This window comes from Scomber scombrus, chromosome 2, assembly GCF_963691925.1.
Source record: "Scomber scombrus chromosome 2, fScoSco1.1, whole genome shotgun sequence".
NCBI lineage: Eukaryota > Metazoa > Chordata > Actinopteri > Scombriformes > Scombridae > Scomber > Scomber scombrus.
In genome coordinates, this window is record NC_084971.1 from 24,925,963 (window position 1) to 25,033,644 (window position 107,682).

A 107,682-nucleotide genomic window follows, 5' to 3' on the forward strand; every position below is an offset into this window, starting at 1 on the left:
GGTAGGAATATGTGTTTTAAAATAAGCATACTAAATATCTCATAAATGAATGTACTTTATACTAGAGAGGCACCAATACTGATACTGATATTGGATAGGAGGATCGGGTATTGGTGACAATGAGCGATCTGGTGTCAGATACCTTCATTTTAATAGATAACAATTCAAAATTGCAAATGTTTAAGTCAAGCCTGATGTTGCTGTACAAATAAAAGAATGGATTGGATCGGTACTCATTATCAGACGATACACATATATATGTAGCATCAACACAGCTATCTCCTGAGCAGCCCAAGATATTAAACTAAGAGATAGTTTGGTGTGAATGGTAGTACAAAATCTTCATCATTTCACAGTATACATCATCATATGAGCCAGCTGAGTGCAGTTACTGGGGCAGAGTACAGGTCTTGTGTTGAACTCTGTTACCCCCTTGAGTAATATTAGTTCTTCCCTTTATGATTGAGGTGAAGGTTTGGCTCAGGTTTAGGTCATGGGGGGAAAAAACTGACTGCAACACACAATCTGTACATTAGATCTCTGTGCAACACAATACTGTTACTAATTCATGACTACTACTTTAGGTGCTTGGTAGGTATTGTTAGTGTTGGACAAAATAGGTGGTGAAGGACACAAAAATGTGCAGGTGTGTGAAATACAGTACGTGCTCTAATTCAGCTATTGGACTTCTTGTCAATAAATTGTCGGTACAGTACTTTTAAAAATTCCACATTAACAAGTTTAAATTCTTGCACTCAATATGCCCTCAAAAGTTGAATGTATTTGCTCTGTATTTTGGTGTTTTTGAGCACTGATTCCCAATCTGAGGGTCTGGATCCTGCCAAGGGGTTCCAAAATAAGTTGATGATTAAAAGGATAAGAAAGAGAAAGAAAAACAAAATTTCTACATTTCTAACAACAACATTGGCCTAATTTTTTGCTTTTTCTCTTGTGAAATGCTGGAAGCTTTCACCTCTCAAGCCCTCGAAAATCCTTCAAATGAAACTATCTGAGAAAATAAAATCCCTTTTTGGTTGAAAAAGCTCACAGCTCATGTCCATAACCTACTTTTATGGGGCCACAAGTAGACTTTGATTCACTTTTAGGGGTCAAAAACCCCAAAAAAGGATGGGAATCACAGTTTCGGAGTGTGAGCACCATTTTTTATTCTAGTTCAAACGCTGATTTATCCCTTGTTGATTTCAAAATTTCAGAAAAAGTGCTGCAAGATTTGACCCTGTGGCATCACCGCTCCATGTTCCAGCTCTGCCTTTTACGAAACCGTTAAATCTTACTTCAAACTCGGTAAAGACAAAAGTTGCTTTATATTTACATTCAGCACTGATCCATGTTGAAGCCAGCGCTGCAGATAGAGGCCGGCTTTGTTTTACTGCAGCTCTGTTCTGGAGGCGGATGTGGTTTGTGGTGGACAAGCCTTTGCCTGTGACTTCCACCGATGGATCATGGGATAATACGTTTAGTGTGGAGTAAACTGGCAGTTATGAGGTTAGGATGAGAAAGAGGGGATGTGACGGATACTGCTTTTCATTGGTGGATGGAGAAGAAATGTTTTTATTTCAAATCCGAAGCCTTTGAATCTGAATATACTTAATTAAAGTAGACAGTGATACAACAACACTCCACACAATGTATAAATAGTGAGAAACTGACAAAGACATGTCTCGCAGAGGCTCATTACTTCATGTGGGACCAATGTTTTCCAATTCTATAAATATTTAATATTTTCAGCAGTTGCTCAGTAAGACAAAGTGTAAATTGAACGTCTGTAATTAAGGATATGTAATAAAATACTTAAAGAGCATGAAGTTTCTAACTGCAGACACTAAACTTTGAAAAGAAATGGTATCACTGCACTCTATTAGATGGTAGGAAATTTACAGTGGATCTGGAAATAGTTCACAATTAAAGTAGTGAGGGAATAAATGAATTGGGTTGAAATTGTTCTGCAGTATATCAAAAGAATCACTTTCAACTTGGAAGGAAGCCTTGGGAGCCTTTTTTTTTTTTTTTTTAAAGATATACATACTCAAAGATATTTTTTCATTTTGGCTGCTACAGAGAGGAAGTTAGAAATGAGCAACAGAGGAGAAATAAGAAACTAAGAAAGGACTCAGTGACAGTGAGGGGGAAAATGTAACTACTGTGTATGAAAAGAGGAGGAGAGAGCTGATAAAAGAGGCGCTTTGCTTATTAAAAAACAGATGCATGTCTGTATTGGACATGGCTGCCTTTTATGATTTGTTGGACAGATTTTTCTGTTGCTCGCTCTCTCTGATAATAAATGTTCAGCTGTGACTTGCCCCAGGTTTTGGCTCTCTTATATTGAGATTTGATTTGTGTCACATTGCTAAGCACTTTTTTTTTAAAAATACATAACTGTTTATCCTTGTAAAAACCCAGAAGGATATTTAACAACACTTCCACTGTCCTGGAGGAATTTTTATTGTCCTCAAAGACATTTCAAACCATCTGGATGAAAAAATATGAAGTTTGCTGCATGATTACAAGTTGTAACTATCTGTCTTATGTAGGTAGACAGAAATAATGTATCACCTTACTTCTTGTTTTGTATGACACAAGGAAAATACACTCACCGACCACTTTATTAAGAACACCTGTGTGATCTAATGCAATCCAAAGCAACAGCATGTTAAATTTTGTACATGGACCCCAATAAATACATAATAATATACATAATTTCATGCTGTACAAATTGTGCGTGGACAATCATTTCTGGGTACCATCATAGTTTGGATTAGATAAAAGTGGCACAACATGGAAAAAGTGATAAAAATTCGTATCATATTATTCTTATCTAAGTCTTATCATGCAGTTGCCTTTTTTTTCTCCATCCAAATGGTTAGAAGAGCATTTAAGTAATTTGTAAATATGATTGCATCAGTACATTTTTTTCTGGGTTTTCTCAAGATCTTAAGATTTGTATTTTTCGGACAAACGGATGCTTTGCTGTGTGACTTGAATTTAATGGTAATACAGGGGAGGCACAAACTAGGGCAAAGCTTTGACCATCTGCTGCTACAACACAGATTCACTTCCTCCTTCAACAACAACAACACGCAGATGTGCGAGTGTGCGTGCAGACACTTGTTGCCCCTGCTAGCTTAAATGAAATGAGTGATACTGGACCTCATGTCTTTGTAGCGGCCGTCATAGCGTCAAAGAAAGTGGGTTTCTGTCAACAGATGGCTCAAGCAGGGGTTCAGACAGACTCATTTGTTCCCCTAAACAAAGTTGTCGCCATTAACCGCTGGGCCGCTGACACCAGACCCCCATTAGTGTAGTTTAGTGGTCTGGGCAGGAGACTGAATGTGAACTGACGCAGCAAAACGAGCAAAAAGGACATCCATCTGTTCATCCCTCTTGCTCTACCGTGAGTGCGTCGATCCATCCTTTTCCTCCATCCACCCTGCTTTCCATTATTTATGAGACATTAGCTCTGTATGTAATTAATTGGTACTGTTAATAGCAAATGCATCAAGTTAATGATTTTTAATTAAGGAGATGTTTTGGTGTTGTTGATTAGGCCTTCAGGGCACATATCTGCTGTGGTTTATGTAAACTGTCAAGCCCTCTTTTGTCTTCGTTTAATGAGCTAAGTCATGGTTCGGGCTGCCATACTGAAGGTAATGCAACACGAGGGTCTGTTTAATCTGGTAGCAACAGTTTATGTGTATGTGTTTGAAATGCCAGATGAAATGAATATGAGAACGAAGACAAAGCAGATAATTTACTGTCATACTGTACTTCATCAGAACAAGTGGAGCGAACCGTTCATTTTGTTAACATGTGATGTCTCGGCCTGTTGGCTGTAGCATACGCCTCAATTTTTATGCCTCCGCGGCCACCAGCCACCGACAGCCGCGCCCGGAGGCATTGTGTTTTCAGGTTGTCTGTTCCATTCTCGTGAACGTGATATCTCAGAAACACCTGGAGGAAATGTCTTCAAATTTCACACAAACGTCCGCTTGGGCTCATGGATGAACTGATTAGAATTTAGTGGTCAAAGGCCAAAGGTCACTGTGAGTTCAAATCTGTCCCATTCTTGTTGAATGCGATATCTCAGAAACACCTGGAGGGATTTTCATTACATGTGAGACAAACATCCACGTGGACTCAAAGATGAGCTAATGAGAATTTGCTGGTCAAAGGTCAGATTTACATACAATTTTACATAAATGTCTAATAGGATAAAATGATAAAGTGATGATATTTCATAACCAAAAGGTCAAAGGTCAACTTGAACAATGGCAATCTGGACGCAGTGCTTAAAGAAGTTGGACTCTTTTTTTTATGTTTATTTACTGGCTGGATCAATCTCATACACCACTCTAGTCTGTATGCTGCTGCTAAACGGCCATCTCTGAGTTAGAACAGAATCCGGCAAGAAAGCTCTTAAATACACTGCCCCTTCTTCTTGTAATAATGTACAGAATGACCTGAAATTGTCAGAGATGATTACTATGAGGGATTTTTAAGTCAATTTGAAAGGATTGAGAAAATAATACTCTTGGTAAATGTGACTGATCCTGGATTTTCACTGAAATCATTTTAGAAAATTGTACCTATTTATGCATCTTACCTGGATATTTTGTCCTTGAACTCGTATATCGCTTATTAAGTGGGTATTGTGTTCACTTGTTTGTCGAGTGTGAGAGTTATATCGGTGTTTGTATTGTTTGTGTTGTATTGTTGTAACAATGATCATGCCGCTCTTTTGGCCATTTCTCTCTTGGACTTTAATCTCATTGATAATGACCTGTGATTATCAGTGATAATGTTCTGCAGAAATACTTTACTGGCCATTATTCAATGCCATAACTCACAAACAGAAGTGTAGATTGTGACCATATTTCATATTTGGTCAGGTACTGAATTTGTGACACTAATCTTTGGTGTCCACCTTGAAACTGTGGGGACTGAATAGATCTTCTGTGCTGTCTGGTTGAAGATGTGTGTGAATCATCCACGTTCAGAATCAGCTTTATTAGCCAACACACACAAGGTAAACACAGTCAATACCTTTTTAATAAAGTCCTTCAAAGTCTTCACTACAAATATTATGAGTCTGTGCAGTCTATGAATTTAAACTGCAACTTGAGCAGAGGCATACAACCATGAGCAGCATTTCTATTTTTTTTGTTTTTGTTTTTTTGCCTCACTCAGCAGGAATGCTCTGACCTTTAGCAACAGACAGCCAAATAAAATCCTGCACACAAACACCAATGATGTCTGTATTTCTCTTTCTGGCATCTCCAGGTATACATTCTCATTCTTTTGCCACAGATCAAAGACTCCCGTCAAATACAATCACATCCGATCTTTTTAACCTTTCAAAACTCAAAGCATGAGGACGTACAAGACAAGGGTGGACTTGTATCTCAAGCAGCAGCAAAGTAGCATTTAAGCAGGTTTACGTGAGATTAACAGTTTCACATCCTGCAGGTCTGTTTAGGTTAGAGTGCAGCTCTGTTCTGTTTTCCTAGGGCTCAACAGAGAAGCTGGATCATAGAGGGAGCTGTGGGCTTTTCATCTTTGTCTCTGTGCTGTAGCTCTGTGCCTGCCTGCCTGCCTTTTTTCTTTTCTTCCTCCAGTGCAGCAGTAGTAGCAGCCTATATGAGGATAGTTGTTGCATATCAATCCGGACGTGGGGTGCTTTCTGATGAAGACCACGTCCCTCTATCTCTTGCTGTCGTTGATACGTGCAGATGCATCACAGAGCCAAAGAGAGAGACTTTGGAGCCTGCTTTAACCAACTGGTCTTTTAAATGGAGTGAAGTGCAGGAAGAGTACTGTAATTTTGAGATGATAATAGCGCTGTCAGCATGTGCAGGAGTAAGTATTAGGGTTTAGCTGGTGCAAAAGGCACTGTCTTGTTGGTAAATGATGGCTGTGCATGGCCGCGTGGTTGCAGCCAGGAACAGTCAGTCAGCAGTTTCCAGAATGTTCTGTGGTGTTGGTCTGTGGAAGTTGAAGGCTCAACTCCCACCACACCCTCGTGTGTGTTTGCAGGACTGTTTGTCTTTTTGGCATTTCAGGAGCATCAATGTTTAACTCAAACAGACCTTTTTTTCCCCCAAGCGAGAGCACATTTTTGCACCGTTTCTTTAATGCTTGAATGCCTCATTCTTGAATTATGCACCTGGTTTGCTCAAAAATGAAAACTTACTTTGAGCTACTTGCTCCTGGGAAGCGACTTGAGCCACAGATTTTAAGTAGAGGTGCAGATGTCATACATGCGGTCCAGTCTGTGACTCAGCCATGTTGCCAGCATGGTGGCGACTGTTTATGCCCAAAGTGGCGGCTGTGGTGGGAAACCTTTCCACCGCTTTTGTGTCTACGTGCGTCATTCAGGGCCCTGCATCATTTATGCTGCACCTCAAATGAGAGCCTTCTAGGTCTAAATAAAGGCTACCAAGTCTTATGTAACCAAAGTCCAAGTGTGCAATAACAGTATGCTGAGTAGAAGAGACACAACTTGTTCATGTTGTTCTGAAAATACCCCAAGGGCGTCACTCTGACAGGCGCCATGGCTTCACTGAGATAGGTGGTGATTTAACTGATTTAACAGGAACAGCTGAGTCTCTTTCTTAGTAGATTGTCTACTTGTCCATCCTGACCAAAAAGCTTTGTTTAAAGTTGAAAATGTAAAATAGAAATTTTGGCCTTTTTGGTCGTTGCTTAACAAATCCTGAGTAGCTGATAATGAGCACATAATGAGGTCAAAATGCTGCTCTAACTTGTTTCCCTTGTTAGCATCTGTGTCACTATTAGTGCTGAGAAGCTAATGCTAAGTGAGCGGCTAATGGGTCTTTGAACAGCAAATGTAGCTGCAGGATGCTGTTTTAATGTGTTAATTCTGTGAGTGAGATAAATGAGGGGTAGCGGCCAGCGGAAACCTGACCAGATCACACAAACAACAATTACATCACTTAGCAAAACAAAGAGCCAGGAAGTAAAAGCTGAAGAGAAACAGGTGGGCGGTTATCTTCATGACATTATGGATATGAGGGCATGCTGTGGCATCAGTCCTCAGGACAGAAAATGTATTATCAAGGGAGCATGTTTTTTTGAACAAATGGAGGATTAAAGTTGCAATGAAAACAAAATTGAGGCTGGTAGGTTTTTCAGTTTTCCTGACGTAAACCTGACATTTATTTAGATTTTTTTTTAAATCACAAAATAGTAGTAGTAGTAGTAATTTATTTCAATGAATGTTTTTTTGATTATTTAATTTAATTTGCACCAATGACATTTTATATGACATGAAGTGAAGGGGGTTGCGATAGTGATGAACCCACAGAGAATTCATCACTTGACTCTGCAGTTCCTGCTCAGCACTAAATGAAACAAACTTTGAGACTATCCTTTGAAAATAGTGGAGCATTTATCAGCTGAAGAGCCAGATGTTTCCCCCAGGAGTTGTTGGGAGACCAAAACAGAGCTAATTCAGTTCAATTCAATTTGATTTAAATAGTGCAGAATCACAACAAAAGTTATCTCGAGGCAAAACTAAAACAAGAAACATCTTTCACCAGTTGGCCTTAATCCTGTCTCCAAGTAAAACAAATCAAAGCTCAGTGTCTGAGCGATGTGGAAACAGGCGACTGTTTGCTAACATGATCACCACAACAACTGTATATGGTTATAATAGGTCATTCTGCCCACTAGTGGCTTAAACATTAAATAGAACAATTAAAACTGTTTTAAAGGCTGACATGAAAAACGTAAAAACCGATAACAGCACTTCAAATCTCCGAAGAATCCCCTAAAAATCTCCTTCCTGCATCATACAAACATACAACATACAAACTTCAGTAAGGGGGAAGCAACAACTCATCTACAATTTGGATAAAATCTAACAGGCACTTCTTTACAATCCAACTCAACTACTTTTCAGTTTTCCCAACAAGAAAGACACCATGAAAATACTTGTGACTTTAAACGTTGTTGACACACTTTAGCTTTAGCCTTTGTTGCATGTTTTCCACGTGTGCTACTGCTCTCCCCTGCTCCCCCTTTTTTCTGCTTCCACTTATTTAACAGTATTTTTCTACATAACCTCACATGCAAATCGGAGCAATTATTTGCTTGTCCATCTGTAATAACAGTGGTTAAGACAGAGAGCCAGCCCTTTCCTCTGCCTTCCTTTCAGTCACGGGATCAAAGTTGGCTCGAGAGGATGTGGATGGAGCAGCACTGACAACATAAAGACTAAACTAACAGCTCTGCGCTGTCACTGCCTGCCGCTCCCTCACATGAAGAATCCAGCTCAGAGAACTTCAGCAGGTCCAGGAAAACTCTGTGCACCAAAAAACACCTTGATAACCTCTCAACTCTTGGAATAGGCTGCTGTCACCTGGCTGGTAATTACCTGCCAATCAGGGCTGTAGATGGACTTGCAGAGCAAAAAGGGGGTGGCAGTCAAAGATCAGGCCCAGTCACAGAGATAGAGAGAGAGAAAAATATGAGAAAGGGATCGAGGGCGCGGTATGTGGGGGGAAAAGAGGAGACAGAGAGGTTCATAATGAGGCCTGTGAAACAGACACAGCTGTCTGAGTAGCGGAGGGAGACTGAGGCAGTCAGGCTGGAAACACACACCCTTGTTCCACGTCTATGGATGCCAATTTGGGGGCTTTTATCTGGGGATCCTATTGTGCTCCATTTAAGGGCTCTGATACTGTACGCTTGCTGTTGTACAAGACAAACTGCAAGGGATACAGCAGTGTTCGCTGCTGTCGAGCAGATGATTAGAAAGGAGAAGAAAACAAAGGGGAATATGGAAACAAGGAAGCCAAACTGGGCTAAGTCTTGGAATAATGCTTTGCCATTAGGCTGAGACTATTGTCGGAAATATGAGAGAATATGATGAATGGTCAGTGATGACAATATGCTTTTACCAGTCAGCTTCTTTTCAACCCTGCTGTCAGAAAAGACAGCAGTTTCTCCTCTTTGACGGGCCCCGTTGATGTACAGCAGCACCACAGTCTGTTCTGTTGGATACATTATTTAGATCCGGACATTAATATTGCATTGCTTGTAGTTCCTGGAGTGTTGATCCCAACTGCTTATCAACTTCGACTTTCAGGCACTGTCACCGAGTTTGTGTTGGCTCATGTAGAAAATGGCAGCTCGGTGCAGTATTGTTTTGACTGGAGGTTTTTATGGTTGCAGGCAGTGAATCCCAATATCAATATATAGTCAAACAGAAGAATGTGAACTTTTGCAAAATAAGGAAACTCTAAACCAAAAAAAAACAAAAAACAAAAACAACAAACAGATCTTCCGTGCTTGAAATAGCAATGTCGGATTAGGGATGCACTTTTCCTGCAGAAGTGAAACAAACAGATGAAAAAGTTTGTCTCCCACATTACACAGGTCTTATAAAACAGAAAAGATGGAGACCATGTGAAGCAGGTATAAATAATGAATGGACGTCCCTGTCCTGCCCTCAGTGACACAGGCCTACTTCCAGTGTCCGCAGTTACAGACTCACAGACTTATATGAAAACTGAAACAGTGCTGTGTTAAAATACCAACACTGAGGTCACATTGAAATAAATGCAGTGTTGATGTCTGTCTGAGGACAGTGTATGTCCACGATGGCTCAGGGCTGTCCCAAGGGGAAATCTGCAATGCTTGAGGGCTCTCTGGTCAACTTTTAAGCCCTTTCTGCACTTTTTGCAAAACATAATGTTAAATTCAGAGGGTTTGAATTATTAAAAAAAACAACAACAGCAGAGGAAGTTTGCATACTAATCTGAACCAGAGCTGCTCTTTACTTTACTGTATGAAGGCCTGATCATGTGGCCACAGGAATTCCTCTTAACATGTGACTCCACAAAGTGCTGTCCCTGTCATGAGGCATCTGGAGCCTTCTTTCACCCATTTTCACCCTTTCATCTTACAATGATCATGTTTGTAAGTTATTTAAAAGACTATTATGCACATTCAGGTCTATATTTTTACCCTGGAGCTCTACTGGAATATCTTTGCATGATTTACATTTTTTTTTTTTAAAAAGGCCTTATTCAACTGAAATGAAGTGCCTCTGTCTCCATTTTAGCCCCCATCCTGGTGAGCCCCCACTCTGTTCTAACTGGTTATCTTCTGTCAGCTCACGATGCTACATAAACAAACAGTAGTAGTATTTCACTTCTTTATCTCATTCTTTACTGGCAAAGGAAACTTTCCACATACATTTGCACATGTTCGAGCCAGAATCTGACCTGCTACAGTACATACAAGTAAACAATACAAACAACCTTAGCAACAATGGCTGAAGAAAGAACGTCAATTTGATGCCATGTACAAACAATCGTAGAGAAGTAAAGGTAACATTGCAAACAGCCCTCGCTTTAGACTTGCAGCATTTTACATACATTCACCTCAAGTTTTGCAACTTTGACCACTTTTAACCCGGACATCTGACATCATAACAGTATATAAATGTCAGATAATCACAAAAAGCATAGCATCTCCCCTTTAAAGTCTGTGTGAGTGCACATGAAATATAAACCATACGTTCTTAAGAGTGGAAGGGAGCAACATTTTCCCTTGTGACCTCTTAGTTTGGCAGGAAGAGCAGCTTACTGTTTGCAGTCTTAAAGGTGGAAAGACAGGGAGCAGGTGGACAGACTGAGGATCAGTGACCTGTAGCGGACTGTGGATACACCTGCTGAAGCTGCAGGCAAAACAGGCCGGAAGGTCTACAGGTGCATCTAATTTATGTGGAGACTAGTCTGAGCCTGAAAGAGCAGACATGAAATGAGAAAACAGGCAGCCTGGGAACATTAGAATTGATTCATTTTATTTCAGTGCTGCAAATGAATAATTTCACACCAGCGTTACAATAGCCAAAGGCAAAAACACTCTGGAGAGAATAAGCAGCAGTGAGGTACATTTCACCTTCCAGTTAATCACTCATCACTTCGAAATCAGCCACGCTTGTGGTCGCTATTTTAATCAAATAACACACCAAAACAAGTGTCAGTAATGTTTCTGAATCTCATCACAGCTCCACCAGAGTGGTAAGTGGCCCTGCTTAATTCATACTTTTCCTTTCTTTAAATGATGTAGAGGGCAGAGCTTGAAATTACTTTTACTACAACAGCAGACTGCTAACTATGGAAAACTTGCTCATTATCATTTTCTTTCTTCTTCTTTTTTTAAAGTTCACGGTCCCACGCTGGAGCATGTGCTGGTGAGAAGTGACGGTGCTTCATTTATGGTCATTCAAGCTGTTTAGTTCGTAGCAGCATTTCACTCAGTCACTGACATCTCTCCATCCTCTGCTTTGTTATCGTCTGTCTCATTATGACTACAGTTCCTCCTTCCTTGTTCTGCTTGACTTGCTGGCTGACAAGCTGAGCTGGGTTATGGAGATGGGTCAGAAAGGCTGCAAGCGTCACCCCCGAGCAGTGAGATATGGAAAAAACTGAATAGCTGTGAGAATTATGGTAATAGATTCATTTGGACTCATGATATTTTGAATTTGTTGCTTCCGTGTGCTCTCTATCTTTCTCCGGCGAGATGCCAACAGGATATTGGAGATGGGTTGTTCTGGAAATCAGCAACAGACAAGCAGTGACTCACTGTGATTTGGAAGATGTGCAGGAAAAAAAAAATATGAATCCATTTTCCCTGTTCAGGATCTGTCTCTCTGGGTTTACTTTTTTTAAAGTCCAGAGAGCTGACGGGCACCGAAGCATGAAATAATAGTTTAACTATAAATCTGAGCTGATTGCACAGTAATGTCATTTTCCCTGTGAGCTTATAATGATCATACACACACAGACATAGAGGATGCTGCAGGAGCTCAAATAGTGAGTATTGATCAGTGGGACAGATTCACTTGCAGCCCTTTTTCCAAGATTGACTGGTGCCTCTCATTAGGCCTTAAACATTTTGGCAGACTGCTTATATTAAGTCTACACCTCCTTTGTCCAAGAAAAATTGTCTCTACTCTCTCTCCACACACATACACACACACACTCTCTCTCTCTCTCTCTCTCTCTCTCTCTCTCTCTCTCTCTCTCTTCATCTCCTCCTCTCTCTTCCTGTTTCTTCTTCAGCTTTCCCTCCCTCAGCGCCCAGGGGTGCTCATTTTTCAACAAGCTATAGTTTGCTGCGGCCGGCTTGTGCATCACACACATGAGCACACACATACACGTACGTGCAGCCGTTGCAGAGTGTTTGCATTATAGATCTGCAGAGGAAAAACAGCAGCGCCGGATACCTGCAGGTAATCATTGGGAAATTAATTTGAGGCGATATGGGCGAGTGGCGATTGATTGTCTGCCTCCTGTGTCGCTGGGATGCCCAAAGGAAGGGAGCCAGGCTTCATCTGAAGCACCTCTACAATAAAAACATAGATACACACACACACACACACACATACACACACACACACACACACACACACACACACACACACACACACACACACACACACACACACACACACACATATACCTCAGAGCTAAAGCAGCAAGATGAGACGTATGAGGAATACTAACAGAGCCTCGCTGGGGCTCGAGGTAAAAATAAAAGCAAGCTGACATACTACTCTCATTACATCAGGGAATACAGAACTCATGCTTCATGTTTCTGGTTGGTAGAAAATAAGCAGATTGAAAAGGTGGGAACTCTGCTAGTCCCCTTTTTTCACCCGCTAATGGATAATTTAACACATATTCTGGCATTGCATCTTTCTCTACTTTGCAGAAATACTTTGTAGAAATAGATTGCTCATTACAAGTGTCCACAGCTTTGAAAATAAGCGCTAGATTAACATTATGAGCTGTGTTTGTGGATCTTTGATTAATGATGCTCCTCCCCAGCCGTCTGCTCCCTAATGCAATATGTATGCATTGTTTTTCTTCCGTTTCCTCTGTGACTGTGAATGGACTGCAACTAATTACACACGCAGCAAAATGAAAAATACAACTGCTCTTGTGCATTCAATTTGCAATGAATCAGTCACTTCGTTTTTAAGCTTGATAGGAAATCTGAATAAAAGCCTCTCATGAAGATTTTGTTTCCACAGGGTTTGTTTGTGTGATAATTCAAACGGCTGCGTCTCCGTTTTGTTCCGAGCGACGAGCCTCACTCAGAACCAGAGTCAAGCCGGGGTGCTTTAGCTGAGCTTGGCTGAACCTCATTATAACTTTTCAATTAGGGGCTGATTGAAGTCTGGGGTGACTGCAGAATCAGAAACTCTCCAACCAATCTGGGCCTTTTTAATCATTCCCTTTGGTTCAAGGGGAAACTATGAATGAGAGAGGGTAATGAATGGCCCTGTGAACTGTAGCACCAACTCAAAATACAAAGCTAAGAGATTGTCCTGGTTGTCATTTTCACCTGCATAGAAAACACTCATGCATATCTGGAAATGTGATCTTACTCTTTATTTTATTTGTGACACACCGGTAGCAGCAGCAGCAGCAGCAGCATCCATCTATACTCCTGGTTCCATCTGCTCTGCACCTGCCTCATCTCCGTCAAAATAATTTGATGGAGCGTTAGACAAAGTTCAGTCTCTAACAAAAAATTAAGTTAGGTTTGTGCAGCCGAAACCAGGGCACCGTTCTGCTTCTTCTCTGATACAGACAAGATACAGTATGTTTTGTTATGTCAACTCATCTCATCTGCTGGCAGATCGTCTCATCCCACTCACTGTCTGACTGACTGACATCCCTCTATACAGCTGCCTGCCTCTTTGGTAGCAGCAGCGGGCCACATGGGGAAATCTTGCACGTTTTTGGTCCAAATGTTTTGCCGCCATACGTGGGTGTTTTTCTTTTCTTCCTCTCACACAAACAGCCTCCTCCTCCTCTTCTCTCCCACCTTTCCTTGTTCTGAAAGAGTCTTGGTGTAAGAGCCCAGCTCAGACAACACAAGCCTGCCAACAGTCTGCTGCAGATTCCCTCCAATCCCTCTTCACAGTCGTCTTATCCCGGGCCTCATTATCCCAAGGCTCTGGCAGTCGCCAGCTGTACTGCAAACGTCCGACGAATCTGCTCTGAACGGAGCCAGAGCGTCTTCATTATGTTTTGAGCAAACTGATAACATCATGGTCCACTGGGCCCGCCCTTATGCATGCCTTATTTCACCGGGATTTGAAGGAGTCCTCCCTGAGAGAGAAAAGAGTATATTTCTATGAAATGTCTGATATGCATTCATTTGCTCTTTTGCTTTTTCTGTGGTGAAACTGGCCTCTTTTCTTCCAGGATGGCTCTTTCTTTCTTTTGCTCTCATTTCAAACGTTAATCTTCACAGTTCATATTTTGGGCCTTTGATCAGTTTGGTGTGGTGAACATCACCATGCAAGTCTTTTCCCACAGCCGGGGGCTACCATCATTATTATTAATCAAAATAAGAGTCCAGGGAATTACAACACACTGACATCCAGCTACAGTTGTCTTAATTATACATCACAAACAAAGTCCAACAGGCTTCAAAAGGTGAAGGTGTGTGTTTGGATGGTGCCCTGTTCTCTTTGTAAGTGGACTTGAGCACTGCAGTGTCTCCTCCACGTTGTTTGAGGGCAGCAGTCCTCCTTTCGGCTTCAGTTTAAATCCCAAACCTTTATGCTCGGTTCCCTTAGACGCCCTCAGCCTTCTCTCTGTTCTGACATGTTATGCCTGCCTGTGTTTGCCGTCTTTCTCTCTTCTCCCTCGCCCCTTTGAAGTCGTGCTTTCCCGACAGTCGGAGCTCTCCTACACTTGTCATTAGGAGCACCACTCCACTCCTTCTCCCCCTGCATGTCTCATCTCACCCAGGGGGGTTTAAAGCCTCACCCAGCGACTAGCTGATCTACTCCCTAGGGGTGTAAAAAGTGAGATATTGATGTGTCGCAAGCCTGTAGTGTCACTGTAGAGGTATGAAAGCGGCACAGTCTTCTTCTTCTTCTTCTTCTTCTACATTAGTGCCTAATTACATGTCCTGCATATAGAGTGAGACTGCTCCTTTGATGTAACACTAATTAATTGAAAATTTAAAAAATAAAGGAGGAAAATACAACATTTCTACAGTAGCTTTAGAGAAGGATTAGCAGAAGCACCAGAGTTATTATGAGTGTGATTATCTGCTCTCTAATAAAGTATTTTACCAATTACGGTGATTAGACAAAACGAGAACAATGAGAATCAATAATGATTACACGACATTTCAGAGTAAATCACTTGTGAAATACATCACATTGCAGACTGACAGAAAGCTATTTGGTAGCAAAAATAATGTAGCAGAAGTTCAATAACTTTAGGTCACAGTGAAGTCACGGGGGGTGAAGATAATTTATCAGTTCTGCTGATGCTCCTCTCTCACCTCTCATCCTCAGGTAAAGTCAGCCTCTGCTACAGGATCGCAGTGTGATCATAACAAGCTGTTACATTCAGGGTGAAGGTTTATTTTTTTGACAAACAAATCTTCACTCAGTGTCAATTTACCAGCTTTTCTTGAGCTTTTAACCCCATAAATGTTATTCCACAGCAGATGTAGGTTGCTCACTTGTCATCCTATAAATCTGGATTCATACATGACGCAAAGGGGAATTCCACCATAATAACTAAAGTGTAGGTTTTGATTTAGAGGTCTGCATGATCTGCCGTATCGTCCTTTAATTATATACTCCACAGTTTGTGATGTAGATCGGCAGTGGGAATATTCACCTTGTCTCATCATTAAAGAGAAGACTTCTGCTGCGTGACTGCGTTCTTTCACTGTGATAACGGTGATCGCAGCAAGCAGAAGGTTTGCTAAATGTGTTACTGAGCCTTTTTTCACCTTATTGTTGTTGACACTATTATCTGTCTTTTATATTGACAGTCCAACCTGCAGGAGAAAACCTTACAACAGGGGTCAGCGGTTAGGTTCAAATATCGGCGGATTGGAAACAAAGATTTATATGTTTATTACTTTTAATTAATTTAAGAATAAAATAGATTTACAACACTGTTAAGGATTGTATCTCCTCTTCAAGTTGTTGAATTCACATATTAAACTTTAATTTCTGGAAGGTTTATTGGACTTAATCTCAGCACCATTAGCTGTGCAGACAGTGTGACAGTTTTACTGCCTCTGCTGGTGTGGGGGGCAGGATTAGATGTAACAAGGATATATGACAATAATTGGGATTTACAGAAGCCTTGTGTTTATTTTGTTATTTGTATGTATGTTAAAGTTTTGATGTAAAATATTCAAGTCAGAATTTTCATTAGAGGACCAAATATTTTTGGATTTGACCCACTGACCGGTATTTGCCTACTTCTGCATTATAGAAGTAGGCTATAATAGTATGATAGTAACAGTATCTCGTAGGTGCTGTAGCCTCTACCTTTTTTAGGAGGTGCACGTCTGCTATATTAGATATGTAGGCTTTAAAGCTGAGCTATGACCCCTTAACGCACAACTATTAATACCTCTTAAGTTTGAACCTTTAGTCGCTAAATTAAAGGTTCAGGTGGTAGTACATATACATTAAAATGATAACCCATCTCTGATTAAAGATGACCTACATAATCTTTCTCTGGCCACTGACTTCATCTGAGTTGATGCTGTGTTCAGTTTTGGTCTGGTGATGTCTGTTTCTGGTGTTCACAAACAAGCTTCATGCAGGGTCTTTGTTTCTACAAAGCAGAGTTCCTCACAGTTGTTGAAAGTGATTTATTAATTGTTTGGTCAATAAAATTCAATCACTGTTTCCCAAAGCAGTGTTTGTCCTGTCTAACAGTCCACAACACAAAGCAATCCAGTTTACTGGTGTGAGATCCTAAAAAAATCCTAAAAAATCCTTCAAATTCATAAATTACAATTTATTATGTTCAAAATGTAAAAACAACAATCTGTGGTTTTGAATACAACTGTTTCGCAGCCAAACTAATCTAATCACCTTCTGGCATTATCTTATTAGATGAGAGCCTGTACTTTCCGGCAACACACAGAGGAGAGAGCGGTATCGACCCGCTCATCTAACTCTCTGCAATAACACAATGTCCAGCTATTCATTTTAATGCATTTATCAAATGTGCTGTTAAACGATTCAAAAATTAAATTTCCTCTTTCCTAGTTATACCAACTCTTTTCCATATCTTTATCATGAGCAGGTTAGATTACAGCACTTCTCCTTTTTGCTTCACAAACCACTCATTGGCCATATTATCCTGACTGGGATTGACGATTGACGTCAGCCAAATCAGTCTGATTCTCAAACATCTCCACCGGCTACGTGTTTGTGACAGAATTGACCCCTGCTTCTTAATGGTCTGGCTACAGATTATATATCTAACATGCCTCCAATTTATCAGCCCAACAGATTTCTGAGGTCAGAAGACAGATGTCTCCTCCAGATTCCCAGAGCTCATTCTAAATCTGGCGATGGAGGAATCAGTGCTAATGCACCTAAAGTCTGGACCAGTCTGCCTGCTGATTTGAGGTTTGCACAGTCTTCCAGTGCTTAGCTTCCAGCTTGCTTGTGTGCTGTTTGACTGTATCTATGCTTTAACCTCTCTTATTGTTATATAACTACGTAAAGTGCTTTGAATTGCTTTTGCATGTGTCGATGCTCCAGAAATTAATTAGAATCTGTGTATAAAACTAATTCAATGCCGCTGTGACCTCTAACAGGATAATAATAATCATACTGTTACACTGCAACACTTCACAGGAGCCATTTGCAGTCTGGTATTGGTCCCAGGTCGGATGGGAGCGTTCCCCCATGGGGAAAAGTGTGATCATGATGAAAGTGTAACAACATGACAGTCTTGGAATCAGTGCAGCACAATATTTTGCAGATGGTGAGTATAATTAGTGTTGTGGTATTAAATGCACTTCCGGTAATTGCTCCATTGCTTTCTTCCCCTCTCTCTGGGTAATATTCAACCTAGATAAGGTAGAGCATTTCTTTTATTTGTGTCATTAACACACTTGAATAACTTTTGAATCTTGCTACATCAACCTTTTTGTTACTGCCCATTTAAAGAATGAGTCTGTTTTATTCCGATTTATTGCGTAATGATAACATTGGAACTAACTGAGTTAATTGCGGTGATCTTGAGTGAATTTGGATAAAAAGGCTGCTGGTACTGTGAACCGTCTCAAAATGGCTTGTGGAGATTTTCTCAAAGTAAAAAAGTTGGTTGCTGTACTCCAAATGATCCCACTGCATAAACTTGGAATGAGCTCATTAGTGCGTAGAAGGTCAATTATCGTCCTGGTGCTGTGTTGGATGATTTAAATAATTAATGAAAGTATCCGTGCTGTGCCAGCTGTGCGTAAAAATCAGTAGGTGAACCCCTCTTCCAATGACTTGGTCTGAGCAGTCAGAGATACAAAGGCACATAATCCACTAAACACACAGAATGTAATTTTTGCTTTTTAATTGATTATAAGCCTAGTTGTTTTTTTTTACTTTTTTCAATGACATTTTTGCCATTTTTATCAGTCTTGTGTACAGGCTTCTGTGCTCTGTACTGGTGTGTACCAACCCGATTCAGTCACTGAGCGATAGGATCATTTAGGTTGTAAACAAATCCCAGAGTTAGTTTAAAAAAAACCACCTAGAAAAGTGATTTTTTTTGTAAACATCATCTCAGACCAGCTTTGTGCCTCAACCTTGACCTACTGTAAGTCTACTGTACTGTAGTTGTGTGTGCTCAGTCTTTTTTCCTGTGCAGTGAGGGGTTATTATCAATAAAATACTTTTTGGATGCACTCAGATTTGAGTTCACTGCCAAAAAAAGTGTTTAGCAAATCTGGCTAAACTGCTGGCGTGTTTAGAGCCTGCATGACTGTTTGACTGCTTTTGACCTCATGACTTTGATTTCTATGGTTGATGTCACTGCAGTCCCTGATCTCAGTAATTACTTTGGCCATGACAGCCAGGTGCCGCTTATGTCGGAGAACAGGCCAGCTGATTAGTCTGGAGACTCTAAAGCTGCTGGACAAACATGATTATTGGCATTGGCTGTTGGATCGGTGAGGGGAACGGACTCACCTTCGCGGTCCAACTCAGCGTGAACTTGTTGCTCTCTTTCTCTTTGTGGCTGTCAGATCCTCTGGCGAGCCGGGCGCCTCATGCTGGCCAGGATTCATGGTACTTTGTTAGGGGTTCGTTTTTAGATGCAGAAAAACCCTCAAAATAAATCTTTACTCTTTGGGGAGCAGCTTCTCTCATGTGGGCAGTCACTCCTAAATGCTCACCACTCCCTCTCTCATCAGTATCTCATGCACCTGAGTTTGCCCACTTACCAAATTGAACAGCCAATTAACTACAGTCATAAAACAAAGAGGGTCTTGGCCCCACTTTGATGGTTAGAATTTTATCATAACTATTAGATGTGAGGGGCCAAACTATAAAAATAACTGGAATTATCCTTTTGAAGGGTTTCAACAAATCCAGCATGGGACACAGACAGTTTAAGAATTATGCAGGAGGTCAGAACATTAGGAAGTGTTTTTGTATCCGGGCTCTGTTGAGTCATAAGCATGCTCCAGAAGGGTTTGTCATGCCCGAGCTCTGCCTGCGGCACTCTCCTGCTCAGGAGCTGTCAGCAGCAGTGTCTCCCTGCCAAGCCACAGCAGGCGAAGGCAAGCGCATGAAAGCACCAGAAACAACCTCCACACACACACAAACAGGAGCACACAACTGCACACCATGAAAGAAAATAACCAGCACAGCAGCATTTTTAAAATATCAAATCACGTAAATCCTCGAATTTTTCCTCTCCATATTCATGAAAACATAATAAATTTGTCTCTAAAATGCTCACACGTTCTGTCCTCTGTTGCAGAAAATTGACCGCATAATTAACACTTGAGGACGACACCACAGGTGAATTTGCTTACTCATCTCCACTGCAGATAAATGAGAGCGCACACCGTCGCACACCTTGTGCTCATCAGTTACCCATGTGAGACAGGTGGTGCTGGATAGTCGGTGTGTGTGCCCTCTCCATAGCAGTATGTGCTGGCATCCTCCCCTGCCATACTCTAACCGCCCACGCACACGAGTGTTGCAGATGGGCTCTGTTGTTGCGTGTAGCTGAATGCTCCTTTACAGTCCGCCGCACTCAGAGAGCAGACTCACTGTCCCACCTTTAAATCCTGCAAACCCAAAGGTCACAATACTGACAGTTCAGTAACAAAACACTAGTCCCACTGTTGAAACGGTAAGGTGATTAATCAATTAACTAACAACCAGCTTATTCACAAAGAAAAAACAAACATTTGCCAGTTTTTGAATACATTTGTGAATTATTGTTTCAGTTTTATATCCGCATAAATTTAATATGCCGTTTGTCTCGCAAAATGAGCTTTTTGAGAGCATTTTTGAAACTAATTGGGAAAATAATCAACAGAAGAATTAATAATGGGGAAAAAAATCACAATTGCAGCCCTGTCTAGTCCTGAACAATCATTATAAAGTTAACAGTAGATCAATGGGTCTACATTATTGAAATACACAAATGGAAACTTTTTATGAAACAGAATTAAATGAGACGATAACAAGCGCAGCCTCTTTTGCACATGGCATCCAGTATGTAGTAGTCTTAATAGTGACTTTAATGACTCGAATATTCTTATTAAATTTACCCTTTGGTGTGTAGCTTTGTTAGAACCAACATTTTTCCAAACTCTGACATCAGACATATTTTGTATATCTGCCTGTTGCAGCGTTTCATTTAAAGTTACCTCTGTTTTCATTTAAATTACAAACTGAACAAATAAAACCAAAAGTATCTGCAGTTCATGGCAAAGAGTAAGTTTGGAAATGCTTCTTCTTCCAACCTTTAAACCTGCACCTGAACTTTGTCTCTCCCTTCTGGCAGTGAAAGTAATTACAAAAACACTGTTGGCACGTGCTAACGTCATTGTCGCCGCTGTGGCTTATTCCATCACCACTTTTGCGGCTGTAAAATGATGGATGAATTGTTTTAAGCATCACACAACCCCCATGAAATGACTTGTTTCACTTTCAGAATTTGATCCATTCAGTCCGATAACATTTGGAAAAGTTATAAAAGCTGCACGATTCAATTATTTTATCCTGATTCAAGTTAGCAGAGAGCTAACCGGAAGTTAACCGCTCAGCTGCTGGTCTTTGGTGTGCCCATGCATTCATCTGGACAGTACAGGAATGTCACCACAGACACCAGATTTTGAAACTTCATACACCGTGAAATACAGAGAGATGGGTTTAAACTGTGTGAACTCGTTTGGCAAGACTGCACAATATCAGTTTTGAGGCTTTTCAAGTTGTGCGATGAATGTCTGATGAATCGTAGCATTATGATGTAGATATAAATTAAAAAATACACGTTATCAACTTTCAAACATTCACCAAAGCAACATGGCTCTGACACTTTTTCCCTCCAAAAAATTATGCTTCCAGAGACTGTATGTAGAGATGGATGTATTCAAGATTCAAACTTGATACTGTGATGATGCCTACTAAAAAGTTGCTTAGTGGAAAAAAAGCTCTATCTTGTTTCCAAGGGCTTTGTCACACTTAATAATTTTTGGGCCTGTAGAGCGTTTGCGGTAGAGTCTCTCCTCCAGCACATCTGAAATAATTTCACTTTTAATGACTCTGAAAAAGTGATTGACTTTGTAGTTTTAGACAGAAATCAACAGTTTTTGAATGAGAGTCAGTTGGACCCAGGGAGTTTTTGGTTAAAGTTTTACACTTTAACATACAGTACTCCCACAGTGACTTCAGCCCCTGTGGTCGTTTCCATTTGGTCACTTCATGTTGTTTTCCAGTTAGTTGGGTTGTAGAAGTCGGTCGTGGCAGCCACGTTGTTGCATTTTGGTCTTAAATTTCTGAAACCATCAGAATTTTGATGCAGGCTGTCTTCTGTCACAGTAGCTGTAAATCGACTGGTAGTCGTCATGCTTCACCGTGTCTCTCTCATGGCTGTCACCTGTGATTGTCTGGGATAGCCCAAAGTTGTATAATGTAGGGAGACCTTTACTCACCCAGGTCACAGGATTTATAGAAGCACTCCATCACAGATAATATCGTCCTGACATCCTCTTTTCCCCCGAGCAGCTTCATACCAAATCGCACCATAATTCATGTGACTCACATGACTGCCATCAGACTCACATGTGCCCTCGAAGCCCCTCAGGTGACTTTGACATGTGAATGCCCCTAAAAGAGGTTGATGTGCTTGGGCCACTGCAGCAATCAGTACAAGCGAAGAAGCTACATACTGTATAGACTGGTTGGAATATTAAAAGATGCCATATTTATGCAGCTGTATCTTTTTTCATTTTTTGGTGTTTTGTACGCTGTTTTACAGGTTTCTCTATAATTCAGCCTGGTATGTTTGTTAATGTATGGAGACACTGGAGCGTTGACTATAATTTAAAATAAACGTCTTGCGTTGGAGGTCCACGAGACTGACAATTACATGATTGAACGAACGACCCCTGCAGTTTTACCTCCCGCTGACAGGTTCTTGAGAATGAAGAAGTGGCAGTCAGGCATGAATCCCATCAAGGCAATCGAAGAGATCGAGCTGATCTGATCTGCCTCATATTCACCCGGGTGTTATTAACTGCACCTGATTTTTTTTGAAGAGAAAAAAGTTGAATGAATATTTCTGCGTCTAGCTTTCTTGTACGGGATTATTGTACTCAGGAATGCCTCTGACACATCTCATTACGAAACACAAGATGTGATTTGATGCACGGCTGAGCAGCAATCAAATGCAGGAATGCAGTTGAATTTTTCCAATTTTACAAATGACAATCCTGGCATTTCAATGGGTTTTCATGAACTGCAGCTTTTTTTTTTTTTTTTTTTTTTTTTGGTGCAAGACGAGTGAAAAGGAGAAAAAGGTCAAACTTGTCAGAGCTGGACACACACACACACACACACACACACACACACACACACACACACACACACACACACACAGAAGCACACGCACATACACACACCGGGGAGTGAACCTGCTGACCTCCCCGCCGTCAATGTATGTGCTTATCCAGAGGGCAACCGTCACGATTAATGGCTGACAACATCAGCTCACAGAGGAAACAAAGGCACCTCAGACCTTCAATATGTGTGTGTGTATAGATCAATAGTGAGCTACAATACTGTAACTCTATTCTACACTATCCACTGACAGCGATTAATGCTTTTTTCCCCTTTTTTAATCAGTTCTTGGGCTACAACAAAGCTCCGAAATAGGATTAAGCAGAGACGTGGAACACTACCACAGCTAATGCTACAGCCCTTTGAGAATCTGCTGGCAATGAGAAGGGCCATGATGCTGCGGGGCAGGATTACTGAACAAAGAGATGGAGGGATATGAAATGAGGTGTGGGAGCTCCCCCTCCACCTCTTTTATCTTGACATCCAAACCCGTTAAATGCTTCCCATACCATCAAATTCTTGCTCTGTTGGAAGGAGCATCCCCCTCGTTTGTTTCCATCTCTTATGTCCATGGCGTGTTGCGTGTCACCGGGTGAGTTAGTGCTGAGGGCAACGGCAGATGTGGTGCGCTTGAGCGGCGAGAGGAGCGTTCATTCATCAAGAGGAAGTGCAGCGCAATCGAGGCAGTAGTCTAAGGTAGATAAATGGCTAATAACCTCGAGGAATGGGATGATTCATCACTTCCTAAAATTAAGTTCATTAAAGCACCGCCTGTGGAGATCTATCAGTGTCTTCTACTCCAGATCATCTTGTTTGTTACAGTATATGAATCTCTAAAAATATTCTCCAAGAAATATTATTTCCTCAAATTAAAGCACAAAAAAATCTGTACAGGCACGCTTCAGCTGACGATTATTTTCTCACAGTGGTGTAAAGTAACTAAATAGCCTACATTTACTCAGGTACTGTACTTTTACAGTTTAGAGGCCCCTGTACTTAACTTGATACTTTATACTTTAACTTTTACTACTTTTACTCTACTACATTTATCTGAAGGCAAATTACTTTTCATAGTAATATTGAACATTAAAATCACAATAAATAAATAAGATGCAGCACTTTGTTACAGATTAAAGCTTCAGTTCCCAACATTTTTGGCAGCATTTAGTTTCAGATGTCTGTGAGTCGTTGGCAGTTTCACCAAAGAGACGTTTACCTCTAAAGTTCTATGAATTTAAATAACTGTTTGAGGCCCAAATAGATAAAATGATCCAATATCCCATTTTTAAAAAACCCTCAAATATTAGAGAAAATAATAACTCTATCTAATGCCAGAATCTATTCTATCCACTCCTCATTAATCATCACATGAACCCTCAGACTTATCTTGTGACCCCTTGGAGGGGCTCAATGCCTAGGTTGAGAGCCACTTGAGTAAATCACTCAACTGTATGCAAATTAGGTGATACTAGCTCCACATCGACCAGCTCCAACAGTAAAATGCTGCTAATGCATTATGTGTCATTTATCATGTGAAAACATATCATTTTGGTGAGTAATAGGTGTTATTTTTTTTCCAAAATTAGTACTTTTATACATTTAGCTGATATTATTCCTGCACTTTTACTTGAAATGTGAGAATTTCCCTTGTAAATGGAGAACTTTTACATTTTTGTATTGGTGCTTTTACATGAGTAAAAGATCTGAGTCCTTCCTCCACTAGCGTTTTCTCTTTTAATCATCTTGTCTAAGGTAGAGCTCAAGGTAACGTTTTCAGATGTCTTATCTTGTTCAACCAAGAGTTAAAAAACGAACAGATATAACATTTAAAATGATATCAAACTGAGAAAAGCAGTAAATTATCACATTGGAGAAGCTGGAACCAGAATATATTTGGCTTGTTTTCTGGAAAATTGAATCAAACGATGAATCTACTGCAGCCAATAGTTTGTCATTGTTTCAGCTGTAAATTTGTTGGAGCATTTTGTGTCTGCGCATGAAACTAGGAACACATTTACGAACAAATATTGTGTTCCCACCAAACAAAAGTCTATTAATATCGTCCACGACCAGCCAGTCGAGCAGAGTTGCTGCTGCTGCTTACACAACACACGAGTGGAGCCTGGGAACAAACAGGCGCACAGAGTAACCTTGCCAACCAAATGGAAACTCCCCCACACGTCCATTCATGTGAGGATGTACAGCCCTCACTGCTTCCTCACAATACCGTTTATTCTGCGAGTGCACACTGAGCTGTGTGGCCGGGCCAGAGACGAGCCATCGCTAGGCAACAGGCGGGAGGGAATCCGCAGCGCAGTATAGACTCTTGTTAATGCTGCTACAGTGTGCTGTATGGGCTCATGACAGATAACGCTCCGGATATAATTGACACTGACCGACAAAAAAAACCAGAGGGTCACATTTGTTCCCCAGTCGTCTTTGTACTGCTTTGGTTACAGCTGAAAGCAGAAAAACAGCAACATGTTCTTCTGTTCTGGCTACAGTGAGGCTAGAAATTGCATAAATTAAGTATTAAATGAGGGACTAAACAGTAAAAACATCCCGTGGACATTTTTTTTTTGCAGGTCAGATTAACCCCTTCCAATATAATTAGACTTCTTGATAAACAGAGATTGAAAAACATGTTTCTTAATGTGACTAAATCTCTTGGCTTCGTCTTCAGGCTACTTTCAGTCATAGTTTTGGGGGCATCACACTTAAACGTTATCAGCCAAGAGAAAAGCACAATTAAAGACTAAAAATCAGCCAATATATACTTTTACCGAGGCTGCACAATCTCATTATGTGTTATTAAAGATTTGTATATATATTTTTTAGTATGAACCTATGTATATATGCGACTATCACAGGATAGATTTTTCCACAATATTTAAAGGGAAAATATCAAACACTTTAATAATTGCTTCTTTTTTTACTCATGGCAGCAAGTTTAGGGCTGCAACAAAATATTATTTTATAATAACTTGTCATTTAGCCTATTTAATGTCTGAAAACTGTAAAGAGTGTGACATTAGTAGATCACAAGTTCTCAGAGGCCATGTTGACACCTTCTAACTACTTGTTTTGTCCATTTTATAGCCCAGAACTCGAAGATATTCAATTTATGATATAACAGACAGTAAGCCGCACTTTTTAGATGCTAGGAACAAAATATGTTTGGTTTTAACTTGACAAATGAACATTATCCTACCAAATATCCTGCAAAGTATTATAAGACACAAGACTTAGATTGTAGTTGAACCATTTATGTCATGGGCCTGTAAAATCTGACTTATTCTAAGGTGCATTAAAACACCAGCCTCTGCTCAAACTGGAGTCAGTCGTATTACCACTAAAGGGAAGACGTACCTTTTCAATATGGAGAATCTAACCTTACACTAAGGGATTTTGGCCCCATTGTAAAATGGCTCGATAGGATAAATTTGGCCTAGAAAACCTGCACTGTGATAAATGTTAAAATTATTCCCTCGTGGATGTACATAACCAAATAATTAGCTTTATTGAACATATAAGATGCCTTCACACAGGTAACAAAAACAGACAACTGATATGCTTGAAATGAAAAAAGAAAAACCCACATTTTATTGCACTTAAGTTATAAGAAAATAAAATTCTAAGTGAATCAAACAAATACACAATCCCTTTAAGGTTTTTTCTGTCTGTTTTCTTTTTTGCCAGGCAGTTTACATGAACTGAAAAAATAAAACACCTGCAACAAATCTGATTTCTCAAACCAGATCATAAATTAAACAGATGGAGAAAACAACGAGGAGATAGAGCAAGATTGTTTTCTTTTTTTTCTTTTTTAATATACAGTGTTATACCACTTTCACAGTTCAGCTTGAGTTGTGACTCTTGGAGATTGAGACGATTTTTCGTTTGGCTACAATGTTTCTGTTCACCTTTGTTGCCTTTTTGTTTTTATTTTTCCCACTGACAATCCGTGAGGCTGCCGCCACCGCAGAGCAGCCGCACTGGTGATTTTAAACTGCAACACATGTAACACTAAGACTCCTGGCAGATCTACCTGTCAGTTGATGCTTGTGATGGTCTCCTCTGTTGCTTCAGACATCTTTGAATGGAACAACAATCACACACGGATACGAACAGTTCTTTCATTCACGTGTTAAAATCGATACATCTGCTAGGTTTTTTTTTTTTTTTTTTTTTTTTTTTTAAACTTTGCCAGTCCACACAGCATTTGTACATTTCCCCAAAGGACAGGCTGAAAGAGCGTTGTCCCAAGGAATGTGTTTACAAGTTGCCCATTAACACGCTAACACACGCACTCATGCACGCACACACACGCACGCCAACAGTGTACATCCCCTTGTTTCCTCTCTGCAGGCAATCCCGTCAGTATCTGTCGGACACACTCCGTCCTCTCAGCCTCGTAGAGGCACGTTTGGCTCAAGTTTCAGTGGCAAAAACAGACAAAATAAAACAAAAAAATGTTGGATGTTATCTTTTGTCATCGTTTGTTTTACTCTGTGTCTTAAAGTCCAAACATATAGAGTTCAATTTGGAATTTCGCCTGGGACTAAAACGTCACAGCAAGTAAAAGTTCCATCTCTTTTCTTCCCCCCCATTCATCTAGCAGCATAAATAGAGTTTGGCCACTGGGGGAAAACACTAAAGGGGAAGGGGCTGGAGGGGGAGCAGGGGCAATAATCCACAGCGCTTAGAATTAAGAAACTTTACTTCCTCTCCTCACAGCACTGGCATCAAGGAAACCACCCCAGCAAGACTGAAAAATTCTGGACAGCATTGACGTCTATGTGGAGACAGAGCCCCAAACCCATGTATGTAGAAAACAGAAAGGAAGAACAAACAACTCAAATAAAAAGACAAAAAAAAAGAAAAACAAACTTGTGACATAATGACAGCAAACCTAAACAGAGTGGGTTCTAATACTGGGATTTGTTGCTGTTGGCAACGTCAAGGAAAGAAAAAAAACAAAACAACAACAACATAAGAGAAACCCCTTTCATATGATAAACCAAAATGGTATTGAAATTCACAGTTGTGTTTGTGTGCGATATTGTAAAGAACTGAAACTACAGGAACCGAGTGGAGAACATTAAGAACGGAAATGGAGTGACAAGAAACGAGCCTGATTACAGGCTGAACCCTTCACGTTTGGAAGCCAATCGCTTTCTCTCGTCTACATCAAGCAGCTCTTCAGGTGTAACTGTGTGTGTGAGTGTGTGAGTGTGTGTGAGTGTGTGTGTGTGTGTGTGGAAATTCATCTCTAAAACGTCTCCCACCTTCCTCAATCGTATCCTAAAGGTCAACGTTTACCACTTTCCGGGTTGGCCGCTTGAGTGTATGTGTGTGTGTATGCGGGCGCGCACTGATGGGAGGGGGTTGTGGGGGGTCTTTTAAAAAATAATATATCTCTGTACATCTCAAAGTCTGTCCGGCTTGAGTGAAACAAAGTCTCTGTGCGAAGCCGCCCCCGAACCGAAAGGGTGGAGAGTCACTTCAGAAGAGTTCAGTCAGCGTCAGTTGTTCCTTCCTTCCTCTCTTTTCTCTTCTTTCTCCCAGCCAATCAAGGGACAGATCGGTCGTGCCCCCCCCCCCCGCCCCGTTTCCAGCCCGATCCCCTCCGACTCCACCTCGTACTGGTGGTAGGGGGGGTCAAAAGCCGGGGCTGAACACATGTGAGGGTCTGTGGCTTTGTCAGTAACATTTGCCCAAAAGGGGACGGGGAAGGTAATGGTAGAGGACAGGACAGCCCACTGGTGGTGGTGGTTGTTGTAGATTTGCGAGTTTGGGTGAAGAGTTCTGGGCTTTGGCCCTCTGGTGTCTAGGTGCCTCTTCTCGCTCCCCCCTCTTTTCCTTCCTCTCCACGGTTTGCTGTCTTCATGCTTCCCCTCTGCATCCCCTCTCACTTCATGTCCACGTCAAAGTCCAGCACCAGCAGCTTGGTCTCCTCTGTGCCGTTGCGGCTACCGACCGCACACACCAGCTTGGTGTTGGAGGCTCGGATGCGCCACACCACACCGCCGCTGCCACCGCTCTCCAGAGTCACCAGGTTACGGATAAACTCGCCCGTCTTCAGGTCCCACAGTTTGACCGTGCCATCGTCCGAGCTGGTGATGACAAAGTTCTTGTTGAATTGCAGGCACGTGACGGCGCTCTGGTGCTTGTGGGGACCTGGACACAGAGAAACAGACACATATGGGTCAGAGGGAGGTCAAGAAATCCGAGAACAAGTTTTCATGCACATTTACACAGTAGGAACTTTTTCAGGTACTGTTTTAGGAAAATAACCATGGTCTAAATGAAGCTCCTCTGTCATAAAAAGCCCCTGGTGTCCTAATCAATCAGTCTAATGTGACTCCTATATTAAACTTTTGGTGGTTTTTTTTTTTAGCTATGGTGAAAATGCAAATACCACCACAAACTTTTAGTTCCTGAGGCTCCTTGTTTCCAGGAACCATTTTGTCACAAAGGTTAATAGTTCCTGTCCCTGAAAAATTCCCTGCTGTGGAAAATGTTTGTACTGCTCAGCTATCTTCTCAAACACAAACCTTGAGGCTGCATTTATTTACATAGTAAGCAGCGCAGTTTGCCAGCAGAATCAAAATTAGGACTGGGGGGAGATCAGAATTCGGTGTTGGTAGAAGAGTGAGCAAGCAAACGAAACTTAGATGTGATGAAGTCATTGTTTCAAACTAAAACAGAAAGTGGCAAAAAAATAAATGAGTAGTTCGTTGCTATTTTGGACACACAGGCTTTGATTTCTGTCTCCATTTGTACCTCTGTGTCAAACATACAACATGAGGCTGCAAATTACAAAAACAGGTGATGACAATTACAAAAACAGGTGATGACGCTGTGTTGATGTCGCGTTATGTGCCAAACAGCTGCATCTCAAAAAATCTGCTACTTTTTTGTTACTTCTTGTTATCGGCCTAATTAACTTGTGGTAAAAATGCAAAATGCCTTTCAGTTTTTCGTAAAATTCGGTCAAAAATAAGCATTTCTAATTGTTCAGATTAATAAAGTGGGTAAACAAGTGGTGTTAATGAAAGAGAGAGTGGTGGCAACAACAGCTACAACAAACAAAACCCTCCTCAAGCCTGTGACACGAGGGGAAGCTGAGCTCTTTTCTTCCTGAAGCTGTTTTGACAGTCTAGTCGGGTCTTCCTGCTGTCGGCTGGCTTTACAGTGGGCTGCAGTGAGATGCCAGGGCCCGGGCCTGTCACTGTCATGGAGGCTATAAGCAGCTCAGCTACACCTACAACTGGTGTGTTTGTGTGATGGCAGCTGGCAGGAGGCCACGCTCGCAGCGAAGATGGCGACTGTACTGCCTTCGTCGAGGTGACTTTATGTGTGACTGTATGTGAGCCGTGACTCAAGACTTCCCCTCACGGCTTGCAAATGATATCTTCATTAAATCAATTAGGGTGACATAAAAACACAAACAAGCACAGAATTAAGAGCTGCCAAATGAACTGCTTCGCCGCGGTTGCTATAGCAGCTTTTTATTTTTTCCCCATTCAGAAGCATTTAATTTTCTTTCCGCTTTCACAAATCCATTTGCAGAGAAAACCTGAAACCTCAGCGTCGACAAGCTTTCCACATCTTTTTTTTTCCATTTTTGATTCTGGTTTGTTCAAAGGCTTCGTTATTTACCAGACTACACAATATGGCTCCGCACCCACCCCCAACATTCCTGCCTCCTCATGCCATTACCACAACAAAGCAGCGTGCTCCATCATTACCTATCCACCGAGGTCCTCAGCTGACAGTGACGGCCTTGTTGTCAGCCTATTGTCTTATCAAAGCACGCTAATGAATAGTGGATATTGTCCGCTGACCTAATTATATGACCTACAAAGTTCCCCGGCCCTCGTCTCTTCACTGTAGTCACCCCCTCTTCACAGAATAGACAAACATCCTCCCCTGGGGTCTTATCCCTTTCTCTCTCTCTCTCTCTCTCTCTTAAAGGCTCTCACTGGGGCATCCTTTTGTTTGGTTGGTGGGTGTGTGTGTGTGTGTGTGTGTATGTGTCCTGTGTTTGTATGACCAGCATACGCAGTTGTAGTTTGCTAATGAGGGCATTTAGGGGTGGGGCGCTGGCGCTATTCAGCGAAAGATTTCCAACTTCCTGTGAGGCAACTGCTGCTGCTAATGGAGTTCGAACAATTCAAACAGACACAAAGGAAATGAGACTGTAATCTCTATCAGCAGGCCTACAAGGTGTCTGCTACGTACTGCCACACACACACACACACACACACACACACACACACACACACACACACACACACACACACACACACACACACACACACACACACACACACACACACACACACACACACACACACACACACACACACACACACACACACACACACACACACACACACACACACACAGGTCCTTAAGTTCGGGTTTTTAATTGGACTGTTGGTACGGAGCAAAGTCCCATCTCGTGTGCCTTTTTGTTGTTGATCAAAGCTGGTGTTGCCATGTTTCTACGCTTACAGCTACATATTTAATGTACTATACTCATATGTTCAGCTCAGCTGAATGCAGATAAACTCAAACTACTACACTATGACTTGTTATTTTCACACTAAACCTGACATTTTGCTAACCATCTCTACTTTTACTACATTAACTATAATCAAAATATTACAGCGCAATGACATTTAAACTGCTGTGGCACACTGTTCAGGTGATATGTGCCTGAAAGACATTGATGTGTGATGTGACGTGTCAACAAGCTAACATGTTTGTCTGTTGCCTCATTAACAATTCAAACATCATTTATCAATCTCTGTTGTATTTTGATGCTTTTCCAAACATGAGGATGGCCACAAATAATAAAAACATAATCAAAATCTCTAAAAAATATCTATATTGACAAAAGCCACATACACATTGCATAAAAATATGCAGATCTAGGACTGAACGACTGAATCCTGTAAAGACAAGATGTTACACACAGCTGATGTCACATACTGTCAGACTCACCTTGCAGTGTTTGCAGGCACTGGCCCGTCTTGATGTCCCAGATCTTGACAGTGGAGTCTGCGTTGCCTGAGACAAGGATGTTGTCTTTGAGCTCCATGCCGCTGGTGAGGGACTGATGCCCTGTTAGCGTGTGGATGCAGTTGCCCGTCTCCACGTCCCAGACCCTTATAGACGTGTCCAATGAGCCGCTCACTACGTGGATCCCATCAAACTGAAGACAGAGGGGATCAAGAGTTTAGGTTTAGTCAATGGTAACATTTTTAACTGTGATAACATTCAGTTTCAGGTCAAAGGAGGGTTCGATGAAATTTATATTAAAGTGGCTGAACAAAGAAGAAAAACTGTCACCTTAACTTGTTCATATGACAGCATGAACATCTATGCAGCAGTGTTAATGTCAAAAACTATGACTATAAAATATGTTAATCAACAACCTTTTTTCCATGACTAAGACGAGACATCAAATACTCACTGACTATATCAACATGCAGAATTGTTGACGAAAGATATTGAAGAGAGTTTTAGAAAATAAAAACTTCAGAATAATCTCTGTTTATTTTTGTTTTTTTCTAAACTACAATCCAAACAGCTTTTTGATCAGATGGTATCAGGACTGAACCAGCACAATGAGCATTGTGAGGAGTACATCAACTTTTACAGTTTTACTAAAAGCAGCAACAGTTGCTTGGGTGAAAGAAACAATCTGATTTTTGGGCCCATTTTTTGTTACAATGAGGCTGAGAAGAAAAGAAAATGCATTGCAATGTGGCCATAAAATAGCTGGTAGGAAAACCACAAACCTGAAGAGACATATCAAAGCTCACCACAAAGAAACTGAGGTATGTCAACATCTTGGTGGTAACTAAAATAAAAAATGGTTGGTTTGGACTAGATTGACTGAAATGTTCAATGTACTCTGATGGCTAAAAAATGTCAGTCTTTATTATGTAAGATAAGAATAAAGTGCCCAGACTTTCAGTCAACTAAAAGATTACTTAAAAAAACAAGATGAAGTTGACTAAATATGATTAAAACTCAAATAAAATAAAAAACAACGGTATCTGACACTGGTCTAAGACTAAAAAAAATAGCTGACAATATTAAAACTACCACAGAGTGTACTTTGTTTCTATTAGCAAACTTAAGCTCATTGAAATGAATGAATTTTATTGATCTGTGAAAGCTTTTCTTTCTGCTCCCTCGTCTAATAGTAGAGCACCAACACCTTAAAAGCCTAACGATGCAGCGGGGTACAAAAAACAATCTATCAGTGCAGCAAACAGCCTCCTCTCTGATGGTGATGGCACCAGCCAAAGTGCACTGTCATCACACTGAGTGGGTGAGAGGACGTCTTAGAGGACACACAGGAGTTCATGTTTTCACACAGCGAACAAACAACCCCACGCACGCATATCTGGGAAGGTTCATTAAAATATAAAAAAAAGGGAAAGTAAAACGAGAACACTTTAGAAAAAATATTAGTGCATTCAGATTAACTTTGAAGTCTCCTTAGGCTCAAACAGGTGACTGTTTGAGCCTAAGGAGGTTTCAAGTCAAAAGGATAAAGTTTCTGAACACATTTTGACAGTGATGTGGTTAATTTAATTAAAAAAGACAACCGTGTTCAACATTTTTAATAGAGAAACTTGATTGTTTACATACCACAGTTTATGTAAGTGTAATGCTACAATGTGCACTACAGATCCACTCTTTTAATGGAAATATTAATATTTTTAATCTCATAATTGTGACCATTCTGAAAATGGGTCAAAGTAACTTTGCACTCGTCACCTCCGCTGTACAGATTTGGAAAACATGAAACCAACAATACAAGATGTTATCAGTGTGAGCCTCCTAAAGCTTTCAGAATAAACATCAGCTTTACATAAATCATTCCAAAGGCTGAGTCTTACTGGAGGTAAAGACACAGTAATCCCCTGCTTTGGCTATTGTAGCCACATGCATCAAGAATCTACTTTCAGGGCAACTTGCCAACTAGCCAAACAAAAATACTGGAATTTCCCTTTAAATTAAATCTTGTGGGATGGTGTTCTTTACTAAACGCAGGATAATGTGTGTCTGACGCTACTCACCTGTAACGAGTAAACTCTGTTGGTGTGGCCCTGCAGCGTGTGGAGGCAGGTCTCCGTCTCGGGGTCCCACACTTTGACCATGAAGTCGTAGGCACCGCTGACCACCCGCCGCCCGTCGTACTGGACGCAGCGCACAGCCGCCACGTGGCCCATGAGGACGTGTAAACACTGACCCGTCTCAATGTCCCAGACACGCAGCGTGGCGTCGCGAGAGCCACTGACCACCCTGAGAGAAGATCAGACACACAGAAAGTCAGCAAGTCAGGTATTTATAGAACAACATCAAGTTTTAAGTGACAGTCGGAGCTGAATGTGTGCGGTACAAAGTGTTTTTGAGTCTTTATGGTGAGCAGCACTTTCCCACAGAAGCATCTCCCTCAAGTTATCCACTCAGAGATTATATTCAACAGTCTGCACAACACTTCATTCATCCTGTGGCAGCTGCACTGACAGAATAACGAGGCAGGTATGAACATTTCCTTTCTGCTCCTCTGACAACGTGTAACCTACAGTGTCAAACTCATGTTCATACTTGAATGTACACAAACACCTCTTTAACTCAACACCGCTCGGCCCCCCGAGCGGTGTCTCCTCCCAAAATGGAAAAGAAAAGAGACATTATGGGTTATGCAAAGGAAACTCCCTTTAGGGAAGAATGCTTACTCAAGATTTTTTTTTTAAACATAATTACTGTAACAAGTTTTAACTAAGGATATTCTTTGAAGTTAACACACTGAATAAAAAAGGTCACTGATTGACATTACCTACTGAATTTCCACCAGACACTTCAATAAAGACTGGGACAGACATTCCTTAAAATTATAAAGTTATCTCTTTCAGAGGATATTCAGTAAAAAAAACAAGCTGAAGTTACACACAGTACATACTCTTTATTTATAAAATGCCTCACGGCGCTGCAGAGATGGAAATCGCCAACATGTTATTCACCGCCTGCCTGCAGCTCAGTGTTTCCGCTGAGTGAGTAATCAAATGCTACACAAAACCTTGGTGGGCCCTAAGGCGAAAAGAGCACTTTGAGTCTCCGGTGTGTAATACTGAGTGAATGAGTGAGCAGCAGTTCACTTAAGACGGCTCACAGGGTCTGTTTAATCACTATGAGACCATGTGCTCATTTCAACAGAGATACTGTCCTCTTACAGTGCTGCACTGATGCTCTTTTTGCTTGGTAGGATCACTGTTAAGTCGGCTGTTGTGAGTCTAATAAAAACAGAGTATGATGAACGCTAAAGGAATAGTTCAACATTTCAGCTTTGTGCTTATTGGCGTTCTCCCAGAGTTAAATGAGAAAGATTGTTTTTGCATTTCAGCTTTTGTACAATTTAAACAAATCAGATATATGTGTTATTTGCTGACTTTTAGAGGTGTTGGTAGACTGATTTCATAGAGACTGACTTGCTGTTTCCAATCAGCTCAGCAGAAGGTCAGAATATTTGGTATTTTGCTTGAAAAATTACTTAAATGATTACTCTTTCATCGTTACAGCAGCTGACTAATTTTCTGTCAATCCACTAATTATTTCAGCTCTAGATTTATTGACTTCTTAAACATCATGTCAGAATCACTGCTGTGCAACAAACACTCAATGTTTTCTTCCAACAGGCTAAATAATGAAGTTCAGTGATGAGATTGCTCCATACCTTTTCTCATGTAGGTGCATGCAGCGCACTGTTGAGGTATGCCCATAGAGGGTGTGGATACATTCTCCTGTCTCTGCGTTCCAGACCTTGAGTGTGCGATCAGTGGAGCCGCTGATAATTATGTTGTCCCGCATCTGGGATGACCATACACCGCCTGTGTGGCCCACCAACGTCCGCAGACACTGCAAAGACCATAGAAGAAGAAGAAAAAGAAGAGTCTTGATCAGTACACTCTTCAACGCTACAGCAGGTTTTGGACAACGTGGGGAAAAAAAGTGTTTCAAAGACATTCAGGGTGATTTCATTCATACATATCCAAATTGAGTTTAAGAACTTGCATATAAAAATCACATTTGGGATTTTTTTTTTATGCCTAAATGACCTAGTGCCTTCAGAGGAAAAAAAAGACAAATGAAATTTCTTTGACCTTTCAGAGGAAAGTTTAACTCAGTCATTCCAAACCTGCTGCTGTACTGGGACAAAATCTTTCTCTGAGCTCTCTCCAGACTTTTATAATTGCTTTTACTTATCTGTTGGAAAAGACGACCATTCATTCTCTTTGCAGAAAGGTTTGACAATTGTCCTCAATAAAGAACGGTGCCCATTCGTCCTCATTAGGAATGGTAGATTAGCTATTGATTACAACAGTTATGGAAATCTTTCTGATCAATTGAATTTGCGTCTCCACAGTTTGTCTCATTTGTCCCCTCGATTTAATTATCCTAAATGCATTAAATTCGAGTTCTCTGGGGAGGAGAGATGAGCTGACTGTGGAAGTGGTTATGTCAGGTTCAGAGTGGAGCGTGTTGCTGAAGTGTACAACATGTGACCCCCTGACTGCAGCTGATAAGCCGCTAAGGAGTAAATGGCGGTGCAGGGCAAGAGGTTTTATTGCAGTGAGTGAAAGAGGAAGATGACGCTGCAGACTGCCTTCCTCCTCTCTGTCCTGTGATAAAGAGAACCACTTCGTTAAGTGCGGGCCAATGTGGCAAGACCTTACAATCAACCTCAATAGTGTTAAAAGTCTCTCTTGTTTTTATAGAGGTGAACAGACGTATACAGCAGCTTTGACTTCTGTTAATTATACATTAAAAAAACGTCACAAACATGCTTCATTTGTGGAATATCATCAGGATAATTCAAGATATTCTGACTCCACATTATGTGATAAATACTCGTTACTAAACTACAGGCCTGCAGTTTCTTTGTATTCATCCTCTTAAGGATGCAACATTTTTCTAGTGAATCGAAGCCAGCGGTTGATGTTCCAAGAACAAGAATCGCTGTGTGTGATTAGAGCCTACTCAAACACTGCGTGGGAAGAGAGAATATCTGAAATGAAGGGCTTAGGCTTCTTTATCTGCCTGTGAAACAAACGTAAAATAACAACAGGCGTAAAATAACAGTCCCTGAGAGTGAGAGAAGATTAGCATTCTTTAATGAACCCGTGAAGGACCTTTTTTAAACACGAGGGTTTTATACAATGATTTACATTTGCTTTATATTTCCGTTTTAATTAAAATTTAAAAAAAGGGGGGCGGTGTCCAGTATAGCAGCCACAGAGCTCTTATGTCACTGTAATTTCACATCAAAGACTATATATCAGTAGTTTTCCCTCTGTATAAGAAAAGGCTACCTCTCTTGACATTAGCAGGAAATGTTAGAATATAAGGGTCAACTGGGCAAAGGTGGCTGAATCTAAAGCTTTGCAAAAATTAAACAACTTCAGGTCAAACCACCAGATTATTTTAGACTCTCACTGCATGAACCAGCCTACAGTTCTTTATTATGGTTTTGCTTTACTGCACAACATGGTTTTTTTTGTAACTTTCTGACATTTATATACTTGTTATGCTGTCGGATGCAGATGTTAAACATAGTCAAAGTTCTAAAACTCTAAAACAAGTCAAAAGCCCCGGCTTCAGTCTGCTCTGAACTTCCTTTCTGCTTTCCCCTCCAACTGATGTCAGATTGTTTGCACATGCCCACAAACAGCTGTCCGTTCTGTTGCTTTTGTTCCACAGATTGTTCAAATTGTCTGGTCGTATATTTTGAATCGGACTCGGACTCCAATTCGATTGAAGAACACGAAAAAGAAGTGAAATTACTGCTGTTTGGTCATGTAGCTTTTACTGAGGGTCAGCTTCCAAAAGCTAACCAATCACAACAGCTGTGAATCAGATAAATAAAAACATATTTTCTGATTGTTTCATGGTGGTTCTGCATTGATGATTTTTTGTGTGAATGCAGAGTTTCATCCTGTCTGCTGTGACTTCTCTGCTCTGTGTGTGTAGCTCTGCTCTGCCCTCAGTCAAGCAGACACACAGACCTGCAGCTCTTTATAAATCCATGACACAGAGACAGAGAGCAGAGCGAAGCAGAGGACACAGACAGCGATGTAAGTCTTGACCTCACACCCTGCGTGCTGTTATTGGCTGGCGGCTACACAACCACTGCCCAAAGGTTGATGCCGAAAAGCCTCGTGAACACAGCAAAATAACAGGAAAGTTAAAAAATGCAGCCAGAGTGCAGGGTCTCTGCAGATAAATACACCGCCATACACTTCTAGTGGGTCATAAGTGATGATTGAGAGGGAATTTCTTTTTTTTTCTTTTCTTTTTTATTAGGAAATTCCTGCGTAGTATAGCTTTTAAGATACAGGAGTTAAAACAGCCCGTTTCAGACAGAGCTGGACCGTACAGCTGAATAAGAAGCCAGTATAAAATATTAATTACTAAAAATAACAGATTTTTTAAAACTGTAAATAATGCAAAGATATTCCAGTAGAGGCCCAGAATATGCGTGAGTAACATGAATGATACATCACCTTTAAAAATTAAATTTAACAATAAAGACAGATGGGAAAGAAAGATTTCAGATATCACTGAATGTTATAAGAACTTGTATGTGTTTCTACCTTATTGACAGGCATCTATTTAGCTCACAATTTCTACAAAGTAATATCATCAGCAACAATGTAGGTATGCGCCACATAAATGATGAGACACCCTCAAAATGATCACATTAGGACAGTTTTCCTGTTTGGCTTTGTTCAGAACAGCAGCCTCTGTACTGTGTGATAATGTACTCTGAGGTTTCCTGATATACAAAGTAATGATCTTGGCAGAGGTAAAATCTTCGCTGCTGCCTCGTCCTTTATTTTCTTTTGTGTTTTCTTTTGCCAACTGAGCCACCACAATGCCTGATACGAAAGTGCTTCTCTTGGCATGAGTTTCCCTGCAACCGCAAACACTGACCACAGCGTGTTAAACAGAAAAACGCTGGTGGAATAAAGAAGAAAAATTAAACTGCTACGGAGAACAGTTTTACATAAGATTGGATAAGAATGAGGATGGCAACATGTTCGTCCCTTCCTTCTGCTGCTGATTTCATGACATGAGTATAAGTTTTCCTATTATCCAGTTAAAAAAATAATCTCAAAAAAATCCATGCAGCTAAAGCATCTGACAGAGGGCACCTCTCCCCGCAAATGACAGCAGTCCACAGTTCTGCCATCTTAGATCTGCCTGACAGCTGAGACTGCTGCTGACAGGCACCACCAAGGACAAGCGCTGCTCTGTTAAGCACCAGACATCCACCTTTGAAGCAATGAGTTGTGTGCCGCTGTTGGTGCGCCTGGACAGAAGACTGACATCTTTCACTCAAGCTAGAGGACATATACAAAGACAAAGATCCGTCAGATAGAGACAGAGCCTTCAGGTGTTGACCGAGCTGCGACTTCTTCAGCAGGAAATTCCTCCAGTCTGCAAATCTCTGCTGCACACGCGAGCTTCGGCAGATGCTTCTGTGTCACTTTAATTTCAAACTATCGTGTTTGTCCAATCTCTGATACAATGTTTTCACCACAATCGAATCCCCATTGTCTTACCTGATTGCTAAGCAGCAATCAACCAGCCCAGTTCTTTCAGAGGTGAAGGTGTGGAAAGCATTTACATATAATGTGCTCATCTAATACTTCCCTGATTGCCTCACAGCACGAGTTCACTTCACTTTTACTTTTATATAACAAGATAAATCCACAGCAAAACAAAATGGGCAGCAAATCATGAAAAACTGGTGCAGTCTAGCCCAAAGTTTCAATAATGTTTTGAATGTATTTAATGAATATTTAATTTTAAAAATTAAGCCGTGTAACCTAAAAAAAATCCTGACTCTGGGGGCTGTAAGGATGCGTCCAGAGCAAAAAAAAGTCTGAAATTCATGATTCACAAAAGAATCTTGGGACAAAAAAAAAAAAAAGACATTGGACAAATTAATTTATGATAGAAACATCTGTTTATAATCTTATTAGCATATCTGCTGCAGTATTTAGAGATGCGTTGGGGATTCTGTGGGTGGAGAGTAACACAAGTACATTTTGAAGCTGCAAAGTGATGTAACACCACTCGATTCAATCCACACTGTCCCATCACAGGGGAAATCCTTATGACAGCTCTGAACTGTGGAGGCTGAACAGACGCCTTCCGAGAAAGGAGAGCACAAGTGAAGTGTTAACGCTGCCCTACCTCCGGCACAATTTGTCTATAGTGGCAATTTCTTTTTCCATCCTATCAATTTAAATCCTCCACAGGTTGCCTGAGCTGCATTTCAAATCTCTCCTCTGAAGTAAAAAGCACAGAAAGTAACCGCTGATCTCTAAGAGCACCAGCCTATTTACCCTTCTAATTTATAATCGTCTAACCAAACTCATTACTGATTTGCACGGCTGCTTTGTTTGATGAATGAAAAGCGACCCAAAATCAAAGTATACTATCATTTCAAAGCGCATGGGCGACGGAACAAAGAAGAGTCAAACACATCTTCTGTCTAATGACATCAGACTTCAAAAGACTGATCATCTCATCTCCGCTAATCATTGCGCGGCTTTGTCTTATTGATCCAATTCTGAGTGAGACCCAAGTTCTGATGTTAGCGGCTCACCTGTGGAAGAGTAACCTGAGTTTTCGCTTAAGTTGGGGATTTATGTGAGAGGTGAAAGACACACCAAGATCAAAGGAGTCACTTTTATAAAGAAGATTATGGAGTCGATATTTTACTACCGTCTTGGATATTTGCAATATAAAGAAGAAGAGGAATGGATATTGGCATGTAGAATAGGTAGCCACAAGAGACTTTCATCACATCTGTGTAACACCTCGAGATCGCTGATAGCCACTTTAAAAAGTCTGTGTCTGATGGGCGACAAGCTCGCAGCGAAGAAGAACGTCGCAATCAAGTCCTCAAACACTCTGACAAAGGCTATAAAGAATGTTGACAGTGGAGAGGAAAAATAAATGCAGGTGCTGGTAATCCTATTGTATTTTTCCTACACAGTTTTACTGGCATCGACAGCTACTTCACCCGAAATGGTCGGCTAGGCTTAATTGGCCATTCCTCTCCAGCGAGGGATTCTCTCTGGTGTCGAGAGCTAAGGAAGCAGAGAGATGAAATCCACAGAGGGGATGTGTGCTCTGAATACATCACCCAAACAGAAACAGGATTTAGGCTCATCTCTTCCTCATGACTAATGTAAACAAACAATTCTAAAGCAGATTAGCGTTGTCGAATCCACGGACGACGTACTGTTTGTCTGTGACGTCGGTCTGAAATGCTGGGTGGTTTCACAAAAGCAGTTGAGCCTGCTGGTGGTGTGACTCATCACAGATGTTCTGACTTTCACCCTCAACATGAAGCCGCTGCAGGTGCAACTCAACAACATGTCATCCCGATATGAGTCTTTGGGTGCAGGAAACTAAATTCGTGCTACATGCCTGTTGGGTGACCTTGGTGAGATCTGTTCAGATCAGCAAATGCTGTGACTGATGTGCGTGTAATCACCACTTGGCTGAATGCCAACTTTACTATCTTTTAGAGCGAGTCTTTGCAGCAATGAAAAAGCGAGGTCTCTGGTCACACAGAAAAAGAGAAACTTAATGCAGTGTAATCAAGCAGAATATCAATTTCTCTAAAAGCTTTGCTCTGAATGAGTTTTTATTTTTGTAAAAAGGATATAGTATCGAATGACTAGAAAGATTACAGCTACTCTGTGGTCCCAACCTTATCTCATATCTGCACAGTAAAACTGAGGATAAATATGCAATAACAGAGTACAGATGATTTTTAGAGAAAGCTTTACTGGAAATGGAGTCCAACACCATGTCATGAAAGCACAGTGACTTACAACAATCTGTGAACCTCTCTCCAACACCACAGTACAACCACTGCCTTTCTTTTTAATACACAGCGTAAAGCTGCAGCACGAGGCCTGTGTGCCTCGCTGGCTACAGCTATGAATACTAACACTGCTTGAGGACATGTGCTGTGTAACAAGTCTGCAAAATGGCTAAAGGTAAGAGGAAAGAATAGACTGAGAACGCCAGGATGTTTTTATGCGACAGAACAAATGATATTGATCACTAATCATCAGGTTAGCGGCTGCAGTGCAACTACAAACAGATGTTGGATGAGAGCTCTTGTTAATATTTCCCTGTGTACTTTATTTTACAACATGCTTCCAATGAACACAGGAAGTCATTTTTACAACCATTAGGCTAGATGACTTTCTCCTTCACTTCCCAATCAATAAGTCTAAAAAATTCATGGTTTATTACACTTAAAACTTGAACAGCATGTCTACAGTCCATTAAGATTTGACTCAACGACCGCGTCAAGCATGCAGAACAAAACAAGGCTGTTAAGCTGGAGGAGAGAACAGGAAACCAAAAAGTAATAAACCTTTACCTTTCCTGTGATAGCCGACCAGACTTTAAGCGTGTTGTCGTCAGAGCCGCTGACGATGCGGTTGCCACAAAACTGGAGGCAGGTGATCACGTGGTCATCGTGACCTTTCAGCACCTTTGAGATGGGGAAGATAAAGGGAGATAAAATGAGATGGATGTGTGGAAGAGGGGAAATAGAAGGGTTGATGTATAATGACAAAGCAAAAAGCCAAGAACTGTGGCTGACAATGACAAGCCTCTGGTGCTTTGTACATCAAAGTGAAAAGGAGATAAGAGGAAAATGTCATCAAGTGCTGCAGGTGTACACAGCTCTTTAGGCAGAGCTGTATGCTCTGCGTGTGTGTGTGTGTGTGTATATATATAATCTCTACTGGCTAATACTGGGTCACAGGACTGCTAGCTCAGCAAACGGCAAATCACACTGCATATGCAAAGTAGTATGAAGAGCACAGTAACAAAATTTACATCAGTGGTGGCCCCAAATGACCTGTGGCTGTTTCAGAAGTGTACACGGTCCGTTAAAGATCTGCTCTAGCATGCAAGTCACGCTTCATGGGAAACTTCTGAACAGACAAAAGTCAAATGGAGTCTTTAGATTAAAGGGGAATAAGAACATCCTGCACTCGATTATCGTTCCACATGAATACTGCAGAGCACGGATCTGACCTATCACTAACTTTCCATCAACTCCACACTTTAGACCCTTATTGAACCGTCTTTCTCTGACTCAAAGAGATCTATAAGATCAGTGAGGAGTTTGAAGTTAGGAGGCAAACGCTACCTTGGGTGATTTGAGGTCCCCTCTCCTCCAGTTAGTGTCTATTCTGTGCTGCCTGATGTAGGCACTCTTCCAGGGGCTGTGAGTGAAGCCGGGTTTGACGATTTTTCTCTTCTTAAGGGGCAAAGGCTCATCGATGCCTGTTGGAAAAAAGACATTAGCTGATGTTCAGGCTGATGTTCTTATCTAAAAGTTTATTTTAAAACAGGTGAGCCACAACTTGAAGCACAGCAGCAGCTCCAGACTGATCCCACTGGGTAACTGCGTGTTGTCCCTCTACACCTGTTACAGAGACTTTAGACTCACCCTCTTCCCTGCATTTCTCCCTCCACAGCAGGTTGTCTTCTGCCAGGATGCGCCAGTAGCGACACGTCTGCGCTGCTTGGAGGAGGTCCTTCGGTTCCAGGAATGACAGCACATACAAAGCCAGCTGTTGAAAGACAAGGACGAAGAATGTGACAGTTGTAAATGGAAAAACAAGGCACACTGATGACCGATTATCTGCTGCAGTGGGTGTATAAGACTACAAACACTTCATGAAAGAGGACTACATTTGAAATAACTGAATACCAAAAAAAAAAACACACACACACAGAGACACTTGTCAAACAATTCTGTGCACATTATTAATAAAACAAATCTAACTGACAAGGCTACACAATGGCATCACCACAGAATCAAATCAACATTTCTTTTGAGAGCCTGACAAAAATAAAAAATAAGTATAGACACAATAGAGATATAGAGACAAAAGGAGCTTCCCACTGCAGATAATAATGCCAGGACTGCAGTTTGTTAAGCCAAAGCCTGCAAATAAAGACACAAAACCTGGTATAATGAGCTGAAATCTGGACCCATGAGCGATGGAATAAAACACTGCTGTGGCCAAGCGACTGCTCTGCACCATCATGTAAAGGCTAAGGATTATGGGTTCAGTTTAGCAGGTGAGGTTTAACCCGTTGTGCCAATATTGTTCTTTGATTAAATTACAATAATCTGAGAGGATAATGACCGACAGCATCAAAGTGTGGTTTCATGAACAACGGGATGGAGTCAAATGACAGATCTGAACATCTGCGGAGTGGATTGCAACAGAGTAAATTGTGAACTATTCTTCATTCCTCAATGATTTTGGGAACGTTGTCTCATATCTGATTTTGCACAGTTCAGGACTTCAGTGACAATAGCCGAAAAAGGAGCACCGAGGTCATTAGTTTGCATTCATGAGGATTTAAATTTGATTTGACCCTGAAGGTTTTCAGGTTTTACAGTTAAGTGGAAGTTTATTTCGAGTCGCTTGCCCCAGACAGGACCCATCACAAACCCCGACATGCATCAATTACCTGAAAGCCTGTCTAAGCCAGCAGTCATTACCGGCCCTGAGGATTTTTCAAAAGTTTTATGAATGGACCAAGAGTCAGTGATTGCTTTTTAAGCCTGACACACAACCCTCTGCAGAATCTGCTCAAAGTTTCAATTTCAACTGTATCTATAGTGCGGCCCCTGGGATTGTCCTGTTAAAATTACTTGACAGTCCCAAGCAATATATTTCCAGCAGCTCTGGCAGAAAGGAGAGATGAGTTTGTCAAAAGAAGTCGGAAGGAACGAGATATAAGAAACTGCACTCGGGAAAACAAAATGAAAGGAGGGGTCATGTCCCATTGAGAACACACACAATGCTGCTGTGTATGCAGCTTTGGAGCAAGTGATGCTAACACCTTGAAATCTTGCATGCTATTGCATCACTCTCTACTCTGCCCCCCGCCTCCTCCCTCGGTAATCCCAACACCTGCCTGACACAGACAAGGTGTTAAAAGTATTTGATCAACTACACCAGATGTGGTGGAATGAGTCAGTTTTGTAAGAATCCCTTGTGTGATCTTTTTTATCTAGGTGGCACTTCAGATTGTTTGTATTGTCAGTTGTGATGTAGAGTAAAAAACAAGACATCCACTATAGCTGCTGTATGTTACGAGGGATGTGAGGAAAGAGTGCGACAGGATTAGGGCTGGAGAGGAAGCCCTGTATCTGTCAGGTATGTTCATTCAAGCTTAGTTTTTAACCACAAAAGGAAGAAGAAGAAGGAGGAGGAGGAGGAAGCTGTGAAAAGTGAAACAGAGATGAAGGATTCAGGGACTCACCTCTTTGGGCAGCAGGGAGATAAAGTCGCGCTGAAACTGCGGCTCGATCACCTGCATCATATGCTTGACTTGTGTGGGCTCACAGCTGTCAATCAACTCATCCAGCGCCAGCAGCTTCTCTGGGCCAGTCCAGCTCTGAACAGACAGAACAGAGAACATGAGTTTAAAAAAAGAAAAGGGGGCTCCAAATTGACAAGAAGTGGTAGCATCAAACATTTTTCAGAAGCAACATATTCACTTCATTTTTCATTTCAAACTAAGGCTGCAACTACCAATTATGTTGATTATCAATTACTGTGTTGCATATTTTCTTGATTAATCTATCTGTCATTGTATAAAGTGTCAAATAAATGGTGAACAATGTTGACCACTGTTTCCAAAAGTCTTCAAATATCTTATTTTGTCCCAACAAGCAACCCAAAGATTACTGTCATAGAGGACTAAAAAGAAAATATTCACATTTGAGAAGCTGGAATCTTTTTCTTTTTTTTAAAAAAAAATATCATTTTACACAAAACAAGCAAACAACTGACTAATCATTGCTGCTCTATTTTAAACTGATCACTGTAAGTATTCAACTGGGTTTATTAACTTTGTAGTGACCTTAAAATACTTTCATTTGTTTTGCGCACTCTCTAATATCACTGTAAGATGCTAAAATGTTCCTGTGGTGACTTAAAAAATCTGAATGCAGTACTGGGTTACAGAGGTGTTTATCCAACAAAATCATACGGCAGCATATTTTCAACTGTGGCTGCTCCGTGAGACTTTTTCTCATGCGTTATCAGTTTAACATTATAAGAACGGTTTGGTTTGTATAACAGTGTATCCTCCTGGCATTTATTAGTTTATTTCATTAGTCTGAGCTCTTCTCGGTAATGACCTCTACAGCGGCTCTCAAAATTGAAGTGGAAAAATACTTTTTTCACAGGTGGCAATGCACCAGTTGATCAGCGTCACCAGATTATTCATTACACGTCTACATCTGGATTGCACCACCCAGTGCTGCTGTAAGGTACAGTGCTAACTGGAAGCCTAACACTGGGGCGTTATAAGCTGATTGTGCCAGTTTATCACAGTCACACAAGAGGCCTATGTGTGCTTATGTAAGCTTGTTTTTTTCAAGTGTGTTGAACATACAGTACTTTGGAGCTCTTTGGAAAAATCCTGCCTTGTGTCGTCTGTCTGTAACACGTTAATTTTCCCTACGTGCCCTCTGCAGCAGCACAGATTTGCTTGAGGCACCTGCTGATTTCTAGCAGCCAACACACGAGTGGAACATTTAAACATCAGGAAGAAGACTATCAACAATCTTATGAGTACTCTGAGAGGTTGTTTTCTCCTGCTTGATAAATCGGTTTTATAAGCTGGCTGCTGAGAAGCACTGGATGTTGGACCCAACAGCCGCAGTTGTTTTCCTCTGTGCAGTGTTGAAGTCTATGATTACAGACTAGAGTGCTGAATGGAAAAATCTGGCACAAGCAAACTACCTGTAATTTGGCAGCTAAAAGCATTAGCCAGAGGTGCTGGCTCTGGAGGTAATCAGAGGGTTCAGAGACCTCCTCCCTACCACAGGGAGGACCACGCAACAGCTACTCCTGTGTTACATCAATTTTCTGCCATCATTTATTTGTACTTTTGTTCAAACAGCCTCACAAACAACACAAGTTCTCAATTCCCTCCCTGAGATGGAAATTTTTTTCATTACACTACAAGTAATCCCTCCTGCAAACAAATACACATTTATTCTTTTTTTTTTAATGCAATCTTTATTTAGTCAGGCTGTCTCATTGAGATAAAGAAGACCTGAGAACAAGAAACTTTCATAAGACTGTTATAAATGTAGCTGTCAGTTTTTCAATATTGAAATTTATAAGATTTGGATGTTTTACTCTATTTAAACAATTGTTAGTGTTTTCCTCAGTATTTAGACTCAAGTTCCTTAAAAGTTCAAGTTCTTTTATTGATAGTTCCATGTGAGGTTGTAATATTGTCTAAGACAGCACGGAAATAACTGTGATGAACTGAAGTTAATTGCTTTGTGAACCAATTTCCTCTTCAGTCTGTCTTGTCTGCCTCAACTTCAGTTAAGTGATTTCCTAATTTTTTAAAATGACTATCAATAAACCAGGGAGCGGCTGACACAAAACAGAAGGTAGTGTGTGATCACAGAGCAGGTACTTGAATCAAGAAATTCAGGCTGACTTTCTGTTGCTCAAGAGATACTCTTCATCAACTGATCATTATGATAGGCGCTGCTGATAAAATACTTCAGACATTCAAGCAAACGAATATCTGCTGGAGAAAAAAAAAATCCTACTTAATTTCACACAACTGAGACTGAATTCTTCAGCCCTCAAAACAACTGCAACCAGAACACAGATTACTGAGATTTCTTTGAGCTACAAAGACACTGACTAGATGAATAATAAATCTTTAATGCAAGTAATAATGATGATTAGCTGTGCCAGTTTTTCACATCTTATTGATCTTAATTCAACAAAGCTATATACATATGGAATCAAAGCAGATGAGCATGTTGGTTGTATTATGTAATATGGGACATTTCAATGAGCATGTGCCAGTTTGTCTTCAAACTGTGAAATCCAACAACAGCACAGAAGACTTGTTCTTCACAGCCTAGCTTTTTATAGTTGCTTTAACCTCTGCTATGAGCTACAGGCTTAGACTGGACCGGGGAATGTACAGAATGTAGCCTGAGCTGTCAGATTAAAGACAGTAGATTCAGGCAGGTCCGACCTGATGACTTATTTATGTAAAATAAACAGGTGTCACAGGACGGCTGAGCTTTTCAACGATAATTAGCTTAATCTCTCGTAGGTAATGAAATCTATGAAAACCCATTATATGGGAAATCAGAGAGACCCTATCGAGGCTAATATGTTTAAATGACATCTTATTTCCATGAGATCAGGAATTATTAGAGTTAAAGTTGAAAATGACAGAAATGACTTCATCATGCAGAAGCACAGAAACTGATATTAGGGGGGTATTTATATATAAACAAGGGTAAGAAGTATTTCCTTAATCTTAGTGTATCATAGTGCCTAATCACTGAAGTGGTTGAATATGAGATGAAATTACAAATAGACCTCTTAACTAACCCAAAGTCTGCCTGCTGTTCTTGAACAATGCAGTGTAATACATGACAAGGTTAAGAGAGTCATCAGCAACCTCAAATAATATTGCAGTGCGTTACACTTCTCTGTGACAGAAGATCACAGAAGACAACATCTGTTTAACTTTTAATACAGACCATAAGTCTACAGTAACTGCTTTTCAGTCTGAACAGGTACGGCTAATTCCAATTCCACACTACAGTGCCTATGCTAATGTGGTGGGCCAGAACAACAAGGCGGCAATTATCTCTGAGACTAAGTGAACATTGATTGGGCACAACATCTGCTTTTTGATGAGCTTTTTGCTCGAGGGTTCAGAGTCGCCCATGTGAAAAGAAAAAAAAAGAAAAGAAAAAGAAAGAAAGAGTAGAAGAAAACTTTGAGCGTGCTCACCTGAAATGTTCGGAGCCATTCTTGGAGACCCGTAGGTGGCTGAATTGAGGTGATACGCCGTCTCTGTTGCCCCTGACCGTTGGCCGTTCTTATGTGACCGAACGTGGTGGGTGTGGCTGGACACGGGACGATTCCTGTCGGGCTGCGATTTACAGGAAAAAAAAAAAAGACCATCTTAGAAATCAATATGATAAGAGGCCTTTGCAGGAAGAGCTGCAGCCATTAAAGGGAGAATGTGAAAGCACTGCTTGAAACATCAGACAATAACAGAAACATTACAAAAATTAATGGGAACAATAATAAGCTCTTAATGAGGGCTTTTATCCAGACAAAAGTTCATTTTGCTGTAACTTTTATAGTTGTTTCCACTACCAATTATAGTGCCAACAGATATAAAAACAGATGACCTGCAGATGCTTAGATAAATATTTAATGCTACACGTTCAACTAAAACATTTTTTCTTATTACTAATTTGATTTAGCAATAAGAACTGAATGCAACTTTATTCTGCTTGGCAAACTCAAATAAAAAGTGCTTCCTTTGTACTTTAATTCCTCAGTGTCTTCATTAACATCCATTCATTTTTATTATGAAAAGACAATTATCATATAAACTGATGTGATGATGCAATCAAGCTTAATATTACTTTAAAAAAAACAGCCAGCACATAATTTATTGCCCTCAGGTACAACAGAAACTGTTTGATAATCCAAACACAGTTGTAGCTTAACATTTTGAAAAAAACAAGTAAATAAATAAAATGTAAGCTTTGAAATACACCATCATTACTTCAGAACACTTATTGTTTTATAGTTTTTAAAAATTTGGCTGAAATTATGTCAAAATTATAATGCAATACAGTACAAAAACACACCAAAAAAAATCCCAAAACAAAACAAACAAAACAAAAAACCCCCAAAACAGTAAATATATGCTTGGAAGCACTCCATTGGTATATTTCTAACTCAGAGACTTCAAAGTATGCGGGCCAGAGTCTGTTGTTGTAAGATCTGGGTGTGAAAAGCATCGCAGGACTTCAAAGAGCACCCATGTGCCCTGGTAATGTAAGGGCAGCGGGAGAACCCATCCAGTAGGCAACTTCATTACTTCAGGATTCTGCTTGCTGACAGCAAAATGGGAAGCTTGGGGTCTATTTCATTATTGATTCATTTTTAATGGGAGAGGAAGCTGAGATGGGACCAGATACATGGCAACATTTATAGTTAAGTGTCTGTGTTCAGTCTGAATTTTAATGCGGCTACATGTGAACATGTGCATTAAATATTCAGGCAGAGAGAGAAACATCTGGGACTGCTGGCTGGATGCTGGAGATACAATGTAATGTGAAGCATCTTTCTCTTTGAAGTCACATGATATAGAATCTTTCATACTTATTTCTTTTAGCAGTATTTTCATTTAATATGTGTACAGCACTGAGATAAGGAAGTACAGCACATTAAAATATGTTTACTACAGAAATCCTTTTCTGATTAAAGGGGGTGAAACAAAATCAGGATAGTGGAGTTGAAGGATATTTGGGGGTCTTTTATAGGTGAAACGTAGGTTACTGTACCTGGGATACTCTGTGCCTTTGCAGGGCTTTTTGCCTGAAGGGAAAGATCGGACCTCAGGGCCATGGTCCAACTTTCTCTTCATCTGAGAGAAAGAGAGAGAGAGAGAGAGAGAGAAAAGAAAAACATTAGAGACCTTCACAATAAAAAGACACTTAATGAGACTGAATTTAAACTCAGAACAGAAAACCAAATTATACCATTTCTTCTCTAAAAGCACAAAAACAATTTGGATGTGTAGTCTTTTCATTTTCCCCCCTTTTTTTCTTGATAACCTTTTTGAATAACTGTACAAGTCACTTTACTTTTTTTAGTAAAGAGCCATCTCTTAAAAAGCAAGTTTAAGGAAAGTTTTTTTTCTGGAGGAGCAGAAAATTGCTTTTGCACGTTACAGACTGTTAACATTATGTCTAAAATCCAGCATATTAAACTACAGACACCATGGTCTTGCAACAGATTTATGCAGATGGGAAATTAATCTTTAATGCAGAGGCTAGAGATTCAATTTATTAACATCTTCCATAACAAAGCGGAAAGGTATGACCTATGTGTAGATGAAGCTGCTCATCATTATGATAGCAGGACGTAAAAAGAGAGTAATGTGCTTTATTTTCATTGTGCCGTGCCCGTGTTGGAGGCACATAAGCAAGAGGACACCCCATAATATCCAGGGGCGATGATGCATTCACACCCTCCAAATCTCCAAGAGCACAGCACGTTCACACACACACAAAATAACCACAAAAGCAGAGAAACTTGTTCAGGGAGGGCGCAGAGTGCATTCTTTGGCATTGAGGATTGATTCATACTCGAGACTTGAGAGAGGAAAAATAGAGCAAGTCAGTTCTTTATCATTCTCTTTCACCTGCGTGTGCACACAACATCCAATCCCCGCTTACACCTACTCCACTGCACAAACAAAGGAGTCTGTGTGAAGGCCCGGGCAAGCCAATTTTCCTCATCCCATGCCTGCCGCTCTCTCTGGCACGGCTGCTTGCCACACATGCAAGTGATCACAATCTCATCGCTAGTCCCTCATGAATAAACAATAACTGCACACTGATTTTAAGTGTCTGGCCAAAATAAGATATACAATGTGACAGTTTGGCCTTGTTGCTTTATTAATTAAAAATATACTTCATGCTTAAGTGAAAGCTAGATGTAATGGTGGCCCTTCAGTTTCAGCATGAAGTGAAGCCACTGAGACTACTGTAAGTCAGACGAGAGAGAAAGATCTCAAATCTCTTTCTGATTTTCACTTTCAACCACCAGCGCTCCCCAACAAGAGCACATTGGACAAAAGAAACGTCCTTGTACATGTGAATAATTTACTGTTTCACTGTAAAATGTAGCATGTTTTTCATGTTTTCCAGACGTGGCTCCTCTGCAGCACTTGTGGCACAACAATCCACATTTCTGCACTTTCATTTGGAGTCAAAGGCATTCGGTAACAGTTTGTCTACAGTTACAGTCCAGCCTGTTGTGTTGCAAGATACAACCTGTCCTGGAAAATAACTGACTTCTTTCAGTCCATTGCACACACTGATAAAGGCTTGTAGAAAACAGAAACCAAACTTACTTTCTCATATAAAGGCAAACAATAGTCTACTGATGCCTTTATATTACTGTAGTGTTGCATGCTAAAAAAGAGAAGAGCTCTGGGTATTTGACTCCATACTGTCTGGCTTTACAGTGGCATGATTACATGGTCTCTCCTCAAGATGTGTGTGTTTTTTTTATCACTATAATTTGGTGAGTGTGTGTATGTTTGTGTTTGGCTTTCTGTATTTTCAGCCTCAGGGGCACTTTTTGTGTTGAGAACAAGCAATGATGAACCAAGGAAGGAATGTGAAAAACTGTTTCATATCTAACCTCAGAAATGCTGAGTTATATCCTGGATACCGTTTTTTTCACCACTTCAGTATCAATACAGTGCCTCAGTGTTTAATGTGGTCTACAGAATCAATGCATAACAGAAACCCAAAGCTGTAAGAAGCAAGTGTACATGACTAGCACACTAACATGTGCTGCAGGTTTGGTGCCTCCTGGACATTAGACTGTGATCTGAGTAGTGATTTATGATCTTTTTCTGACACATGAAGCTGCAGTGGTACTTCAGGCCTTCAGGCCTGGCAGAGTGGCTCCAAAAGCCATGAAAACCTTGAATAAATTATTATGGAAATGTAAGAGAAGATAAAAGGCACTGAGATTTATATGGATTTAATTGAAGTCCAAATGTTTTTCAAAAGCTAGGCAAGTAATGTAGCTTGTGTTCTACTTGTCCACGTTTAACATATCTTGAAGGCTCGTTTGATTGCTAAAGAATTGAAGGGGGGAGTGTGCGTCTGCGTGTGTGTGTGTGTGGGGGGGGTTATAAGATATTCCTGCATGTTAAGATCTGGCTCCTAAACCCAACAGCCTTGTTCTGAAAACGGTGATCTCATTGCAATGGCAGTTCAGTAGCCAAGGAGAGTCTGGGTGTGTGTACGCATGCATTGGGGTGGGTGTGTGTGTGCGTGTGTGTTTTGTGTGTCTCAGAGTCTGAGAGAGAAAAGGAGGGAGTGCTGGCTTTGAGAGTGTGTGTGTGTGTGTGTGTGTGTGTGTGTGTGTGTGTGTGTGTGCATGCCTCTGTGTGAACATGAAAAACAAAACAAAAAAACCCTCGAAATAAATGCGAGTGTGAAAGAAAAAGAAGAAGAAAAAAAAAAGAAAATAGCGTGTAACCAGCCTCTTCTCGTGTTTCAGCCTGGGAAAAAGGTAACCAGACAACGCAGTGTTTGTAAATCACCACTAATCAGTCCTCCCCTCCTTCCTCCGGCTTCCCCTTCCCTATCTGGCCAAAAGCACGACAGATGGATACAGAGACTTAATGATATTTTAAAGACAGCAATCACTCTTGCATAATGTGTTGCCGGGGACTACATCCTGCAGCATCAGCCGCTTGAAAAATCCTTCTCATTTTTCAAACAGTGTTTCAAGCGGATGTGAAACAGTTTCATCATGTCAATCAGCGTCGCTACAAGACGCAAAAAACACTTGCATCCAGGGCTGGTTATTTCTTTTGGAGAGAAGAACCAATAACAATCAAGTTTTGGGGTTGATGCCACAACTGCAACGAAAAAATAAATCACTCTGCTTTGATTTACTATCTGTGCAGGAGAAACGTGGCATTAAAATATTCTTTGGCTGTAAGGGCCAACTTCAAAAATCCTCACACGCTACAGAATGAGCACACTGAGTGACCTTTAAAATCTATTGATTCAAACATTGACTAAGAACGACATTTTCACTTAATGATTAAAACTAATTTAGTAAAAGCTTAAACACAACACAGACAGACCCACACAGAAATCACCAGGAGGGATTTTTCAACTCATCCCTGTGATTAACAAATGTGTAACAGATTCCCTTTCAATTTTTTTGTTTGTACTCTGCATCCCTAACTAAGATAGCATCGTTTTATGGCTGCCATCCAGCATAATACACCCGACATCCTCGAGGATATTCTACCTCACGCAGTCTGACACAGTGACCCATTATCTGTGGTTGGAGCCGGAGGCAAGTGCACAAATGTCAGGGAATGGGCTACTCCAACAGGCAACAGCAGTCGGATCACATGCAGGCATCTCCAGCAGTCACTTTGGTCAATGCGAGATAACCACTGCTGCATAATGTAGGACCATAATAATCCTACAAACTGGGGAGGATTTAAGAGGAAACTGGCCCTGGAACAGATAGATTTTTACAACAGTGAAAGTCTGCATGTATTCAAGCATAAATGGAGGCGATAAAAAGGTCCTCGATCTATATATAGTATATATATGTTACAGCTTAAGCATCTAAGTGGTTAATGTGAGAGGGAGGACCACAGCTGATGTACAGGTGCAGGGAAGCCAAAGCTGAGGCAAAAAAAATGGGATGTTAAGCCATCCAGAAGCGGTTAATTCAGTAGTGTATAACGAGGAAACACGGACATATTTTCATCCAGCATTGCAGAATTAAGAAAAAAGTGCCAATGCCACCCCCATCCACACATTCAACCATCAGGTCTGAACCGAGGCGCTGGCATTTATTTACACAGCTTAAGTTACTATGAAGGAGAGGATGCCAAATCGTGATATTACACCATTTAACGCAGCGACAACATAACATACATAAAAGGCCCAGGCAATTTTTTTTTTTTTTTTTAAAGCAGCGTCTCTGGAGGTCTGCTACATTGCTGTTCACTCTCCGCAGTGGCCGCACAATCAGCCGACAAGAGCCAGAGTCAAACATTAAATAATGAGAGGCGTGTGGATGTGTCGGAGGGTGACACTGCAGCAGAAAAATCCTACTCACTTTGTAGAAAATCATCTTTAAAGTGCCGTAGAACCCCATCCTTGTAATCCGGTGTGTTTTCCTTTTTTCCTCTTCAGTGACAATCGGTGAAGTCCAAATGTGTGTGCACGGCGGGGAGATGGCTCTGACAGTGTGAGGGCAGTGTACTCTCAGGTAAATCCGACGCCGTCTCTGATGTGAACATGCTCGGGCACGTCACCGGACTGGCGTGCATGCAGTAGATCCCCCCGGTAAAGGCATTAAAAACACACACAGAGAGAGAGAGTGAGAGTGTGTGTGTATGTATGTGTGAGGGGTGGAAAAAGCCACGCCGACTCCAAAAAAAAAAAAGGGGGCTCGGTCGGATGGGGTTGAACAATGCGATGCGACGATCCCGGAGGCTTGTGCGCCGCCGACCCAACCTCAACCGCGCAGGGAGTGAACAGATGAGGCAGAAAGAGGGTGACACTCTCTCGGCAGTAAAGGGGGGAGGAGTGGATAAGGGGAGAGAGAGAGAGAGAGAGCGTCAGAGCGCAAGAGCAATGCCCTCTTCCCTCTTCACAGGCTGCACGACGGCTCCTCCAAACAGGATCGGATTACAGCCTCCCCGGTGGAGACGGGAGGAATGGTGCAGTCCAACATTCAACACTGTGCGCAGAGCATCCTCTGAGCGCTGGGTACCACGGGAGGGGACATACATACGCGTATAACACAGGAGGGAGCTCACACGCAGGCCGGGTGGGGGTATATGCACTTGTCTTTTGGCATTAAAAGGTGGACCCCCCACTTGTTGCAGCAGTAAAAACACTCTCACCCATGCAGCAGCCCGCCCAGGAGCTACACCACTCAGCCTTTTGTTTAAAATCCATATCGAGTAAACGCTTTACATTGACGACTAGATTATATTTAAATTAAGCAAAACATGGTCATAGATGTGTAAATAAGTGAAAAGTAAGTGAGTATATCTCTTCCTGCATAGTCCGTTTATTTCAAGTACTTGAGAATTTCCATTTTATACTTCTTATTATGGATGGAAATCTACTTTTTAAACAATTTAACTACATTTAATTCACAGCTGGAGTTAGTTTCAGAATAAGAATTTACATTAAAAAGTTCTATATAAGTTTTTAAAATATTATGGTCACAACTAACATTATAGAGTATCTTGATGATAAATAAACTGATTTTGTCTATAAAATGTCAGAAAACTATGAAAATGCCTTCCACAATTCCTTTTTGCTGCTATTTTTGGAATGCTGCTGAACCAAGTTTCGTTGTATTGCTTTATCAGTGCAATGATATAAATAAATAAATATTCTTTTCTATTCTCTTAGCCAAAAAGTATTTATTGTACTATCATCTAAGACCAAAAAAAAAAAAAAAACTGCATATACGCACTGAGCAATATTGCATTTGAAAACTGATCAGATGACACAAAACTGCCGACCATTATCATCTATCAGGCTACACTGTAAATGGATTCACATCTGCTGCACCTGCTTATTTGCACACAAAATGAACAGGGCAATATTTGTATTCCTGTACGGCAGGCAATGGCTGATTGCACCTGTCCGCGTGCACCGCTGATGGCTTCGCAACTTTCATTACAGCTAGCAGAGATTACAACCTCAAGAGGGTACTTTTATTTACAAAAAAATACAACCACATGAACATTTAGTGCAGGTGAAAGTAATGTGTTACGATTCAAACTGCATTTTTCGAGTGGACATAAAAGATAAATACACTAGAAGCCTCTTGCTTTTCTAATTTGGACACACAGAGTGGAGTATAATAAACAGTGTCTCTGGCCAACCATGTTACGTCACTGTGCTGCAGGAGAACCAACCAAAACACATTTCATTGTTAAACTGAGCGGTTGCCCTTTATAAACAGTGACATTTGTGTGAAGTGTAAATTAAACACAGAGCATGTGTTTGTTGGCTTCTGCACATGCCACGTTATTTTCCCCCCACTTACAACACCAGTCTGGATCGAGCCACAGTTTCAGTAAATCTTCAACATTTTGCTGCTTTTGACCTCTCGAGGCATCAACATTAGATCATCGAAACAGAGACACAGTGAAGGGTCATGCGATGGGCTTTATTCCCAGGTGATGCAGCACTGAGATCTGGCAGCCTTTCAGACGTTTCTGGCTTACAACTGTAATTACTGAGTGACCAGGCAGAGGGCGAAATTTTAGGGCTCGTGCAACTGAGAAGAAAAACACTTGGCAAGAGGAGTTGTGGTGCAATCTGCCAACATTTGAAATAAATTCGTTTTGGACTAAAAATTAAAGAAACTGATGTGATATGACACTTGCTCTCTGCAAAAAAACAAAACCCTAAATGTATGCGAATAAAATCAAATCACAATAAGATACAAGATATTGTGAATAAATTATGGATGAATGTAGAAAAAAGGATGTTAATCAGTGAAAGCCTATGTGTTTAATGTTCATCTGAGAGGACAGGGAAGGTGTTTTTAGGGCTAATCTGAGCATTTTAGTCACACTCTTTCAAGCAAAGTAACACACCCAGAAAAACATTCAGATCGGTGGAGGTCAGGGAGCGTCAGACAGAGCGGTCTCAAGCTTTTGTCTGAGTGTGTTTAAGGTGGCCCTCATGAGAAAGGCCCTTTCGCTTCTCTCAGCCGGCCCAACCTTTACACAGTACGCAGGAATGCTTGGCATGCAAGAAGGGTTGCACTGTGGCCTTTGAATAGGCCACGGCCTCCTTTGTCGCTCTCCTTCTGCCGGTTGGTAAAGTATTAACAGGCCCCCCTCCCCTCCCCACCCCATCCCTCTCCCCCTCCCCAATACTGACCTCCTGCTTATCAAAACCAAAATCTGGCTGGTGGCAAGTAAAGTTCCACGAACCAGGCGTATCTCAAAAACAAACTCATTTCTGTTTGCCTATTATCAAAAACAAAAAACAAACTAACAAAAAAAAAAACCCTTTTAGGTAATAGCACTCCATCAGACATCGCCTCCTTTTGCTGCAATATTCCAACAGTGGAGGATGTATAAAAATACACTCATTACATCGCAGTGCAGCGGATAGCTTGTGGGGAAATGCAAATGCCGTCTCATTTGACTGTGCACAAATAATAGACATCATCAGTGCCAAGGTTTCAGCATACTGACTCAGATACTGTCAAGCCTGCAGATAAGTTGAGCATCCTTGGATATGGGAATATAAAAGGAGACAGTTCATGAATGGATGGGGGGGGGGGGGGGTACAAATATTGGTATGTTTCCTGTTGATTATTTTTTGATTCATATATTCATTGTTTATTCTAGAAAATGTGAAAACAAATGAGTAATGCCAAACACAGTTAAGCAGAAAACAATAGTCAGAAAACTAACATCGGTCTTCTTCCCAAGACGTAGTTCTCTATGCAGTTTGCATAAATGCTGCTACAGGCGGCTAGCTCTTGTGTTTACAGACTCACTAACTTTTGAAAGGATTCATGTAAAAATCATATTTGTTTCCAAAAGCAGTAGGAGGCTGACGCAGGTTGCCCTGATAATCGTCAGAGTACGCGAGGCCTCGTTTTCCCGAATCTCAATAACGGAGCTGCAGAAGTTAAGAACAACATCAGGTTCAAATGAACCAAAACTTTCATTGAGGAGAGGCACTTTTCACTTTTTTCTGACAGTTTTCAGACCTAGCAATCAATTAAGCCAGAAAATGAAAAGCAGATTAACAGAAAATGAAAATAATCGTTAGTCGCAGCCCTAAACTGATTACCCAAACTGCCAAATTCATTTCTGTTGGGCAACTAATGGAATAATCCTTCCAGCTCGAAAAAGGAGTAAGTGAATTACAGGTTTAACACCTGTCTGATAAAATTGGAGGGTTGTGACAGGCCTACTATCCCCAATCTGCAGCTGTCGGTGGGAAAAAGGCTAAACTACACGAGAATGCAAATGTTTTACGTGAGGTGGTGAACTTGAAGGAGGCAAATACTTCTTGGGCAGTGATGCATCACTAAACGGGGCCGTGTCATTGTGTGATTGTTCTCTCTGAGGAAAAAAAATGAGGACTAGGGGGTCTCCTCTCTTCTCAATAGATTTTTTTTCTGAAATGGTGAAGTGTGAGCCCCATTCCAGGCTGGGCAGATGCAAGGCGTGTTGGGGAGGTTTGATGAATAAGGAAACCATGGATCATGGCATTCTGCGAAGGATAATAATAGCATCATCTGCATGGAATTGAATTAACATATCCTACAGCCACCCACGCGACTAAAACATTCACGTTTGAAGGGGTCAGGTCAAAAAAGAAATTAAAGTAAGAGCTACTGGTATCTGCCTTCTGACATCAATGGAGTCTTTGGAAAATAAATGGAGAACAGAGGTCAATATTTGCAATTATTGGCAATCATTTAGAAATTGGGAGTTTCGAGCAGATGCAGCATTTTAAAATGTATACAAGCAGAGAGGCGCAGACAAAATCATTTATCCACAATTGTCTGAAAATGAAAACAAAAACGCACAAAAGCTCCAACAGTGAGGGGAAAAAATGGCTAAATTCAAAGACAGACCAGATCCACTGTTCACAAACTCATCAAACATCAAAAGTAAATGGTACTGTGTCATAACATATTGGGGAAAATGCTTATTATCATTATTATTCCTTATTTAAACTGAATCTAAATGGGAATATTTTTCCCCACAAGAAGAGAGATGAAGGTCAAATTGTAGTTTGATTATATTCTGTTTTTGTTTCGTGAAGGCACAATAACTTCTAATCCACAAAAAGACATATAAACATTTGATTTGATTTATGGAGCCACAGCCCATGAAAAATACAATCTATTTTGTTTTCTGTGGTATAAAGCACAATACTGAAAATGTGTGTCACTTATTAAAAGTACCACTCTGCAGTTTCTCTGAGACAGCAGGCTATGGGCTTCTTAATGCCCTCCTAACAGAATTACAGTAGTAACCGCAATATATTCCTTTCTACCATATCTGCTGAATGCTATATACACACACTCACAATGCTTGACTACCTCTATATTATTTGCAAACAAGAACTCAGTAAGTATCATAAAATATATCTATATCAAACACCAGAACTGGCACTGAATTTAAAATGTGCATTTCCTCTCCAACAAAGAAGCTATAGAGCAGTTTGGACTACAAAGAGGAGTTTCTATAGGGACTACATCTCCACCAGAAGAGGGGATGTTAAAAACTCTGCTCTGTCTTTTATCATCAGGTATAATTATTTGGAACAACAGCCGTCACGTCTCCTTAATTAGTAATGTCCACTGCTACAACTGATTTAGAGCCTCAGTAAGACGATAAAAGACCAAGATGTCCTGATGGGAAATAAGTCTGTCTGGTGTCTGAGTGTTGAAAGATGATATTGACATTACTGTATGTTCACTGAAGTGAGAAAAGGTGCTCACAGAAAGCCAAATATCTGCTTCACTCTCAACATAACTGTCCAACAAGTGTATAAATTAATATTCTTCAAACAGGGCTGACATCTGGCCGAGTCAAACGCAGAGATTTACAACTGTGGAAAAGAGTTGCAATGTTCACTTACACGAGACAATGGTTTCAAGTTATAATAGCACGTTACTTTCAATTTTCCCAAATTATATACAATCAATCTCATTAGAGAAAATCAAATCATAGAGTTGGACACTGCATCACTAGTTTCTCTGCAATTATGTTCAATTTGTTGCAGCAGAAGTAATTAAGTCCAAGTAATCAATGAATGAATGTGTGTCTTTTTGCATCTTTAAGACTTGAACGATGCTATCAATCGTTATGTTCTACAACCATGAACATAGATCCCAAACCCAAAGGCCATCAGTGAAGTGCACAAAGCATACAACAGCTGTCTGCCAGTCGCTTTGAACAGAAATGTGTAACCCTCTCACACAGCCTCCTTCACACTGATCCTCCCTACATGTGACCCACAGTGTAGCTGCAAAGTTGGGCGGCAAGTTCAGATGACTCAGTGACTTCTCTGAACTGCATCACGCCCCTCATTTGAGGAAATGTTTATTTAAATATCCCAAAATCACAAGTTTATCACAGAGGACTTACAATCTCGGCAATATACAGTATGGCACCTTCTACCTTGATGGACAAACAATCAGATCTGTACAATATGTACAGCGAAGATAGAAGCGGTGGTAGAATTGCAATTTTACATAAACAGAATGTAAAGTATGATATAAAGTCCAGTATTAAGTAAAAATAATTAAGTGTAACAAGTTGGAGAGTTTTGATGAAAAGCCTCAGGCTACATTTGAAGTACTGAAATGAGCAAAAGTCGACATTTAGTCAGAACTGTGAAAGTTTTCAAGCTGCATTTAGAAGAGGAAGAGTAATGAAACTTGGATCCCCTTTAAGTCAGATAACTTCTCTAAAAATCCTCATATATTATAAAGTAAATACCTCATGAGGTCATGTACTGTACGTATACCTTCTCATGGAGAATTATGGAGGCAAAATTTCACCATAGAGGTATTTACATTTTCCTCCATTTCTAATCCTTTCTCCCCACGACAGGACTATCTGGTTTTGCATTTGGATGCAGTCTGAGCTGTCATATCTCATTCAGAAATGAAAGAGGGTTATGGAAATGTGTGTGATGAGCCAGGTGAAACTTGGCTGGGGCTGGCATCAACATTTACACAGAAACAAATAAACCTCTTTAATCATCCAGAATTACCACTCTGCATCCCAGATGAAGCAGAGCGAGCCAAATTGTGCCTGTTGGGTGTTGCCTGTCATCTGTAGATCCCTAAATATGCCTGAGAAGGTGTGGGCAACCATGTGGGGACATTCTGACAGTGTTGCGTGCCTTGACCTGAACTCACTACAGAAACTGGCTCATCGCACTGCCTCTGGTATTTTATTTCTCTCTTATGATACTGATCTCATCAACGCCATCCACCCATACTACCCTTTATCTATCGAACAAAGCGGCAATTTGCATGTTTGCTGTTCCAAATACGGGCTTAAAAGGAAAAGATGCTTGAGTAACCTCTGAACTCAGGTGTTACCTTAATCTAAGTGGATCTGAGATGAGAAAAGGCTATTTCACACAATCTGTTATGAGCTGTGAAATGAGCTAAATATATTAAATCAACCTCAGTTTTTTTATCCATCATCTCTAGACTGCACATTTTCAGTATAATTAAGAGTGGTTTGTACTTTTATGAAACATTGTTGATGTGTTTATTCATAAATGTTAAGCTTCGCAGATGTGTGCAAGTACAGCACACACACGCAACAACACAGCATCTAAGCTTATGTTATGATGGAAAAGGAGCTCCGCATTTAAAAATAGGTCAAAGTTACATGCCAGTGGCACAGCTAATAATACTAATATGCATTCTCATTGAGTCTCCTGCTAGAAACTGAAGAAGCAGATGCCATTATCTCCGCAATGTTCCTAAAAAATGTTTCCTTGAAATATCATCCTGTACTTCTGTGAGGAGAGGGCCCAAAACTTCATTATAGGACAGACTGTAGCGTCTTCCTCAACATAACAAACAGGTGAGGAACAAAAGAGCAAAGTGTGCAAGGTCTACCAACCTTCACTACCAGATAAGATAAATGGTGGGATACTTTTAAACAACTCGTAGATTGGCAAAGTTCATGAAAGAGGAAGACAGGAAGGAAAAACTATCAGGGAAGGCTGTAAAAGCAATTTTGTTGGGAAGATGCGGCACTGTAGCTTTAGCCTCTTTCTTTTCTGATGATTGCACCAAGGTGAATCCTACTGACAGGTGGGCCTGACTGATGAGGTAATCTGGAAAGAGTTCAGGTGGAGCACACTGCAAGTTTGCCAAATTGAAAGTTGAAAATGCGGCTCTTATTTAGTCAGACTTATTCTTTTTATGGTCATGTTAAGTAGAGAAGTGGCACAAATGGGCAGCGACAAAAACAAACATTTGATAAGATGAAATACGTGACTGCCATGTTGAGTCACAATCCAATTTCCAGGAAGTGAAGGGCACATTTGATCTTGTTTAGATGTGTCCACTGGCCATGCTGTGAAAGCAAAGGCTCTTGTCTAAAGTGTCTGTTTGGGATTATCGTTATCTCTGATGGACCACCAGCAGAGTGGGTGATAGCAACCTTTTTAGTGCCTGACTTGACTGCTATCTACTGTCATGTCTGATGGCACAAAGTGAGACTCACATTATTGGCTATATTTCCAAAGAGATCAAACAGCCAGCACATGAAAGTATATTTATTTCCTTTGTGTGTGTACGTTTGTTGGTGTAGATGAATGATGCAACTGTGGAGAGGACATGAGCAGATTTTATTGAAGTATATGTTAACTATATTATATGTCAACAGGCCAACACATACTGCAGGTTGTTGTGAAATGGAGAATATGCTGTAAATGTTGGTTCAACAGGTAAAAGTGGATTTGTAAGAGTGCACGTGTTTTGTGCATGTGTCAGATATTGTAGAAAAAAAGTAACATAAGAAAACAGTAAATATGTGAAGTTTTGAAAGTGAATATTTGAGGACAAAGGGCAAATATGTAAATGTACTGTGTTGGAAATAATTATTCTATGATCTAAATGGTAAATGGAATGGTAAATGGACTGTACTTATATAGCGCCTTTCTAGTCTTTTCGACCACTCAAAGCGCTTTACACTACAACTCATTCACACACATTCATACACTGATGGCAGGCAGCTACCACGCACCTGCACATCAGGAGGAAACTACCCATTCACTCGCATTCATACACCGTTGGCACAGCAACGGGAGAAATTAGGGGTTAAGTGTCTTGCCCAAGGACACATCGAAATGTAGACTGGAGGAGCCGGGAATCGAACCGCCAATCTTCCAATTGGAGGACGACCGCTCTACCTCCTGAGCCACAGCAATGCAGAATAATGCTGTACTGCATACGAACACAGAGTGTGAAAGTGTTTTTCTGAGTATGTACAGTCTATATTTCACTACCGTTGTGACATAAGCTGTGTGTGATCGCATCTAAACAAACTGATGCGTGACGGTGATAGATCCTGGCAGATAGCCCCGTCCATGCAGTATGTGTAGACTTTGTTTGGGATAATGAAGGGTTACCATGTTTAGGTACTGATAAGCAAAACCAAAATTCAAATTGGTTTTAATGGGTCCATGGTTCTTGCTACTTCTTGAGAACCGGTTTTCGGTTACCAAAACTGGCTGCAACTAATCATTATTTTCAATATCAATATATATGTCAATTACTTTTTCAATTAATCTTATTTTGTCCCCTTCAACACTTAAACTCACATATATTCAGTTTACTATCATAAAAGACTAAAGAAAATAGAAAATACTCACATTTGAGATGCTGGGATCAGAGAATTTTTTCTTTAAAAAAGAAAAAAAAGAATTCAAATAATCATTATCAAAATGATTGCCAATTAATTTAATAGTTGGCAGCTAATCAATTAATCGACTATTCATTGCAACTCTTCTGGTTACAACTGAATTCTGTCAGTGTTGTACAGAGAAACAAAACAGCAAATGAAACATTTACAAATGCAGACACTCCAAAGTGAACTCAAAGGACGCGGAGCTACTGCTGAATGAAACAGCCTGAGGGAAACTGCAGATTGCTTGTGGAAACACAACACACTAAGACAATCAAAAGTAACGCAATGATTCGGTTCATGAGGTATACTGACTGTGCCATGGGATCATATTTACTATGTTTAATCTGCCATACTGTGAGGACGGAGGATCAAGTAGCTTTTTTTTGGCAGAGGAATTCAAGTTAATAAGCTAAGGAATCTTGGTTGAAAGTTTATACATTACGTGGAAAAAAGTGGACTTCGGTTTTCACGCTGCAACACATTCAAAGGCATATTATTGAACACACTCAGAACTTATTTTAAGTGTATGGTTAGATGGATGAGAGGGGAGCAGAGAGAGATGTGACTGCCAAGATTTAAACGGCCACGGGATGACATAGGTCAAGAGTGATAAATGTTTCATTTCAGGAAGGGCAGAGAAGTGGTGAACCTTGGATGGCTTGCAAGCATGTTTGTTTCACCACACACACACTTGAATGTTTGATAGTACTGCAGCAGCTATAGATAGAAGAGTACATGTATTTATTGATAAGTGAATGTGCAGGTTAGAGAAACTACCATTGGTGCTGCACTCTTCAGCAGCACACTCTGCTTTATATGAGGGAAAAGACTAGAAAAGAAATAGGGCTGATTATTCTTATTATCAGTTAATCAGCAGTCTAGTTTCCAGAGTAATTTTTAAATTGTCAGAAAAAAGGTACTTATGTCTTCAAGCCGATGATAATATCTTTAAATAACTGTCCAAAATCCAAAGATATTCCGTTTTTTATCATGTATGACACAAAAAAGTTTGTAATCATCAAATTTAAAAAGCTGCAACAAACTATTTTTCATTATTTATTTTCTGACTAAAATGATTCAATTATCAACATAGCTGCCAGTTAATTTTCTGCGGATCAACAAATCGATTAATCTACTAATTTTTGCAGCTCTACTCTATAATGGAGAACGAAGATAAATTCAAAATAGATAAGACTAACATAAGCAAAATCTACCAATATTATGAGGTGAAGAGTTGTTAAAATGTGATGTTTATTCCAAAATCTTCAAACTTTAAGAGACCCCTCAGCTTAAAAGGAAAGAAATGTAAAAGTATAATAAAAAATGTATGAACTAGGTCTGCAACAGTAATTGGTGATGCTGGTGTTATAGGTGGTCGCCATATGTCCACTGAATGCTGAGGTGGAAATCTGGCTGTGAGGTTAGGCAGCATGGGGCCTCTGAGGAGCTAAATCCCATGCTGGGTAACATGGAGACAGACGGAGGACAGAGGAAGAACATAGCTGCTGCCAACAGCAAATCTTGAACGACTGGACATTCATTTTCATTACATCAAAAGTCCGACCTTGTGTCACAGATACATCTGCTAGAAGAACTTGGCTGAGCTAGCTGAGGTTGCGAATATCTTACTAGATGAACTGACGTCGTTTTGGTTCAAATAAACTGTTTAAAGTCGATGTTCAGCAGGGTTTTAAGTCAGCATTTTTAAGTCGCTTTATACACTGGATGCAGGCGTTATCTCGTATGGTTTGATTCAGGCTTTGCTGCAGTCTTTTCCTTCTCTCTGCCTCCAACTCGTACAACGTCTGACACATACTCCAAGAGCACTCCTACACACTGAAACTACACAGAAGGCACCACTCTACTTCCTATCTAGCAGAGGACGGACAGGGGGACAAGAGTACGTGGAGGTCATTGAAGTACCTCTAGGAGCTGAGGTTTGAGTTTGTTTATTGATTTGTTTTTGCTCATGCGTAGCGCTTTATGGCGTGCATAATAGATGCAAGAAATCCCCAAAGAGCCTTGCAACATGAAAACACAACAATGTGTAATCGTACACCAGGCAGTATGGTGCAATTCTTGGGCATGGGTTGATATTGATAGTGTATATGAGAAAGTGACTCAATGACTTTCTAGCTATAATGACTAATTCACTGCATGAATTAAATATTTTGTTCAGTGGTTTTCTTGCTTTAAAAAAAAAAAATCTATCTCAAAATGTATAGGCTACAATACTGTGTTTTTACTGCAATGAATGCTTTTATTGTTCAAGACAGTGTTAGATTAATTTTATTTGGCACATTATTCAAAACAGCTCGTTTCATGTCAAACAACACTAGTTTCTGTAAGCTGCCAGTTTGCTTTAATGGTGGTATAATTTTCAATGACAATTTAGCTTTTTTGAAATAGTTTGAGCCTTTTCCTCCATAATAACAAAACACTAAGTGAAACGATAAGGGCCTGTGTGTTGTTTAAAAAAAAAAAAATTAACACTATGTGGAGTTTGATTGACTCCTTTGATGTTGGGGCTACTTTGTGTGGCCCTTTCTGAGTTAAATGGACTAACAGGGTACAGCTGCCTTTTTCCTTTGGTTATTTGTTCACTATAGATTATCTGAGATAACAAACAGCAATCACTCTGTTAGTATTATCAGTCATTCTGAGGTCAGGGGTGTTACATTAATTGAAAACAGACCCGTCAACTTAACAGGAGGAGGTCACGCTATAACATGCAAACGTTCACCTTGTGGCAGGAAGTGTATTGTTAGTTCAAGCTGCCAATTGTCCCCTTTCATTCTCCAAAACGTGTCATTCATCTTGATGAGCTGTCTGCCTTGAAACGACATCCAGCCTTAGGGCTAACTGTCATCTGTGGAACTACTGCAGGCATCGAAGCAGCAGATGGCATGAGGAAAGTAAACATGCCTTCTTATTTGAATGGCGCAGGCACTCCTGGGGCCTACCAGTGAATACTCAAAGTTTCAATGGCTAAAATATTGCTTTTTTAAATTGTCTACATCCAAGTTGTTAAAAACTCTTTAAATAAATCATGAGAATGACTGAGCAGCAGCTGTCTGTATTTATTTTACATATTCAAAAAATCTATCAAATATCTTTAAACTCCTTATTTTGGCATATAGCTGCCACATCTTTTTTGTATGTAGGTGGCATTTGATAACTTCTGTTTCTTGCCTTTCCCCCAATCTTTTTGCCAACAAGCGACCTACGTAGCCAACTGGCCAGTCAATGAACTGAGCACAAGAGCGGAAAATGGAAGTGAGGTTGGAACAACTTCCCCAAAATAGACTTCCCTCAGCACACACTGTCATAGTCTCACACCACAGCACCATGGAAGGCTGTAATGTTTTCCTCTAAGAAACCACACCGTCTTCGCCAGGGGATCTTGGCCTGAATTTCAAAAATAGTGGAACACAACTTGGGGGTCAATACTGCTCAGAGAGAGGAAAGTAGAGTGAATTGAAGCAGCAAAGCCACCAGAGTGGGTTATCCAAACCTCATCTCCACCTACACAGGATAGAAACTCTACAATGGAGCACACATTTAGGTGGGTGTTGACAAAACTTCAAGTTTATTTATTCAGAATCGATGAAATGTATATTTTATGAGATTTAAAATTGATAAAGTACCACATTTTGAGGTAGAAGTAACCTTTCAAGAACCCTCAGTCCAACACCAGCAGAAGTTGTTTAAGGCTACATCCACATACTTCCAAGAAGTTTGCATTTTAACACATCTAACTTTTGCTACTTTTACACCTATCGCCCACACTACTGGGCATTTTCAAACCTCTAAAATTGAGACTTTTGAAAATGCTGTTAACCCCATTTTAGTTTGAATACTCTGGGATTGTCATAGTTTGGATCAGTGGAAAAGGAGACCTTTGAAAAAGATGATGCAGACCCCCTCGATTCCTGATTGGGTCACGTGTCCTGTCTTGATTCATTGCACCCCTGTCATGCAACAACTCCCAGTCTATGTTTTCTGCTGCCTTAATGACCTTATACTGATGTTTTACTTTTAGTAACAGTTCCACCTCGTCATCGTCCCAAGCAAAGAAGTTTCTTAGTAAGGTCTAAGAAAGGTCTTAATTTTTGCCATTGCTGTTCTTCTTGTAGTATTTTCTACAACTAAACAACCAACTGCAGAGTAGACAATCTGCTTCCTGTTTACACAATGTGACGTATTTTCAGGCATGTTAGTTTGGACTGGAACTATTTCTGAAATGGTGCTAAAGCATTTTTGAGGACATAAATCATTTTCATTTTAAAACACTGTTTTAAAATGAAAACGTGTTAGTGTGGATGTAGTCTGAGTGAAAGAGTTTCATCACAGTCAATTTCTATTTCCTCTGCCATGTTTGAGGACCTTTAAGTCAAATCAAAGGTGAAATTCAAGATTTCAAATGTCAGACAAGTCAAGATGATGTAGCTGCTTAAAACTGGGTTTACTGACAAGATTTATGATTTGCTCCTTATTTCATCATCAGGGATTTTCTTTATGGTTGTATCAAAATGAATAGAGGGTATATTTCAGATTAAACATGATGGCAGATGATCATGATGTACTAGAAAATCTGAGGTATTATGTTTTTATCCCTGTACAAGAGAAGTGATCAAGATCAGCGGAGATTCTCTATTCAATGATAATAGAACACACACATACTCTGATACTGTTAGCTTTACCAATATATTGCATCTACTTTACATCCTCATCATTGCTAAAAATGTTCTGCCTGCAACTTTGTACTTTCCTGGTTTCCATATCAAGGTTTTCCATTTATCCTAATATTTATTATAATAAGGCTTCTGTTATGCTTTAAAGGCTGACAATATTCTATATTTTTCTTATTATCACAAAACCCAAAAGAAGACCGAAGCAACTCTGTGTGTGTCCGTCTCTCACTACTTTCTTACTTCCCCAGCTTGTCTGTCACACTCAGTCCAAGCACATTTGTTCCTATTTCATCTGTCACTCTTTAAAAACTGAAGCTTTATATACTTTCATCTTGACAAAGGTCAAGTCATTTCCTTAAGGAGCTGTAAACTGATACTCAAACTGATGAAATTGTGCATTTTGTGGGGAACTATTTTCAGCTGCAGGGCACTCGTCGGTATTTGTGTCACCAGGACGAGGACTCAGAATAAGCTACAGTGCCCATGTGCATCATCATGATGAAACGTGTACCAGTGCAATATTGTGGCTAATTGAAGTGTTTTTATGGCAAGAATATGATGAGTTTTTTGGACAACAATGAAAGCTACGACTTAGAAGAATAAGCTATATCATGCTTTGGATACAATTAATATTTGTTAGTAGGGTACTGTAGGTTTTGTTCTTTTTATGGGGTTTGCTTTAAATAACAAAAATATAGAACATTCAACAAAAAAGAAATTGCACATGAAGCAGATAAAGCAAAACTTTTCATTTTTCACCCAATGCAACCTGCTTTCTGACCCTGGCTTCCCCTTAGCACACAGTGGCCACTGATGAATATTCCTGACAAGCCAAAAAGCTATCATTAGCAAAAGCTTCAGGGGGCAGGGCACACCACAGCAAATTCAGCCATGAGACCCTATAGATGACCTTTAAATTTCACAATGGGCCGCCCACAATAGCTGCCATGTGCCTAGTGGTTTAATCTCTAAAGCCCATCTGCTGCGGCTGCTGCCTGTGAGTTGAAACTGGGAGAGGAGAGGGAGTACCCAGCTTCCCTCTGAAGCTCATGGGTGTCTCTCTCACTACATCCTGTGAGACAGCTGTATGTTAATGTGCACAAGAGGCCGGGGACAGCAGCAGTCACTGGGATTGCCAGGCAGACACAGAACAAGGAACCCCTTCTCAGTGGGTAGCCAAAGGCATGAACTTGGCAGATTAGACATTCAGGAAACAAATAAGGCTCCATCACAGACGGGCACTGCAAATCAACAAAAACAACGAAACACACGAGCCTGCAGAAAGAGCCCAAAACAAAGAACTGCTTAAGCTGTTTAACTGATAAGACTCAAGAAACTGCCTGGTTTCCCTCCTTTTGGAAATGAAATACAGGCTGTAAAAAGAATGGACCGTATCAAGTACAGATATCTCATAAGTACTTCCAACCTCAAGAGTCCTTATATAATAAAAGAAAACACAGAATTAGGCCCATCAGAATTTTTTATCTGTAAAATCCAGAGGAATTACATTTTACCCCACTTGAACTACAAGTACTGGTTTTATTTTTGTCCCGCAAAGAAAATCAAGTAATAGCAGGACGATGGAGGGTGACAGCTGATGTCAGATATCTCAGGTGGGACCAGCACAGTAAAACCTTTTGCTTGGGAAAATAAAAAAATCACATCAATAATTCAAGGCTGGGCAAGTTGCAGATCTAATCCTGACGCGACGATGACGAAGGACAGGCAGGGGCGTGGGCAGCAGTAGAGGACCCCGCTACTAACCACCCCAACACCCCCCTCCCACCCATCTGTAAACTGTTGCCTGGCAACAGGATTCGCTCTCACTGGCCTCCAGGCTGCAGTGTGCTGCCTCTGGCCTCATCCAGGGATAAGGCTCCTGTTTGCTATTAGAGTCGACCAATTCTGGCAATGGATGCAGGGGCCTGCCATTCAGTAATGAATTCTGCAGAGGTTGCTAATGATGGCTTCAATTTTACAAGGAAGACAATTTTTTTATCTCAAAACGTAGCAGGAAATCATAAAGCAAGGGCTGGGCATGTAACAGTAATTTCTTGCTAGGTGTAATATTACAATTTGTCACTCACCTCACTCAGCTGACAATACCGTGAACATCAGTCCACAGTCCCAACAGACTGGAAACAATCATCTTTAAAAAGAACAGCCCAACCTCTAGAGTTTCTCTTTTCCCTCCTGTATTGGACATGCCATCTGCCTCTGATTCACTCAGTGACGATGTTGCTTAATTGTTATGCAGGGGAGACGTGCTTACAACAAGGATTGTTACCAAAGCTTTAGCCAGTCTCTGAAATAGCTACATCATCTGTATTTTTGTAGTGTGCTCTCAGACATAAAAAGTGCATCGACATTTAGACGAATGCCTTACCAAAATCTTAAAATGAATCAAAATATTCACTGGAAGATGAAACATAGCAGACAGAAGGGAAAAATGGTGCGGTCAGGGTTACGAGGGAAGACTTCCTCCAAATTGGGGCTGAGAGACAAAGTTGACATGTCAGAGATTCCCCTTTTGAAGAGGGAGCTGTCCTGGGCTGACAGCCTTTCCAACCAATATTTCAACTTATACTGTATAAGCGATGTGTTAATGTTTCATTGGATTGATTTTTGTCTTCCCCTGTTCTAACTTCATTAGAAAAGGTGCCAAGCTTTTCAGAAATGCAAATGCAAATACACATGGCATTAAATAAAACAAATCAACTAAGGCCAGAGTTATTTTTTGTGTCAGAAATTGCTCTGAGCTAATATTTTCCTTCACTGGTTACTAATTAAGTCTCAGCACGAAAATGATATGGGCTAACAGGAAGTCAAAAAATGTTCCCTAAAGTGTGAAAAACTCCAAAGCTTCTTTGAAGACAGTTTTAAGTCAAGACAGACATACATAGAAAGCCCAATTTCAGTTTGTACAACCTACTTAGACATCAGCACTCTCAGTTACTGTTTTCATGTGCCAAACTACTCACTGAAGTCCAATGGTCTCTTAAATTGGTCTCTAAAATGGTCTCTTTCTTTCATATTTTACCAGGTCATTACAGTCACATACTGTGATGCAAACTTAGCAGGTCTCTGCGTCTTAAGCACAATAGAGTATAAGTGTCATGTTCTCACCTCACAGTACAAATAGCAGCCAGAGATATTTAAAACTGATTATGTTCCTAGCATGAGACCACATAACAAGGGCAGAATAATATGCTCCTTGCAGGCCTCTTCACTTTTCACGATTAGCAACACTTAAATCTTACTGTTTGACTTGAGAAATGTTCATGGTTATACTTTATTATACTGTAGTATTGGGCGTTGTGAATTTCCAACTTTGAAAAAAACGTATGGGGCCAAAGAGACGCCAACCATGAACCACAAAAATCACTGGTTTGAATCCACCCAAGGACCTTTGTTGAGTCTCTCTTTCCCTCATTTCCTGTTAATTCTTCAATATCACTCCCTCATTATCTAACCAAAGCATAAAATGCCAAAAAAAGAAGAAAAAGAAAAGGATAATAACATTCTCCTGCTTTCATTTATGTTTTTTGGTGTGAATTAGTTTCTTTTCTTTAATTATAATTATGGCAACAAACAGTTGCATGTTACAAATAAATATTACTCGACCTTCGACATAAAATACTTAAATGTGTGGATCATTATTTTTGCTGCTGTTTTCCTGTTTGTTATACAAATAGATTTGGGGTAGAAAGTACTCAACAATGCTTGTTTTCTATTTATCTAACTACTAACTTTAAAGATTTCAAATACAACAGGTTTTTAAAAAGAATTAAATAAAAAATCTAGGTAACCACATTTATATCACCATCCAAAAAGTCTAGTATTAAAAGGCATACTGGAAAATGTAATATCTTGCATGCCTACCTTCAAAAAGCTGTTTTAAAAACAGTTTCCAATTTTATAGTTTGTTAAGGGTCCATAAATTATATAAAATCCTACAAATGCCTGTCAGCTCTACGGGGAGTAAAATCTCTTTTTGAGTGTTAAATCATGAATTTGTTAACTGGAAAAATGTGTAATAGAACTCACAATAAGCCAAAAATTAAAGCCTGAGGACAACTGAGGTGCTTAATTAAGAGTATTATATACAGCAAATATAATTCAACAATGTAAAGTAATGAGTAAAGGGTTTACATTAAATAATTGCTGCATCAATAGAAGCCAAAGAAACTCTACGAGTGTAAAAAGAGGTCAACTCTAAGCTTGCACATTCTGCTCTTCCCAGTAGTGGCGAGAGGAGAGAAGTGAACTCGGTAGTAGGCGCTGACTTGGCGGGTGCAGTCTACAGCTGTCTCAGGGTATGGAGCAGCAGCACAACCTGGCCACAAGGCTCTCCGGCGGCCCCGTGGGCTCCTGCTCTCCCACGCTCATTACAAATTAAAGAGGCCAGTCAGACCAAATCAACACTTTCTCTTATGCACTGTAGCATGCTGATGTTGTAAGGAGGTGTAAGGGAGGCCCTGGGAAGATCAGGGGAGATGAAGCATGAAATGCACATGTGGGTACTGTGAGCCTGAAGTAACTTTACTACGTCCGGGGTAACTCCATCTCCGCTGACTTTGTTAAGTCTAATGTGTAGGCTATGCATGAGAACTTCTTAAAAGGATTTTATGGTGTTGATTTTGTGGTTGAAGAAGTCAAAGCTATTACTTGACATCCTTCTGGTGTTCATTAAAGCATCACAACTCGACTGCAATTCATGAGTGTGAATTATCTCAGAGTATGGGAAAACTGTTTGAGTCATCTCGTCCCGTTAAGTCGAGTTCATCCAGTATAATTTATTCATAATCCCTCAAATGACCAAGCACAAATTTTATTACAGACTATCCCAAAACAGTTTATGCAATTTTAAATCTAACAATAACAGCTGGCAACACGCACTGCAGATTAAAAGCAACATTGACTTTGGCAAAGGTAAATTTGTCGGGTATTCTGTAAGTCAATATTTATGACAGAGTTTAGTTACAACTCACAAGGACTATGGATGCACCAATACTGACCTTATTAAGCAGGATTGTGTATCAGCATTTGTATGAAAGGACAGTTTAATCATTAAATGTTATAAAACTGAATATTGCATTTAGTCATTGCAGGCTGCCCGGTAAGATTTTAGCATTTTTACAGATTTAAAATGTGTGAAAGAGAGAGAGAGCAGTTGGATCGATCTCCTGGTTGCAGATGGTGTGAGACCACCTTTGTGGGCTCATGTAGCCCAAATATTTGGTCGTTTTAACCAGCCAACAGTGCTAGATGGAGTGTGGGAATTAAACGGGAAACTTGGAACATTTCCGAATTGAGTTAATGAGATTCCATGTCTATAATGTCCAAGATTTTTCAGTCACAATAAGCAGGAAAAAACCGGTCAATTAAAGCTGCAGACTTATTTCTGTTCCTAAACATTTTTACAACACAGTCCTGCTTAAGTCAGACTGAGACGACAATGACTCAAATGTCTGAGAGCTATATGAAATTATACTGGGAGTAATGCTTCATTAGATTCTGCTACAATACTCCATTATAGAAGAAGGAGTCAGCAGATACTAGTATGGAAAACATCTGGGCGATTGCTGCTTCTGTTCATTATAGCTCCAGAGGATGAACAGGAAACTTTACAGTGTAATTCAGGAGAAACTTTAATGTAGCTAAACTTGAAATCTGTCCCCAACGTGGCCGTGTTTTATCCACATGACTAATGGTAAACAAATGGGTGGGGTAACAAGTGATACCAAGTAATGAGGCTGAGCTAATTACATCAGAGCTCAGTCTAAATGAAAGGCTTTGGATGAAGCTGCCCATTTAGGAGACGTAGCTGGAAAATCTAATGTAGCCATGGAATCTCTTTCATTGTCATCCATCACAGTAATACAACAGGCAAGTGACACACTGCAGCCGAGATGAAAAACAGAGCTCAGACGATTCCAGCTGGTGTCTGTGTTCCTGTATGTGTGCAACTTTTTGTGTGTGCGTATGCATATATGTGAGGAGTCTAACATTGATTTTCCATTTTGTATTAGTAATTAATCCCTACATTGTTCCCCCCTTCCACCCGCCACCCATATCCTCATTAGAGGAGAGGATATTGATTGCTTTGTTATACTGCCTTAAGGAGGCCATGAATTGCTAATCAAAATCCACCTTCTGCAGGGAAATGCATCTGTGTAAATATTCAATTCAATGCAAAATACGGGAAGTTAAATTGTTAGGGGACTGGGAATAAAAGCCACACTGTCATAAGTTGTGGACTCCTGTAATTTGTTTACATTAATGTGAAATTTGAGGATTGGCAACATGTTTTTCCAAAAGCATCAAACATGGACGCTTATCCTGAACATGACTGACTTATGCACAAGCCAGTTTTAACTTAACCTTATATAATCTCTTTTTTTTGTAAACATGAAAACACATTTTAAATCCTACATACTGCCAGACTGCTCTGAAAATCCAAAAACAGATGACGCAGTGTGCATGTCGTCTTGGCAGAACACAGTATACAAAAATTACCGGAGACATATTTTTTCTGGTCTGGCACTTATTGCCACCCTTCGGTCTAATGTCTCAGCACTCTGAGATGGTGATAACACTCCAGAGAATGCTGGAGTGTTTGAAGTACTGCTTTTACACACACACACACTTCTTTCCAAATGGTACTCCTTCATTATTATCCTTCAGCAGGAAAATAATTTCCCTTCACGGCGAGATAAAGGGTGTGTACTTTGACACGTGCTCTTGAGCATTTGGCTGAGTATAAGAATTGATATGAGAAGCTGAAATTAAATTCTGCCTCTTTTCTATGTGGACAATGCTTTTATTCAATGTGAGGTCAAAGCTGTCCAAAGCAGTCAGACTAGAAAAAAATAAATACCATCAAGCTGGAGAGGGAGCAACATTAAAAGATAAGGCGGGCGATTTTCTATATTTTTTCTTATTGTCAGCAAATCCCATGTGCAGAGCCAAACCAACAATGAACGTATCCTCTTTGTAAGCATCATGTGTGGATCCCAAGTCTGATACATTGTATTCATCTTCAGCGGTAGACCTCCATTGTTGTCCAAAAACTATTAAAAACACGTTAGTGAGCCACACCGTTGAACTGGGCGACATGTTGCTTTGCCCTGACGATGATGATTACAATAGCTTGCATAGAAACGGCTCCAAAGACTAATTTGTTGATTTGATCTTGTTTGAACTTCTCAGACGCCACTGAACATGATTGTGTTTACAGAGCTTCGCTGGCTGGTTGTGCTACATATCACAACCTCTCGACTTTGTACTGGAGTTCTTTGATAAAAGTACGATGTAGCACGAGGCACAGAGGAGTACGATATATCCCCCTTTGGTATACACTCAAACAGTAACTGGAAGCAGGATCAATTCCTTGCAGGTTTGGCTCTGACAATGAGATTGGTTCACAAAAAGAAAAAATATACAAGATCGCCAACCTTATCCTTTAAATCTTCCAGTGGACACCAGTGTGTAGTGAGAAAGAAATGGATGGGAGATCAACCCTGTTTTATGCTTCCTGTGTCACCTGACGTGATCTTGTAGAGACCTAACCGAACAAAAACAATGTTAACGGAGCTGCAAGAAAACTATCTGTAAATGTGGTGCTGTCTAGATTGTTACAGCGGATATTAGAAGATGCTACATTTGATTTCACATTAATCAAGATGGTGGCTTGAATGTGGAAACTATAGATTAATAACCTTCAAGATGGAGCACAAGATTGCGGTCGGGTAGATGTTAGCCACTGCCTTCCCGAAAGATAAATTAGGATGTGCATTACAGAGCAAAATTGAGCAATAATTGAGGAATAATTGAGGCTCATAGCTAGAAGTTAGAAGGGCTAGCTACAGTGTTTGCAACACAATTTACATTTTTTAACATAACAAAAGGCTGTTTCGACTCAGTGAAAATTACTACACAGGCAAAACTCTGACTTGTGTAACAAAGTGAACATGTGACCTTCTGTCAGCCTTCTCTGTGCAGTGAGTCAGACGCACTGAAAAAAAGGAGAAAGAGATATGACATTTTGATCCGATGCTGCGATGGAAAACTGTGATGCACTGATGCTGCACCAGGTCCTCAATTATTCCCGCACCATTTCATGTCATGCCCAGTTATGATACTGACAGCCACTTTACATCTGGTGAATTGTGCCCCATCAAACTCCAGCACACCCCGAAGCTGGTAGCTGAGTAATCTCACTTCCGGACCCCAGCTGTGTGACCGATGAGGCAACATTTCATTGATCAAAGAATATTAGAGCTGAAACTGAGAATTGCTTTCATTACAAATTTATCCGTTGAGTATTTTCTCAATTAATCGATTAGTCATTTAGTTTATAAAATATCAGAAAATGGTGAAAAATGACGATCACTGTCCTCAAAGTCCTCAAATGTCGTATTTTGTGTCGACCAACAGTCATCACCCCAAAGATATTTAGCTCACCATCATAAAGAGACTACATAAACCAGAAAATATTCACATTTCAGAAGAAGGAATCAGTGAATTTGGAGGATTTTTCTTAAAAAGACTCAAAGCAAATGGCTGGTTATCGAAATAGCAGGCCATTCATTTTTTTGTTAATGTATGAATCAACCAACATTGCCACTCTAAAGCATATCATGTAACAATATGGGCCAACAGTTAACCGCATCTTTATCTTTATTAAACATTGTGAAAAACATGTAGGCTGTAGTTTTCCAAGATTTTTCAGTAAAATTACCATTGCATTAAACATGCGAACATGTGCAACACTGTAAGAGCTTCTTCAGGCTCCTTATGTACTGAGTGCTGCATTCGTTTTAACAACCTGAACATTTATTGATGCTCTTAGCTGGGAGTGTCTGCATGTGAAAAACAAGTGAAGAGGACAGAGTTGGTGCTTGAAAGCCAGCAGATGTGTGTCTGAGTGACACGTGAGCTGCTTATACATACTCATGTCTGCAAAATGTAGAGAAAGAGATTGAAAACAGGCACAAAAGAGGAGACTGAGAAGTGTCCATGATTTCACAAACCTAAAGAATCACTGCAGAGAATCACAAGAGCACCGCTGGTACAAAAACAAGTGCAGCAACAAATCTGCAGGATCACGTTCACACTCACCACGAAAATACCCACAACACCCTTTTAACTTGTTATCCAAGAAAGACGAATGAAAAACGCAGGACACCAGTAGGCGTGACTGTAATACACAAACCCTCTTAGAAGTGTACGATGGGGAAGATCCTGGGTGACACTGAGCTTTCAACTGCTCCAGTGACCATTCAACTTTTAGTTCATGCTGCCCCCTAGAGGCACCAACAAGGCAAGGGCATGACAACACTCAAGGGCCAGAGAAGAAGAGCACCAAGAGATTGTGTTTAGACTAACTGTTGTACAAGAAAATATTCTTCTCAAAAAATATATAAAATGGATGAAACAAAAACAAAAATCCTGTTTGTCATAAATTAACATAATATTAATAAAAGCACTGCAATATGAAAAGTTAGGTTTTGCTTACCTGTGTGTTGATAGAGTTTCATGACAGGGGAAGCAGGACATAGAAGAAAGGAGGAAAAAAAGAACATTATGTTAGAGTCAGGCTCTTTAGAAAAAGTAAACAACATGAGAAAACGACAGGCATGATAGGCTGTGAAGTGTTACAGTCGCTTTCAATCAACACAGCATGATGTTATCATTTGTTAAATCCCACAGAGTCCTGTGGTCAACGTTTTGGTCGTACCCAGCGTTTCTATCCGAGTTGGGATAGACTCCAGTTCCCACATGACCCTGGGCGTAGGGAAAGTGGTTTTGAAAAAAAAATAGATGGGTGGGATAAATAAATGGATTCGAAGGTGGGATAGACCAAATGAATTCTGGGTGAACTCAATATTGACAGACCTTGTCACATTGCTATGAAAAGCTTTTAGTGGAAATACTTGGTGCAAAGAAATGGTACAAATGTAAACTATTAACTGTGAAATCTGTGTGTATTCAAACACTTCTGAGAGTTTTCCAGACAGTACTGACAAAAGTTTTAAGCACTTAGACACTTGTTCATCACACAGTGCCATCAGGGAGGTGTCTGATGAATCCTAAATGTATTCAGCAGCATGACAATGACCCCAAACGTACAGCAAGAGCCATAAAGAACGATCTTCAGTGACAAGAGGAACAAAGACTCCTGCAACAGATGGTTTGGCCCCCATAGAGCCCTGATCTCAACATCATGGAGTCAGCCTGGGATTACATGAAGAAACAGAGCCCACCGAAGAGCTCTGCAAGTTCTCCAAGATGTTCAGAACAACCTTCACAACTTGGTAATAAAGGTGTTTGTTGTGGGTGTCTGATGTAATGTCGTGTAGGCGATGAAGCAATTCTCATTTGGTTCATAAAAATCGATTTCAGTCTCTTCATTTCTCCACCAATTGTACAGCTCAAATGTTATCAGCACTGAGCCTTTACTGCACAAACAGACGAAAAGCAATTTCTGCTTTTGGCTTAAAAGGAACAAACCAAAGCTGAAAAAGTCAAGAGCAGTGATAGTTTGCAGTTGTTAGTCTGAAGGCAAAATGTGAAATCTGAAACACCCACGCACAAGTCACAGAGGTTCACATGCTGCGAGAAGACACAGATACATCTAGTCACAGGAATGAAACCGCACTATTTTAATTTTTCCCACTCTAACTTCATTCTTTACTTACTTTTCACTCTTAGTTTTTACTTGCTTGTTTAAAAAAAAAAAAAAAAAATACAAACCAAAAATGCTTTAAACATTAAATGGTCAAAAATCATTGCTACAATCATTCCAAACATTTTGTCAAAAAGCGGCTCTCAAAACTGCCTTTTTCTACTCACTAAACAGAGACCGCCAAGATGGACAGCTCAAAGGGACTGTAAAGGTCATATTTGTGGAGTCATTAATCCCATTATGACTGGCTAACTCACTGCTTTGCTAGATTTATTATTCTGCTTCACACAAATGAGCTACTTGATTAAAAATTTATAAAAAGGTCTGGTGGTGGCTAAACAGCATCAACAACTCAAGGTTTAACCCCTGATGTTTACTGGATGCAGATGCATTGTCTTCCAGGCCGTTGTGGTTCACTGGGAACATTTCAGAAGCAGAGCGTCTTCAAGAAGAAAATCAGTCAAATTTCTAAACATTGTTTTACCAACACTTTTTTGTGGTTTATAAGCATCCTGAATACACATGTAAAGCTCATTAGGGTTATAAAAGAAACATTGTGGCCTTCTACTTTACTTATTTTAAGTAAATAAGTTTATTTTTGCATGCAGCATGTCATCATCACTTAATGTTCCTAAGTACTGTATATTAAAATGCAGTTCAAACTTAGTTCATATTAGCTGAAGGAAAATTGGAGCGCTCTTGCTTCACAGACTTCATCAGAGGTGACGCTCAGTAAACACACAAAAAATGATTATAACTCATTTTGATATATGTATTACATCATTAAATATTACATTTAAGTTATCTGTCACATATAAAATCTAAATGTAAAAAAAAATGTAAATTTAGGTATTAAAACGCACTCACAAGTAAATTTCATGCTTCATAGACACAAGCTGCTCTGACAGAAATAGACCGGGCATGTAAAGACCCCGCTGTGACGTCCAGTGGATATTTAGGTTATGCCAAAGTCAAAAGTCTGGGATTGCAAGTCTAATCTCAACCAGTCTCTCATAGCACACACAGCAAATTCATTTTAATAATTGTCTTAGAGGGTTGTTTTTGGGTTAAGACAAGCCTTAGACACTACTTTAAGGAAAACAGCACAAGTCATTTGTTCTGTGGGTCTTATATGTTCAGGCAAATGAAAAATTTCAATATTTATTTGACCGTGCAGACAACACAACACATGAGAGGGTTCAACACTTTAGTACTGCCATACTTATAAGTACTGGATATCAAAATATTGACCTGTAGGCTGTAAAATTGGTACTAAAATATGCTGAAAAGTTGAATTATACTTAGATGACAAAATAACCCGAGTTTATATTGTTTTATAAGTTTGTATTGTTTCAGAAAAATATAATTTTTTGTATAACCCTGTGTACAGACCTCATTTAGTCTAGATTCAAGTGTGGTTATCAAAATGTGCCAGTTTCAAAGAAAATATATTTATATGACTATATTCTTCCTATACTGTGTGCTGTATGTCTGAAAGGAGGAAACAGTGATTGTATCAATATATATTTGGGTTGTTCTGGTTTTGACAATGATAGAAACAGATTAAACTACTACATTACAGTGTTGTATTGCCTGACCCACAGTAATGGTTAAATGTTTTTTATTTGTGTTAGTAAACACGGACATACAAATGGAATGAAGTCTACGCCTGCCACTCTTCAGACTTTCAATAGATTTGTTTTTCATACTTTTAATTCATACTTTTACAGTATCACCTTTTTTACACAGTTGAATTTTCCAAAAATCAATCACGGTCTAAATTGGAGAAACACAGAGTCATCTGTGGTGAGAGTAAATGTCTCATTTTAGCCGGGACAATAAGCATCCCGTCGAGTGCGAGGAGGGAGGGTGCTGATTCTGCTCCTCGGAGATAAGACGAGAAATCATCTTTTTGAAAATTGAATGAATGAAAGAAAACACTGCAGTAGGAGGATGAGAGAATGAAGACATTGATATAAAGTAGGCAGAGCAAGAGTTGAGGTTTTATGAACAGTGAGTCAATCATCCACCAGGCATTCAGCCTCTGTTCTATACCCACAGAGGGCAACTAAAAAGGGAGCTATAATTTACACTTTGTTATACTGTTAATGACACAAAGGAGAGGTATGTCCTTGAAAGACTAGTCCGATATATTTCTGTACAGACATGAAAGGCTTCCTATTATTCTGATGGAGATTAAACTATATATATATGTATGAACTCTGAGAAGGGGAAGCCACAATTATAAGTCCTGTTAACACTCAAAAGATCCTATTAGTTGGTATGTCATTTGACCATGTTTGCATTTTTTTGATGTGATGTTTGTCTACTAACAGCGAAGATTAAGAGCATGTTGTACAACACTCCAGCACAGACAGACCTGAGGGACATGGTCAAGACACTATTATTAGTCACCTGAGTCACTCACCACGTTTACATTAGTATGAGCACAACAACAACGAATGCATCCACCCCCTCGCAGCAACAATGCCTTGATGTTTTGCATAATAAAGTGCAGGAGAGAGTCAGAAGGGTACAGGAAGACTAATTTAATTGAACATGTTTATGAAGCCACTTTGAAGCTTTCCATGCCATGTGGGCAGACAGTAAAAACAAAAGTTGTTTGGCTGCATTGAGACCGACGGCAGCATGGCCTCAAAAGCACAGCCTTCTCATTAATTTCAGAGGGCCCTCCACGCTGCCGCAACAGGACTCTTGAAATAGGGCTCTTGCAAACCGAGGCAGAGTCACTTGGCAAGAAAGTTGGACCTGATTCATCTTCTCCTACAATGCAATGCCATGACGTCAGCAACACAGTGAAAGAAGCCCTCGCAAACACCTGCAAGCAAACATTCCCCAGAGATTAATTTGTAACATTAACAGTGTGACACTTGATTTATAGTTGTGTGTCAAGGAGTTACAGTGAACCTGGCGGCTATGTGCAAAGACTCTTCAGCCACACAGTAACCGATGTGCACCTCCTTAAAAATGTGTCCGCTCGTCAAGGCTGCAGAGATACTGAACCACATGAGGTTGGCAAAAAAACAGAAGTGGAAGCAACGAATTACAAGTACTCATGTTACTGTCATTGAGTAGCTATTTTGTTTACTTCAAATGTATTCTTCGAAGTCAGTAATTTAACTTTTACTTAAGTATGGTTTAAATGAAATAAAGTAGTTAGTCACATTTCTACGTCCATCCATTACTGAGTAAATTATTTATTTGTGCTTTAAAATGATCAACGGATATTACAAGCTAGAAAAAAAGTCAGTCTTGGACCAGACACCAATCAAATACATCACATCAATAACAGGCCAATTAGATCAAAATGCTATTATAAAATAAAGCTGTCAGTACTGCAAAAACCGCATTTGTCTACATTTTTCAGTTCATTGCATGGAATGCACTTGTAAGGTAAACTTGGGGAGCAACAAAGTAACTTTTACTTTCAGTACTTTTTTAGCAAACTACTTTTTACTTTTATTTAAGTCATTTTTTATACAAGTACTTTTACTTCTACTTGAGTAGGATATTTCAGGACTCTTTACGCCTCTGGCAAGAAACTAATTGGTCAGGATGGGAGCTTGTGTTTTCTCCTTCAAGTTTCCAGTGGTGGAAGAGATGGTTGAGATTGATAGGAACATAAAGAAAGTAATGGGACCAAGTGAACTAGAAGTTTATCTGTCAGTCTGTATTGCAAAATGACTGAGCGAAATACAATTAGTCAATGCAGCCCTAAAATGTAATATACATCCATCTAGTGTAGCGGTGGTGCCATCAGTGGGTAAAAATCTGACACTGAACAATAAATTAAAGCATATAGCAGTGGGACTCCCATGAATCCCTCCTCTTGACCATAAATCCAGTTTAATTCTGCGGTTTACCTCGGGAACGTCAAGACAAAGGATCAAATGATCACCGCCATGACAACCTTCCAGAGTTGTAAAATCCTGGCTTGTAGTATTCGGCATGTGATAAGTCTTCAACCTCATAAATGTATTCTTCAAACTCATCTCCTGGATCATATTTCCTTCATCTCACTAGTACCTGTAGCAACATAGGACACAGGACCTGGTGGAAAAGAGTCTATTTTTGGGGCTGAATGCAGCCTTACTTATCAGAGCCAGAGGTACACAATAGCCAAAGTCATTTATAAACTGTGCAAACAATAAATCTGAGTGTCATGACATAAAGCTGGCAGCCATCCATTATCTCATGCACTGTAAATGCTGCTAATCGATGTCAAGTGATGAATCAGGTATCTCACATAGACTGAACATGCTGTCATGACCATTGTAAGATGAGTTACTGCACATATCTGAGTGGATATTGTTGTCATGTTCATCATCAACAGCATCATTTCCAATGGGGATGAGGGGTCATGTCAAAATCCCAGTTTTACCCCACCACCATATTTCCACTTCTGTTTCTAGTTTGAGTGACTAAAACCTCTCTAAACAGTGTCTCCTTACTGTCCAGCTGTCCCATAATCCAGATGACAGATGCTCTGACTTGATGAAAATATAGATATACTCATGTGGGTCACTTTGTAACTGTGTGCTCACAGAGATAAGCCTCACCAGCAGAAGCAGCGAGGGCATCAGGGACTTTGTTGCTCTGGGGTTTTGTCTCTCTGCATGAGATTCTGTGATTTCATCATAACGTGTTATTTGCCAAGTTGATATAATGGTCTATAAATGCAGGAAATTGAAGTCAAGTTTCAGCTTAGCTTGAATTGTATGGTAACAAAACTTTTGAAACCAACATTCTTTGTTTGCATCCAACAGGGTTTCTTTGTGCATCTTTCATATCACAAAAGCTAAAAATAAAACTTCAGCTGCAGCTTTAATGTATCAGAACAACATCATAAGAGATATTCTTCTTTCTTATCCTTCTCTCTTTTCAAAAGCTCTCAGAGAGTCTCGCCCTGTTAGAGGCCTTGCATTTTACAGAGCGAGTAATCCTCTTGTTGCTGAGCAAGTATTAAATTTATGCTTAACCTCCGAACAACAGACCTCTGTCTTACCCGCTAAGGTATGCACCTGCATACATACACCTACAAAACCTTCTCTTGCAGCAATGACAGTGATACAGCACTTGATACACCATCATTTATCTTTATGTTGAGTGTTTTCATTCAATCTTTATTTAAATATATCATGACAAAATCCTCTCCTCCTTTGCTGGGTTATAATAAAACAAATACAATCTAACTTTGAAAGATAAGTAAATGCCATACTCACTATCTTTTTATAACCTTTTCACTGCATACTAAAAACAAAGTGAAACATCTTCATAACTTGTCAGACTGACATTTTTGCTGCAGTTTGATGGTGCGGGAAGGCACCGACTGCAGCAAGTTTCCAGACAGCAGTGCAGTACATCAGAGGTGTACATCAAAAGCAGGGAGACCACACACTGTGAGTCAGACAGCAGGGTTCATACACAGATTAGACAAACTATGCAGACGACCGCGTCGGTTACAGCCAGTCAGCTATCCATTCACAGGCTGTCTTCACTGATGACCAGATTATAGCGAGCAGGACACTATGAAAGGCACAGGAGCAGCTTGTTGAAGGTCAGTGCTGGGAAATACTGATCCTATGACAGTAGGGGGGGAGAGAAAGACCAGAGACAATGATTCACAGCTCACATTTTTAGAGGCAAATCACAGCTTAGTCTGGTGGAAAGGCTGATTGTTAAGACAAAATTACACCAAGGGGCATCGATGCAAAATCGATGATGCCAAAACAAATATTCTCACCATGGTTACAGCCATCGATTGAACAAGTAGCTCATCTGTGTGTCACATCAGAGCTTTTAGTCACTTACAACACACACACATAAAAGGAGTTGTTCACTTAGGCAACGTAGCTAAAAGTCTGTCCTGCGTATGGCTGATGCAGAGACTCTTTCACACATAGTTACTGGTAAATTACTGGGATCACCTTTCAGGCACCGCTGGTGATTCTCACTATGACGCATGCAGCTACATTCAGGAACATTTCCGTCTCACGCTTTTTCACACCTGCCAGGTCAATGCTGCAATAGATCGGGGTGAGGGACAGTCCAGCAGATGGCGGTAATGAAACACTTATGGATTCCAACCACCATATGAAAAAATCAACAGAAGAAGAAGAAGTTGGGGCAAGGCTGGATGTACGTGTACATGGTAAAAGATGACTTTCAGGAACATGGCAGGCAAGGAGATACTTTAGCCCGCTGCCAACGGTCGTGTAATATATTTCTGAATCTGTGCAGTTTCCAGACATTCTTGAGAAAACAAGCTTGTTTGCAAACAAAAGAACTTGTATTGCTTGTTAGTTATCAAAACTGTCATGAAAGCATTGGCAAGATATCCGAAAACAAGTCACGGATACATCATCAGCAGAGTCGTGTGCTTGGCTCGCTTGCTCCACATCAAAGCGTCTTTCGTTTCGTAATGTCAGAGCCATCTCTTTATTGTCTCGTCTTAGGGGAAAAAAGCAAACAAACATTTTTAGTCATAGTTTCTTTTAACGAAATTAACACAGCTACCCATGTTGCTTATTCATTCTACTGAATGTGTCCAACGGTGTTGAATTATGCAAACAAAACGTGTGCCATGTAGCGCATCTGAGATGAATAATTTAGCTGGAAGAGTAATGTACTGTAGGTGTTTGTGTGAAAGATGGCGTTTAAAAGTTTTCATATTGCTTCACATTCTCATTTACAGAGCTATGTTTAGGAGCTGACACAGCTATGTTTAGGAGCTGAGAGAGCCCCTAAACATAGTATGTACAGTGTGCATCTTTTCTGTTTGGGAAATGTCAATGCCTTCAGGCAGCCCTGCGGCAGGTGGGTGCACATCGCTATCCAATGTGCTCTGTATGTAAAGAGCCAGTAACACTGTACACCCCCTAACTTGAACTCGAGCAGTATTTAGATCAGGCTTAAATTCACTGGTTACGTGCTATGTCAAAATGCTAAGACTGCTCGGTCATTAATGACAATTTAACACTGTTGACTGCGGACTATAGAAAAGCTATGCACTGTTAGCAGCAAATGACGTACAGACTGCAAATTATGAAGAGGTTACACAGTACTTTAACATCTTATCTGTACATGTGTCCTATTTGGTAAAAAATATTACAATGCCAAGGTAGAACGATTTTAATCACAGCAGAGGAGCTTTTTCAACAAGATAATCCTGCCTTTGGCTGTCACGGGGTTTGAGTATTCATTTGAAACAGGGGTAAATAGAACTGTTTGGCTGATCTGGGCGCTGGCTAGCTAGCTGACTGGATCTGTATGCTCTCTGGAATGGGTCTGCTTCTCAGAATAGCCAATGGCAGATGCCTTCCTCCCCTCTGTGTTATTTGGAGCCCAAGGGCAATGGAATCCAACCTCCTGCAGTGTGCTGCGGTGTGGTCCTTACTTTGAGACAAGGGAAAGGGGCTTGAAGTCATCGACTCGTGCGAGCAGTCTGTATGTGCTTTAGTAGATTTTTATGCATTAACGTAATGTCATCGTTTGACTCTTTGTTTTAAGGTTAACTTAAGATATTAACATAACACAGCAGCTGGTCAGATCAATCTATAAATTCAGCTGCAAACCAGCAGAAATTCAAATAAGAACTCATTTTCATGATTGTTTACGAGAAATGAGAAATAAGAAATTAACTTAATCAGTCTGATATTCTAGTTTTTCTGGGATTATCCTCTAAAACAGAAATTAAAACTTCCAAAAAACACAATCACATATATAACAGTTGAACAGGAAGACCAAACTAAACAAAGGCTCTTTCTTCAGCTTCATGCCAACTTGACTCTAGTGTGTTACAGTATATTGCATCAGTAATAGAGTAAGAACAAAAGAAAAAAGAATAAAAACTTCAAAGATCAATTAGTTTCTTGCCCTGTCAAACATAATATTCTGCACTTGTGCAGTCACGAACAGGAGAGAAGAGGTTAAAACACCTGAGTGACTGTGTTGATGGAGCGGCATGATGCAGTCAGGGGACCATAAGTTTCTTTGCAACGCTTATCTACCAAAACCGACATCAGTATAGACAGCTGGTCCTCCGGGGCAGCCAGCTTATCTACGGTGATACATGTACTGCTACTGAACAGTGAAGAAGTCAGGTAGAAGCAGCAACATTTGTACAGCACATAAAAATGTAAAATATATTTTTTGCACACAGACTGAGACTCTGAGGAGGTTAATTTTGTTACTTGAAAATAATAGTGTATAGCAAAGAGCACATAAAAATCTACATTTCTATAAATGTGTTCTTTTTTTACAATTTAAGCACTAGAAGAAATGTTTTTCCCCCACTGCACCTTATTCTACAATTCATGTTGCTTATGAAACTGTTTAGTCAGCTAAAATTACTCTTAGATTAGTGATAATGTTTCATGCTGAAAATGTTTTGTCATTTAATTTGACAAGCAAACCAATTCTGATCATCACTATAGGGGCACAAATATTATAGAATATTGACACACAAGATGCACTTTTGCAAAATTATTAAAAATATCAAACAAAACAGTAAAAGCAGCAGAGATATTGTGATTGTGACGCTACAATTAATTAAAACACTGAGCTAGCTGTCAGGTGAACTCATAGTTTTGAATTATGAATAGTAAAGAAAAACACCACTTGAGCCACTATAAGATCATCTGACCTCCTAGTAGCAGCGGTATCATGTCACACTGTCACGTACTGCACAGGGACATATAACCCGAATAAAAAGTGAACACCGACCACCTCAGTATATCCAGGCATTAGTTCTCAGAAATAGACTGTAAACAACACTGGGTCAAAACCTGGTATACAGCCGGACTGTGTTAGCAATGTTCGAAGATAAATACATTGATCTGTTTGTTTAAACTGTAATATGAGATGGTAACTTCAAGAATGTATTTTTATTAATGTAAGATTTGGCTAAAATAATAATATAATAATATTATTCATAGGTGAAGAAATTAGGATTGTTGAATATCAATAACAAATAATTTTTTTAATGTTAAATTTACTTCCTAAAATATATTTAGATATATAGGGATATATTGATCCAGCCTAAACATTGTCACATGTAAACACTGAATAAACATATATAACATATAATTTAAAAAAGATAATTTGTCTTCTATATTAGGAATATACATGAGAAGCAATGTGACAAGCATATGATGCCAGTTTATGTTGCATTAATTACAGTACTATGCTCACTTTGGGAGACAGGTATATTATATTTCTCTATAAAATCTTCATATGAATACACAAGTCCTTCACCATTAAATAGCTGTTTTGCATGCAAAATGTTGTTGAACTAATTTTCAAAAAATAATGGTTTCTTTCTGTATGTCATATTGACATTATTCCATAGAAAACATTATGCTTTTATTGAAAGGACCAACACATAAAGAGCTTGCCTATGAAAGCTGGAGAGTTTGATGGGAAGTTTAACAGCACAAAAAGGTACATTAATTTAAAAAAGTAAGACCACCTACTTTTTTATTTATTATTACACATGCTATCTGGATCTTTCTAAAAATGTTTTGATCCAGTTAATTCAGATAATCTGGCTGTTTTTGTCTTGGTTTTTTTGGGTTGTTTTTGCTCAAGCAGCCCAAATAGAGACTGGCTCACCACGATTTTTCCCGTGCTCCCGATAGTCAGTCCGAGTGCCCCAGGTTGACGACAGACATTGACCGGTCGGTCATCTCAGGAGACGGGCTGCTGGCAGCTAAGATGACCGGCTAGCAACCGACCAGCAGTTCCTCATATCTCCAAAAACGTTGATTCCAAATAAAAGTTATTTGAATAAACTGACCACATAACACAGAGGCGTCAGTCCTACGGTTAAATTTACAACAGCTTTTGGCCTCGCTCACAGTCGCCACCATTTGGTGCGAAATGCATTCTGGGATACTTGGCTTTCCCTGGCTTCGGTGGCCTTCGAACGACCAATGAGGTAACTTCATCTGTCAGTCAGTCGGTCATTGAGTGAGTGGCTCAGGGATGGACAGACATGCAAGTTCTGTAGGGTCGGTCAGCTGTTGTGGTCCAGTCAAAAACTGTTGATTCAACAGGTGATCAACAGGGTCTTTTTGGTGTCTCTCTATATGTTTCATTATGATAACATTTTACATTATTTAATAATAAAGTTATCCAAGAAAACCTTTTACATAAATAACACTTTGCTTACAGCTCACACATTTGTTTTCAAGAGTTTAATTGTCATTCTGCCTACGTTAAACTGCAGGAAACATAAAGGGAAGCAACTAATGAAAGGCATGCGACACAAAGCTCCCTGACTGAATACATGTGTCTGAGACCAAAGGGCCACAAGGACAACTACAACTCACAATCCTAAACTGACAGACTAAGAGAAGCAACAAATAAATCATCCTAGTGGCATAATGGTTTGTACCGCAACATAAGCAGTTTGATTTCAGGCTTTGTTGCATGTCGTAACCCTCTCTCCACCCGTGGTTCCTGTCTATCTGCACTTTCAGCTGTCAAATAATGGCAAAAACGTGCCCCAAAATAATCTTTTTAAAAAAGGAAACAAGCTGAAAGTGAGGAAGTAGTTGTGTATCTCTAAAGAATGTATCTATGACAGGATCACAGGATATCCTAAGGCGACAGGCAAACTCGCTAGAGAAAGTTGCAACACACCCGCAGCACCTGCTCAAACAGCAAATGCATCTTGCTGATTTAGTTGTTGATACAGACATAGCTGCTATGGGCAAGTCCAGATCACCTTACCCAACAGGCCTGCCGTGCAGGGTGTGGCGGGTGAGAAAAGCAATACCGCAACTAAAATGTCCTGCTGTTAATGTTCTATATCTTGATAGCTATCAACTACAACAGCTGGATGCCTATTCTGGCTCCAGGAAATACGGTAGTCTCTCCTGGTCACCTTTTTAATTGAAATTTAAGCCCCGACTATTTTTATCAGTATAAGTTTTGGAGCTGATGTAGATCGCACTTTAAGTTTCTCAGGGTACAATATAGATACAATAAACAACACTCCCTCATGGAGACCTATCAGGTCCCTGTTCAATCGAACACTTAAATGAAAGCAGAGTTATTGTAGATACAGAAAATGATGGGAGAATAATAAAGAAGGCAATACGTGTTTTTTTTATAAGAAAGTAACAAGAAAGAAAGTTGTATCATAAAAAATGCATTTTGCTGTATCATTGGTTACTTCTGAAGACCCAGTTTCAGGCGACTTAAGTTGCACCACACTGCAGAGACCCTGAGAAATCCTAGCTATGCCATTCACTGCAGACAGCTGCCACATGCACAGCAGAGCCCACGTGGCTTCAACTCCGCACCGAGCAACAACCCCATGAACTGGCCTTGTGGGACCTTTCATTCAGTTCATCCAGCAAGACAGACTTTGTAAACAACCTGAAAGGCTTAAGATCCAGTCCTTTACTCTAAAGCCTCCTAACTCGCCCATTTTCACACAATGTAAGCAAATAGTCAAAAGAAGAAGAAGAGTCCTTGAGTACAAACACAGATGCTTGAGTCCTTCTATGCAGGAAAAGTGCATAATCTTTGACAGCACTTAAGAGTTGTGTGGTGGTGCCTCTGGCATCGACAGGCCTTGCATAATCCAAACTGTTACTTTTGCTGTGTTACCTCTCTCTTAACTGTCATGACGTATTTCATCCAGTTGGAGAAAGGGCTAATCTAACCAACTGTATCACTGTTAACAAGAGTACTATTCTATATGTAGGGTATGTTAACCTTGAGGACCATGTCTGGAACCCATCGGGCATATCAAATATAATTCAGTATATAAAAGAGTAAGGGTCTCAGCTACAGTCTTTTAGTACAAATCATGGAAGTAATTACAAAATGTCTTTGATGCTAAATAAAAGGTTTGACTTTGACATATAAAATTATACAGTGTGCATGTATAACTTATATAAGCTAAAAGTGTAACACAACTCCGGCATGCTAGTAGTAATGCTATGCATAGTGTGTCTAATTCTTATCATTGTAGATATACTTTCTATATTTCATTCTTTGTTGTGAGGCAAGGCAGCAGATACAGATTGGACTGGCCATTTTAAGCCTGTGGCTGTGTAAACTAAAGAAACCTCCTGCTGTGGTCTCTCTCAAGTTTATCCTTTGAACTTACTGTATAACTAGAGCATAAACAGCTCTAATTGAGACTGAGTCACCATGATAGGACTTTTGTCTCGAAAAGCTCATCAACACAGCAGTTTGCTTTGATCTGAGAGAAAACCAAGAACAGAAAAGGGACAGCCGGCACTCGCCAGTCACTGTGACATCTATCCTTATTTCTATTTTAGTCTTTGTCCAATATTTCACAACCCTTTCTCCTCACTGACCGTCTATCTCCAGATTTTTCTGACTCATTGGAGGGTGATATTTTTAACTGCCTATCTTTCGTATCTCTAATGATATTACGAAAACTGGGGTCTTTTAATGGAAACTGCAGTCCAAGTCTAATGTTGTATTGCCTCAGGTCTTATTGAGTCGTTCTGAACTTTGGAGCTAAATATCATGTCAGGTAGATACAGATTAATAAAATCAAGTATTACACAGCCAAAAATAATAAATTTCCTGCTTTATACATTTTAATATACCAGAACTAAAAGAACAGTTGTTTATATTTCACCTGAAAAGTTATTTCACATTTTGAAAACAAAAACCTTTTAGTCACCCACCATATAACCTACAAATTAATTAACAAGACTACATGTAATTAAAAATTATGCAACTCTCACTTGCAAACATACACAAATGATTTATAAAATATATCTACAGAAACCTGACTGAATTTAAGGGAGTTAATTATTAGTTCATTTTCATTTATTTCAGTGTTGTTAGAGACATTATGGAATAAATATTTTTATCAACTATAATGTGAGAGCTATTTTCTTTTTGTTTGCTTGTCTAATTGTTTTTTTTGTATTGGACAGCCAGTGAAAATACATTGTGACGGATAATCTGACAACTGAATAAATGCACGTCTTTCAAAAGCTGCATTGGGTTTGCTTGGGAGGCAACTTGCTTCACGTGGGAGTTTTATTTCATTAATTTCCATGTCACATTGCATATTATGCCAAATGAATTCAGCACCATTGGGAAAAAGGACTTTTAGTGCAAGTAGTGTTGCTTTTACAGCTGCTATCAGGCAACCTAATTTTCTTTCATAGAAGAAAAAAGTATTAAATGTCATAGTTTGAGACATTATGTTTGAGAGCGCTGCAGTTTTTGTCAATTTTTCAACCCTTAACTTGCTCTCAAATTGGAAGAGGGGCCAGCTGTTTCCACGACGGCTTTGCTAATGCAAATATACTTCTTTGGTTAATAAAATCAAACCAAGGAAACATTGTCCAGAGACTCAGTATTTTAAAGAAGAAATAAACAATTAATATTAGTTCAACCATCCGTTAGAACTCAAACGACAGGAACTCCCTCAGTGGTCGCGACGGACGATTCATAGTATTTGTGTACTTGATACATGCAGATTATATGAATCCAAAATTTAACTAAATATTTATTCATCTGCATATTTACAAAATATAAAATTGTACATATTTAAAATAGAAAAATGTTTTAATATATGCGTGTTTGTGTGTGTGTGTGTGTGTGTGTGTATGTGTGTATATATATAATATATGTGTGCGTATATATGTATATATCGATCAATCAATTATTGAATTTATGTCTTCATCTCAATACTTAACCTAAAAATAGGCTCGTTTGCGACGGCCTTTTTAAGGTTATACGTCGTGTCCATCGCCTGCCATGGGTGGAGCTGGGGCAAGCAAACTTTGTACCTATGAGCGCATGGAAGCGATTACATCTGACGAAAGGAATTGATAAATATAACTCCAATATCCAACTTATCCATCAGTTTCAGTCAAAATTTTGAACACAAATTCTCAAGAGAAAAGGAAGATGTGTCCAAAGTTTTGACTGGTACTGTATATCTTATTAAATTCATCATTAAAACAAAATACTTTTTTCCTGCATGACTATAAAAGAAATTATAGCCACAGAACTGAACTTAACTGAAATTAATTTGGCATTATATTTGTGACAGTGAGGGTTTTATTAAACTAACGGGGGGAACAAAATATTAATGAAACTACCAAGATAACTTCAATTCTTCATTAGACATATTGAAATTGGAAGGGGATAAAAGTGTTGAGAATTGGATGACCTTTAACATTTTACGGTTCCGTTGTTCAACTGAACCTACGCCACACAATTGCTCTTAAAACATACAGTACTCACCCGTCTGCGGCAGAAAGGCAAACCCTGAGCAATGATGTTAATACTAAATATCTTGAGTACTTTCTGAGGTGGCAATGGTTCAGGGACGACGTCCTTGGTATCAGCCCGGTCGTGTGCCTGGGTCTCCAATGGAACACGTAAATTCTTCTCTTTCCCATTTGACATCTTTTTACGAGCACCACCAGACGAGAAACGGGGAATAGGGCAATGCCGCAGCATTGCAAAAGCCGCCGTCTAACAGATCATATCCCAGAAGGAGCTCAGAAGGCTTGCCGACTAATGCCGCAAGAAGATAACTTTTCTTAGATGAACGTAGTATCTTCAGTCAACATCACAACCACTGTGCATACGGATCGGTACTGCGCTTGTTGAAGCTCTGCACCCGTCTACTCAGAACTCATCTCCCTGCTGACTGTCACCCTTTAAAATATCTCTGGGGTGTGAGGTCACTGTTGTGCCCAAGCCAGGCGGAGCAGCTGCTTTCAGGCCTTGAAAAGAGGATGGACCAACTCAGCCTCTCCTCCCTCAGACAGGCACTGGGGAATCTGCTCTCATGACCCCTTGGTGGCGGAATGTGTACCGCCAGTCGTCCGACACAGCACACGTGCCTAGGGAGCTTCCTCATTGTGGTCATTCTCTGACCCCCCTTCTGGTCCTCCCAACTTAGTGGCCTACATCATCACTAAGCCTAGTTAACTTTACTGCATGAAAACTGACAGCATACAAAAAAAACTAAAAAACAACAACAGTTGACTATATTCTCATATGAGTCACACTTGTCAACACAAGCATTGGCGTCAGGATTTTATGAACTATCTCTGACTCTTTCATGAACCAAGGTGTTCAGGAATGTCAATAACTCCGTCTATGTCGGCAAACAGGCTGAAGATATTTCAGGAGACAATCACACAGTTGACAAATGTTAGTATGTGTGACAAATGCCGTTAAACAAGGATGCACTCAACCAACTATCAAAGAAAGACTTTTATGTCTATTAAAGTGTGTTCACATGCAGCTACAAAAAGAGAAGAAACAGCAGGATGTCATTCTTTTTCAATTAAACCTTGTTACACAGTGAGGCACTAATGTCACAGTTGCTGAAGTTTGAAGGCTCAAATGTACAATAAGTGATGCAACAGCAGGGAATTAAAAAAAAAAAGTATGAGGAGTGTATGCTAATTACCTCAGAACATTAACATACCACAGAAAACAGCTGCCCAATCAATGCTTAATATGCATAAATCTACAGATTGAGCGAGTGGCAGGAGACAACTTTCCCCGTGTGCATGTAAATGTCTGAACACATGGTAACAAAAAGATCTACTAGGCTTAACCTCTCTTCTATTCTCACATCCACCATTGTTTGAGGAGGATTACAGTGCCAGAACAACTATCAGAGTAGACTAAGGGCCCTGACACACCAGTTCCAAAAGTCAGCCACTGGACGCCATTGAGTGTTTGTGGCTGACCAACGCCCATAGTTTTAACAGTATGTTCAGCACAATTGGAGCAAGTTGGCGCCTTATCGGCAGCTGTTCAGCCAATTGAGCATGTTGAACTAACGGCAGAGGCAGTCAGTGAGAGGGAGAGCTGTCTGACTGCCTTGCAAATCAGTGATTTCACCCATTTAGTGCTATTTTTCCATATTTTTCCTCTCCGTCACAGAATTGCAGAACCAGTCGCAACTTTTTACTAACACATATCTTCAGTTGGTATTCCAAGCATTTAATGAGACTAAACAGACTCATAGTGGTGAAAGGAAGTTTCTGTTTGTTTTCCACTGATGCAAGATCACATACAACATGAGACAACATAAGGTAATGCCAATTTGTTTGATCTGTCGGCCCTGGTTGGTGCTACTTTTGTTTAGATTGGTTTGTAGGGGACATACCTTTGTCCTTCAGGACAACTGATATGAGGTTCCATCTTTCAAATGCATGAATGCAAATTGAAATAAGCTATAAAGCAGAGCGTTTCCATACAAGAAAATAGTATTTTCCAACAAGAAAAAGCATCTGACAAAAGGGCAGGATGTAATATCCTAGAGCAATGCATTTCTAATGTTATTTACCTGAAGGCTTGGCTAATATTTCATTTCCCCTTAAGAGTTTGCAAACCAAACAAATTGTGACTGACAATAGTTCACATGCAGTGTTTAAAGCTACTATTACCTTTCTTGCATTTCACACAGCACTTTGAAAAAACAACCCCTTCTCCCTCCTATGTCCCACCCCCGCACTCCCTTCCCCTCCCCTCCGCGAACGCGCACTATATATATATAGTTTTCTTTTTCCCCGCAGGAGCGGCTGGAGGTGGAAGCCTTGGCCCGCTTTTGTCGGTCATTGTCAGTCGCTACTGGCTGTTTACGGCTATCTCCGTGGATCATGGATGCCGTGGATCCACGACAGACTCTCTTCCGGGTGGGGATGCGCGCGATTACATAATGCGGACGGGGAAAACAGGCAGGTCGCTCGGCCAATCATATCATTCTGACCTAATGATATGATTGGTCAGAGTTTTCACAGAATATTATGAGAATGGAATAATGATTAGTTTCTATGCCTGGTGGATCTCTCTAAGATTTTAGAGTGCAATTACCTTATTAATAGCATTTTAACCTAAACAAAAAAATGTGTAAAAATGTAACAAAGGTAAGGGTAGCTTTAATAACCAATGGGGAACCTATGAAGGGCAGCTTGTTTTTGACATGTCCCAGGCCTTGTAGAGGTTACTTGAGCTTTCAGACTAATCTTAGGCCATCAAGCTATGTGGCAGAGACTCTGTTCCAGTCTGCTACAACATGATCAGCCTAAAGTAACTTGTTAAATACCAAGCCACGAAAGCATATTTAACCTTGGATCTTCTGCAGCGCTTGGTACAATATTTCCAATATAAAAAATTGTCCATTATGCTATTTTTTATCAAATTATCCAGGAACTAATATATTAAGGATTATGACTATGTTCCTGTTTGCTTTTCCATGACCATAAAACCCAAAGCCAAACCCAAAAGAGATTTTGCTGGTGGAATGGGGGGGGGGAGGTAATGTTCTTGAAGTTCTCACAACTAAGTGTTCAAACTTTGTGCAGTAGAAAAGGGGCTAATGTTACGTCCTCTCATGGATCTATTTTGTGAGTATCTGAGGAGTTTCAACAGTATAAAGCTATAAAAGATAGACAAAAACATACAGCCCCGTCGAGCTCCACAGTAATCACAGGCTACCTAAACATACAGTAGATGATCAATGCCAGTAATAAAACCTCAGACTAACTTTTTTTATGATCATAAAGTTACTACTGTACTATAGCCATGTGCCCATAAAGTACAGTAACAAAGCTACTGCAGTGGGAGTTTTTTGTCTGCTCTCTTTTAAACACCCGGTGTTGTCCCTGTATTACTGTCTCTGGTCACGGACGTTGCGATCACTGACAAGATATCCCAAGACTGCTGCAGCTCCAGAGATCAAGAATGTTTGGCTTCTAGTAACTCAGTTCACTTACAAATCACTCCAGCCTTTCAGAGCAACTGAGATCACCGGGTATTGCTGCAGATGTAAGCCCTGTGAAAAGGGGAGAGGTGTAGCTCTGTGCCGTATGTAGTTATTTATGTGAACTATTAATGCTACAGACTAAAACTGCAAGGAGTACTTCTTGTTTAGACTTATGAGAAAAGGAAAGGATCATATCATCTACCCACAAACTACATTTAAATTAACTATAATGCTAAAATAAATTATAATGCAAAAACAAAATGATTGCACTGGAATTATAGTAAACAAGTCTGAACCAATGTTTAACCCAAGCTATAAAACAAACTAGAAAAAGCCTACCTATCAACTTTCATAAAATTCCTGTTGGTTCAGTTGGCCTCGTATCCCATCAAAACAGCTTTGAACAATGTGAAGTGACTTTGAGAATGGAAAACCTTTTTAAAAGGCTCATTTAGATGAAATATCAGGAATAAAATCCATGTAGCGTCATAATAACAGGTTATGATTAGTCTGTGAATGTAGGTAAGGGGATAATATTGGTTACGTGAAGGTTCCTGTAATGAGTAATTACTGTAACGAATGACACAAAGGCAAACCATACTCAACAAAGAGTGAGGGTTGGTTTATTCCCTTCAAGCAACCATTGTATGAATATGAAATGGAAAATCAAGGATGTCAGTGAAAAAAAATCATCTCATTCTCATCCTATTTTTCCCTACATCAGCCAGCAATGAAGCTCCACCCTCAGCCAAACACCAGAGGCATCACTAGATAAACCAAACACATGACCGTTCATTCACTTGCAAACACTGCTGCTGTGTGTCCATGTGAGACAGGCAACAGTTCATTGCTACTGTAGGTAAAGCCTGTGATTCAGTCAGGGCACAGCTTCAACAAACACCCACAACCTGTGGGCTACGGATCACTGAAAGCACCCTGATTAAGACCACTGGCTCCCCCTGGTGTCAAATAAATGGGACAACAATGCAGCAATGCAAAATCATCCAACACAACAAGAGTGTGATGTTAGAGGCAGGTTTCCAGAAGACATTTAGTGAACTATGATCCAGTTCTACGTTAAAACATATAACCCTAAAGACTGTGACTGTGTGGCCACAATCTCATAGAAAATACGCCAGAAAGTTTCTTAAGAACTTCAAAATCTGCAGTCAAAATCAGGGCTACACAACACCATCACAATTTTAAACACAATCACAAGTATCTAAACTTTTGTTTAGAGTGTCTGCTTACATGCACTGAATCAAGTATTCATAGATAAACTGCCTGACTAATCATAAGTGTTTGTTGCTACTGCACACAATGAACCTGCCAGGTAGAATATAACTATTTCTATTGGAGGGGTAAATCCTGTTGGTCCATGTTTCTTTGTCATTACCTCCTAAAGCAGGAACAGCTGCTGACAAAAAACATGCTGAGCAGACAAGAGTGGTGGGAAAGCACATGTAACACCAGAATAACCATCTCTTCTGCCACACATAGCTAGTTTCATAGCTAATTTAGAAATTTGGGTATTTTTTTGTAGTAGTTTTTTTGTCTGCAAAATCTACCCATGGCATCAATTTAAGTCTATTCTTACTATTTTCTGACATCATGTAGCACAACACAGAGAGACAAAGAGTTGGTTAAAAATTCTTATCTCAGCACCCAGACAGCAAACATGAAAAGCATCCAAAGTGCCTGCAGCTTGATTGGACCAGCCATCAAAGCAGCAGCAGCTAGTGGGAAGTCAGTGTGGGATCATGTCATTGCTGTACCCAGTAACTCTGGTTCTCATTCTGGTTTTTGGGACACATGCACATGAAGACGGAATGAACCTAGAATAGTGTGCTATGTTAACTTTTAGTCTCCGCCAGCCAAATAGCAAATTAATGTTAAAATTTTACCAGCTACTCAATAGATTACCCATTGTTTTTCTCACCTTAAGTGACCCTGTGCTTACACAATAAGAGCATATCTAAATAAGTCACTATATAGTTTCTGAATCATGATCTCAGAATTTTAAGAAATAATAACAGTTTTCATTTTAGCCATAATCGTGCATCCTTAATAGAGAATAGACGAGTGAAATAAAGATTGCTGTGCTAACTTTAACAGGCCAGCGGAGGTGTAAATAATGAGGGCTTGTGCAAAACAAACTGTTGTCAATATATTAGTGGTGACTCAAACTAGTTGCTTTCATGTGTGAGAGCGGGAACACTGGTCCTTTGTGGCTCATCTCTGCCTGTGTGACAAGGCCAACGTGTGGGAGATGCCACCTAAAATAAGCAAGCTGCCCTTTCTTTGGAAAAACATTTAATTAGTGGCAATGACTGTAATGTGAAGAAGAGTGGAGTGCTGAATGTACCTCAATACTGTCCCAAGTATAGTACAATAAAACTATCTGGTGCCAATTAAACCAAAACAGATCTTGAGGTGTAGTCCATATCTTAAAATTGACATATTGTATTGTATTGCCATACAGCTTTTCTGTTCCTGTGTCTATAACAGCAGATTAGGAACACCAGGACAAAAAATAGTATTATTTACCTTGTATGAGTGATAATGTCCCCAAAGTCATTAACCCACAAGTACAGGTGAACATATGCTTCTGTCAACCAGTCAAGTTGCAATTTACATACATGTCTGTCCAAACTCATATAACATTTGTAGTGAAGTCTTTGGAAGAATTTAATAAAAAAGTTTTAACTGTATTTTCCTTTTATGCATTCATATATTTGGACATTGAAGCTGATTCTGATAGACCACAAAGGTGTAGAAGACAGTAGATGACATTGTACATTGTAGCAAGGAAGCCACAAATTAAATAAAACGTGGATGCCTTCCACATCTTCTACCCAACAGCAAAGATTATCTATACAATCACCACAGTGTCAAGGTGGGAACCCAAGATTAGTGTCACCAATTCAGTATCAGACCAAATGTGAAATATGGTCACAACCTTCAGCTCCTGAGTTATGTCAATGAATTATGGTCAGAAAAGTGTTTTTTGCAGAGCGTTATGATGTCAGTGAAGTTGACCTTTGGCCTTTTGATAAAATGTCATCACTTCATCATTTTATCCTATAAAGACATAATTGGTGTCTGAATTCTTGATTTATGGCAAAAAACATGTTTTGTGCCGTCACAGTGACCTTAACCTTTGAGCACTGAAATCTCATCATTTCATTCTTAGGGTGATGTGGATGTTTGGGCCAAATTTGAAGAAATTCCCCTCGAGGCATTTCTGAGATATCACATTTACGAGAATGGGAACAGACATATGAACGGACAACCCGAAAACACAATGCCTCCGGCCACATCTGGTGCTGTTGTAGAGGGATCAAAACTTTTCATGTGGGTGTTTGGAAAGATATGGTCAACCGTTCAAATTTGATAAAATATGACAAAAAGAGGGAAAAGAACAACAACACCTGAGCAACTAAAGTTGACACAAGCAGAGTAGAGTTTTTCTCCTGATTTAATGATGCTCAGTTTAATGCAAACATGGTGTCCACCCGACTGGCCAGATGGCTGAGCTGTGAAGCTAAAAAGTTACAGCCATTCCTGTTAATTGTACATTACATAACAGAGAGACACCTCACTGTACTAATCCAAATAAATCAGTGCTTTATTCAGTCAGTGTCAATGTCAATGTAACACTGTCCTCATGCTGCCCTCCTGCTTTGCCTTATCATAGCTCTGCAGAGCCATTTGCCACCAAAGGTCTCTGATGAGTCATTACACGACATATAATCCCTTAAGATCACAAAATGCTTTAGTTATTAGTCACAAGTGACATATTAAAATCAATCCAAGATGGACGGGCGGCAGTGTAGCGTAAGAAGCCTAAAATGGGCGTGAAATGTAGCCGTTTATTCTTATCACATACTTAAATAAACCATGACAGTTTAAAGTAAATTATTTCGATTTTGAAGATACAAGGAATTTGGTTTGGACGGAAATGTTGTACTTAAAAATGTTTCTCTTCACTCTGCTGTGTCATAACATATTTAAATGAAAAGCTGTTGGAGTAAAACACATTTGATTTCAACACTCGGACAAAATAAATTACACCAGAGAAATAACAACACCTGCCACTTCTCATTGCACACTGGGAATGCTGAGTTATGGAAACAATAAAACAGTTCTTTAATCTTTCTACAGCCCAACAAATTAAAAGCAGCTTCAATGTTAGTTTGGAGCTCTTCTGCCGTGTTGTCAGTCTAATGAAGCTGAGCTGTATTGAACGTTTAAATCCAAGTATTTACAACAGTATTAACAGATACAGCAGCAGTAACTATACATTCATAACTTTTGGAAGTTTCAAATGAGCTTTTAATTAAATTCAAATGTATACAGAAAGTAGTGTGGTGAATCATATTTCCTTTTCAGAACAGCAAACCACACTGTGGTATTTTGAATATTTAAATGAATATTCAGATTTCTGAAGGCATCAAATATTGTTTCTCATATTTGAAATCTCTAAAAGAATGTAAGCAATGAGTAATTTCCTCTAGGGATGGTGGTATTACATTTCTGGAAACATGTTAATGCTTCTTTTAAAAACAACTTTTAACATTTACCTTAAACAACCTTAAACATTTTTTTTCCACCTGCTAATGCCAAATAACCTGCCTTCCCAAGGACTAATGTATATAGCAAAGTATATAGATATCAACACCTGCTACAGCCAAGAGGCTACAAGCTTCATGTTCACTCAACACCATATATTATGTCATTCGCTGTGTGAAAATATCATGTGGTACGTGCCCTTTAAGTACGTTTGAGCATCTGCTTCAGAAACTCACCTCCTGACTATTTTGCACACATTAGGCTTTTGGGGATGTGAAGGTGCAGCCTGCATATTAATTGATGAAGCTCTTTAGGAATTTAAAAGGTTAAATGATGAGTATAACCTCCAAGTATCACCATGGTGGCACATGGTCAAAAGACAAGTATGTCAAGTAAGAAGAGGAGGTGAGGCAACTAAATCTGGTGACCTGAGCCTACAGCAGCACCTGAAGCCCTGGGAAAACAATCTGGCCCTCGTTTTCTCTTTGGGGACATGTTAAGACATGCACAGAAGCTGAAGATAATCATATTTTAAGTTTTTACAATGCAATTCACTAGTCATGCTTTAACTTCCAAACATTTACACATTGAGTGCTCTGTGTTGGCACACTTCTGCCACACATGCAGTATATGTACGTATCATCTAACCCCACATGGACCACCACATTCTTCATCCAAACATGGATACGGATACTCCACTATAACTCTGTTGCCCCTTGTTTGACATATGCAAACTGCAGCTGTCAAATGCACATATCATGAAGGCTGCCTGTGCTTCACTTGAACATGTACACAACCTTTAAATATTTAACTCTTATGAAAGCAATCTGCAGCATTGAGTGCTACTAAGTTAAAGTCTCCCTCCGGTTAAAAATGTGTTTTTCTTCCTCTTCCTGTTTAGTTGGATGTTTGAGCTTCACTGTGCAGAATGATTTATGTGCAGAGTTTGACTCTGGACGACTGTTTTCACCTTCATCTGCTCAAAGTGGAAAGTTTCTGAGCTCACCTTGTATGTGAGTTTGAGACACAAGCATTATTTGTAACATCGCAACAATTTTGAAGCCAATCGTTGTTCAATATGCAATTTGCATAAGCGTGATGTGGAAATTTAAAGCCTCCAGGGCACATACACAGATACATCTTGTAACTTTTGAAATAAAAATTATTTACATATTCATAGATTCTGATATTGATTTTCCAACAAAATGTCATTTTGAGGATTTTTAGGGAAGTAATTGTTGTGGAAAAAACATATAAGACACAAATTATTAGTCAAAGAGTATTTCTATACATCTTCAAACATGTCTGAAGGGGATCTTTAAGGTTAGTCAATGTAAACTGCAGATAATAATCACAGCTAATACTGATTCAAATTGACTTTCAATTTTAGGTTAAATCATTTTACTTCTACAGCTAATTGCACCCGTGTTTTTTTAATATTCAGACATTTAACGAGGAGGGACCCATGGCTACTGGTGACACTAAGTAATGAATCAAACACACAAAATTAATGTGATCATTGATTTGTATTAGATATATTAGAATACCACACATTTTCAATGTTAAGTAATGAGTTTTTACATGACCACAAATTAAATTAAAGCCCTGTCACACTGTGCAATTTTGGGCCGTCCGAGACAAAAGTTGACAATCTTGACAGAAATGTGGTCAAAAGTAAACGATGGTCCTAGATCGCAATGAGACTCATCCACTGACAATCAATTTGGAGCTTTAGTGACCAAACACAGCCTCAGGAAAAGCTTTGACAGTGTCAGAAAATTTAAGGCCGTCTTAATACGTCCATGGCACACAAATACCAAAACGATGGAGGTGAAATAAACCAGTTTGCGTGACTTTGCTGCATTTTAAAACATATGAGCAGAGCGGATGGATGACGCAGCCTGATGACGTAGCCTGATGACGTGAATGTGCTTTCATATACTGTTTTCTATTCACTGCAATCCACCATGCACAATCTGACAAGAACAATTGACTTCACTGTCAGAAAAGCTGAATCCATTGTTATATCTCAACTTTAGACTCTAGATATTTCAACCTGTTTTACTCTTCTGCCCTGTTAGTTTCACGGCGTCTTCTTTATAGTTCCACCTTTTTATGTTTAGCTTTTCTCCCTTCACATCATTACATATTTAGTTTAGTTATTTAGGTTTCATTTGCATAATCACATTTGTTTTTACCTTTTATACAGCAATTTCTAAACCATAGAAGTGTTCAAGTAGTCTAAGGAATCTAATTTTTGGAGAACATGAGACTTTGACTTTGGAAACAATGGAGCCATGGGTGAAATATAACAGGTCTGCAAAGTAACAATGGAGCAGAGGTTCTGAAAAATGGTTTTCTGAGGTTTCATTATCCTAAATGCTATAAATCTCACTTGAACTAGCGATGAATTAATCTTTTTTTTTTTTTTACACCACTCCTAATTCCGATCATACAAGAGACACAGCTGAATAAAATGTGTACATTAAACATCAAAGCCAGCTGGCCTCCTACAGTGACTAAGACCCTGACAAACCTATCTGACAGCTGTGTCAGATGATGAGTGGCACACTGGAGCAAATTCAGACTAAGTTCTATATTTAGGCCAATATAAGTAGGGGCAATATCTGCATCAAAGGCTCCGACACATATAATATCACTCTATATTGAGACCAGGTATGATATATAATCGCTGCACAATTATGTCAATTAGCACACAGAGGGATATGTACTCCAGCAGCAACTAAGGCAGCTGGCTTACTGTGCAGCTTCCTGCTGTCAGATAGGTATACTGGTCATCAGACTACACCAGTGACAACCAATCTGACAGAGCCATTACAGTTTGCTGAGATGGGAGTAATGGAACTGTGGTCATCCATGTTGTATCTGGTGCATTAAGAAGCATGTGGACAATACTGTAAAATGCTACACACTATAAGTACTGGTGGATTACAGAAAATACAAAGGGTCTGCCCTTGTATTGGATAAAGGGTCCTCTGCTGGAAAAAAAAAGGAAAAGTTAACTACAATATGAGCTGAACATATTTAAAGGTGCCGAACTGCCACTGATGAGGATTTTAGGTAATATAAATTACACAGATGCACACATTTTAACATAGATAATAATGTAGTAAAGTAAAGGTAATGTCGGGAAGGTTTTTATTCTCAGTTGAATCATACTACTGCTGAACTGTTTGAAATGATTTTGCTTATCTAATTTGGTTTCTAATTCTATTAGAGACTGATGAGTCACATAATGTGTATGCATACATGTGTCTACATGGTTATGTATATGTGTGTTTGTTGTTGTTGTTTTTCTTTTTTTGTCTTCTTTTCATTTGTCTTTTTTTCTATTTTTGTGCCTCTGTCACTTTCTGGTATGTTATTAATTGTTAATGTGCTTTAAATTCTTATTATTTGTTAGCAGTACTTTGCATTGTTTTAGCCTGGAGCAGTTTGAGGGGAGGTTTGGTGTCCCTGGGGTCCAGGGCATGATAATAATGTGATAAAATTCCTTTTTTGTCCTTTGTTTTATTATGATTAATACTTAATTCAAAATATTCTTTTAAAAGTCTAATGGACAAATGATGTGATTTTCTAAATTGCCCCTGGTAATTTTTCAGCTTTATGTCTTTTTGGCCGACATATATACTGATATGATCGCTATCGCCTAAAAGCTAATATTTAGGGATATAAACCCTGTGATTTACTGGTCTCACTCTTGTCAAAAAACATGTCAGTGTTTTACAAACACACTTCAATATATGAACATCATCCTTAAGATTTCAGAAAATGCCTTGGCAACTTTATTCCCTCTTTTAAAAACAGGAGAGGTGAAGGCCATTTACACATTCTCAACAGACATGGATGTCATCAGTCAACGCTGAAACAAGACACCAACCCGAACACCGGCGCTGTGCTACATCAGAGCCTTTAAAAACCGAGCACATTCCTTCTGTTGATGAGCAATGATCCGGCAATCTGTTACACACTTCCTGTGAACATCGGGATCTGCTCTGTTTCAGGCTACCATCGTCACTCATCATGTCAGCGATCAATCGCTGAGGCATGAACGTGCTTGAAGTTCTAACAGATCCTTAAACAGGCATCTGTACATTCTACACATGAATGAAGTATTCACGAGCAGGCTGCTGCTGTCTGCTGCGAGGCCATTAAGCTATAATTATTTTGGACCATGCTGTCACTGCTTAATCACAACTAAACAAATAGTCATGATATACAAAAGGCAATAATAGTCCCATGAAACAAGATATAAAGAAATACCATCCTTCTGATCCCTCCATCACTTGTTATTACACATCATTGCTGTTTCTCATGCTGCGGCTGCTTTATTGACAGTGGTGATAAATGTTGCAATTCAGCATTTATCCAAAAGCTCCTCTACGTACTGCGCACTGCGTTTTAGTGATGACATGCAGACATTCAATGTTATGAGTTTTATATCATCTTCATCACTCAAAATAACTTTATATGTTCTGTATTTTATCTTCCCTCTAAGTGACATCAACATATAGAAGAGAAATGCACCAGAGGCTGTTGCTGGAGTTGTGACAGTCCTGCCTTTAATAGCATTTACTTCTTTAAATTTTACTCTGTTAACTAATTTTAACAACAAGTAGTTAATTTATTGAGCAATTAATAGACAGAAAATGAATCTGCAACTATTTTGATAATAGAACAATCATTGCTTTTGCAAAATTGCTGTTTACAGCTTTTCAAAGATTTTTTGAAGCTTTTCTGTGCCATAAATGAGTTGAATTGACTGAATATCTTTGGTTTTTGCACTGTTGGTTAAACAAAAAAAGACTTTCAAAGATTTACAGTTGGGTGTTCTTATTAAAGATTTTTTCAAATTTTGCTATTTTTCGACAATTTATAGACAAAATTATTAATCAATTCAAACCAATATAAACCAGGAATATAACCGATACTGAAAATAATTGCTAGTTGCAGCCCAAGTTGGGTGATAAATTAAAGGAAAAATAAGCATTAAGACTCTTAGTAAAGACTTAAGGCACCACAAGCTGCCAGAACAGCTTCTATCCTCCTTGATTTACAGTAAGGTCAAAAGTCTGAGACCTTACACTTTTGTACCCCACCACAACTCTATGAACTCTACAACATAGGATGAGACATTATCTTCCAAAAATGTTCCATCATTTAGTGTTTTGATGATGAAGCTGTGGAGTGCTATTTAACAGTTCTGGAGACTGTGACGGCCGCAGCATATGATTCACATCATCTTTATACTCATCAAACCATCCAGTGACCCTTTGAATGGAGGCATTGCCGTCCTGGAAGAAACCACTCACACCAGGGTAAAATGCTTTCAAATAGGATGATAAAGCAGAATGACTTTCTCCTGATTTGCAGTGACCTTCCCCCCTGAGAGAGTAAATTGCCCTCCACCTGCATTTTTCACCCATTTATTTAAGATTGAGCTTAAATGTGTGACCCATCCATACGTGCCATATCATATAAATTAGTTTCAATATCCTAATCTTCAGTAACCTTAAAGATTACCGTCTATTAATGTTGCCCAGTAGGACTCTACAGTGCAGTAACGAATTTAGGCCAAAAGATGGAGCTACTGTTTTAAACATAAACCTGCCGGTGCAATAACACAGTGAGGAGTTGTACAGCAGTGATAGATGCCTGTGGCCAAGTTCCTCTGAAAACACTGTGTCTGCTGCAGAAGTATTATAAAAAAGTCAGTTCACCCAAAGGACACTAAAGTATAATTATATATAGAAATACTTCCTGTTTTATTTGCCCGAGTTTTAGGTTTCTGCCTCTCTGAAACTACAGC

At 39.9% G+C, this 107,682-nt stretch overlaps 1 protein-coding gene across 2 annotated transcripts; it reads right to left on the reverse strand.

The window, feature by feature from the left end:
- Positions 1-26,357: 26,357 nt before the first annotated feature.
- On the reverse strand, positions 26,358-94,009 carry fbxw7 (F-box and WD repeat domain containing 7). Of its 2 annotated transcripts, none has more exons than XM_062433158.1 (11): positions 93,791-94,009; positions 50,457-50,539; positions 48,883-49,024; positions 45,350-45,484; positions 43,515-43,638; positions 43,212-43,348; positions 42,432-42,545; positions 35,691-35,872; positions 34,033-34,258; positions 31,940-32,150; positions 26,358-29,104 (listed from the first exon to the last, which is right to left on the reverse strand). In XM_062433158.1, exons 1-11 carry the CDS (start codon positions 94,007-94,009, stop codon positions 28,836-28,838), a joined length of 1,842 nt encoding a protein of 613 aa, XP_062289142.1. In that variant the 3' UTR covers positions 26,358-28,835. The 2 variants fall into 2 exon arrangements, with proteins under 2 accessions (XP_062289142.1, XP_062289151.1); XM_062433167.1 differs by lacking the exon at positions 93,791-94,009 and adding an exon at positions 54,793-54,831.
- Positions 94,010-107,682: the final 13,673 nt, after the last annotated feature.

What these genes read in the sequence shown, in the direction of transcription:
- fbxw7 (XM_062433158.1), bottom strand. Translation starts at nt 94,009, where the DNA reads ATGCTGCGGCATTGCCCTATTCCCCGTTTCTCGTCTGGTGGTGCTCGT. An exon ending in ATGCACCTACATGAGAAAAG is followed by an intron (nt 34,259 to 35,690) that starts GTATGGAGCAAT and finishes ATCTTCTCTCAG; the next exon opens with GGTGGTCAGTGGCTCTCGCG. An exon ending in GTGCCTGCAAACACTGCAAG is followed by an intron (nt 29,105 to 31,939) that starts GTGAGTCTGACA and finishes CTCTGTGTCCAG; the next exon opens with GTCCCCACAAGCACCAGAGC.